The 144179-nt window shown below is 35.7% G+C and overlaps 1 pseudogene; it reads left to right on the top strand.

Moving 5' to 3' along the window:
* The first annotated feature begins 8683 nt into the window (after nucleotides 1-8683).
* LOC119827140 lies at nucleotides 8684-10045 on the top strand (annotated as a pseudogene).
* The last annotated feature ends 134134 nt before the right edge of the window (nucleotides 10046-144179 follow it).

Genomic DNA, 144179 nt, shown 5'->3' with positions numbered 1-144179 from the left:
GAAGAGAAAGTGGGAAGTGGCCTTCAATGAATTGGCACTGGAGACAACTTCCTAAATATAACACCAATAGCATAGACACTGAGAGGAACAATAAATATATGGGACCTCCTGAAATTGAGAACCTTCTGTAAAGCAAGGGCACAGTCAATAACATAAAAATGCAATCTACAGAATGGAGAAAGATCTTTGCCAACCCCATATGAGACAGAACACTGACCTCCAAAACATACTAAGAATTCAAGAAATTAGAATTCAAAATATCAAATAATCCAATTAAAATGAGGTACAGATCTAAACAGAGAATTCTCAACAGAAGAATTTCAAATGGCTGAAAGACAATTAAGGAAATGTTCAACATTCTTAGCCATCAGAGAAATACAAATCAAATGATTCTGAGATACCCTCTTACACCTGTCAGAATGGCTAAGATCAAAGACACGAATAATAGCTTATGCTAGAGAGGATGCAGAGTAAGGGGAACACTCCCCTACTGCTGGTGGGAATGCAAACTTGTATGCCCACTCTGGAAATCAGTATGGCGGTTTCTCAGAAAATTGGGAATCAACTTACCTCAGGACACAGTAACACCACTCTTGGGCATATATCCAAAGGATACTAAATCATACTACAAGGACATTAGTCCAATGATGCTTATAGCAGCATTATCTGTAATAACCAGAACCTGAAAACAACCTAGATGCTCTTCAACCAAAGAATGGATAAAGAAAATACTCAGTGGATTACTCCATGGAGTACTACTCAGTGGTAAAAAACAATGACATCTTGAAATTTGCATGCAAACGGATGGAACTAGAAGAAAGCATCCTGAGTGAGGTAACTGGTGCTCAGAAAGATGAGCATGGTATGGACCCAGTCATAAGTGAATACTATCTCTAAAGCAAAGGATAAGGAGCCCATAGTCCACAATGCCAGAGAAGCTAAGTAATAAAGGGAACCCTAAGATAAGCATACATAAATCTCCCAGTGAAGGGGAAACAGAAAAGATCCTGAGAAAATTGGGAGCATGGGGTGGGGAGAGAAGGGAAGGTATAAGGGGAGGAGTAGTGGCAAAGGGGATGGGGAGGAGAACTAGACTGACTAGGATGAAGATGAGGTAAGGACAGAGATGGAGAACAGGAAAAGACAACTTGATTGAGGGAGCCATTATGGAACTAGCAAGAAAACTGACACTAGAAAAATTCCCAGGAATCCACAAGAATGACTCCAGTCAAGACCCTAAGCAATAATGGGGAGGTCGCCTGAAATGACCTTGCTTTCTAGTCAGATTGATGCCTATCTTAAACATCACCATAGAAGCTACATCTAGCAACTGATGAAAGAAGATGGAGAGAACCACATTAGAGCATTGGGCTGAGATCCCAAAGTCCAGTCAAAGAGAGGGAGGAGTGAGAATATGAGCAAAGAGATCAAGACCACAGTGGGGATATTCACTGACACAGTTTACCTGAGTTAATGGAAGCCTTCTAACTATGGCCTGACAACCAGGGAACCAGAGTAAGACCAAACTAGGCCCTCTGAGTGTTGGTGATGATTGTATGGCTGGGGCAGACTATGGTGATACTGGCAGTGAGATCAGGATTTATTCCTGCTACTTGTTCTGGCTTTTTGGAACCCATCCTCTCTGAAGGGATGCCTTGTGCAGCCTAGAAATAGTGGGGAGGGCCTTGTTCCCACCTCAAAGCAATGTGCTAGCCTTTTTGCCTCCCCATGAGAAGCCTTATTCTTTTTGAGGAGTGGATAGGTGCCATAGGATTCCTACTGCCAGTAGCCTTTAAAGAGGCTTGGGTGTGGCCTCTTAAGCTATATATGTCGATGTAAAGCATGTGTCTGACATCTTTTCTGACTGCGGGATTTGGTTGCCGTTCCCTCTTCCGGCAGAGGTTTGTGATCTGTGAGTCGACCCCTAAATAAAAAACCTTTTATTATACTCAATTTTAAGCTAGGGTGTGATTATTTTTCAGATGGGGGTGGGATGGGGGTTGTGGAGGTGGAGGTAACAAAAAGGAGGAGAAGAGGGACTGGGAAATGGATTTGATATGTATAATGAGAAAAGATCTTATTAAAAATAAATTTTAAAAAGAAACCTAATTAATAGAATAAATCTTCTGCTTACCATTTCCTCCAAAGTAACCAAAATCCTTACTTTAGTAATCCAGTTAACGAACCGTACTGACTTTTCAAAACTAACAAACCGATTTTACTTTTTTAAATAAAGACGGTAGGCTATCCTGTAAACTCGATCCAGAATGACAATATTAATTTTTCATTAGTGAAAACCTGACTATTATTTAGCTGTGTCTTTATTTTAAAATTTAATTTGCCCAATTTAATTTTGACAATTAATAATGCTGAATCTTGAATGATTATTCTTCATCTATTTTAAGAACAAGATTAATGTGTGTACAATTATCTCATATGATACAGTAATCTTATGTAAATCATTTTTAATTTTATATAAAGTTATATGCATTTTTATTTAAGTATTTTATATTTCATGATTTAATTTTTAAATTTTGTGCAAGCTACCTTTTCATAATCAATTATATTGTGTGAATTTAAACTTTCTATTGTTAACAATAACTCTGCTATTTACCTGTAAGAACTTATGACAGACACTAGTTAGATTCTTTGCCTTATCATAATCTTGATGGTTATTAGTCCAGTACCCAGTAACATCTCTGTTACCCTTTGAAACTTCATGGGTTAGGTTTCCACAGCCCTTATGTGTCTCAATCTTCGGAACTGAACGGCTACTATTATGATCCTTTAAACTCTGTTTGTTTTTAAATATACTGCTTTAGTTTATTGCTGCAAACTCTTCCACATTCCTCCTACAAAAATATTTCAAACACCTAAGTTATATATAATCTGGTTTGTCAGAACAATGGACCCATTTCTCCATACCAATTTTTTTTAAATCAGGATTACTTTTTCTGTTGTGATAAAATACCTGATAAAACCAACTTAAGAGACATATCATTTGTAAAAAAAATTCTCTTCCAGAACATACTTAGAAGCCATTAGATTGTTTAAGCACATCTGTAACTGTGATATTTCATCTATTTTGAGTTCCTTCTTTTCCTTTGACACCTAGTTCAGAGAAGATAAATGTAACTAACCAGCATTATCATAGTCTCTATTTTTACAAAAAAATTGAATTATATAAAGTGTAACTTTCTTGCTATTCAGAAGAAGACAACTTCGAAGCATCAAGGGCAGGACTTTTTAATTAGTTCATCCTATAATTTTGAGTGTTCTTCCTCCTCTCTAAATAATTCTGAGAATCTGTAGAATTTTCTGATTTATGAAGCAGATAAATCTTTATAACTCTGTTTCTCTAAAGTCGTTCTTTGAACCCAGCAAAATTAACAAATAACTTGGAAATGTATATAAATTAACATATTTAGTTGCATAATATTTAATACAGTTACAAAATAAAAACTACATATGTCCATGAGCTGACGAATGGATAAAGTACATGTGGTACATATATTCAACAGATTGTTATTCAAAATTATAGCAAGAAGGAATTCCTGTCACTATGATAACATTTTATTGATAATAGTAATACCACTACAGAAAATAAAATAAACCAGGAATAGATATTTTTAATCAGATTTGGAGAATGAATTAATTATCTTAAAAAAATGAGAATAAATCTTAAACACTAGAAGCTGGGGTAAGAGTGTTGAAGGCATCAAAGCAGTTCCAGGTAAGTTATTCTATGGTAGGGCAATGACACATAACATTAAGTCAGTTTAAGTCTAAAATAACTTGGAAAAGAAAATATTTTTAAACTTTCCATACAAACAAATGCTAATTGAAGAGGTATATGTGTTTTATCTGATCTAAAATGCAAAAATTCTAAATATGTAGGAATTTCCTGTACTAGTGAACCAAAATGAATAACACTTATATAACAGTTTTAAATGAAATTCAAATTTCAAAATGTTCTACTTTGTAAAAACAGATAAAAGGTATAAAGTGAGCATATATATTTGTATAGATAGATAGATAGATAGATAGATAGATAGATAGATAGATGATAGATAGATAGATAGATAGATAGATAGATAGATAGATAGATAGATTGCATATATGGTTACACAATAGTCTATTTCCCTAGTATACTGGAATATTTCAACATAACTCTATCAGCAATGATTCCAGTCAGGAGAGTGAAAGATCTGACAAGGTAAAGTAGATGCCAATACCATTTGGTGAAGAATACAGTGGGGGCTGACTGAGAAGCAAAGGACAATGGCGCTGGGCTCTGATTCTTCTGCATGGACGGGCTCTGTGGGAGCCTTCTCAGCTTGGTTGATCACCTTCCTGGACCTGGGGGGAGTTGGGAGGACCTTGGTCTTAGCATAGAGTAGGGAACCCTGATGGCTCCTTGGCCTTGAGAGGGAGGGAGGGGAGGTATGGGTGGAGGGAAAGGGAGGGAAGGGGGAGAAGGAGGGGAGGGAAGGGGGAGGAGGAGGGGAGGAGATGGAAATTTTTAAATATAAAAAAATAAACCATGGAAAAAAATGGAAAAAAAATAAAAAAATAAAAAAAAAATAAAACAAAAGCTTTCAGTTAGCATTATAACATGGGGAGTAAGATAGTATAACTACAGCTATGTGAGATCAAGAACAAGGCAAATATGTCCTTTCTCTTACACTTATTACCACATTGGGCTGAAAGTCCTTAAAAAGTCAATGGACAGAAAATGAAAATTAAACATATTAATTGTGAGAAGAAATAAATAAAATATTCTTTTATTATAGGTGTGATGATTTCCTGTGTAGCTCATTTGAAGAAAACTATATAAACCTTCCAGGGCTAATAATAGCCAATAATACCAAGACTTTACTATGTAATGTGAATGTACAAGATAAATATTCTTTCTGTTTACCAGAAAAAAATAAATAGATTTGAAATGAAAACTAAAAGCAAAGTGATAATGAGTTTACACAAGGAAGCTACAAATATCTTGAAAAGCATTCTGGAGTTAAGTGGATAAATATTTATCTACATACATTAATAGAGAGGTTTTGTGGTTAATAATCTTTCATACTGTAAAAATATCAGTTCTATCAATCTTATCTTCAGAATCAGGGATGAGGGTAAAACAGGAACCTGTGTGTAGAATAATGGAACTGGATCCTTATCTATCACCTTGCACAAAACTCGACTGCAAGTGGATTAGGAGCTAAACTTAACGTCTGATAAGATGAATCTGATACAAGAGACAGTACAGAATATGCTTGAACTTAGAGGTACAGATAAACGCTTTCTGAACAGGACATGTTATCTTAGACATTAAAACTAATGATAAATGGAGTACCATGTAACAAAAATGTTTCTGTGCACCAAAGGACTATCATGCAAGTAAGGAAGCATCTTATAGAACACTAAAATAAATTGAAACAAACAACCACAATCTTTACCAACTATACATCTGAAAATGGGTAGTACCTAGAATGTGCAAAGAATAAAATGATAATTATTATGATTTAAAACACCATCTAATATATCTAACATGAAACTAGAGAGATTTCCACCTGAAAAAAATATATTAAGTGTTGAACACCCTTAGCCATCAGGGAAATACAAATGAAAATTAATTTGATATTTCTCACACAGGTCAGAAATACCTATTTATAAATATCAAAAAATTATGGCTCTTGGCTATCCCTCAGAAACTTACATTAAGACATTGTTGCTGAAGATATCATACATTTGTTTCATAGAACATTGGGAACCAAACTAGCATTGACATAGAAACATCATCACCACTATCTATAAGGTTTTATGTATATTACAGGAGGAGAAAAGTTATCATCTTCTTATTCACCTAAAAACCCTGTGGCCTAAGCTACAATTATTAGTGGCCTGGCAAGACATGCCACTGTTTAACAATAATGAGAATGACTTGGGAGTATCCTGCAACTTTCTGATTACTTTGTAATCCTGTTCCAAAAGATAGAGTCTATACCTTGGGTCCAAGTACCTGTGGCTAGAAAGTCATCAGCGGTAGTACTATTACTCTGTTAATGGGACATAGTGAGAAACTAAGTCCATTAGTAGTCAATAAGAATTTATGACATAGATTAGTGTATTTCTCAGACCCACATCAGAGAATCATTTGGCAATAGATGGTAATTAAGACAGAGACTCACAAATAATCAGAGGGTAGAGAACAAGAAACTGCATAGTGTGTAGCTCTAAGTGAGTCATCTACATGACATCCTTCTCCAAGTGTTCAGAGATAACTGCCAAAGAAAGGTCAGAAAGAACCTCAATCCTGAGGCTGGCCAAACATTCAAGTGCAAACACACAGAACAAGTTAGATAAGACAGGTTTTTTAATTTTATTTTTAGTTAATTAATTTTTAAAAACAATCTTTTCTCATTTTACATATCTATCCAAGTTCCCAACTCACTTCCCTTCTCCCACTGTCCCCACCTTCCCCTGCACCCTACATCCTATCTATTCCTCAGAGAGGAAGTTTCCCAAGGAGAGTTAACAAAGTCTGACATATTGTTTGAGGCAGGCCCAATTCATTCATCCCTATATTTATGCTGATCAACGTATTCCTTCAAAAAGAATGGGCTTCAAATGCCAGTTCAAGCACTAGGGAACAATCCTGGTCCCACTGCCAGTGGCTGCACAGACTGCCCAAGGCACACAACTGTTACCCACATTTCAGAGGGCCTGGTTTCGTCCTACACAGGTTCTCCTGCTATCAGTATGAAGTCAGTGAGCTCTTACCAGATCAGGTCAGCTGTTTCTGTGGATATCCCCATCATTGTCTTGATCCCTTTGCTCAAGTTCTTCTCTCTCTCTTTGCTTGGTCTCCAGCTGAGCACAGTGCTTAGCTATGCATCTCTGCATCTGTATACATAGGTTGCTGGATGAAGGTTCTATGTTGACAATTAAGGTAGACATCAATCTGATTACAGAGAAAGGCTAATTCAGGCACCTTCTCCACTATTGCTTAGGTTCATAGTTGAGGTTATTCTTGTTCCTGGGAATTTTCCTGGTGCCAGGTTTCACAGTAGCCCCATAATGGCTCCCACAGTCAAAATATCAATTTCCTTGGCCGGGCGGTGGTGGCGCACGCCTTTAATCCTAGCACTTGGGAGGCAGAGGCAGGCGGATCTCTGTGAGTTCGAGACCAGCCTGGTCTACAAGAGCTAGTTCCAGGACAGGCTCCAAAGCCACAGAGAAACCCTGTCTCGAAAAATAAAAAAAAAAACAAAAATCAATTTCCTTGCTCTTTCTCTCTGTCCTTCCTACATCTCAACAATCCTGTTCCCTCATACTCTCCTCTCCCTCCCCTTTCCTTTCTTCTCCTCTTCTGCCCTCCCTTTCCCCCAGTACTCTCAATTTTCTCGACATTTATCTATTTCCCCTCCTCGGGGTGATCCATGAATGTCTATTTTAGTGTTCCCTTTTTTACCTAGCTTTGCCAGGGTCATGGACTATATGGTGGTTATCATTTGCTTTAGATCTACTATCCACTTATGATTGGATACATACTATGGTTTTTTTCTGAGGCTGGATTACCTCATTCAGGATGGGTTTTGCTAATTCCATCCATTTGCTTGCAATTTTCACAATGTCTTTGTTTTTTGTTTTTGTTTTCTATTGAGTACTATTCCATTTTGTAAATGTTCCATATTTATTTAACCATTCTTTTGTTGAGGAGGATATAGGTTGCTACCAGCTTCTGGTTATTATCAATAATGCTGCTATGAACACAGTTCAACAAAAGTCCGTGTAGTATTAGTGTGCATTCTTTTTGTATATGCCCAAGAATGGTATTGCTGGGTCTTGATGTAGATTGATTCCCAATTTTCTTAGAAACTACCACAGTGATTTCCAAAGTAGTTGTGCAAGTTTATACTCCCATCAGCAGTAGAGGAGTGTTCCCCTTACACTTCATTCTCTCTGGCATAAGCTATTATTGGTGTTTTTTAATCTTAGCCATTCTGACTGGTGTAAGATTATATCTCAAAGACATTTTGATTTGATTTCCATGATGGCTAAAGATGCTGAGCAGTTCCTTAAGTGTCTTTTGACCATTTGAGATTCTTCTGTTGAGAATTCTTTGTTTAGATCTGTACTCCATTTTTAATCAGGGTATTTGGTATTTTAATATTTAATTTCTTGAGCTCTTTATATATTTTGGAGGTAAGCCCTTTGTCCAATGTGGGGCTGGTGAAGCCCTTTTCCCATTCTGTAGGCTAGCATTCTGTGACAAGATAGGGTTTTAAAATATGAGGATGCTAAGCTTGGTGTGCATGAAAGGGGTGTGTAGGGAGTTAGGGAAGATTTGAAGAAGTGATGAATATGTTCAAAGCAAGTTTGTTCTTCCCAAAACATTTTAAGAAAGAAATTATGAGACAAAGGGGAAACTGATATATTTTACTAAGTGGCCACATTACAATTGAAAAAATAAAAGTCTTTTTATTTTATGATCATATCTATATGGCATTTAGGACAAGGCAAAAGTGGAGACACTTTAAACATCAGTGGAAGAGCCGCAATATTAGTTCTGAAGCAGCTGTTGTAAGGTGTCCATTGAGCGAGTGAGTAGGCAGGTGTGTGGGTCTGTGAGCACAGTGCAGGATCTGCCTGAGTGCTAGCAGAGACCAATGGCAGCGATGCCATGAGAGTGAGCATTCCTTACGTAGGCACCAAGATCAGCTTCACCTCCAAGGCGGAGATCCGTTACAAGGGCATCCTCTACAACATAGACACGGAGAACTCTATGGTAGCCCTTATGAAAGTCTATCCTTCCATTCAGAAGACAGACCAAAGACTGTCTAATACCACCTCAAGATGAAGTCTTTGAAAATATTATATTCTGGGGGAGTGATATCAAATATCTCACTGTTTGTGAGCTACAAAACTACAGTGTTCTTTGGCTCAGGCTCCAGCTATTGTTCATTCCTCTCACTAGGTTCTTCTTCTTCGTGATTCCAGTCAGTGGGTTCCTATGGACATAGAGTCGGTTCAGTCCAAGCACATTGGTTGGAGAGTGGTTTGGCGCTGCTGGTGCTGCTGGGAGCAGCTGCTGGTGTTGACATCCTTTGGAACAGAAGCATCAAATAGCAGTACCTTACCCAGAGCAGTGCAGTTGGTTCTGTCTTCACACAGAATACAAGATCTATAAAATCACAGCTAGCCCAAGGTCAATCAAGCCCTCAGTTAGACCCTTTAGAAAAAGTCCAGTCATGGAACAAGCAGTACAGACCTCCTCGACCCACTTACACACTCCAGCAACCGTTGGAAGAAGGAGCCCTATACCAACCAGGCCTTTGTCATCTACCAGCAAGAAAGCAGTAGAGAGCACAAGAGTATAGGTGAGCTCAAGTACACAAAGTCTCAAGGCCAGAATATGAGCAGCGCAGAAATGATAGAAAGAGGCAAATAGTTTCAGGTGTTCTTTCCATTCCAAGGAGAAGATGTTGGCATCATCGAGGTGGCAGGAGCACATTTGGTATTTATCGAGATTGGTCAATGAAATTTGAGAAAGACTTTGACTTTGAAAGTTCAAATGTACAATTTAACTAGGGGAAATCTACAGAGAGTTTCATAATAAACTTAAAGTAAAAGAAGATAACTTGAGAAACATGAGAAACCTATAAATGGTGAAGATAAAGAGACTCTAGAATGATACTCAAAACAGTGAAAGGAATGCTGATGAAGAAGGTCCTCTTAGACCAACTGCTATTAGAACAACACTAAATCCTTCTTTTCCAATATTTCCTGTGATGATAATAGAGGCAGGAGACCAACATGGCCTAAAGAAAGAAGGTTAAATGCTGAGATGTTTAGGATCCCACTTAGTCCTCACCATGGCTTTGGTGGTGGCAGAGGACATGGCAGTAGCTAAGGAGGGAATTTCACTGCCCCTCGATGATTTCATGGTGGATTCAGAGGTGGTCTTGGGGCAGGGAGTTTTCAGATTTTTGAATATAGGAAAAACCACAGCTTTTGGACAGTAAAAATTCTGTATTGCTCATAATGCTTTCTGAAAGAAATACAACAACATTGCTGCTTAGTCTATAAACAAGTCCTTGATAATAGGGGACTCCTAGCTCTTCCTGGTCCAGGAAAGTGGTTTCAGTCTTTGTGACTAATAAAGAAGTGAAGTTGCTGTCTGTCTGTCACCAGCACTGGGTTTTGTCTGTTTTTCTGTTTCACTTCAAAGCTACATTGCAGTTGCTTTTTGACAGGAAGGTTTGTCATAAAACATAAGCATGCATATATGTAGAGCAGCAAGAGGTCTGTTTCTTGCTTAGAGTCTAACTGAAATGAGCTGAGTGGGACTGCTAAGTATTTTCTCATCAATGAAAGGATTTTTCTAATCATTAATTAGTTGTATTCTGTGATTAGTTTGAGTTGCCTGAAGATAGGCCATGGTATTCTGTTTTGAGCCACAGAAGTTAGTATTTATGCATGTGCATGTGATTATGCATGTGTGCCTGTATCTTTTACTTTCTTTTTGAAGATCCTATAATATGAGGTAGCTTATTTTGACACTAAATTAGGGTGCTGGATGGTAAAGAATTTTGTCCATCAATAAGAGAGACACAGGTAAGTACTGTTTCTTAGGCAAAGGTTACTTTTTATATAGTTGTAAAATTTCATTATATTCCATTGCCAAAAAACATTGACTATGTAGAGCTATATAAAAAGCAACAAACTTTTTAAAGAATAAATGTTTAAAGTCAGCAAGCATATGTGTCCTTGCAGAAGTTGGTGTGCTGAGGAACAGAGATGTGGGTGGGTTCTTTCTCCCTTGCTTTCCAGGCTTAAGGTTTTTTTTTTTTTTAATGGTTGGAACATAAATGAAGATTTGATAACTTTATCCCATTATCTAAAAAGGATAAATTATTCATGCATGGTGTATGGACTTCATTTTGTAACAAATAACAAGATTTGTCCAAATAACAGATATTTTCAGTATATGAATGTAAATAATCATAAATGAGAATGTACCTCACTATATTTTCAAGTAAGTAACCTTCCCTCTTTAAGACATTAAAACTAGGCATCAGTTGACTTGTTCCTCCTGCTATGCCTAGAAATCTGTTGCAATGACATTGACTCCTATTATACTTTACGATGGAGTTTTCAGAACCATCTTGAACCTTTAAAAATCACTAACATAGTCTGTGGGCCTGTGACCCACTTATGGCTCCATGTATGCATTTGCTGCTAACTGCAAATTATTAATAACTTTTTTGATATTTAAGCTATTGTGTAAAAGATCTGGCCACTTTGTGTTTTTGACAAAGGCCATAGAATAAAGGATCCAAAGATTTAAGTATTTTTATTTACATTGATTCATGTTACCTTTCTCATTAAAACATTCAATAATAATAATAATAACTCAATAGAAGAAGACACTTCTCTGAGGAGACAGCAGACAATATCTTTCGAGGCCAGCCACTATTGTAGTTTATAGTTGAAGAATAATGTTGATTGTCTCCTTACTCTATTACTCATGCTATGATAATAGATGTCCTTATACACATGTTTATGTGGGGTCAGCTCATTGATCTCAATAATGAAAAAAATAAAAAAAATAAAAATCAACACAAACATTGAAAATGGAAAGAAAAGCAGTTAAATTATAGGCAAGGAATTAAAGCACAGGGAATGGGGGATGGATTTCATCCATGAACATTATTTTATTATATAAAATTCCCCAGCAATGACATTTACAAGAGGGTTTAATGGAGAGAAGGGGAACAAGGTGGTAGCTTAGTAATATCTCCATCAGTTTTTACTAAAGACACCTTGTTATACTAGCTATTTAGATGCTAAAGCACAGCCACAAAATCTGAGGAAACCAGGCAAAAGTGTGCAAGATCTTAGGGAAATTGTAAGAAAAGACAAGGCTTCAGCTTTCTGATTGCTTAGGACATGTAGCCTGCTCTTGTGTACTCATATATACATTACAAGTATGAAAGAAAGAATTGCCTAGCTTGGTGGTACATGCCTCGGGAAGCAGAGGCAGGTGGATCTCTGTGAGTTCGAGGCCAGACTGGTCTATATTAACTAGTTTCCAGGACAGACTCTAAACCTGTCTCAAAAAACAAACAAGAAAAGTATTGCCTTAAGTCATTCCTTCCTTAGTTCAAAATAACATAGCACAAATGAAGGATAAAAACTTATGTCTAGGCATTACAGTGAAGTCTGGTGCCAGGACTACCATGGTGAAAATCTGGTACTGGAAAGATTAGTCTCCTTTCCAGTGCTAATCCTACCTACTGCCAAGATGAAAAGAAAATTGAGCACAGGATCATTCTACTTTGGGGTCCAAATACCATGCTGTGTGCAGCAAAACCAAGAAACTTCAAAAAAAAATAACACTTGGTGGTAGAACATCTGGAGTTGGTGTACGTTCAGAGACTTATGAGTCCCCTTCAGACAGACCCTTGCATTTTTCTTAATCACTGCCAGGCTTGGTCTGAGCATTAATCAGTATCCTGAGACAATACAGGTACATATAGAAGCTGAATCAGAATGGCTTAATTTAGCATCACCCTTGGTGGCCAAAGGAATGTCTTTAGCACTCTTCATCACGAGAATGGAACAAAATTTTTCCTGGCCCATATTCATGGATTTAGCATATAAATCTAAGGGAAACCCATTGGATATCTCTAGATAGAAAATATGTATTATTAAAGGAGAGGTGTATGTTTGGGCATAAGTAGTTATCAACTTCATCATGTCTATGGCTGCACTCCTGAGATTGTGAAAGTCCTTGAAGCTGAGCAACTCAGCTGAAACCTACCTTATCATTAGGTTTGGTGTCTAAGGGGCTGTCTTCAACAGCACTAACTTGACCTAAGGCAGCATAGTTTGAATAAAGACTGTTTGTTAGAGGTGTAACAGTACAGAAAGTATAGAACTCTTGTGCAAATCAGTATTGTGCTGGTGAAACCTGAAAGAGAACAGGTCCTAACAACATGCATCACAAAGCCAATGTCTGCAGAATTGCTACATAGCTAAGCAGAGAATTGCAGTGCACTCGTGTCGGGGGAGGCCTCTAGTGTGTATCTGGCCACCTTCCACTTGTTTCTTTCCCTACCTTCCAGCTCAGACCTGAAATAACCACACAGATACTGTATCAATTAAATCACTGTTTGGCACATTAGCTCTAGCTTCTTATTTGCTAACTTTTACATATTAATTTAACTCATTTCTAGTAATCTGTGAATCACCATGAGGTTGTGGCTTACCAGTTAAAGTTCCCAGTGTCTGTCCCTTGGCTGGACTACATGGCTTCTCCCCAACTCCACCTCTTTTCTCCTACCATTCAGTTTATTTTTTCCTGCCTACTTCTGTCGTGCCCTGCTCTGCTATAGGCTCAAAGCAGTTCTTTATTAATCAATGGTATTTACAGCATACAGAGGGGAATCCCACATTACTCTCTATTAGATCTCTACTAGAAGCAGCAACTAGCATCTACTGGGCCTGGTGTCAGTGATTTCAGACTACAAAAACATGGCAGCAAGAAACCCAAATCTCTGTGAGGGAGGCCTAATTTAACAATATGTCATTTTCAAAATATCACATGTGAGCTGATAATATGACCAAGGTCGCAGAGTTGGGTGGCCACAAACTGCCAATGGTTTTCTTTTTAAATTGTGGGAAATACAACACAGAGAATATGAGAAAAGGAAAGAAGAAGAGAGAAAGAAATGGAAGTAGAGTTCTTATATTGTGGTTTGTATTATTCCTCACAAAGTCTATGTGTTAAAACTTTGTCTTTGGGTGTTGTTATGGGGAGGAGGTAGAACATGCAATAAGAGATGTGAAGCCGGGCGGTGGTGGCACATGCCTTTAATCCCAGCACTCGGGAGGCAGAGGCAGGTGGATCTCTGTGAGTTCGAGACCAGCCTGGTCTACAAGAGCTAGTTCCAGGATAGGCTTGAAAGCTACAGAGAAACCCTGTCTCGAAAAACCAAAAAAAAAAAAAAAAAAAAAAGAGAGATGTGGTACTCCAACCTCTCCATCTTTTCCTTTTGGCTTAGAATGTGACAATTTCTCCTGCATCTGAGCTCCCAGTTTTTCCATCTTCTATAACATGTAATGCCAAGGGATGGGGGTGGGGAGCTTGCCAGAGTCTGAAACACACTGTTTGGGATTTTAGAATCTGAAAACTGAGATAAGTAAACTACTCTTCTTATAAAATTGATCTACTTAAAATATGTCCTTATAGTAACAAAATTTATTCACTTTCTCTGATATTGATATGCTCTCCCTATTATCAAATTTTAATTTTGAAATGCATCATTTAAAGCAACTCATATACCTCTGTGCCACTAAAATTTGTTCAACCCAGTTGCTCCTTCAACACTGAGAGCATAAACAACGGTGTGAGTATTTTGAGAGATTTGGGGATGACTTCACACTGTGTTATTTAGCTCATGTATACCTTATCCTCCTTTTGCATTAAAGACCACTATTTTAATCCCATTTGAAAGAAGAAAATATTGCAAAGCCAAGAAAATAAAAATAACTGTGTATTTTTCTTTGCCAAATATGAGATGCAATATGAGATGCAGGTAAAGAAATAACTCAATGCAGTGGATTATAATAGCCCCTTAGCTAGTATAGCACATATATTGGTAATGTCTAGTTTTTATGTGCTGTAGTTAAAATAAGTTGTAAAAGATGAGTACAGAGTGGATTCTGTGAGATAATTTGAGAGCATAGCATGGGGAATAAAAATATACTTTCATCTGTAGTTCAAGAATCTGCAGATTCTTTACTTGAAGAGACTTGTATTTTTTCCATGTATTATCTATCATTAGAAAGTATTGTATTTTTGACAAAATAACATGTTAAGCTGCTAAAAGGTTATTTTCACCATTGTCAATGAAGAATTGAGTAGGAAATATGAATCTAGAAATTTTAAAAAGTTCTGAAAATGTACTATCATTGTTCTTTGATGACTAAAGCACCAACATATAAGAAATAGGGTTTTATAACCATCAATAAGAAGTTAATCCACTTTATCTATTTCTAATATTCTTGGGAAAACTGGCAAAAATTCATAGCTAGATAGTTGGTAAGTGTTATTTCCTTGTTTCCTTGTAGAAAGTTTTGAGTTTAATGCTTCTAATGAAAAATATGACAGGATGCAAAAGTACCTCAGCATATTGGTGTATTATTTCTATGACTATTTTTGTTTTTATTCACGTTCTTGGGCTATGATGAACTAGTTTACTTATGAATCTATCTCTGAATTCTCTTTATCAGTCCCTTTGGGAAATCACTTTAAGCAGAAAAACTTGTGTAGAATATAAATGCTCAAAAGACACTCTACATTGGTCAGACGAATTAGTCATACTATTTAGCTTGCTATATTACTGACTACCTTAGTTTTTTTATTTACCGTTTTTTAAAGTTTTAAGCAGAATATAGTAACATCAATTTCACTCCTCATCCCTGCTCCAACTGCTCACCTGTCATTTTTTATTTCCTGTCAAATCCATGTTCTTTTATTCTTTAATTATTATTGTCACCCACTTCCCTCCCCACACAAATTAGTATATAAAAGCAACTTAATGAGTCTGTTCACTGTTGTTATTGTGGTCAGTATATATTTTTATGATTGGAAGCCTGGGATTGGATACCATTTACAGGGCTCATCTCTGGAATAAATTAATAATTCCTTATTTTACTGTAGCTCTTCATATATCAGTAGTGTCCCATTCATCTTAGTATGTCAACTGCTGTGGTCATTATTTAAGTGGCTATGTTGTTGAAAGTTCTTGGGCGTAGCTTTCCTCTCAAATTTAGAAAATACAATCTTCTGTTCTTCTGATTCTTTCAATGTTTCTGTCCTTTCTTTTACCACATTCCCCAAGTCTTAAGTGTAGGAGGCAGGTTGCTGATGTATAAGTTGAGTCCAGACACTCCACAATCAGTTGCTCTCTGAATTTTGTTGGATGAGAGCTACACTTATCCATGGGAATAAGGACAATCATCTAAAGTACAGTTAATAATTACAGTCCTTATTAAAGTGGTAGTAGTATGTTTTACTCTAAGATCCATAACTTCCGTAGTTGTGGGTGGTTAGCTAGGTTTATTCCAAGCATGGATATTATCCAGGTCTCTCCTTCTATAGCTTTCAGTGTGTCTGATTGTGTCAAAGAGACTAGAACATAGGGATGGAGACTCCATTCAGGTACCAATTCAATCTCTTTGTGTACAATGAGCTGTGCAGATGTCTTCAAAAAGAGGCCCCGTCATCACTTTCAAAGAATGATTAACTGTCCTAGCACCATTCTGGGTTGTTTAGGGATTTCCACAGGACCCCCTTGGGCAACAGTTCAAACAAATATAAGCCATACCCACTACTGAAAGTCTTATTTGGGCACAAAAGAAGGCCAATTTAGCCTGTGTATCTTCCTCCATTACTAGTATTTGTCACTGGGGTCACCCTTATATATTCCAGGAAGTTTCCACTGCATAGATTTCCACTCATCCCTCCAAATTCCCCCAGTTCCAGCTATCTCTTGACCTACAGTCTTTCCAGCTTGCAAGATCTGCTGGGGTAATAGTGGCACAAACATGTAGGGAAGGATAACAAATGTCTTGTTTAACTTGTGGCCCATTCCATCAGATGGAGTCAATTCTCTAAACAAGTAGAAACTGGATAGTGCAGAGATATAGGGTATAATCAAGCATGCCTAGCAAAATGAAAAAAGAAGTGAAATTATTCCTAATGATATTCTGTTATATATACTCATAGATCTGTGCCTTATCCAGTTGTCATCAGAGTGGCTTAGTAGCAGATAGAAATTGGAGCCCAGAGAAAGATATTATGCAGAGTGAGATCTAAATTGGAGATCTCCATCAAGTCCCTCCCTTGTAGTTTGGGGGATATCCTGCAGAAGATGGGGCAGAGATTGTAGGAATCAGAGGACACAGAGGTTACCAGAACATGGACCACTAAATAAACAAAGTGGGGCTTACATGGACTCAGAGACTGAAGTGTCAACCACAGTGCTTACAATGTTCTCTACCAAGTCCTCTGCCTTTATGTTATAACTGTTAGCTGGGTATTTTTGTAAAAATCCTTACAGTGGGAGTAGATATATCTCTGAGTATTTTGCCTGCTCTTGGGACATTTTTTTCTCCTATTGGGTTGCCTTCTCCAGCTTTGAGAAGAGGTCTTTTCCCTTGTTTAATGTTTTGTGCTATTTAGATTTAGTCTCTTGGAGGTCAGGTCCGTTTTGAAGGGAAAAGTAGGAGGGGTGTATCTGGGTGAGATGGGAACTGGAAAGGAGCTGGGAGTAGTGGAAGGTGGGAAGATGTGTTTGGGATGTGTTGCATGAGAGAAGAATCTATTTTCAATAAAAAAGAAGAAAAATTCCATGCTTATATACGGGAAATTTTGAGTACTTGCTACCCACAAGGTAAAATATTGTCTAGTTCACATTTGTTACCTTACATTTATTTTCCGTTTATTTTGAAAGATGATATCCTGGCTATGCTGGACTAAGACTTACAGGTAGCTGAATATGACCTTGAATTGTTTTGTTTTCTTGTCTCCAGAACCCAAGTGTTAGGATTATAGACATGAACCACTATTAATGGCTTTAATGTCTAATACCACCAAATTCTAATGCATATTTCTCAGCAATTGTAAATCCACTGTTGATAGTATCAAACTTGGTATCTACTACATAAAGTATAGAAAAAGAAAATAATGATGTGTAATTTTATACTTAAATAAATAAATGTGGTGGTTTTAAAGCTACTTTATGTTGTATTTTTTTTTTTACAGGAGCTTTAACTTTAACTGACTCAATATAAAGTAAATATATTTACATTCTCAGTGACTAATTAGTTAGGTTTGTTTGCCAGGCTCTCAAGTTCTAGAAAAATTTTAAAATAATCCTTTTATGTTTCTTCAGATAGATTTTCAACAGCAATGCTATTTTAATAAAATTTTCAAATGATATGCCATGGTGGCTACATGGCTTAATTAAGGCCTATGTGTATTTTGAAAGATACAATGTTTAACTTGGCAAGCAAGAAAAATATCCTTTAATATTAATGAGGAATATTTAAAAATGAAAATATTTTGTATATTATATGACATAAAAGTTCTCATTAAATATGACTAGATCACCTTAAATTTATTTTTATATACTGAAGATAAGAAATAAAGAAAAAAGCAGTGAAGAAATTTATAACAGGTCTTTTGACTTTATTGGTCAAAACATGTAACCTATGCTTAACATACAGTTCCAGACTGTGGTCATTGTCTTATAAGCAAAAACATGTATATGATAATGTTTGACCTATTAGTGAATTTATGTAAAACATGCTATAGATTAAAAAACTATTTTTGCAAAACACCTCTCTAAAATCGATATATTTATTTTGTATATTTCATTTTGTATTTTGTAGCATTGTTCTTATTTTTTTTGCAGCAGTCATTTCATATTGCTATTCTTCATTCATGTTATAGCAAAGCACTTAATTCTAAAAGTAGTGACCCATGTCTCCAGACATTTTTATGGGCCACACTGGTTATGATGTCCAAAGGCCTGCTTACTATTTAAACCATGATTTCATGAGGAAAATCCAATAGTGAAACTTTAATTATGAGAATACTATACTTAAAACCATACTAAAATGATAGCTTATGTAGAATAAAATTTGGTAATCCTTAGAACCACCTTGAACCTTATCCAGAAGATTTAACTATGCATGGGCCCTACTAACAATATCTCATTAAAAATAACATCACGTGCCGGGTGGTGGTGGCGCACGCCTTTAATCCCAGTACTTGGGAGGCAGAGGCAGGCAGATCTTTGAGTTTGAGGCCAGCCTGATCTACAAGAGCTAGTTCCAGGACAGGCTCTAGAAACTACAGGGAAACCTTGTCTCGAAAAACCAAAAAAATAAATAAATAAATAAATAAATAAATAACATCACGTTTAACATGGTTTCTTTCACAAAGGAGAAAAACATACCTTTATGAAATCAGATATTTTAATACAAACTGTTTAAATTTAAAATATAAATAAAGAAAAAAAATAAAATATAAATAAAGTTTGTTCATAAAGCAAAGGAAAAATGATAAACATTAAAAAAAAAACAGGTATTGGACTCCAGTCTGGAGAAAGTAAACTGAACTGATCTCCCCATAGTCTACTTCATCAACAAGAATTTTGTCCCAGAAAATAAGAAACACTCACTAGCTTTATACACATCTCAACATATCTACCAACCTCAAATACCTTTTTATACCCACCAAAGAAAACTCATTCATGCCCTCATGTACCAGATCAAAAACTAGGCCATGTTGTAGACCACAAACCAATACAGACAGAAATTAAAGCATGAAGAATCAAATAATTGAATTATATTTAAAACTAAAATTATATTTAAATTATTTAAAAATTATATTTAATTGAATTATATATTAAAAGTCCACAAAAGTTGACATGAGTATTGAGCCAAACAAAATGGTTACCTGCAAAATCAAATGTGAATTGAGCAGGAAGTCTATAGTAAACAATATAAACAGAATATAATTGTCATAAATTAAGGAACCTACCCAATATTTTATTTTTTGTCTAATTTTCCAAACATTAGTGCATACTTTTTTCTAGGCTTGTCATTTGTAACTATGGTTATGATGCTAATCTGAGAAATTAACAACAAAATTAGCATGAATTTCACTTTTTCCAAAAACAAAATATTTTTTTAGTGACATTTCTTAAAATTTCAGCATATTACTTTACTTATTAAGTCAGGACTTTTTATATTTGCATTTATGGAAGGCAAATTTATGACTACCTTTTTGCCAATTGATAGCTCTTTTATGTGTATACGAGCTGTTTTACTTGCTACAAATTTCAAATAGATCAAATTATGAGATATATAATAATTATGATAGAATTCCCAACATTAACAGACAGCATAATTCCCCTCTCATATTGGGGTTATAATTAATATAATAACTGTTCCTTTAAGACACGTACTGATTTTTCATCTAAATCTCTGTATACTGAACAATGGATTAACTAGTGTCCATAATTCTATTTGCCAAACCAATATATTATTAAATAGGTACATTTCTGTCCATCAAATGATAACTACCAAGTTCAGTATACTAAAGAATTAAACAGTGACTTAACAGTAGTCTATTAACTTCTATTACTGTGTGTTGAGCTGAAAATGTGATATAAAGATTTTAGATTTGTAGAGAACAGGGAATGAGAAAGACTTCAAGCCTTTATTATAGATAGATATTGGAAGGATACCATGTGAGACATGAGCCTTGGACAAGGAAGTGGACTTTTGTGTTACATGTCTTTCTGGGCAATGTTGGAATTTGGATGTGTATTTTGTGACTGTCTCACAGGAATGTGATAAATCTAGGTTAGAGCAACAGCAAGGCAGATTAGGTACAGCAAGGTATGGATGTGTGAATGGTATCTGTGACAAAAGTCCTCATGGCCGACTTCAACATAGCACACTGAAAATATTTTAACTGGCCACCTAGACAAAAACTGGTCCTAAACATAATTTTGTTGGGAACACTACTTCCTTCTTAGCTTGACGACAATTTGTAGCTCTGTTCTTTCTGTACAAATTCTTTTAACTACTTAAAAATTTTAATCAATAAAATTATGAGCTACAAAAGGTGTGTGATGAATTTTCCTACATAAGCTGATCTTTGATTAAAAGGAGAAAGAAAGGTAGGAGAAAGGAAGAAAAGACAGACAAGGAAGAGAACAGCAAAGGCACGCAAGGCCCATTTTAGATAGCTTTTCTGTTTCCTTAATTATTTTTCCAATAAGAACTTGAAAGAAATTAGAATTTTTCTTTCATGCCTATCTTTTTTATCTCTTTAGTGCCAATAAAGTAGAAGAGGGACACCAATTTTCACTTTTAAAGGTTTTTCTTGAGAATATGTGAATCTCAAACAAATAGTGATACATAATGATTACATCTTTCTTAAACTTTATTAAGATTCCAACTCTGTCTCTTTCCCATGAAATCCAACCAACTTACTGATGTCTGACAAAGAATGTCACTGTACTACCTGGCCTGTCTCACATCATGAAATCAACAAACATTTGCTCTCAGACAAAATTGAATTTTCTACTCTTTATGTTCATTTCAAAGGAAGGGCATGCACAGTGGGTCTTCTATTACCAGGTATATTATTTAGAGTTTCTATTGATGTGAGAAAACACCACAACCAAAAGCAACTTGTGAAGAAAAGATTTGCTTTATCATACAAGCCTGTACTTATGTTGCTTGTGGATGGAAGTCAAGGCAGAAACTTAAGGTAGGAATCTGAAGGCAAGAACCGAAGCAGACACCATTGAGAATACTGCTTGCTGACTTCCTTCTTGTTTGCTAAGTTTGTTCAACCCAGAGGTGGCAGCATGCACAGTGATCAGGGATCTCCCATATCAATCATCAATTAAGAAAATGTTCCATAGACTATAGGCAATAAGTTGTAGGAATTTACTCAGTTGAGATTCCCTTTCCCAAATATATCTAGGTTTGGTCAAGTTGACAAAGACCAACCAGGACCTTTCTTGTTTTCTCCTTCCACTCTATTCCCCATATGTGTCCTTCCTTTTCCTTAGCTTCTCCTCCATATCTTGTCTAGTCTTCATAGGATATCTTCTCTTGCACTATTAAAAGCTCACCTTTTATTCCAGATGTTGGTCTAATTAAGTCAATCAGTGAAGATGTTCCTGATATTAGGATTATAAATATTTCTTAATTTTGAAATTCTTTAGTAAAATTTGGTTAAAATATTTTTGTATTGTTAAAACTAGTATATGATATTTCTATATTTGTCAAGTATTTTCCCTTTAATTGACTTAAATCATTTAGTCATTAATTTTTTCTTATAGATTTAGACTAAAATCAATTATAGAAAACTACCAAATATTTTAATGACAATAAAATCTTATGTTATTGAACTATTAATGTATTTAGAAATGTCAATTTAGTTGGATTTATGTTATCATTATAAAAACAATAGATTTCATGTTAGTTATTTCATATATGTTTTGTTTGTAAATTGTATAGCAACATCTCATTTATTATGATTTTAAAATCATATGTGATTTTCTCCCTTAGGTTTATATGAGCTCATCTTATATACAAAGAGTACTCCTGTCTTTTATCCAGTTTATTTATAAATTTTATTTGTTTGCAATATAATATTGTGAGAAGAGTTCAACAATTTGAGATGATATGCCCCACTCTGCCTTGTGATTACATTAATCATCATTGAAGTTGAAATTTTTATTCCTCTAGTAGGATAAATAACTTTTTAAAACTATAATTGAACCCTGGCTTCACATAAGTACCTCAGGCTGGCTTTGAGTTAGTAATCTTCCCAAAAGCATTAAACAGTGACTTTAAAGGTGTTTCCTAGGAGACCCAGTTAAACTTTCTTTTTACATTTTGATGTTTTTAAAACTTATTGCCATCTATAACTTATAATAGTAGGTAATAGTGAGGTTTACATAGAAGCTTTCTTTCTAAATAGTTCTCAAGCATATTAACACTATTGAGAAGGAAGCAATGTTTTCCTCTGATTTGAGTTTTCTCTTGTAAGAAATATCAAGCTGTTTGGTTATTGTAAATGTTTACATGTAAACAATCAAATTTTCCCCAAGAGCTGTTTATTGTAGAATATACAGGTCAGTATTTATTTAAGACAATTTGTAGGTCTCATTAGTTTACAGGTATAGTATAATTACAATCTTTCTTTTATCTTACATTTAACTGTTTAATTTTACAGAATCAATTTTTCTGTATATAAAAATGTTTTCTTTGTTACCAGAATGTGGTTTTTTTTAATCAAACTGAGCGTAGCTAGCACTCTGTAGTATAAAAGAGATGAAAGCTTGTCTGTTCTGGATGAAAAAGCCTGATGCCCTGAGCACTAGGACTGTGCAGCATCCTACCTGAACAGTTTTAGCATTCCTGAGTCCCATGTTTAAATCTATTACCCTATCTTGACTTTAGCATGTTTTAAATAAATATCCATGAAATTGCACTGTATGTTATTTGAAATTGAATGGAAATACATAAATTAGGTTAAAAATAATTCATATTGAAATTTATGTCTTCTATTGATGACCAGTTTGTTGCATGTTGTTTGTAACAATCTGGAATTTCTTCTCTATCCAATGCTATAGCATTTTGCCACTAAAGGGCCACACACAGGTTCTGTTTTTGTTTTTGTTTTTTTTTTTTTTGTTCCTATGGTGTATCACACCAATTAGTAAAGAGAAATCTGAGAAATGTTAGGCCTATTCTCTGCCTAGCCTCATGATTTTACTATGATGCTCAACTGTTATACTATTAATTGTCATTGATCATTTTTTGCTAGGTTGAGATAATATAATGTACTCTAAAATAAATACAATAATTTACTTCCTCATTAAATTTTCATAATCATCCATTTAAGTAATGCTATTATTCTTCTAGGTTTACATAAGAGAAAAGTAAGTTGAGTACCTAGAATATAATGTTGAAGAGATTAGCATGGATCTAGTATTACAAGTCTAGCATATTCTTAAATTTTTATCTATTTCCTCTATGTATGGAAGTAAAAATCATATTAAACATAGTACTATGAATAATAACATTTCTATATCACCACATCAAAAATCGCTAGCCCATTATTGAGTCTTTGTAAAAAAGGAAAAAAATTTTGATAAATAAAATTACACAAAAATTTAAAACAATAGCCCTCAAAAATAAGCTTTATTTCAAATATGTTTTGCCAATAATAGTCAAGGAAACAAGTTTTTTTTTAAGATTTTTTTTATATTTATTTATTTATTATGTATACAATAGTCTATCTGTATGTATGTCTGCAGGCCAGAAGAGGGCACCAGACCTCATTACAGGTGGTTGTGAGCCACCATGCGGTTGCTGGGAATTGAACTCAGAACCTTTGGAAGAGCAGGCAATGCTCTTAACCACTAAGCCATCTCTCCAGCCCGGAAACAAGTTTTTAGGATATCAAGTTTGTGGTCAGCACAGTTACATCTCAAGTAGTAGTAATTTACCTTTTAAAAGTTTTCTCATGGCCATCAAGACTGTAAAAATAGTGTTTTCCAGGGGAAAACCAACTGCTGAAGAAGCTGGGGATGTAGACAATGCTAATAAAAGGCACAACAACAACAACAAAAGAAGAAGGAGTAAAGAAGAAAGTGATGAAAATCTGTTTTGTGTCCAAATACCCTAATCAATTTTTAAAAGATTTTTATTTATTTATTATGTACACAACATTCTGCCTCCATATATGCCCGCATGCCAGAAGAGGGTGCCAGATCTCATTACAGATGGTTGTGAGCCACCATGTGGTTGCTGGGAATTGAACTCAGGACGTCTGGAAGAGCAGCCAGTGCTCTTAACCACTGAGCCATCTCTCCAGCCCTACCCTAATTAATTTTGTGAACAAAGAAACACACCCTAAAGGACAATAATGGGAGTGTTGTATTCTTGGGGAAATTTCACTTAAAGCTATCATGCTCTATACTCAAGTTATAGTTCGTTATTTGTAATGTAAAATTTTCTAAAGTCATTAAGTCACAGTTGTTTGATCTTCTTCCTTTGTCAATACATCTTGCATTACAATTTCGATGCTAAACTGAGAGTGGATTATCTCTCAGAGAGACAGAAATACAATACCAAGAATGTAACCAACTACTTTACTGTTGCCCCTTCCTCAGAATCAATAAAGACAACTGAACAAGGGAAGATTTCATGTCTGAAATATACTGCCAGGAACTTCTGTTTAGCACTAAGCAATGTGCTTGTGCAGCATGGAAACACTGCTCCTATTGTCTCATAATAGTGTACCTGATATAGTTTTTTCTAGCTAGTTTTCAAAAAACTTTTTTATTACAAACATTTAATTTCCAGCTGTCTATGTCTTTAGAATGTAAAACATTTTTGTAAGTGGTATAAGAGTTGAATGTAAGCCGGGCGGTGGTGGCGCGCGCCTTTAATCCCAGCACTCGGGAGGCAGAGGCAGGCGGATCTCTGAGTTCGAGGCCAGCCTGGTCTACAAGAGCTAGTTCCAGGACAGGCTCTAGAAACTACAGGGAAACCCTGTCTCGAAAAACCAAAAAAAAAAAAAAAAAAAAGAGTTGAATGTAGTCATACTTTGTTTCTGTTTTAACAATTAAAGCTTGTCTGAAGATCTGAGTGCAGAGTTAAGCCACAAGAAGCCTGGCAGAGAAGGCACACACCCTCTGTCCCAGGACTGAGGAGACAGAGGGAGAAGGATTTCTGTTAATTAAAGGCTACTCTGATCTACACAAAATTGAATCTGTGTAAAAGAGAAACAGAGCTCACACAAAGGTTTGATCCCAGCACTAGGGAGATGGAGGCAGGGATGATATGGCTGGTTTGAGAGGGGAATATAAGGCTTTGCCCTTTGACTTCAGTGGTCCTGCCTAGAACTTTTTGGAACTATTAAAGCCAACTATCAGGATGGAGCATTCATTTTTCTAATTTTGTTGACTAAATATTTTAGTATCTAGCAATGGTTTCTTCTAAAGCTCTGGTGGGCAACCGTGCACAATGGGAACAGCATGTAATGCAATATATATTGGATTTCTCACACTAACAACTGAAGGGAGGTATCTCATACCAATCCTTGGCTTTATGTTTCTATGTTTTCTGCAAGGAACATGATTCCTCATCCCTTGTAAGAAATATATTGTTGAAAATTTCAAGGACTTATTTGGTTGTGGTTATGGTGGTGGTGGTGGTGGTGGTGGTGGTGGTGGTGGTGGTGGTGGTGGTGTGTGTGTGTGTGTGTGTGTGTGTGTGTGTGTGTGTGTGTGTAAGAGACAAAGAGTGGTATATGTACTCTTAAATGAATAGGTGGGTACATGTTGAGGTCAGAGGTCGATTTTGGGTATCTTCCTCAAACTGTCTTCATTATCATTTTAGACATGGTCTCTAAGTGAACCCTGAGCTCACCAATTCAGCAAGGCTGGCTTGTCAACAGGCTCTATGTATGTCCTCTGATATTTGTATATATTGAACCATAGTGATGTTATTGTGGGTGGGGGTAATGGTAATCCAGATTCAGAGACACTTGATTGAATGATCAGCAATTTACTGAGTATGTCTATGACATGTTGGTATTATATTTTATAGAAAATAATGTTAAGACTTAAGAAACTATATTTCATGTTAGGCAATATAATAAAGAAAACATGAATGATAATCCTTCCACATGAAAAAAATGTCTTACGAGTTTTGAGATTATTTACAAAATACATAATATTGTACAAAAGACAGAAAACCAAGTGGAAGAAGTTTTTATGAAACTTCATTCATGGACTTCTTTGTGATACCCAATAATCATTCATGTTAAGTGTGTGTGTGTGTGTGTGTGTGTATGTCATTGTTTATTACAAAAGAAGTGTAATGATTCAGACTTTATTCAGCAACAACAATGGCACAATCTTGATGGTCCTTAATCAGCAATATTTTTGAAATATTTGTAAATTTAATCTCCAAAATTTGTACAAATCAGAAATAGACTTAAATATGGTTGTATAGAAAAACACATTAAATTATTTTCTTCATGGAAAAAATAATTTCTGTATAGAATAGTAAAATATTTAACTGAGTTACAATACTCCCCATTTCCCTCAAAAGTTAAGAATGCATTTTTCTATTTATAAGAAAACCTATTTTGAAATAAGTTTAAACTGTGTTTTGAGTTAGTAATCTTGTTTCTAATACAGTACTTTTACTCTTTATTAGTTTCTGACTGGGAAAAGTGGGAGGTATCTAATTCTAGTATAAGCAGCTTTAAAATTCCTGCTGAGTTTCATAAATAACCCAGAAAGGAAAGTAAGACATTCAAGTTGACTTCATGCTAACAATGAATAGTTGGTAAAGTACTAAAGTCTCAAGGCAGAAATCAAACAATTTGAATAACTGGCACCTTTATCTTATAACAATTTCTGATGGGGAGGAAAAAAACCTGAAAGTTTTCCTGCTATTCTGTATTTAAATACTTATAGTTACTATTATACATATATGCAAAGTCAGTATTATTTAAAAGAGATAAGAGGAAAAGGAAGAAAATGATAGTCAGTAATATATTCTAAAGTATTATAAGAGTTTGATTTTAAGATAATTTGATCTAGTGTTCTAAAATTAATAAGAAAACATACATATTATTATAAGAAATAAAGTGTTTCCTGAATCTAGAATGGCAAATAAACCTAGTATTTTTAAAATAAAATGTCAAGTAAGTGTGGCTATCACTCTCTGTGTAAATTGCTGCTGTACAAGTGTGAGGACCGGGTTTAAATTCCCAGACTGAGATGGGGTTGGTTTGGTCATACACGTCTGTGATCCCAGTGATTCTACAATATAGACACAGAGGTAAGAGACTACATTTAAGTTCCCGGCTAGCAGCCCTTGTGTGGACAAGCAAGAAGAGACCTCATCAAGCGTGGTAGAAGACAAGTAACAAAGCCTAAGGTTGAGCTGTCCTCCACATGCATGCTGAAGCAAATGCAGGCATACACTACACTACACTACACACACACACACAAACACAAACAGAGAAATGCATGCACACACACATGAACACACACATATACCATAAATACACAAAAATAAGATGCTTTAACCAATAAAATAAATAAACTTTAAAATTAAAGAAATTAAAATGAATTAGACTTTATAGGAATGATATTTTGAAAGCTGGCTAAGAAATTATTTCTTAAAAGTATACATACTGTCTGGTATGATTATGTAACTTAAATAAACTTTTAATGTTATAGTAGGATTTATTATATAAGTTTTATTAAAATCTATGTATTTCATTACACATTTATATGAATTCGATGCTTAATTAAAAGATAGATAAATATTTTTGAATGGATGCTATGCCTAAAACCTTTTATATTTTAGATTCTATAAATAAGCAAAAATTTATAAAGCTTATTTGATAGTACCACCTTCAATCTTGGCCATGAAAGCTATTAATAAAATTTGATTTTAAGTGACATGTATATAAAGTCTATCATCGTTTCGTTACAAGAAGAATTATGAGGATCTACTGAGCCTTCCATGTTGCTTCATGTATACTTCTCAAGAAGCTCTACTCTCTCTGCTGAGGAGAAATCATTTCTCCAATACAGGATTGTTTTCAGCAATGAGTAGAGGTCTAGCTGCACCCCATAATACCATTTCTACACAAACTCTCAACCATAAACTAAAACACAAATGAAACATTAAATTTCTGATAACAATGTATACTTGTTCCCATTACTTAATCACGTATTTCACTTTATCTTTATTTCAAAATGATATTAATGCCCTCTAGAAAATGGTGAGACTTTTATCTTAGTTACTTTTCTAGTGTTGTTGAAAAGCACCATGACCCATGGCAACTTGAAAAATGTTAAGTATTTAATTTTGAGCTCACTATTCCAGAGGGTAGTAGAATAGTGACCCGAATGGTAGCAGGAAGGGAGATATATCATTGGCCATCAAACACTAGGCAGAGAGATAGCTAACTGGGTACACCTTGAACTTTTGAAATCTTAAAGCCCATTTCAGTGACATACCTACTCCAACAAGGCCATACCCCCTAATTCGTCCAAAACATTTTCAGCAACTGCAGACGAAGCAGTCAAATATATATCCTGTTGGAGTCATTCTCATTTAAACTACTGCCACCTTGTTGATATTTCAGACTCAAAACTTAAAAGAATTAATCTGGGTATGACTTGGAAGCCTCCTCATTGAAGAATAGATCTCATAGTTTTGGAAGGAGTCAATCAAGTTCACAATGGAGATAACAAATCAATAGTCCTATTTATCCAAAATAATGTCCCCCAAATAACACAACAATGATTAGTGTATTAAGATATTGCAATAGTTCCATTGTGGCATTCATACTCTTGGGTAACTTAATTGGACGAAAAGTCTGCTCAGTTGGAAGGAAATCTTGCCTGACATTGTGAATTTAGCCAGGAATCAGTGGTGGTTGAGGTCATTGAATATAGAGCAGTACTTGTTATTACCACTTTCCTAAGCCAGAATAATCTTTAACTGTACTCTAAACACTTATCTTTATAACAAAGACAAGCATATCTCTCATTCTTTATCAAAGAAATTTATTTTTGCAATAACAGAGATAATTATAAAAAGTCATAACTGGTCAAAATGTGGAGAGCAACTGACTGTGTGGTTTCTCCCTCAACTGATACATTTATGAAACAACCCCCATACTATGAAGGTTTGAGGAACATTAGGGAATTGAATGGGTTGTAAAAGTCAGAGGATATAGACAGCTTCTGAGAGACAGTCTTTTCTAAGAACAAAGGGTGCAAGGATCTGAGAAGTACTTGAAGGAGTGGGAGATGACTATGCTAAATTATATATTAAAATAATAAAAACAAAACAATAACTAACAAACGAGCATAGTCAAAGTCAGGTCATACTTTTCTTTTATATCTTCCTAGGAATCCAAAAATGCTGGGTACAGTGACTTTTCCCAAGAACAGCAAAGAGAAGTTAATGTAGGAAATTCAGGAAATGATTTGAATCAACAAAGCTATTTTAGACGATCAGGCATAATATAAACTCTAGGTTAAAGTACAGAAATTATTGGGACAAGGAGTGAGAGGAACTAAGAGGACATAGTCAACTGTGGTGTGACTGATTATTTTCTCCCATCTCCTTCTGCCAGGTGGCTGAAGAAGGGAGTATTGCTTGTGGAGCATTCTAATTCTGTGAGACTATTGCTCCTATTTGGTGGAAGGGGTTCAATGCATGAGGGGTATTCTATCTGTACTCTATTGTCACTTTAAACTGATGACTGATACTTTAGGATAAAGACTAAATGATTTCCATGTCCCCACTGTTGGGTCTAGAACAAGGCATTATGGAATCTGATGGTAAGATATCTTGGTACCTACAGCCTTGAAGGTAGATGAGTTAGGTTTATACTTTTTAAACAGATAGTCCTTCTGTGGTTGTAGTGCCTAAGTTGAGTCAAATATATTTTAAACCAACTAGGAAACTTCCTTCCTGCTTCTTAGCTTTTCTAGTACCAGAGGGTAGTTTCAGGCTACTGGGGAAGAAGTCATGGATATTCTATTCTACCCAGTTGTGAACATTATGAGCTATAATAATGGCCAGTCTGGAAAGACAAGGCCAATGTTGCAATCATACCAGAATTGTTATTGGGGCAACCAAAGTTTGCTGATTGGATTTAAAACCTTCTTTTCAGGAAGCAGCATATGCTTGTCACTGTATATCTGCCCCCAAGTCCATGTCTGGGGAACTCATGAACTATTATTTTGTTCAATGTACTTAGTACCAAACTTCACTTTTCAGGTTTTATGAAAGAAGTTTCTTTAAGCAGCATAAAACAGTGATGAAAACAGAAATTCACAAGTGAGAATGCCAAAGAGGAAGTGTCATTTAGTATTCAGCTCAAAAATGGATCATCTAACACCCACTCTCCTCAAGGTTCATAGAATATGCTTTAGAAAGGGAAGCAACAATGAATGAACTAGAGATGTGGAAGTATTGTTGCAAACAGTGTCTCCTGAACATAAAAGAACTGTGAAGGTCATGAAGTGACAGCAGCTGTGGTTGCCTGCACAAGAACTGCATAAGATGAAGCCAGTCAATGTTACAATGTGGGAGGGGTTTGTTTCATACGACCAACTTAGGAATTATTCATGTTTGACAGCTGCTAGGAGAGGGCAGTTACTTTTCTTTAACTGTAAATTAAATGTGATTCAGAGAATGATTCTTTATCTATGATAATAGTGGCAACACAAGTTGAACCCAGTGGATTATAAGAAAAGAAAAAAGGTTAGTATTATATTCATCATTAGTTTTATGATAAAAATGAGCTCTAATTTTTTTTAGTTAAAAATATTACTGGAATTAGATAAAATCAATTTTTTCTAGGCTATTTTTTGTGTTCTCTTACACTTTTCTCTGCCTTGTCCCCACTATACACCCTGCTAAGAACTGAGCCCAAATAAAACATTCATCCATTAAATCTATTCTTAGCTACATTGACACAGAAATTAAGAAGTGACTGATTCACCTCTCTCTCTTGAAAAGAGTTTTAGGAATCAATTTTTTTTTTTACCAAATGGTGCTATAGAATCATAGAAACTAGACCATTTTGCCCCAAGCAAGTCTTTAAATTCAGAAAGGTGATTCCTACACTTCCTCTTTGAAACCATCATTCTACCATTGTCCTGCCTCTAACAAAAGAAGAATAACTGTTTTACAAACCAAGAAAATTTGGAAAGACCTAATTTGAATTGCCTTCCCAAATTTGTATATTACCATTACATTTTTTTCTGTTACATATTTGTCATGGCTAATTAACTCTTCATGAAACTTAAGCATAAATGCAGCTGTTTCTCTTTATTACATTTATTATTTGAAAGTTGTTCAGGTCAATAAGCCCCTTTTTTTCTTCTACCACAATCCCTGCCCTAACCCAAATACACATTAACAAAAAAAAAGAAAGACTGAAATCAGTTGTTATTACCTGAGAATTTCAACATTATGGGGCCACTGGAGTATGGGTAATCTAACTGTGGCCACTGACCATACCCCAAATGACTTTTCTTTTCACAGTAGCTATCAAGTGACAGTCACTCCTCAATGAGGGATAGAGTTTCATGAGCCTCTCCTAAACTATCGCTGAAGTTCTGACTGCCTTGGTTTTCTTTATTCCTTGAATAGACTATTACAGCTGAAGAATTCACAAAAACAACAATCATGCCATATCCAAAAGGGAGATTTTCAGAACACTTCTTGCCATCCTCTGACTTTTGTGAAGTTCCATGTAGAATTGAATAGGTCTTATCCCTTAAAACAAGGTAATCTAATAAGATTTTTATTAATATTTTAGTCAATGCAACATTGGAATGCAATAGTGCCAAGTTTGCAAAACCAAATACAATTTATAGTAATTAAAAGTGAAATCAGTGTTTAGAATAATTCCATATATTGCAATAATCCATAACAGATTTTGAAGTATATTTTTTCTTTTTAAATACATATTGTGTTTAATAACTAAGTGATGGAGGAGAGAAACAAAGCCTTACTGATGTAGGATGCGTAGTTCCAACAAATAATGATTTTCTATTAAGTAATCGTGATTATAGCTTGATGTTTCTGTGAATTCACATTTTGTCTTTTATAAATACAGGATATGAAAATTAAGCCAAAACATTTAAGTAACTATGTAAGCACTACATCCCATTCAGGAAGGAGTTTCATTTCTAAAGCATTTATTGGTAAATTTGAGGATCTTTTAAAATAATACATCAGCAGCAAAATCAACGAAACAGCAAATGCTATCTTTTGAATATGTGTGGTGTAGTGAGGAGCTGCGGGCAGGCCTGCTTTTCATCCCACCCTGGCTCCCGAACGGCTAGCTTTACACGCGAAATAACAACACACAAATTGTATTCTTTTAAACACTGCTTGGCCCATTATTTTCAGCCTCTTACTCACATCTTGACTAACCCATATCTAACAATCTGTGTAACACCACAAGCGGTGTCTTACCAGGAAAGTTTCAGCATGTCTGAACTGGTGGCTTGCTCCATCGCATCTGGCTCCCTGAGGAGAGGCACAGCGGTCTGCTCCAGAGAGCAGAGGCATGGCGATTTATTAACTTAGGAGAGGCATTGCATCTGACTGAGCCATCTACCTCACTTCCTTCTTCCTGTCTGTCTACTCCACCCACCTAAGGGCTGTCCAAGGCAGTTTGTTTATTAGCCAATAAGAATCCTCCATCATTTCCCCTTTTTCTGTTTAAACAACAAAAGCTTTCACTTTAACATAGTAAAGTTACATATAACAAAACAGTTATCAAGTAAGAATTACAGTTACAGTATTTATATCTACCTTATCTTTTATCATAACTAAGGATAACTATAACTATCTATCTATTCTTCAACTCCATCAAAGATTCCAGAAGGATATAATATTACCTAAGTAAATGAGAAGTAAGCAACTTGCAAAACTCTAGAAATCACAGAGACATCTTGCTGCCTGGACAGTCAACCAAAGTTCTTTTGTACTTTTGTGTTGGGAATATACGCAGGCTAAAGGTTAAAGTTCTTAAAAGTAAAAAAGATAGAAAGAGTAGTTGGGTGTGGTAGCACACACCTTTAATTCCAATGCCTGGGAGGCAGAGACAGACAGATCTCTGTGAGTTCAAGGTATTGTAGAGCACACCTTTAATCCCAGCACTGGGGAGGCAGACGGATCTCTGTGAGTTCAAGGACAGCCTGGTCTAAAGAGTTATTCTAGGTCAAAGATATACAGAGAACCTGTCTCAAAAAATAAAAGTAAAAATAAAAGAAATAGAGGTTAAAGTAAAGTCGCATAAAGATGGAAAATACACAGAAAATCTTGATACTGTATGCTATTATGCTCTCTTTGAATTGTTTGAATGCTGAGGAAGAAGCAACTAAAAGATATTTGTTTATAAATGCTGCTGAACTAATCCAAGAAAGATATCTTGAAAATATCTTGACTTCAGAATTTGGATCTAAGGATATGATACTTTGGAAAAGAGATGCTTCTTTTGTTTTCACAGAGGATGAGACACTGTGGATTGCTTCTGTCCCAATATGGTATGATAGACCACGCCCTCCCGAAAGGTTGCTGTGAACACCTTCAGAAAATTACTTCACCCAACTGATGACTGAGATGAACCTGGCACACAGGTTACACCATGAAAGATGTGATTAACAGCGCCCCCATTCAGCAGGAAGCAGTTTGGAGAGAAATAACTGTGCCCATATTCCCAAATATTGTTTATAAATGTTCTTTTACATTAAAGGGGGATATGCTATAGATATGAATAATTTACATTGATATGGATTTTGCTTTAGTGATTTAAATTTAAGGTCAATTTTGTTATATGTATATGTATTTATGATCTTGATTAAGGTATTGTGATTGTGTAGTTCATTTAAAAATGTAATGTATAATTAGGAAATGTAGGTTGTTAATGGATAATCATCGATAATAGTCAAGCTTGTAGTCATGTTAGTTAGATTTTCTAGATATATAGAGATATATTTCAGTTAGATAAGCATTCTTCATATCTTCCAAAGACTACAGAATATGGCATTTTAAATGTTTTAGTAACTTAGAATTTTTCATAACAATGAGACACGTCTGCTCCTGGCAGCACCAATCTACTTCAAGAAGATTATGGGCATCGAAGGGGATCCTTATGGAGTTTGATAGCAATTTGCGCAAGAAACTGCTCTTGCCTGGACTGTTGCAGAAACTGGACACAAAGAACACACAGAGAGAGGACTGCTGAACTTGCCTAAATGTGAGATAATCTTTCGGGGTTCCTGATTCAAGAAAGAGTCTGCGAGACATTCTGAAGGACACAGCAGATAGTGACTGAACTGCCTTCGAAATTTCCTGCTGCATAGAAATGTCTGCTGGATACTTATGGGCCTGTAGGCAGAAGATGGATGCCCCAACAGTACAAAAGAACTTTGGGTGACTGTCCAGGTAGCAAGATGTCTCTGTGATTTCTAGAGTTTGGAAGTTGATTATTTCTTGTTTACTTAGGAAGTATTACATCTTTCTGGAGTCTTTGATGGAGTTGAAGAATGGATAGTTATAGTTTTCCTTAGTTATGATAAAAGATAAAGTAGATATAAATATTGTAACTGTAATTCTTACTTGATAACTGTTTTGTTATATGTAATTTTACTATGTTAAAGTTAAAGCCTTTCTTTTTTGTTTAAACAGAAAAAGGGGAAATGATGGAGGACTCCCATTGGCTAATAAAGAAACTGCCTGGCCCATTTGATTGGCCAGCCCTTAGGTGGGCGGAGTAGATAGAACAGGAAGAAGGAAGTGAGGTAGATGGCTCAGTCAGATGCTACGCCTCTCCTAAGTTAGACAGATGGCCATGCCTCTCCTTAGGGAGAGAGATGTAATGAAGCTCCAGCCCAAGATGGACGTATGCTAGAATCTTCCCCGGTAAGACACCACTTGTGGTGTTACAAAGATTATTAGATATGGGTTAGTCAAGATGTGAGTAACAGGTCAGGCAGTGTTTAAAAGAATACAATTTGTGTGTTGTTATTTCAGGGCATAAGGTAGACAGGTGGGCGGGAATGCAACCCGCAGCTCCTCACTACATGTAGAGTTCCTCAAATGCCCATTGTCAGTAGATGTGTTGTGGCAAGATGAGCATTTTGGAATGTTGTGTGAATAGTGATTATTTTATGGGAATATGGCCTCAGAAGTGATTATGGAGCCAGACTTTCTTTTTTATTTTATTTTTATTAAAAATTTCCATCTCCTCCCCTCCTCCCACTTGTCTCCCCTCCCCTCCACCCATACCCCCACTCCCTCCTTCTCCCGGCCAAAGAGCAGTCTGGGTTCCCTATACTATCTTAACCTTCCAATTGGTGAGGTAAATTATTTCCTACATAGGCTCTCCCTCAAGGATATATTAGATCTATTACAATTCCAGATGTCGAAGCAGAATGCCCAACTATAACCTAAACTTTTCATTTCAACTACCAAAACAGTCAAATAAATAAAGATTTATATTTAAGTTATGCTATCTCAGGTATTTTGTGTAATTAATGAAAAGCTGACTAATAGCTCAAATAGAGGTCAATATTGCATTCAAAAATCAACGAATGATGTTGATAGTTTTAGAATGTGCAAGAGCTAACTAAGCAGCCTGTGCTCAAGAGAGAGAGTTCCAGTGTCGCGAATTAGGTCGGTATGATAAGAAACCAGGCTAGCTCAAGAGGAACAGGAATACTTTAATGGTTAAAGAGGGGAAACTTACACTGTAAGAATGGGAGTTCCGAAATCCATTAGGTCTAGCAGGCACCACGAAGAGAGCACGCGCACCTGCATCCCCCAGTTTTTCTACCTGGGGTCCAGGTGGCCACACCCTAACTAGATGTGATTGGTTGATAGAGTTTTCCCATCATTACAGGGTAGCCTGTAATACAAAGTGAGACACAAGCTGAAACATAGTGCAGCAAAATAATGACGGAATCTCTAGGCAAATGATTAAAAATATAAATACCTGATGGCTCTAAAGCCAATGTTTAAAAATTAATTACTTTACTATACATACCATAGAACAAATATAGTAGGTGAGAATTTTAGGCAAAATAAAGACTTGAGCCGGGCGGTGGTGGCGCACGCCTTTAATCCCAGCACTCGGGAGGCAGAGGCAGGCGGATCTCTGTGAGTTCGAGGCCAGCCTGGTCTACAAGAGCTAGTTCGAGGACAGGCTCTAAAAAAGCTACAGAGAAACCCTGTCTCGAAAAACAAAAAAAAAAAACAAAAAACAAATAAAGAAAGACTTAACAAGAAAATGAAAATATGCATATTATGAATGAAATTAGAGTTTTTATTAAATAACAAGTATATTATACATCTGTCAATGAATTCAATACAATAGACCTACATTTCACTTTTATCAAAAATAATTTTCATCGAATTTCAAATAATATTTTGTCACTGTGTGTAGAATCTCAAATGTTGGTTCTATAGATCCTGTCATTGTTAATATTATAAAAGAGTTATTGTTGAGAGAAGAATGTAGAGAGAGTTATCAATACATTTTAAGCATACTAATGAGGAGAATGCAAGGTCAAAACTCTGTAAGTGACCAAGAAACTGATCCACAAGGTGCAAGGATTTTGATATGACACTATAGAGATAGTGGATTTTAAAAATCAAATAAATAAAAAAGTTTAAACTACATTTTTAAAGAGAGATGAATCATTTTTTATTGAAAAGAAACTATAAAATTCTACAAAAACTTTGGGGAATTATGAGGACTTGAAATTATATAACAAATATGTAACTATTTTAAGGAACCATAAAAAAGTTTTGAATATTATTTTTAATTCATTTGCCATTACTGCATCATCATCATCATCATCATGAGTGTGTGTTTGCATTATGTGTTTGTGTTTCTGAAGGTACATGAATGCCATGGTGAATATTTTGAGTTCAGAAAACAACTTTTAAAGTCAATTTTTTTATTCACTCTGTATGCTGGGGAGTGAAGTCAGGCCTACCAAATGATCCCTTCTAACCAGCCACATAAAGGAACATATTTATGATATTAGCATAGGAAAATATTCATTGAGGTACATGCATAAGCATGCACAAAATATAGTAAATAATTTATTACTTAACTTTTCAACAAATGACACAATAAAATGATAGAATAACATTATAGTATGTGGCAATAGAAAAGCAAAAATTTACCATTTGAAGAAAAACAATATTTGAAGTAGCTTACAAAAATGCGTGAAATGCAAGTAAAGGAAAAGTACACGAAAAGCCTGAATACATAGTAAAATGCTAGGCATTCTTAAATATTCATTATTTTGTAGTTCATTATTATATTCATAAGCAAATATCCCTCATTACCTATAAATAAACAGACATTGAAAACTCTAATCATAAAACAGAGTTGTGATAATATAAATTAAACAGAAATCATAAACATTACTTATTATAGTTACTGAAGTTTGAGAGTACTATAGAAATATATTCCCAATCCTAATTTATAACAATTAAATAAAATCTACATTAAAGAACTTTTAAAAGGCAATCAAAATATCCTCTGCTTGTCTGAAGATCAGGGTACAGAGCTAAGCCATAGTCACTAGTTAGCCAAAGAGGTCAGGAAGAGGTGGTACTCACATTTAATCCCAGCCCTCGGGAGGCAGAGGCAGATGAATTTCTGTGAATCAGGGGCCACCCTGATCTACAGCCTAAACAGAACCAGGCGGTGATGTCTCACACCTTTAATACCCATAACTGGGCATCACCTTCCTTTGTTTTCAGCACTAGGAAGGTGGCAGGAAGGGACATGACTGGGCAGAGAGAGGAAGATAAGGCGGGAGGAGACAGGAGCTCATTGCACTTATTTAGTTTGAGTATTCATAGAAACAGCATCTTGCCTATTCAGTCTGAGCATTCGAAGAGGTAATAACTCTAGCAACTAGATGCTCTTTTTTCTCTAATCTTTCAGTTTTCACAGCTCCAGGCTTTTGTTTAATTAAACCAAGTAGAATTTGTACAAAAATTTGCAGGAAGATAAAGATCTAATATTTCAGTATTTTTGTGTGGATTAAATCTGAAGGATTATCTAAAAAGATTTAGTGGAATTCTGTCAATGTGGACTCAATCACAGGTCATTAATAGACCAGATCACTGAATGTTCTATTGGAATATCAAATCACTATTTGTAAAATGTAAATCCAGGGTACTGTTGGGAGTTTGGAGGGCTTGTACATCAGGACCTGAATTCAAATCACAGCATTAACGTATAAGAGCAAGTGTGTCTACACATACCTGTAGATCCAGGGCTCTGGGAAATAAAGAGAGAAGATTACTGAGTTTTTCTGGTCACTAATCTAAGTCCAGGTTCAGTGATGGATCCTGTCTGAAGGATTAGGTCAGAGAGTAAAAGAACAGGATACTAGCTGTCTTATTCTGACTTCTGCATGAGCAATACTCAAAGTATCAGACACACTCAACACATAAACAATTAAACACACACACAAAGTATATTAATTATAGCCAGTGAGAAAATAAATTTAGTTTAAGCCATTATAAACAGATAGCATTTTTATAAATTTTTAATAAGACAACTAATGCACTATATGATTCAGCAATATAACACTGAAACATTTGTGCATATGTAAAAATAAATAACTGAAGGATGTTAAATAAGATACTGTTTTAATATAAAATTACATGACTGGGATATATAAACACAGTTTACATATATACATAAATGAATAATACCAAACTTCAAATGAATATAAAGCAATGTGATAAATGTGAATTCTACAAATACACATAAATATTACAGAATGATTTAAAAAGATCAAAGAAAGCAGTTGCACTGATTCACTGAGTATATTTTATACAAGAAAATGCACATAAAGTGTAAAACCCAAACAGGACAGCAATTACTTATGCAAATAAAGAGGAAGAAGTAAAAAGAAATGAATGCACAAGTTTTCAACAATATTTTCAAGTGTGTTTTAATGTACATAAGATGCACAGTATATTTTTGACAATTAAAATATACTACTTAGATATAGAATAAAAAGAACATTTGCATACCATTAAAACATTAAAACTAGAGTTTCCACATTACTTATGACAGTGTAGCAGAGGTTTATTTATTAATTTACTTGGGGATAGCAATTGTATGAGTCATATTTTGGGAAATCTAAAGCAGAGAACTTATCCTGGAAAAGTTTTTAATTTTTTTAAAAATAGTCCAAGATTAGTAGCATAGTCTATGGAGTATAAGAACCATTTAATACAGGGGAAAATGGTCCTAGAAGACATAACAGCTCCTGAGGGGGTCACTGTACTAAAACATGACACAAAACTTGCCATAAAATTTATCAGCAAAATATCATGCTGTAAATTACTGTTGTATATGTTTCCAAGGGGACATTACAAAAGAAATATTGGGAGGCCGGAGAAGGTTGTGGTTAATATAAGGGTTCCTGAATCACCGTGCTTAATGGAAATCATGGATCACACATATGTTTGCCTTATGATTTGAAGAAAGTTAATTATAACATTGAGCCCCAGATTTCTCATTTATAAAATAAGGTTAATTAAAGTTCCTAAATCATAGGATCATTGAAGATTTTTCAGAGATGAGATGCAGAGAAGTCAGTTTACTGAAGACTTACCATGAACTGTTCACGTTAGGAGTGTTTATTTCCACCACTAAGCAGATGGAGACATCGTTTGACATCGTAAGGTGTTTCTAATACCCCTGTTTGAAAATAAATAGTACTTCCTGTAAACAGAAAGTGAACCCATTTCTATCAAATAATTTGCTACACTCCCCACATTATGGACTGTAGATCCTACACTGCCATCTAACAGTCATGGTCTTGATCTGATATCTCAGAGCATATAGAAGGTGACATAAGGAATGCTAGCAATGGAAACAAAAGGAAAAATCGCCAATAACGGATCCCAAAAACTCCATCATCATGAAATAGAAAACAGTTGTGAACTTTATCTCTATAAATACTATTGAAATGCAATTCTGCATCTCCTCATTAATTAATAAACATGCATCATAAAATAATAAATATCTGGGCCATATATGGCATCAAAAATATACACAGATGGTTGGAAAGAAAGACATACACAGATACTTACATACACAGAGGACAGAGTGATTGATGATAGACATTAGAAGGTAAACTTAAATTGCCTAAAATATATTATGTACAACAAATATCCAATGAATATTTCTTGGTAAATACTGGCAAGTAAACATAAAATCTGACAGGAAGGCAAAACTAAAACTACCAATATTTGAAAAATACTAAAATGTGCTTGAATATACTGTGAATGAGCCAAAGTACTATATGCAAATGAATAATGACAATGATGACACTCATCAAGTGATGATTTAATGAGTTCAAATGAGTCAGGTGAACTCTATTCCCACTGATGATTGTGCTTTAGAGAAAAATTTCTTAGTGAATAAAATAAAGATTATTCTAGTGCAGGTGAGAAATGTTAGAGGCTAAGAGCGCTTTTTGCTCTTCTAGAGGACCAAATATTGGTTTTAAAAAAACTACCCCAGGTAGGAGGGTGTGGTGTGTGGAGAAAATGAGAGGAAGGGAGGGAGTGGGAATTTGGATTGGTATTATTTTAAATATATATATATATATATATATATATATATATATATATATATATATATATACCCAAGGTGGATTACAGCCTCTTCTAAATTTAGTTTCAGGGACATCTGTTTTCTGGGACATCTATGGGCACTTGGACTCATGAGTACATGAGTACATGTTCACAGACAAATAGATATAGAAACAACCCTAAAATATATCTTTAACTTTTAAAAAAAAAATCACAATCTATATTATATCTCTAAGGTCTCTAGATAATAGACTTTCAACTGATCAATTTTTTATTGTGTGTAGAAATAACAATGTCTCTTTACTATTACTAGAGGAGTGAAGTGGAATCTACTATGGGAAAAAGATGGTTTCCTAGTTTTTTGAAGAAATAGGAAATACTTTCCAGCTACTGTATTTAGGAAAGAAGAAATCTGTGGATGCAAAAAGATTACTTCACTTAATAGAAATATTGAGGAAAGACTGCAAATCCATTCTTTTTCCCTCATATTTACCTATAAAGTATATATGCTAATGTCTACTTTTCAGAACTTAGAGTTTTATCTCTGTATGTTGAACATACTTTGTCTTTAATAATACCTTTGTCGTATTTTAGAATAATTCACATAGGTAAAATATTTCCAGGCTGATAAAGTCAGTTTTGACATTAACTTGAGAAGATAAAGGACACTGAAGGAATTCCTCTTTTATCTCAGATACACAAAAAGCTTGGCTTTATCACCACCAGCATTATTATAGGGAATTCAGTTTCCTCCTGCCTTGTACTGTAGAGAAAAGGAATTACAGAATAGGATCCTTTCACTCAGAGACACGGATTCTTAAGAATTTTATGTAGATTGCTAGAGACCAAGTCATCTTTTTTCTTTATCTTTTTTTGATTTGTGGATATTTAGAATATAAAGAAGTAAAGAATTAAAACTGTCAACTAGAAATTATGTGTATTTAAATATTTTACCAATAAATAAAATATTTATTATTTGTGTTTGGTTATATGAACTTTTTTGTCTCTGTCGTAGTAGATTGTTATCCTTATTAAACAAATAATGCTAACATAGATTTTATCATACTTGTGTTCAATTCTTAAAACACATTTTTTTCTTCACTTAATTGGGGAGAAGGGTTGAGAAAATGTTCAAAACTCAAAGTGTTAAATTCTCAAAAAATAATATATATTTATATGTCTACATATACGCATGTACTATAAACTTAAAAGAATGGTTGACATGCTGTTCTCAGGATACAGCTCTGTGGCACAGTGTCTGCCTGGACTATGTGAGATTTTGAGTTCAGTCCCCATGACCAAAGATGGTCAGATAGATGACTAGCAATATCAGTTTTTCATCAATATCTTTGGATATATGTATAGTCTTGGTATTATTCTCTCTTTTGTCTCCTCTGGTCTATGGTCTCACTGTTGTGTTTGTCCTGTGGACTAGCATGACGGAGCTTGGGTGTGTAGAAATAACAATGTCTCTTTACTATTACTACAGGAGTGAAGTAATAGTAAATCCCTCTGTCAGTGTTGTTATATTTCTTTTTTTTCTTTTTATTAAAAATTTCCACCTTCTCCCAGTTCCCTCCCCCTCCCCTCAATCCTCCTCAACCTCCCGCTCCACTCCAAAGAGCAGTCAGGTTTCCCTGCCCAGTAGGAAGTCCAAGGTCTTTCCCCCTCCATCCAGATCTAGGAAGGTGAGCATCCAAACAGACTAGACTCCCACAAAGCCAGTCCATGCAGTAGAATCAAAATCCAGTGCCATTGTCCTTGGCTTCTCAGTCAGCCCTCATAGTCAGCCACATTCAGAGAGTCCAGTTTGATCACATGCTCCATCAGTCTCAGTCCAGTTGGCCTTGGTGAGCTCCCATTAGTTCTGTCCCACCGTCAGAGTGGGTGGGCACACCCCTTGCGGTCCTGACTTCCTTGCTCATGTTCTCCCTCCTTCTGCTTCTCATTTGGACCTTGGGAGCTCAGTTTAGTGCTCCAGTGTGGGTCTTTGTCTTTATCTCCATCCATCACCAGATGAAGGTTCTATGGTGATATGCAAGATATTCTTCAATGTGGCTAAAGGGTAGGGCCAGTTCAGGCACCCTCTCCTCAGCTGCCCAAGGAACAAGCTGGGGACATCTCTTTGGACACCTGGGAACACTTCTAGAGTCAAGTCTCTTGCCAATCCTAAAATGGCTCCCTTAATTAAGATACTTACTTTCCTGCTCCCATAACCACCCGTCCTCCATCCCAACCATCTCATTTCCCAAGCTCTCCCGATCCTCTCCTCAAAAGTAACTGAATTTAGCTGTCTCAGTATCAGCCTGTTGACATTTGTTAGTGACCATTTATTACTCACATTATTATTCAGATCTCCAAAATATGCTCTGGGAAATGTTAATTATATTTCTTTCTTTAGTTATGTGTCAGTTTTACAGTTATTATTCATATATTTCTTGAGTAAGTATGTTTTGCCCACATGTATTCTTGTGCATAATTTGATTGCCTGGTTCCTGTGGAGGCCAGAAGATTGTGATGGATACCTTAAAACTGGAGTTGTGAGCAGTTAGGTAGGTGCTGGTAATGTACCAGGGGCTTCTGGAAGAACATCCCATAAACTTAAAACTTAGTTATCTTTTTAGTCATTCTATGCTATGTCCAGTATTTTACCATAATTTCTTAAATTCTCAGATGTGTTGTGTTTGTGTGTGTGTGTGTGTGTGTGGTGAATATACTTGTTTATATCTGTATGAATGTGTGTGAGAAGTGGGCACATATGTGTGAGAACTTTCAGGTAGATGCCAGAGGTCAACATTCACTGTCTTCTTCTGTTGTTCCCTAACTTATTTTATAAAACAAGGTCTTTCACTGAGTTAGGCTTTTGCCCATCATTTGCTAGGCTGCTTGTCAACAAGCCATAGAAATGTGTTATTTCAATGTCCTAATCACTGTGAGTACAGATTAGGCTTTTACTCATTTCATGTGTATGGTATGGTCTCAACCTACATACCTACACTTACAACACACACACTTTAACAACTTTGCCATCTCTGTCTACTTTAAGTTTTTGGTGAGCTTGTGGGAGTGGGGTGGTTGAGATGGAGGAAGGATGGATATGGGAACAGAGAAGGAGATATCTTAATTGAGGGAGCTATTTTGGGGTTGGCAAGAGGCTTGGCTCTGGAGGGGTTCCCAGGAGTCCATGGGGGTGATCCCACTAGGACTCTGGGCAGTGGAAGAAGGGTGTCTGAACTGGCCTTGTCCCATAGTCAGACTGATGACTATCTTGAAAATCACCATAGAACCTTCATACAGCATACACTGACAGATGGAGATAGAGACAGAGACCCACATCAGAGCTCTGGACTGAGCTCCTAAGATCCAGTTGAAGAGCAGAAGGAGGAAGAATATGAGCAAAGAAGTCAGGACCATGAGGGGTTGGTCCACCCACTGAGACAGTGTGCCTTGGCTAATGGGAGCTCACCAACTCCAGCAGAACTGTGAATGAACGAGCATGGGATCAAACTGGACCTTCTGAATGTGGCTGACAATTGGGACAGACTGAGGAGCCAATGATAATGTCACTTTTGGGATCCTATTGTATTTGGATGCATAGGTTCCTAAGCCTGGATGTAGGGGGGAGGCCCTTGGACTTCCCATAGGGCAGGGTACCTTGCCCTCTCTAAGGACTGAAGGGGATGGGGGGAGGGTGTGGGGGAGGCTGAGGGAAGTGGGAGGAGGGGAGGAAGTGGAAATTTTGGTTAATATTATTTATAAAGTAATAAACACTTTTCAAAGGCCATCCATAATATTTTCACTTAGACAAATCCAGACCGAAGTCTCTAGTCTATCAAGATCCTTGTTTATTAAGCAAAATTTTGTTCTGTAAGAAAAAAAAGAAAATGAAAAGGAAGCATTTTCAGTGCATTGCGTTATGCTCTCAGGTGTCTGTCACTACAGCAGCCGTAGATTTGAGTCTCTCACTAACACAAATAGAAACGGCACTCCCCTCAGTTTGTTTAAATTCACTTATTCTTCTTCCTTTTAAATTTCTTAAATGTACTCAATTTACTCAAGTATTTTTTTTTGCAGTTACACAACTGTGTTCAAGGAGTATTTCTCTCATCTTTACTGTGTCAATCAATCTTCACTACAGATTTTTCCTTGCCTTCCCTGGTTTCAGAATGTCCTAGATTGAAGAGAAAACACTGCTCACAAAGGCTCAGGTGCTGCAGGCTTAATTCTCCTCAGCTGCTGGCATCATTGAGAGGTGAATGTTTCATGAGATGTAATTTAGTCTGTAAATGCATCTGAGTTGATAGATGAATAGCATGGTTGGAGTAACTCTCAGGAAGCAATCATGTCTATACTCAGCATGCTTCTCCATCTTTCTCTCCTCCTCCTTCCCCTCCTTTTCCTGCTCCCTCTCCTGCTCTCCATCCTGTTCCTCCTCCCTCATTCTCCCCCTTTCCCCTCTCTATTTGTACTGATGTGAAGAACTTTACTTTCCGATGCCCTCTGTCTGCCTCAGCAGTCCCACAAAAATGAAGTTAATAGACAATAGTTCGCAAACTCTGAAACTATGGCTTTCTTCAAATTACGTATTACAGACATTTGTTCCTGTTAAAGGAAGGGAATAACACAATAGTCCTTATCCACAATTCCTGAAAGTTTATCCTTTAAAGAAAATTTTAAAAATCAGACATCAGAACACAATTTAATGGCTATAGAATCACATTTTCCTCATTATTGCCACTATATCACTTGTTTATTAAAACTGGAAATTGCCTAGTTTTGGGACCAGCTAATACATGGTAGAGAAAAAGTGCAACAAGAAAGAGACATTAAGTATATTATCTGGCTTACTACTTGGATTGAAAAAATAAAGGGTCCAAATAAAAAACACAAGTTGAAATCTATCCCTTGATTTTCTTTGCTGAACAATATGCCCATAATACATTCCTATTTATTCAGAGTCTAAAAATTCCACTCCTTTAATCATAATGATTTCTGAATACAGGAGAATTTAATTTGACTTGGCAGTTCAGAATAATAGCACTTCTAGAGCAAGATATACAAAAATACAAAATTAATAGTTGCCAAACTTTAAGGAAAAAATGCTGTTGTGATTTGTTTTAGAGTACTTCTAGATTTCCTTCTTTGCATTTTAAATAGTGTACATAAAAAGGAATTTCCAAGACATATGGGAAAAAGAATATTATATATCTCATATTCAATTTAAATTTTGCCTAAATCAAATAATTTTCTCTGAGTTGCCTGCAGCTATGAAAAATTGCCCTTAAATGAAGTCATCTTTTAGTAAGGACTTGATTTAAGGTTAAATGCATTAAAAAAACAACTTCATTAGTATAATTATGGAAATATGGTTTATAGTCTTGGGATTTTTTTTCGCAAAAGATAATGACTCCAGGAGCCTGATATTGAAGGTGTAGAATCCAACTGGATTAAGAAATTTTTATGAAATATGGAATTCCAAACTTTGTACTATTAATGAAAACATAGGTTATTGGTAATGTTTTACTGTTTTAATCTCATTAATACTTTTCTTGAAAGTGTAAGCCATAAAATGCCATGCACAAATAAGTTATCATTGAAATACCTTGCTTAAAATATACAATAAAAGTTGAAAAGTAAAAGATAACATAATTCAGAGTGTAATACATGTATTGCTTATATTGTTTTGTAACCATTTCTTTTGCTTTATATATTATTCTATTACTTAGTTTACTGCATGCTCTTTAGTAACATAGATACATAGATATAAATACAAAGATAATGTCCATGCAATATAAAGTTATTCACAATTCTTTCTGCATTTCTACTTATAAAACATATAATTGAGAGCAATTTATTTCATTTATCTATTTATATTTGTATAATTTGGGTAGATATATCTATTTTATTATAAAAAACCAGAATTTGTTCTCTTTTGTAATGGTAAAAAAATAACATTTTAAGAATTGCGTGGAATGTCAAATATCTGCTGATCCAGAAATAGAAGAGACTAATAGAAACAAAATCTAAAAAACAGGACAGCTAGGACTGTTACACAGAGAAATCCTTCCTACAGCTGATAAACACCTTTAGTAATGTGGCAAGAAACAAGATCAACTCCAAAAAATCAGTTGCCCTCCTATACACAAAGAACAAAGAAGCAGAGAGGGAAATCAGAGAAACATCACCTTTCACTATAGCCACAAATAACATAAAGTATCTTGGGGTAACTCTAACCAAGGAAGTAAAAGATCTCTTTGACAAGAACTTTAAGTCTTTGAAGAAAGAAATTGAAGAGGATACCAGAAAATGGAAGGATCTCCCATGCTCTTGGATTGGGAGAATCAAAATGTAAAAATGGCAATTCTACCAAAAGCAATCTATAGACTCAATGCAATCCCCATCAAAATTCCAACAAAATTCTTCACAGACCTTGAGAGAACAATAATAAAATCAACTTTATATGAAAAAACAAAAAGCCCAGGATTGCCAAAACAATCCTATACAATAAAAGTACTTCCGGAGGCATTAACATCCCTGACTTCAAACTCTATTACAGAGCTACAGTAATGAAAACAGCTCGGTATTGGCATAAGAACTAAGATGTTAACCAATGGAATTGAATCGAAGACAAAGATACTAATTCACAAGCCTATGAGCACCTGATTTTCAACAAAGGAGCTAAAATTATACAATGGAAGAAAGAAAGCATCTTTAAAAAAGGTGCTGGCATAACTGGATGTCAACCTGTAGAAGAATGAAAGTAGATCCATTTCTATCACCATGCACAAAACTCAAGTCTAAATGGATTAAAGACCTCAATATTAATCTGACCACACTGAACCTGATAGAAAAGAAAGTGAGAAATAGTGTACAACACATGGGCACAGGAGACCACTTCCTACGTAAAACCCTACTAGCACAGACAATAAGAGCAACAATGAATAAATGGGTCCTCCTGAAACTGAGAAGCTTTTGTAAAGCAAAGGACACTGTCATTAAGACAAAAAGGCAACCTACTGATTGGGAGAAGATCTTCACCAACCCCGCAATATATATATATATATATATATATATATATATATATATATATATATATATCTCCACAATATATAAAAAACTCAAGAAACTAAATATTAAAACTCAAAACTCAACCCAATTAAAAATGGGGTACTGAACTGAACAGAGAATTCTCAACAGAAGAAGTGCAAATGGGCAAAAGACACTTAAGGTTCTGTTCAACCTCCTTAGTGATCAGGGAAACAAAAATCAAAACAACTTTGAGATATCATCTTACACCTGTCAGAATAGCTAAAATCAAAAACACCAATGATAGCCTATGCTGGAGAGGATGTGGAGTAAGGGGAACACTCATCCATTGTTGGTGGGAATGCAAACTTGTGCAACCACTTTGGAAATCAGTGTGGCGGTTTCTCAGGAAACTGGGAGTCAACCTACCTCAGGATCCAGTAATACCATTCTTGGGAATATACCCAAGAGATGTCCAATCATACTATAAAAGCATTTGTTCTACTATGTTCATAGCAGCATTATTTGCAATAGCCAGAACCTGGAAACAACCTAGGTACCCCTCAATAGAAGAATAGGTTAAAGAAGGTGTGGCACATATACACTTTAGAGTTTACTCAGCATTAAAAAACAATGACATCTTGAATTTTGCATGCAAATGGATGGAAATAGAAAACCCTTTACTGAGTGAGATAACTCAGACCTAAAATGTTGAATATGGTATGTACTCACTCATAAGTGGATTCTAGCCATAAATAAAGGACGTTGAGCCTATAATTTGTGATCCTAGAGAAGCTAAATAAGAAGGTGAACCCAAAGAAAAACATATAGTTATCCTCCTGGATATTGGAAGTAGACTAGATTGCCAGGCAAAAGTTGGGAGCACGGGGTGGAGGTGGGGTGGGGGTAAGGGGGAGAGAGAAGGGAGAAGGGGAGGATTGGGGAGAACTTGGAGGAATGGGATGGTTAAGATGGAGGAAGGGTGGATATGGGGCAAGGAATTAGATATCTTAATTAAGGGAGCCATGTCAGGGTTGGCAAGAGACTTTACTCTAGAGGGGTTCCCAGGTGTCCCCAGTTTGTTCATTGGGCAGCAAAAGAGAGGGTGGCTGAACTGGCCTTATCCTATAGCCACACTGATGAATATCTTGCATATCACCATAGAACCTTCATCTATGAAGGTGATAGATGGAGATAGAGACAGAGACCTACATTGGAGCACTGGACTGAGCTCCCAAGGTCCAAATTAGGAGCAGAAGGAGGGAGAACATGAGCAAGGAAGCCAGGACTACGAGGGGTGCATCCACCCACTAAGACGGTGGGACTGATATAATGGGAGCTCACCATGGCCAGCTGAACTGGGACTGATGGATCATGTGATCAAACCGGATTCTCTGAATGTTGCTGACTATGAAGGCTGACTGAGAAGTCAATGACAATGATACTGGGTTCTGATTCTACTGCATGGATTGGCTTGTGGGAGTCTAGTCTGTTTGGATGCTCACCTTCCTAGACCTGGATGGAGGGGGGAGGACCTTGGACTTCCCACAGGGCATGGAACCCTGACTACATTTAGGACTGGAGAGGGAGGAAAATGGGAAGAGGGGAGAATATAAACACACAGCTGAATGAAACAGATAAAACTGTTCAAAACTTGAAAATAGAAAAAACAATGAAAAACAATTTGAGGGAAATCTGGAATTTAAAAATTTAGGAAATCAAACAAGAATTACAGAAGCAAGTTTCAACAACAGAATACAATAGATGGAGGTGAGAATTTCAGGCATTGATGGTATGGTTGAATAAATGGAGATAGTCAAAGAAAACATTAAATCTAATGAGAGCAGAGGAAGGGAGAAAAAAAGAGGAGAGATGTTGCTGCCCAAGACTTTATAGATATAAATAAATAAATTTATATTGTATTATATATCACAATAAATATATATACATAACTTTTATATATTTTATATGATTTTACATAAAGAGGCTTTTAAAAGCATCAAAATGTGTGTGTGTGTGTAATTTCTTTAGTTGCTGAATCATTAGACTTTTTTGATATATTTTTTCTTTTGTATGAGTTGCAGAGGGTTGAGATAGCATATGAATTCTGACAATTGAACTAGAGTTCTTTAGAAGAAAAGTGAATGTTCTTAGCTGTTAAGGCATCTCTCTGGACCTACTTAACAAATAAAAGAAAACAAAACCAATTCATTTATATATTTACTCATTCATTCATTTATTTTATGTGCTCGTGTGTGTGTGGGGGGGTGTGTGTGCTTGAAAGTCACAGTACAACTCACAACTTTCTCATGTCAGTTCTCTCCTGCCACCTTGTGGCATTTGGATACTGCCCTGGGGTCCTCAGGCCTGTGTACCAGTGCTTCACACTCCTGGGCCAACTGTTAAGCCAACTTTATGCTATTTTATAAGAAAGTGTTTATACTTTTTTGCATTTTTATATATCGATCGCTTTATTTTAATCTCTATACCCTACTCTTTCTATTTTTATAGCATACAATATGTCTGCTTTATTTTTTTTTTCTCTTTTTTTTATTTAAAATTTCCATCTCCTTCCCTCCTCCTCCCCTTTCCCTCCCCTTCCCTCCACCCATACCCCCACTCCCACCCTCTCCAGGCCAAAGAGCCATCAGGGTTCCCTACACTATGTTAAGTCCAAGGTCCTCCCAACTCCCCATAGGTCCAGGAAGGTGATCAACCAAGCTGAGAAGGCTCCCACAGAGCAATAGCTAAAAACAATTACAAACCTTTTATGTTTGCTTTTTTGAGCTCAGTGTGATCAACTGACTTCCAATGTGCATTTTTATATTATTGAGAATTTCAAATACTTTAATGTTTTAGTAATTGATTAAACAATTCCACATGGTCATGGTCACATATCTAATATGGAGGACACAAATGTAAATACAAACACAACATTCTGCAAGATCAGAATGTTATGGCCATTTTGGCTTTTAAATACCCTCACGTGTGCTCTAGATTTATTGTTTAAGCACATAAAAGCAACTAGTGTCTAAGTTGTGTAGAAAGTATAGTGCGGAAACAGCATTCAATCCTTAATGCATTTGAGTGTGTTAACAAATTTTAAAGTTGCCCTTTTTTTCTCTATTCTAAGTGATACTGCATACAACATCTGTGATGTTTTTTGGACTTCTCTAGAAGTAAAGTAAGAAATAAATAAATAATTAAATAAAGTAAGTAAGTGAGAAAAAGCAAACAGCAGTACTGAGATTTCCATATGTATGTCCACCATGGCATTTTTATAGTCATTAAATTCTCTCTACATATGAATAAACTTACTTTGATAACTTCAAGCAATTTTTTTTTACTATTTATTCATCACTCAACTTTTTCTTGCCCTTTGGATCATCCTTATATTGAAAAATAATCTCTATTCTAAGGGTTTTGCTTTGCTTATCACCAAATTAAAAGAACCTCCTGTCTCTAATATTGAAAGTGTGATGTGCTTCATTCTTTAGAATGAAAATATTTTAATAACATACATTAATTCAAATGTAAAACTTTAATGAAATATACTTAAACATTATACTGAACACATTACACACAGCTCAGTTCTTACTCATTTAGAATGTAAAGTCTAAGTAAATATAAACTACGGATTCAAATTGTATAGTTTCACATACATTTTCCTCTAGGGATTTTGAAATCCAGTGCCTGCAAAGGTTTACAAAAGAGCATTTTATTGTGGCAGACATGGCATAAATTGATTGGGCAGCAGTAATGAGAAGTGTTCTTGAGTAGACACAGAACTAGTGACTTGCTTTTAACTAATAAAATGGAGGTTGACAAATTATCATTTTTTTGACAGCATGGTGTCTGTGTCACATTGGTGTGTTCTTGCCATGTTTACATGTATCTCCATCTAACTCATCTGGATCAAGACCATTTTTATTTTTAAATTCAAGAATCAAAATTATTTTATAAACTGCTGCAGAATTTCTCCCAACGATGTTATTATTCATTGTAAATGACTATATAAAACTTATCTTGTATCTCCCATACATGGAGATGGTTTCTCTCTGGTTATATTATCATTTTCTGGGCGGTGAGTCATAGACGCTGAATATATGGAAGAAAACATTTGGAAAGTGTCATACTGGTTACTTCCTGTGAATTTTTCCTTATATGACATTCTAAGATGAGATGGATTTTCTGACAAGAGAGCCTTTTATCTTTATGCTCTGATCTTTTTAGAATATGAGTTTATTCCTCTTCATAGGAAAAGTTGAAAAGAAACAAAATAGCTGGGTGTATGGCCCTTAACAGACTTTCTTCTTCTTAGAGCTCTTAGTTTTGAAATGACGCCATTTGCTGTTGTTCTTGGTTGGGCAGCTGATTACCTGAGCATGTCAACATATGAATATTACTACCCCAGACCCAAGTGTGGTTCTATCAAGAGAAACATTGGAGAAATTTTGGGGAATCATCTTGTCCACAATTTCTAAAACCAGATTTTTGTGGATTTGTTTAAAGATTAAACTAAGAAAAATGCAAAGGCTCATTTGACTCTCAGTTTTGATCTCGAGAGTTTTGTCTTCAGGTTTACCATTTGTCTATGAGCATACGGTGCAGAAAGAAATGAGACGTCATTTTAGGGAATGCCATTTGGAGCTACTTGTTTCACTGCTGTTTTCTTCACTTGTAAGGTATAACTTGTTCAAAGGTTCCTGTTAATATTATTTATTCTTATTATTCTAACCACTTCCAAAATCTTGTTATACTTTGAGACATCTCAATTTCAACATCCCATCTGTTAGGTAACACTTTGAGTCTTTTCAGCTGACATAATTCAGTGAAGTTTTTTTTTTTTTTTCTTATGTTACTTTCATGTTTTATTTGAGACAAGATCTTACTGTGTATCCCAGACTGGTCTCAAATTCTTGACCTCTCTGCTTCAGCCTCAGGAGTACTCAGGTAACAGGAAGTTAAAAACGATCTACAGCTTCACAAACAAAGTTTTGCATCAGTAACACTATTTAGCTGAATCACCACAAATTAATATTGCCTCATTTTCCTAGGAACTCTTTTCTCTGCCCCAAACGTAATATCCTCTGCCAATTGCTTTCAACCCTAACTTTCTTTTGTTCTTCTATGCACCTCATAACAACCTGGTAAAAACTAAAGTCTGATTTAACTGCCTCTTGGCTTCAATAGTTGCTAAACTCAAGCTATTTAGCAATAATAAACTTCATTATTATTCTGAAAAATTTCTTAGAATAAACAACATATATTTTTGGCATATAATCATTTCATTACTTTTATTCCCTATATGAATATTCCAATAGTTCCTCTCAGTTTCAAGTAATTATCTACAATTTAATTTCTCTTAGAGAAGAACAGTAATCCAGTCTATACAGGTGGAATAGATAGGAACAGTATTTATTGGTTCCTTAGCACACACACTGGGTAATCAGTCACATGTCAGGTTGATGGAACCACTATGTTTAAGATACCTATTTTTTTTTAATAATCCAGGAGAGTGAACTCTGCCTGTTCCTCAGTCTGTATGTTAGATAAACTCTTTGGAGCAGTTTTATTGATCTAATTTGAATATACTAATGTTATCATCTTGCCTCAATTTATTCTGATCAATATATAGAGTTGTAGTCTTTGTATTCCTGAGAATAAATCATATATCAATCTATCAGTATCAGTCATGACTGATAGGTGGAGCCATCAGTTTTCTATCAAGGTACAGACTCATCCACTATTCTCAAAATGAAGTAATAATTCAGTGAGTCTTTTTAGTGTTCTTTGTCTCTATATTTTGTTAGAGATGACCATTTGCTATTGTATAACTAATTTGGGTGTTTATTTCCTATTACCTATAATTTTCATCTATGGGTGGGGCTCCACAAGATTTTACCTACCCACTTTTGCATGTCAACTGATATTGTCATTGTTCAGGTCTTATTTAGTATGCCACATATTTTTGTGATTTAATGAGCATATCTTCCAGTCATGTTAGAAAGATAATCTCTCAGTAGGTTTCCTCATCATTTTTATTGAAAAATTATATCTTAAACTTTACTGCTTGAATTTTAAATTTACCTATGATTTTCCCTGAGATGCCTAAAAGATGAATGTTTCCATCAATGCTTAATTCTAAAAACAAAAATGATTTTTGTTTCATTTCTTTGATTGTTTGTTTTAATCTGCTCTTTCACTGAAAGTATGGAAAGAAAGGGTTGAATTCTTCAAAAATTAGTAGCAATTCTTCTAAGCTTAAGGTTTGATAAACCCAAACAACAATGACTATTTACCTAAGACTAAAGAAAAAATTTGTATTGCTGGTGTTTATGTTTTCATTGAAATGCTTTGAGGTAAAATACCCAAGAAGATAATCAAAGTTTTAGAAAGGCATATAGTTTAATGAAAATCTGTTAAGGTCAGAATACAAAACCAAATTAGCCCAATCATTATTAGCCAACATGCCTTTTGCTAGGATTGGTTGACGACCAAAGGTGATGATTAATTTCTTTTACCCATCACTGCCCTCAGTCTCCTGATGTAAGAAACTATTGATGAGTGGGTAAGCACTCTAAAGGCTCATGAAGGTCAAGAGAAAATGTCAGGTCCCTTGAAGATGGAGTTCTAGGTGGAAGTAAGCTGTCTCATTTAATTGTTAGAAACTAAACTCTGGGAATCTAAATAAGCAAGAAGAACTCTTCATTGTTTAGCAATCTCTGCATCTTATGCTCTTGTTTTTTTGTTCATTTGTTTGTTTTGTTTTGTATTTTAGCATTTTGTATTGGTCTCTCAGCCTAGCATGTCAACTATTCCACATGTTAACTTTTATATATGGCATATGATTTTTATAGCATGTCCTATATAAAAGTAAAAGCCATGAACAAAATAAATATTTTTACTTAAAAACCTAGTTACTTTCTGTTGCAGGGAGACGGCCATTTGTTCATCTGGCTGCCTGGCTAGCTTAGCCCCGAAATAACCACACATAAACTGTATTCATTAAAACACTGTTTGTCTATTTGTCCAATTATCTCTAGTCTCTTATTGGCTAATTCTTGCGTCTCTATTTAACCCATTTCTATTAATTTATGTATCTCCACATGGCAGTGGCTTACTGGAAAAGTTCTAACCGGTGTCTATCTCAGGCAGAGGAGCCACAGCTTTTTCCTGACTTTGCTTTCTTCCTCCCAGAATTCAGTTCTGTCTTCTCTGCCTACCTAAGTTCCACCCTATCTACTAGGCCAAGAAAGTTTCTTTATTCATTCATTTCCCAATGAAAAGAACACACAAACAGAAGGAACTCCTACACAAACTTTGTATTAGTCAGATTTCATGTCTAATTACCCATGCCAAAACCTTCAGGCATGGTTCAAAAACAACAGAAATAATGCATATAATCTTTTCTTTCTGGACATATTATTTTACGAAAAAAACTTAGTATTTTTTTCATTAAGAACAATTATTATCTATGAATCCTTTGTTAATGTTACTCTTCAAGTAAAGGGATTACCTTATATTTCTATAATCCTGTGAATTATGATTTTGTAAATTTTTCCTAATTATTCACCTCCAAATTCTCTGCATGAACTGATGTTCTTATTTACAAATAGGATTATTAGCAGAGATAAGGAGGAAACGGAACAAAAGATGGTAGGCTTTGCCATATACTCTTCAAGGAAAGTGAAGTTTTAAGATTTGAAATCAGGAAATATGAATAATCCAATTTTGATGTTTTTAAATAATATGTGATTCCAACTAAAGATAGATTTTTTTCAATATTTTGTAAGGTTGTTTTTAAATAGAAACTTTACTTAAGCTGTTCATTTGAATTGCTTAATTTAACCAGCTTCTGAAGCAATCTGTAAGAAGAGAAAGTTTTGAGATCTTAAAGCAATATCAAGCAATATATGGTAATTACTAGATTGTTTTGTTTCTCAACTAATGAGTTCAAGAAACAATTTTTTTCTGTTTCATAAATATTTTCTTTAATTCAGATAATGTTATTTATTTTATTTTGCAATCTAAGAAAAAAATCAAAGAAAAAGAAAAGACAGAGGAGGAAGGAAGCAAAACAGAAGGAAAGAGAAAATGTGGGAGAAAGGGAACATTGAAGGGGGTGATTGAAATAATTAAATTGGAGATGACTATCTAAATTGAGTATACTTTGTAAGACTATTTAGTAAACATCTGTTGTTTGTTTCTTACTGAACTATATATAGTAATTAATACTACTTAAAAGCTTGTCAACTAAGTTTGATAATTGAGAAAATGTAATTGAAAATGATCCAGGTGCTTCATTTAGAAATATTAACTTGTATCCTCTTTTTCTTATGTAAAACATGCAATTATTATAAATAAATGCAAATGAATGATAATTTTAGAATAATAATATATAAATTAAATGCTTCAAGTTTAAATATATTATCAAATGTTAGCAAATATTAGCAAACTGAAATTAAGTTTAGTAGGTTTCCTCCTCTTTTGCAATTCAGAATGCTGGTTCTCATAATTAGCTACTCTTTCATAAAATGGGGGAATACTACTTACTTCTATGAAAGTTTTAAAATATAATTCTAGTTTTATTAAGTGGTACATATTTTATAAACAAAAGATATGGAAAATGGCTAATGATTTCTATATCTCATAATCCTCATAATATTTTCTTTGAAGTTTTGTGATTGTGAAAAATTGCATTATATAAAATTATGCTAAAACCAGTATTTCTTTGCTGCAGGTTTCATATGCAATTTTATAAAATTGTTTTTAATGTAAATTTGATGAAATTGCCATGATGTTTTCCACATCTTTGAACACAGGCTTTTTGTTCCATATAAAGTAAACCTTTCAGAAAATATCATATTCTTAACTTTGAAAAGTGAATTATAATTTGCTATTTTGGCTTTAACCTTGATGTAAAATTCTTGTTTTGAGAAATCATGTTTGATATTAATTTAGGACATCAATTTAGATATTCTAGGCCAAATGTATGAAGAGGTTGGCCAATATGTGGACGCCTATAAACAAGTCAATATAACCTCTGACATAGGTTGTTCCACTGAGCTGTTGGCAAACCAATATAGTTTATTTATTTGTTTGTTTGTTTGTTTGTTTATACTGGAAATTGAATACAGGTCCTCCCATATGAAAGGCATGTACTCTTCAACTAAGATATATTGTCAACTTCCTTTTCTTTTTTTTACTAAGAATCTCGGCCTCAGTAAGTTGTCCATGCTAGGGTAAGTCACTGGTTAGCTAATATAGGTCATGAAATTGTGAGCCTTATGTTGCCGGTTCTTATGCAAATGGGATTACAGAGGTATGACAATAAGCTTGAATCATATTAAAACATTTTAAGGTTGTACAAAAAGATCATTTTCAATAAAAAACATTAAAATGTATAGCTAATTTGTATATGTATTATATTTGATTGAAAAGTGAACAATAAAAATTTTTAAACTGACTGGTTGAATATAATTAGATTCCAGCTTTCTATGAATGATGTGCTTTGCCATGAGCTTCCATTTCTAATTCTCATTTTGTTTCTAGGATATGTGCTGTTGTGTTTATTACACTTTTCAATAGTTTGTCATTTAGTGTGAAGACGCTGTATCTCCCAAATAGTCAAGTACATGGTAATCTTCCTAGAAAGATGTAACCAAATAATTAAATTGTATATTGCCATTAAAATCGACTACAATAATTATCTAGAGAAATTGTGTGGTAGTTGCGCAGTTCTCTAAATTTGTACTAACATGTTGCTTATAATACTTTCCAATTCCAAAAATCAATATTTATGAAGCAACTTTTGTCAAATTTTACAATCAACATTCATACATTTTCTTGATGCTATGTTTAAAGGGCAAGTAACTGCAAGCTTTTATCTTAGGACCTTAAATTGAAAAAAAGAAAGGCTCATTAGATGAAACGAAACAACAGTGACATTTACATGCACAAGAAGTGATACTTTAAATTCATCACTTTGATTTTTGTCACTGTTTTGGTGCAAAGGAATAAGCTCTCTTAGAAATAAGTAAATGATAGAATGGAAGGAACTAACCTGAAATCAACACAGTTTAAGATAAGATAATGATTCATTCAGAAAGTTACATACAATGAATCTTGGACTTTAAAGGCACAAGAAATGGGAGAAAGACATGAAAACTAAAGTGTTCAGTTCAGAAGGCTGTAAGTGAAATAATTGTGTCCAAAGATTTTCAAAAGTATAACGACGTTGAAAGCTCTGACGTTCATAATCAGTGGATGGATGGGTAAATTCATATCCTGGTTTGTAGAGTAGACCTTGTGATAGGTGAGCTGCCAGAAACAGGTCAGGCATTTTTTTTTTTCTCATGGTTTATTTTTTTTATATTTAAAAATTTCCATCTCCTTCCCTCCTCCTCCCCCTCCCTCCCCTCCTCCTCCCCCTTCCCTCCCCTCGTTCTCCCCCTTCCCTCCCCTCCCCTCCACCCATACCTCCCCTCCCTCCCTCTCAAGGCCAAGGAGCCATCAGGGTTCCCTACTCTATGCTAAGACCAAGGTCCTCCCAACTCCCCCCAGGTCCAGGAAGGTGATCGACCAAGCTGAGAAGGCTCCCACAGAGCCCGTCCATGAAGAACAATCAGAGCCCAGAGCCATTGTCCTTTGCTTCTCAGTCAGCCCCGGCTGTTGGCCACATTCAGAGAGACGGGTTTTGTCGCATGATCCATCAGTCCCATTCCAACTGGAGTTGGTGATCTCCCTTTAGTTCTGTCCCACCGTCTCCATGAGTGAACGCACCCCTCCTGACTTTCTCCCTCATGTTCTCACTCCTTCTGCTCCTCATCAGGACCTTGGGAGCTCAGTCCGGTGCTCCAATGTGGGGCTCTGTCATTTTCTTCATCTATCGTCAGGTGGAGGTTCTATGGTGATATGCAAAAATTCATCAGTATGGCTATAGGAACTGGCCTTTTCAGGCTCCCTCTCCTCAGCTGCCCAAGGAACTAACTGGGGGCGTCTCCCTGGAAACCTGGGAACCCCTCTAGGGTCAAGTCTCTTGACAACCCTCAAGTAGCTCCTTAAATTAAGATATATGCTTCCCTGCTCCCATATCCACCCTTCCTATATCCCAAGCACCCCATTCCTCCGAGCTCCCCCCGTTCTCCCCTTCACACTTTTCTCTCCCCATCTTCCCTTGGCCCAGTCTTGCCCAACCCTCAAGTTCCCAATTTTGCCTGGCGATCGTGTCTACTTCCAATATCCAGGAGGATTACTATATCTTTTTTTGGGAGTTCACCTTCTTAATATCTTCTCAAGGATCCCAAATTTATAGGCTCGATGTCCTTTAATTATGGCTAGAAACCGATTATGAGTGAGTACATCCCATATTCATCTTTTTGGGTCTGGGTTACCTCACTCAGAATAGTGTTTTCTATTTCCATCCATTTGCCTGCAAAATTCAAGATGTCATTGTTTTTTAACCACCAAGACAGCACACTGATGTGAAGCATGCTTTAGTAGAAACAAGAAGCTTCCTTTTCAAAACATTGTGCAAGCTCCATAAATATTGAGTTAACTGACTCTTCACAATTAAACTTCTTTACTCAAATAAATCAAACAAAATTGAAAATTACTGCTGAAAACTGTGTTTATTATAATATTTGATTTTGTTCTTGCTGTCAGTTAAATAGTTTTTAAAAGCTACAGTCTAAACTACAGTAATATGTTGAATTTGAGTAATTTATAATCTTATTAACAAGAAGTGTAGGGGGCATTCTGTTTGTATTTAATGAAGCTTACCTGAAGTTCAGAAAAATAAAACAGTCACACTTGCCAGTCTTATAGACCAGGTAGCAATGACACACACCTTTAATCCCAGTAGCCACAATGACACAAACCTTTAATCCATGTAGCCACACTATCTTGCCGTAGACACTATGTGATAGTGGTGCATTCCATTAATCCCACAACTAGAGATGAATATAAGACAGAAAGAGACAGCTCTCAGTCAAAGTCTCATTTTGAGGTTTTGTAGAGTCGGGATCACCATTTTTTAACTGAGATCTTTGTAAGAGTCAGTTACTGGCTGCTTTGTTTTTCTGATCTTCAGATTGAATCCCAATATCTGTCTCTGAATTTTTATTAGTCATTCATCAAAGGAGTTCTGCAACTTTAATCAAAATCAAGTTTTAATCTTTGACACTGTAACTCATCTAAGACCATTTGAAAATGAAATACTCAACTGACCCCCATGAATTGCAGCCTCATCTCAGAACAAGGATGCTAGGGTGAGATTGGCAGAATCTGAATTTTTCTTATTCATTTTGAGCTCTCTGTTCATGGAAATAATATTTTTCCTACAACATACCTCAAATTTTCAGAGCACAAAGGGAAATTATTAAAAACCACATCAGAGCTCAGTTGAATGAATTAAAAGATATTATGCATACATTGATAGATAAAGATTATAATTTAAGGCTATCATATTAATAGGCATTTAAGTGAGAAGCAGTGTAGTCACACTTACCACTGAAACAGAACTGAACACTTGAAGGCAAATAAACATAATTTTGATCAAAGTGTTGAGTTGTGCATTTTTATAAATTTTCACTACTACATAAAATAAATACATGTATGAGCTGTATTATTAGTTCTTTGGGATTGCATTTTGATAATTTACTTGGAAAGTAGCAAAGAAAAAAGTTAAAATTTTAATTAGAAATTTTGGAAGTCATTAATGTGATTTTATTACATGTTCTTTACTTAGTTAATGTATATTTAAAAATATATCTCAAAAAAATCTTGTCTCATTTCTTGAAGTAAATTACCACATTTGTTGTGTTTTTATTTAATTATCTCATACCAAAGTACATCATCTCAAAGAAATATTACATGATATAACAAAGTATTTATTAAAAATATGATTCATGAATATTTAAAGTAAAACAAGAAAATAATTCTTTTTATGAAACTGGTATTTACTTTTTCTAGGCATAATCATAATCATTTTTATATGTGTTTAAAGTATTTTAATCAGATGTTGTGTGACTGAATGATTTACATTAAATTTATCCATGTATTATGCTTGAATACAGTTTAATCAAAACAATTATTATTTTTAGACATTTCTAGCTTTATATTTTTATGTCTGAAACTGTAGTTTCTATTTAAAATAAAAATCTTTTGCAATTGTTCAGGATAAAAGTTGTATAAGTTTGCAAAGTAAAGGTTATTAAATTATACTTAACCTTTTATTTCATTTAAATTTCTTCTTGAAAACTGGGCAGTAAAAATGCTAATGAGAAAAAACAATCTTAGCACTGGATATATATTTACTTAGCAATGCAAAAATACAATTTTTAAATTCTGAAATAATTACTCTGAAAGCAAATGTTCCAATTATGTAAAATTATATTTAGATTAGTATATTTTCCAATACTTCTTTGTTAAGTGACTAGAAGTCTAAAGATCCAGTTGCAGGACACCTAAGGCTACACATGGAAACTCTGTCACCAGGTAGATAGATAGATAGATGATAGATAGATAGATAGATAGATAGATAGATAGATAGATAGATAGACAGATAGATGATAGATAGATAGATAGATAGATAGACAGACAGACAGATAGATAGATAGATGATAGATAGATAGATAGATAGATGATAGATAGATAGATAGATGATAGATAGATGATAGATAGATAGATAGATAGATAGATGATAGATAGATAGATGGTAGATAGATAGATAGATAGATAGATAGATAGATAGATAGATGATAGATAGATAGATAGATAGATAGATAGATGATAGATAGATAGATAGATGATAGATAGATACATAGACAGACAGATAGATGATAGATAGATAGATAGATAGATAGACAGATAGATGATAGATAGATAGATGATAGATAGATAGATAGATAGATAGATAGATAGATAGATAGATAGATAGATAGATAGATAGATAGATTCTACCATGTTTTATCAGAGAGTTGGAACAAATCCAAGGACACAGTGGCTGATGGGGAATGGACGTTAGCAGCTGGTTTCCTTTCAGTTCTGGCACACCTTTGCCTGTAGTGGAATTGTAGTCTGCCATTTATTTAATATTTAATAATATGTATATGATTTTTCTGTGTGTAACTGTGTACATGGATTCAAGTACTTTTGAATACCAAAAGAGTATACCTGACCCCTAATTTAGCAGTTACATGTGACTGTAAGCCTTCTGGCATGGATTCTAGGAAATAGACTCAGTTCCTCTTGAAGAACAGTATGAACTCTTAACAACTTAGTTATCTCCACAGCTTCATAATTAGGACAAGTATGATAGCATGATTTGCAGCCAATTATGACATATGACAATAATACAATACAAGAAAAACATTTTGATATTGGATATTGTCTTAATTAACTATTCTAATTGCTGTGGTAAAACACCAGTGGCCAAGCCAACTTATAGAAGAAAGAGTTTATTTGCTTACAGTTTCAGAGTGTTAGAGTCCATGACTGTCATGTCAGGGAACATGATCACAATCAGGAAGTCATGTTCCTAGAGGAGTATTTGATCTGAAAACACTAGACAAATAGAGCCAGCTGGGAATGGTGTAGGTGTTGAAACCTAAATAATACATCTCCTTCAACAAGGTCACATATCACAATCCTTCCCAAACAGTTATTCTAACTTGGGTAATTGGGTAACAGTTACCCAGCACTCAAATATATGAGCCTAGAAGGACATTCTCATTTAAATTACCACACATGAATTTTAGATAATTAAAGAAATATTTGGCATTGATAATTATTTATTTTATCTTGTTTACAGATTTTTGTTTTTGTTGTTGTTGTTGTTTTGTTTTTGACAGGGTTTTTCTGTGCAGCTTTGGTGCCTGTCCTGGAACTAGCTTTTGTAGACAAGACTGGCCTTGAACTGACAGAGATGCACATGCATCTACCTGGTGAGTGCTGGGATTAAAAAGATACACCATCACCACTCTGCCTAAATTTTCTTTTATAACCAGTTGTCAGCTATATGCATATGTGTATACATGTGTATGCATAGGCTGCTGGTTAGTTTCTACTGCTGCTGCAAGAGGAGCTATGATCAAGGTATAACAGACATCTTTTTTTTCTTATTCTATAAATGGGAATGGTGATGGAGATAAAGGTCCAAAAGCTGAGGAATGCTTGCCGTTGTTCTTACTATGCTTCAATTATTGAATCAAAGTTTAAGATTCTAAGATTCTTGCATACATATTTTAAGGTAATGGTGATATTTACTTTTTGTTTTTCATAAGTTAAAAACAAAAAAGGTATCACAATTAGCAAAGACAGATGAGGTAAACTTAATGGATTTTTAAAAAAAAAACATAAAATATAAACAAGAAAAGTCAAATGAATAGTATTTTCCAGATAGGTAATAGATTACAAACTTCCTTGTAATATAAAAATATTTACTGTTTATTTTTGCTCCTGGGATTTCAGTTCATTTTCATATTTGACAACAAAAAAATAAAAGAGATATCAACGGTGTTTCTTTTTCATTAGAGAATAGTTGCTGACTTCCTTCTAGTGAGTATTTTGTTTTTTTTTTCTGACCAATTACTTATGCAAAAAGATATTAATTTCCCTTTTTGATTTTTCATTGGTGTATGTGTGTGTGCATCCAGAGATTGTGGAAAAAATCTCATAGGAAAATTTTCGTTAATAAGGTGAAAGGCAATGTGAACTATAATGACAGAAATAAACATGTGGGAAGAACAATAAAAGAGAGCGTCAATTACGTGCCTGCCTTTGAGTTTCCAAGTTCTCATTTATATTATTAAGAGGTTATACACTAAAAATGGAACTAGGACAAATGGAATGTATTTTCCCTTGGTGTAACAGTTATAAGGTAATGAGAGGCAATAAACGTGAAGAATATCGTTTAAAGAATAGGGAACTAAATGTAACCCAGCCAGTACATGTTTGTTCTTGTATGTTTACTATTTCCAAAGAATGACCTTATGATGAAGATCTGGTTCATAATAGCTGCGGAATTTCACTGTGAGTTTGTCTCAGAGGAAGAAGAACTAACCCTGGAGTCTACCTGCATTGATAAGCAATGCCAGAACTGTTTCAAATTCTAGAGTAACCTAAGATGTCAAAATTGCCCTTATTTTACTCATAACAATTGAGAAAGGAGTGACTATGTTACATACAGGAAATAGCTCAGCTGAAGAACATTGCGACTTTGTCTATTTTAAAAGAGTTTAAAATAGTGTAGGCCAGCAATGCTCTATTGAGTTTCAGAAAGAAAATATATCATTCATGAGAGTTCCCTTTCTAAGACAGTGATCCTCTCAGTAATATTTTTAACTTTTCTTTTTTTTTTTTGTAATTTTATGACATTCTTTTCCTACCCTCTCTATGTTGCATTATAGGTAGAGAAAAAATCAAATTTAAATTTGGCAGTCTTGGCCTGTAATCAAATTATGTATATTTTCACTCACCTGCTCCCAAGTATTGAACATCTCCTCGGCATTTAATTAATCCACAAGCGACACCTGGTTTCCAGAACACTAGCCATCTATTTCCACAATAAATGGTTGGGGCATCTCAATAACAAATGATTATTATATTAATCTACTTTTCCAAAACATTTTGATTTTGTTGAACTTTCTCTTTGTTCTTCCATCTTTTCTAAGCTCTATTAACCATTCATACTTGCTAATGCTTCCAATATCAAAGGGAAATTATATTTTGGAATATCAAATATAATTTAAAACATTTCCATAAAAATTATTTCTACAATTTAATAATTCTTCAGTGTATATTCATGGCCTCATTTAGCTTAAATACATTTAATTGTCTTTCTTCAATTATAAGAAAGAGTTTGAAATAAAGTCGATAGTTATAACAGGCAATACTCAGCTGGTAGACGTTTGTAGCCTGTCATATGTCACCAATTATAGTTGTGCTTAATACACTAACTACATTAAAAGCCTATACATGTACAGTATATAGTAAGTATGATGTAGAATGTGTGATAAAAATAACATATTTAGAAACTCTGCCCTAAAATCACTAATAAGCACAAAATTTTAAACCAATATTTTAGAATTTCATACATATATTACTTCCAAATAAATCTGAGTCAATATTGAACCTGATAACATGATTAAATAATTTATTTTTGACATGCTCATGAAAATGATAAAATATAATATTATTTTCAACTAAAGTAGAAGTTATTTGATATTAAATCATCTATTATGTATGTCCTTTTATAAGCTATGTCTAAATTTTAAGAATTTATACTGTATGTGGTATTTGCCCCCAGTTATAAGATCTTAAATATAGCATAATCTACCACAATACTGTGTAAAAGATCCACATTTATATTACTTGTCTAAATTCAATCAAAACTAGTATTATTTACCTGTAAAAAGTAAAATAAATTTTGTTTATAAATTTTTAGAATGAGTATTCTTCCACATATGAATTTATTTTTATTACATAAGTTATAAGTTTGGGCAATATGAAAAAGTAGTGATCACTTTTACCCCAAATATTTAAATAGAAATTAGTTTTTCAATGAATTTTTCTTCTCTAATTACATTTTCACATTTAAATAGCAAAACATGTGAATTAATCATGGACATGATATTATCATTAGTTTTACTTTAACCAACAACAGTTCTCTCAAGTTATATTTATTGTCTTTCTTGATTGAAGCATTTATTACTGATTTGAATTAATTCTATATTGTCATCTTCACCATGGATCTCTAATCAACAGATCATAATATTGGCAGGGTATGTTTGCATCTGGATATATAAGAAAGCATAACTGTGTGCTAGGCTTAATCATCTGTATGATGACACATATAGTTTATGATACACAAACATAAAATCACTTAGCATTATATTTCTCAAAAGTATCACATCTGCTCATTGATGCATGACTATTATTATACTTGAAGATGATGCAATATCACACATAAGATACAATAAAATTAATTAATATAATTCAAGAATTCGTAAAGTTAGCAGAATGTACCATTTCAAGATAAATATTTCACATATTAAATCATTATTTGCGTATAAAAAACTCCATGTAAAGCAATAAAATGAGTACCTCTAGAGTGAACTTTATTTTTTTTTCTCATGGTTTATTTTTTTTATATTTAAAAATTTCCATCTCCTTCCCTCCTCCTCCCCCCTCCCTCCCCTCCTCCTCCCCCTTCCCTCCCCTCCTTCTCCTCCTTCCCTCCCCTCCCCTCCACCCATACCTCCCCTCCCTCCCTCTCAAGGCCAAGGAGCCATCAGGGTTCCCCACTCTATGCTAAGACCAAGGTTCTCCCAACTCCCCCCAGGTCCAGGAAGGTGATCGACCAAGCTGAGAAGGCTCCCACAGAGCCCGTCCATGAAGAACAATCAGAGCCCAGAGCCATTGTCCTTTGCTTCTCAGTCAGCCCCCGCTGTTGGCCACACTCAGAGAGACGGGTTTGGTCACATGATCCATCAGTCCCATTCCAACTGGAGTTGGTGATCTCCCATTAGTTCTGTCCCACCGTCTCCATGAGTGAACGCACCCCTCTCGTTCCTGACTTTCTCCCTCATGTTCTCGCTCCTTCTGCTCCTCATCGGGACCTTGGGAGCTCAGTCCAGTGCTCCAATGTGGGGCTCAGTCACCTTCCCCATCTGTCGCCAGCTGGAGGTTCCCTCACGGTCCTGACTTTCTTTCTCATGTTCTCTCTCCTTCTGCTCCTCATCAGGACCTTGGGAGCTCAGTCCGGTGCTCCAATGTGGGGCTCTGTCATTTTCTTCATCTATCGTCAGGTGGAGGTTCTTCTTATTATCTTCTCAAGGATCCCAAATTTATAGGCTCGATGTCCTTTAATTATGGCTAGAAACCGAATATGAGTGAGTACATCCCATGTTCATCTTTATGGGTCTGGGTTACCTCCCTCAGAATAGTGTTTTCTATTTCCATCCATTTGCCTGCAAAATTCAAGATGTCATTGTTTTTTACCGCTGAGTAGTATTCTAGCATGTATATATTCCACAGTTTCTTCATCCATTCTTCCACTGAAGGGCATCTAGGTTGTTTCCAGGATCTGGCTATTACAAATAATGCTGCTATGAACATAGATGAGCATATGCTTTTGTTGTATGATTGGGCATCTCTTGGGTAGATTCCCAATAGTGGAATTGCTGGGTCCTGGGGTAGGTTGATCCCGAATTTCCTGAGAAACCGCCACACTGCTTTCCAAAGTGGTTGCACAAGTTTGCATTCCCACCAGCAATGGATGAGTGTACCCCTTACCCCACAACCTCTCCAGCAAAGGTTATTATTGGTGTTTTGGATTTTAGCCAATCTGACAGGTGTAAGATGATATCTCAAAGTTGTTTTGATTTGCATTTCCCTGATAGCTAGGGAGGTTGAGCATGACCTTAAGTGTCTTTTGGCCATTCGAACTTCTTCTGTTGAGAATTCTCTGTTCAGTTCAGCGCCCCATTTTTTAATTGGGTTAATTGGCATTTTACCGTCTAGTCTCTTGAGTTCCTTATATATTTTAGAGATCAGACCTTTGTCAGTTGCAGGGTTGGTGAAGATCTTTTCCCAGTCAGTAGGCTGCCTTTGTGTCTTAGTGACAATGTCCTTTGCTTTACAGAAGCTGCTCAACTTCAGGAGGTCCCATTTATTCAATGTTGCCCTTAAAGTCTGTGCAGCTGGGGTTATGCGTAGGAAACGGTTCCCTGTGCCCATTTGTTGTAGAGTACTTCCCACTTTCTCCTCTATCAAGCTCAATGTGTTCAAATTAATATTGAGGTCTTTAATCCATTTGGACTTGAGTTTTGTGCATGGTGATAGATATGGATCTACTTTCATTCTTCTACAGGTTGACATCCAGTTATGCCAGCACCATTTGTTGAAGATGCCCTCTTTCTTCCATTGTGTACTTTTGGCTCCTTTATCAAAAATCAGGTGTTCATAGGTTTGTGGTTTAAGATCCGGGTCTTCTATATGATTCCATTGGTCAACCTCTCTGTTTTTATGCCAATACCAAGCCGTTTTCAATACTGTAGCTTTGTAATAGAGTTTGAAGTCAGGGATGGTAATGCCTCCAGAAGAACCTTTATTGTATAAGATTTTTTTGGCTATCCTGGGTTTCTTGTTTTTCCATATAAAGTTGATTATTGTTCTCTCAATCTCTGTGAAGAATTTTAATGGGACCTTGATTGGGATTGCATTGAATCTATAGATTGCTTTTGGTAGAATTGCCATTTTTACTATGTTGATCCTCCCAATCCACGAGCAGGGGAGATCCTTCCATTTTCTGGTATCCTCTTCAATTTCTTTCTTCAAAGACTTAAAGTTCTTGTCAAAGAAATCCTTCACTTCCTTGGTTAGAGATACTATTTGCTATTTGTGGCTATTGTGAAAGGTGATACTTCTCTGATTTCCCTCTCTGCTTCCTTATCCTTTGTGTATAGGAGGGCGACTGATTTTTTGGAGTTGATCTTGTAACCTGCCACGTTACTGAAGGAGTTTATCAGCTGTAGGAGTTCTTTGGTGGAGTTTTTGGGGTCGCTCATGTATACTATCATATCATCTGCAAATAATGAAAGTTTAACTTCTTCCTTTCCAAATTGAATCCCCTTGATTCCCTTATGTTGTCTTATTGCTATTGCTAGAACTTCAAGCACTATATTGAAGAGATAAGGAGAGAGTGGACAGCCTTGTCGTGTTCCTGAATTTAGTGGGATAGCCTTGAGTTTCTCTCCGTTTAATTTGATGTTAGCTGTCGGCTTGCTGTAAATAGCTTTTATTATATTTAGGAATGACCCTTGTATCCCTAATCTCTCCAAGACCTTTATCATAAAAGGGTGCTGAATTTTGTCAAATGCTTTTTCAGCATCTAATGAGATGACCATATGGTTTTTTTTCCTTCAGTTTGTTTATATGATGGATTACATTGATAGATTTTCGTATGTTGAACCAGCCCTGCATCTCTGGGATGAAGCCTACTTGATCGTAATGGATAATTTCTCTAATGTGTTCTTGGATTCGGTTTGCCAGTATTTTATTGAGAATTTTTGCGTCAATGTTCATGAGTGAGATTGGCCTGTAATTCTCTTTCTTGGTTGAGTCTTTGTGTGGTTTAGGTATCAGGGTAACTGTAGCTTCATAGAAGGAATTTGGCAGTGACTCTTGTGTTTCTTATTATGAAATACCTTAAGGAGTATAGGTATTAGGTCTTCTTGTAAGTTCTGGTAGAATTCCGCATTGAAACCATCTGGTCCTGGGCTCTTTTTGGTAGGGAGGTTTCTGATAACAGTTTCTAATTCTTCGCGACTAACAGGACGATTTAGAGCATTTACATGATTACAAATTATTCAGTATATTTGGAGAAAAGGTTAATGTCACACAATCATTGTTGAAATGCAAAATAGTATATTCCTTTACAAAATGATTGGGTAATGTGTAAATATATTACTTCATAAAGTGTCTATTTCACAGTTAGAATAGAATAGGCTAGATAATTTAAATATACAATTTACTGTGTTCACATTTTTTTGTATTCTAGGAATTCAAAATGAAGAGATCAAAGCATCTGATGACTGTCTTTAGCTAGAAACTAACTTCTCATGGTATTCTCATTGTATTTCCTCTTCTTAGAGGTATAAATCAAATGTATTCATTTGAATTGAATCACACTTCAAAAGTTGACCTCTGAAAATGGTCATATTCTGCTTATACTTTGCAATCTCTATCAATATGCAAGTTTCAGAAGGTGATAATGTAGCCCATAAATTGTGTAGTTAAATTCAAATTTCCAACAGTGAAATTGGTCTTCTAAAAATATCTCTAATAATTGAAAACATATATGCAAAAGACAAGTTACTGCTATACATTCTTTATATCTAAGCTCAATATATTTTAAAATATCTGACTGCCCAGGCATCAGAGACTGAACAATAAAATAACTAATAGTAAACTTCTGTGTGGTAATTATCAGACTGTAGAACATGTCTGTGAATAATACAACATGAGTCTACAAATCGATATCATACCCATTTGTTTGTGATAAAAATAATAAAATAATACATGCCACACTAATACATGAACACACATGAATATGTGTATATTATAATTTAGTAAATAAAATATTTATTTTATTATATTAAAAACACTATGCATAATAAGTTAAAAATTAAAATAGGATGAATAGAGAACATATTATTTATTATATAAAATAAACACAAGAAAGATGTACATCAAATCAATGAATTTTAATATTTCTATTGAAGGTTTGAACTTGATTGACAACTTAACTGGGTTTTGAAATAGCTAGGACATTGCTGAAGCACCTCTAGTATGCATGTGAAAAATTTCAGTGAGAGAACAAACTGATGAAAGAAAATCCATCCTGCCTGTGAGTATTGTCATCCCATGGGCTCAGAGCACAGACAGAATAAAAGAAAAAGTATACAGCTAGAATTCATCTCTGCTCTTATTATGCTTTCTTTTAGCTCTGACTCACAGTCCAGTGCAGCTGGCATGTGCTCCACACAGAGAATGCCCCCATCCCCAGAAATGAGCTGAAGTATCTGAAACTTTTCTTAAAGTAAACATGTCCTCTCTAATAGCATGGCAGGTATTTCATCCAAAGTAACAAAAATTTAAGCAAATCACCTGTCAAGATCGAAAAGAATAAGGCAGGATGTAAATCATGAAGAGAAGCATTTGGGACCTTGAATTATTTTAGAGATTTAATTTTTGAATTACATTGCACAAATTTAAGTATTTAAGTTTAAGACAATCAGTAAGGAAACAAAAATCATAGTACTCTAAAACAAATGAACTAAATGATATATTAAATAACCAATTCTATTTTAAATAATAATAAAGAAAAATGAAAAGCCGGGCGGTGGTGGCGCACGCCTTTAATCCCAGCACTCGGGAGGCAGAGGCAGGCGGATCTCTGTGAGTTCGAGGCCAGCCTGGTCTACAAGAGCTAGTTCCAGGACAGGCTCCAAAGCCACAAAGAAACCCTGTCTCAAAAAACCAAAAAACAAAAAAAAAAGAAAAAGAAAAATGAAGAAGGAAAATTGAAGAGACAAGAAAGGGAGGAGAGAAGAAAGTAGGGGGCAAACAGAAGAGTTCTGAGGGTGAGGCAACATTTCAAACACATTTTATGTTTTAATGAAACTAAAAAGTTAATGTGTTGATAACAGCAATGTTTGCACAGAAGGGACATAAACACACGAATGGAATAAAACAACATAAAATCTGTACTGATATGTTCAGTATAGGCATTAGTTTAAAATTTTTATTATATATGTTGTAAGTAAACATGCATGTGTATGCATGTGAGTATATGTTATAGTCACACACAAAAGTATATATATATATATATATTTTTTTTTCCTTCCTCTGTGTGCTATTACAATGAGCCTAGAGGCTGAGATTCTGATAATAAGGACCATCTTTTCTGAAGTCTTGTTTTCTCATATTATGCCATGCAAGAAATTTTACATTATACATCAGAGTTCCAAATGTTACAGTATATTCCAGAATCTGAACATGGTTCAGAGAAGATGAACATGAATTTTGTGTATATGGCAACAAGGCTGCTTTTTAAATCTTGATTGAAAAGAACTAAAAGGTAAAAGAATAAAAATAAAAACAAAATTATTTTCTGTGGGAAAATTTTTATGAAAATGCAACAATACCCACAGTACAGACATACAAAAAATGGATCATGAAAAATAAGGAATACAATCAACTCTAGCACTACAACAAGCCTGATCCCTTTCATCCATGTATATAACAGTGGCTAAGTAGAAAGGGAGACTGGTTCTAATATTGGGATGCTGAAGGTTTCTTGATAATGTGCAGGGGATATACAGTGGAGTCAATCTTTTTGCCTCCCTCCTAGTGAGCAAAGAATCCCAACAAATGTTTACCAAACTGAGGAGGAAAATATCAATAAAAATAAGAAATCAGGTATTTCACAGCTATAAGATGTAAGAAAATCCTACACAGACTGTAAGAGTAAAGTATTAGCTTTAAAGAGTATATGATCAAGTGACTAAAATTACTATTACCAATAATAGATGATAGGTATCTCATGCCTCATTAAGTGATATTGGGAAAAGTTTATACAACTTAAATTGATGTGGGATTCCCCTCTGTATGCTGTGAATATAATTGGTTAATAAAGGAACTGCTTTGGGCCCATAGCAGAGCTATAGGGGAACAGAGCTAGGTGGGGAAAACCAAAGTGAATGCTGGGAGAAAGGAGGCAGAGTCAGGGAGAAGCCATGTAGCCCCTCCAGAGACAGATGCCAGAACCTTGCCAGTAAGCAACAAATGTCGTGGTAAAATATAAAATAATGGAGATGGGTAAATTCTAGATGTAAGAGGTAGCTAGCGATATGCTTAAGTAATTGGCCAAGCAGTGATTTAAATAATATCGATTCTGTGTGCTTATTTCAGGACTGAGCAGCCGGAAACCAACAAGCAGTCTCCCCACTTACAACATTAAATACTTGTGCATCTAAATCATGACAGAGCAGTCTCTTGTATCAGTGCATTCCTGAATATAACACCAGTAGCACACACAATGAGATCGATCCTTAGTAAACGGGACCTCCTGAAGCTTCTGTGAAGCTGTTGTAAGGAAAAGGACATAGTCAACAAGACAAAATGGCAACCTACATAATGGGAAAAAATCTTCACCAACCCCACTTCGGACAAAGGGGTTGGTCCAAAATACACAAAGAACTCAAGAAAGTAGATAACAAAATATCAAATAAGCCAATTAAAAATGGGGTAGGGTTTTAAACAAAGAATTCTTAAAAGAGGAATCTCTAATGAAAGGCACTTAAGGAGCTGCTCAATATGGTTAGCCATCAGGGAAAAAACAACTCTGAGACACCATCTTACACCAGTCAGAATGGATAAATTAAAAAACACTAAGGACATCTTATGGTGCAGAGGATGCAGACTAAGCGAAAAACTCCTTAGTAAATTGTCACCATGGGGAGAGGGGGAAGGGTGGTAGGGGGATGGGAAGAAGAGAAGGGTAGCAGCAAGGAGAACAAAAGGGACAGAGAAGATGGAGTTGGGTAAAGTACAGAGAGCACAAGGAAAGAGATTATCTTGAACGAAGGTGCCATTGTGGGGTTAGCGAGAAACCTGGCACTAGGTAAAACACCAGGAATCCACAAGGATAACTCTAGATAAGACTCTTAGCAATAAGAGAGGGTGTCTGAACTGGCCTTCCCCTGTAATCAGATTGATGACCACCTTAACTGTCATCATAAAACCTTCATCCAGTAACTGATAGAAGCAGATGCAGAGATATCGACAGCTAAGCACCAGGTTAAACTCCAGAAGCCCAGTCATAGAGAGGAAGGAGCAATATTATGAGCAAAGGGGCTGAGACCATGATCGTGATACCCACAGAAACAGCTGCCTCTAGTTAGTGGGAGTTCACTGCCTCAGGACTGACAGCTGGAGAACCAGCATAACACTGAACTAGGCCCTCTCAATGTGGGTGACAGTTGTGTGGCATGGACAGTCTGTGGTGCCACTATCAATGAAACCAGTATTTATCCTTAGAGCATTAACTGGCTCTTTGATGCCCATTTCCTATGAAGGGATACCTTGTTCAGCCTAGATGCAGTGGGGAGGGCCTTGATCCTGCCTCAAGTGGTGTGATAAACTTAGATGACACCCCATGGGAGGCCTCCCAAAGTCTCATAGAAGTGAATGAATGGGGTTGGGGTGGGGAGAATGTGGGAGGAGCAGGAGGATGGAAGGGAGAGGGAAGTGGGATAATCATAGGCATGTAAAATAAATAAGATTGTTTATTAAGGATATGAAACAGGACACTCCATGAAAATCATCATGAGAGAGTAATCATTAAATATATTATATGAAGAATGCCTTTTTCAAAGAGGCTAGGAAATGATTTATTTTGTTTGAAAGTGTGAATATAAAAAACATCATATAGAGCTGTGGTGTGGTGGTTCACACCTTTAATCCCAGCACTTGGGAGGCAGAGGCAGGAGGATATTTGTGAGTTGAAGGCCATCCTGGTCTACAAATGGAGTTCCAGGATAGGCTTCAAAGCTACAGAGAAACACTGTTTCAAATAACAACAACAACAACAGCAACAAAATCATATAGCATCCAGCTTCATGACAGGGTGATCATTGCAACACTGTTGTGGAGTAGGATCTATGATGGATTCAACACTGGAGAGAAGAATCTTTATTTTGTCAAGTAATAAAGTTACAAAATGATGTATTGACTAGAGATATATTGAAATACAAACAATAATTATAGGATAAATAACCATATTGTAATTATCCACAATAATGTCCTTATTTTTAGGAAATGCACAGATGGACCCACAGGAAACTGGTACCTCTGCTGAGTCTTAAATAATAATTTTAAAGAAAGAAACAGAACAAGCCCGGGTGGTTGTGACACAAGTCTTTTAATCCCAGTACTCGGGAGGCAGAGGGAAGAGAATCTCTGTGAGTTAGAGACCAGCCTATTCTACAAGAGGTAGTTCCAGGACAGGCTCCAAAGCTACAGAAAAACCTTGTCTCAAAAAAAAAAAAAAAAAAAAAAAAAAAAAAGGAAAGAAACAGAACAGAAGTATATATTACAATAGTTCAAAGAAGTGAAGGTGTAAAAGTGTGAACACTAATCGGGAAACTTGACAATATGTAGTTTTTAATCAATGTATAATTTATCTAAGTTAATTTTCTCTGTGTTTAAACTATTTCCTTTTGGTATATAATATATTTTGATGAAATTCACTCTCCATTCTTTCCATCACTTCTTCCATGGCCCTACCCTCAGGACATTCAATTTCATCCCCTTTCCTTTCTTATTCTTTACTGCCTAGATTTCATTCATGTCTTCAGCAGGGAGTCATTTTTCTTTAGATTAATATCTCATTGAAATTATAAGAGTTTACATGTCCACTCACAGTCTTTAATAAATAAAGCAACTGAGAAGAGAATTACAGCAAACAATTTATTTTGCAGAGCATTGTGAAAGCTACAACATAGTTCATCATTTAGAAGAAAGATATTTTTGATTTTTCGTTTTTGACCAATAGTGTATTGAGCTTAATTTTATGTATTCAGGGAATAAATTATATTGTTTTTAAAAAAGCACTGATAGAATATAAAAGTTGATTTATACATTTGTGAAGTTTTCAAATGCTCTCAGGATATTTTTTTCGTACGAGCATTATGTAAAATGGTTCTGAAAGGATTAATGGAATTTAATTCTGCGTAAGAGTTGATTTTGGTTATTATTAAGTGGTGAAGAATAAAATGAATCAAGCAGATAGTCTAGTCTTCATAATTCTCATGAATGGCTCACCTACAGAGTGTCAGCTGTATAATAAATAGTTCCTCTCAATTTTTAAAACATAAAATTATTATCATTTAGGAAATGCCAATGCAATAGAAATAAAATTTTAATTACTATAATGATTCAAATGTTCCTTAAATTAAAATATGAGGATTAAGAGTTGGCAAAATCATGAACACTGAAAATATGTAATACATAATGTAGAAATTAAGGTAATAATTTAATATACATGCTTGTTACTAATATTTTACAGAAAAACCTTATGAAATCACCTTTCATTTTACAAAAATAAAATAATAAAAACTTTTAGTAACATGTAACAAGTTGACCTACCTTTAAAATTATATTCTGACATCTTAATATTCAAAGCAATAATATTTGGAAATAGGGACTTTGGAGATTAAATTAGAGTTAGATGGGGTAATGAGGGTGAGGTTCTCAATGGTTATGTGATTATGAGTTAAGAAGAGCTGCATTCTTTCTTTTTTTATTCCTCTTAACTTAATGAATCAAGATAAAGCACGCAAAGACATAACAAGTTGACTATTTTTGGGTTATCAGAAATTTCTTTCCCAAAATCTGAATTGGCAGGCAATTTGACTTTAGACTCTAATCCCCAATACAAATCCAAGATGATTAAGACAAAAAATGTACACAAACTGTACACAAAAAAAACTTTAAACCATTTTGTAATAGGTCAAAACAAATAATTTGTTTCACACATTATTCTGTCTATTATGGTATATATAGAATTTTTAAAGTGTTATTTTAGGGAGGAATTTGATGCAGCAATCTATGTAGTGATTTAATAATATTATCAGTGAATGTCACCTATTCATTCAATCCAAAATATGTATTGAAAGTAAGATATGTTTCTGTATTTTAGGCACAGAAGATTAAACAATAAATGAGAATATCTCCTATAATGTCATCTGTAGGGGTTGGTTATTAGTTGTTATAGGGTTGGAGTGGGAACAATAAACACTAGAGTTAGGAAACTCATTTGGAATAGAAAAAGAGGGGATATATAGGATAGAACAGTAAGGTAGATTATTCTTTTTTTATTTTATTTTTCTCATTTTTTTATTCAAGATTTCCATCTCCTCCCCTCCTTCTCCCCCTTCCCTCCCCTCCCTTCCACCCATACCCCCATGGACGGGCTCACTGTGAGCCTTGTCAGTAAGGTAGATTATTCTTAAGGTAGAATCTTTATAATTAGAAAAATAGGCAAGTGCTATGGAAATTTGATCCATTTTGATAATGACATTTGGAATGACTATATTTATAGGTGTGGTTTTCTCTCAATATGTGACTAGATAAAATGGAGGAGAGGTTGTGTACTCTTTTTCTAGGGGTTTCAAAGCAGGAACAAGCCTTAGAATTGGTTTTCATAGCCTTTAGGCAGAATGGCAATACAGTTGTAGCTGGATCAGCAGTGGTGTCTACCTAGTTCTGTATTTGTGAGTTTGTTTTTCCTTGGCACACCTTAATAAATTATTGACCAGACTTTGTGGATTCTCACTTCAAACAATAAATGAGAATATCTCCTGTCCTTAGTGGAAACAGCTTATAGAGACTAAAAGGTCAACAGATTTAATGGTGATAATTCTATAGAGAAACATAAAGAATAGTTTTTGGATGGCATTCAGGAGCTGAACTTAGCCTTAATGATAGCCATGGGAAATCTCCAATAAAATAGTCATACTTCAACACTGATAGTTGAGAAGAAATAGGTCAGATGATGCTTCATGGCAAACATTTGTACCCTGGGAGAAAAAGTAAGCATAAAGGACTAAAGACTATCACCTACCTATATTTTCAGATATTCCAAATATTTTTGGTTTTGAACTTGTTTTTGTTCTGTTGTAGAATGCAAATTAATTTAAAAGCTATGTCATATCACAGTCTTGCTAGCCTAGTTCTCATTTCTATGTGTACTCACGTTTTGTTCTTCAAAGAGTAATTTCTTACTTAACATGTCAGAATAGCATAACCAGTAATTGATATTTCTGAATCACAATTCCAGCTTTGCTCTGCCTCAAGGTTCACCACAGTCTCCAGTCTCTGCTGCTCAATACCTACACAAGTTCATCTTAACTGTGATAATGCCATTAAGCTGACAAACTCCACCCAAAGATCAGTTTCAGACTGGAAATTGTTCAGGATGGCTTCAAAGATGCTAACTGAAATGGTCCATGCTCACAAGCTACTCCAGGCAGGATTTCAGCTAGAATCTGTTGATCACACAGAGAATTGACAACAAATAATAGAACTCACTCTCCCAGGACTTGACCATTATTGCAATTTTCTTAGGGTTCCCTAAAGATGCCATTGCCTGTTGGTGTTGGTGGAGTTTTCTTGTACTGCAGCTACTCTCAAATAATGACTCAGAGACCTAATATTTATTGCAAATGCTTGATCAATAGCTCAGGCTTGTTACTACTAGCTAACCCATACATTGATATTAACCCATATATCTTTTCTTTTTCTTTATTTTTGGAGAGTTGCATTTTGACACAGGGTTTCTGTGTGTAATTTTGAAGCCTTTCCTGGAACTCACTCTGTAGAGCAAGCTGGCATTGAAATCACAGATATCCACCTGCTTCTGCCTACCAAGTGCTGGGATTAAAGCTGTATGCCACCAGGAACCAGCTCCATAGTTTTTTATCTATGTTTAGACATGTAACTAATACTTTTCTCAGTATGCCCATCTTGCTTCTCTCTCATTTGCTTGAGACTCCAGTCTCCACCCTCTGTCTCTCAGAATTCTGCTGGTATAACTTTTTCTGATTAATTTATTCTGTTCAGCTATTGCCTCTTCAGAATGTTTATTAATCCAATCACAGGCACCAACCTTCACAGTCTACCAAGGGATTATTCCACAGCAGTTGTCCCCAGATACAGGAAGTAATTCTAAGAACACAATGACCACATTCCTAAGAATTTATTTTGGTTATTTAGTGGGTTTTTGGATGTCTGTTACTGTTTCTGGGGTTAGTTGCAAGTTGTTTTTGATCATGGTCAGGGTGAATACTCAAGTTTGGATTTGGATTAAGGGATTTTTTTCTCCCTTTCTCTTTCCTCTGTCATTCTTTCTCTACTCTCAATCAAATAGAAAAATGTGGGGGTAAAGGAATAATAGGTTATATTATGGGATCTACTTTTACAAAGCAACTATTAGTCTCAAATATTTTAAATAGGTATCAGTTTTTGAATATTGATAAAATATAAGGTTATTTATACTGTTATAGTGTTATACTGTATACATGTTACTACTCTTTTTTAAGGTATTATATCTATGCAGATCATCTAAAATTATAATTTAAATTTTTAGTCCTTGTAAAACTACTAGAAATTGTTTAGGATAATTAAGAAATTCAGGTAGGTAGGTAGTCACCTACATCAGTCCAACTTGTGGTCATATTAAGTAGGTTTTTACAGTTAAACATGTATTTTAGACAGGCGATATTCAAACATTTCAAAGATCTACAAAATATTTTATTTAAGATATTTTAACAACATAAGGCATTTCATGTATCTGATTCTGGTAGCCTGAATATACTTTGAAAGAATATGGTGGGCATTGGAGAACCTTTATATGGAATATGCATTAAATGTGGCAAGAAATTGCCCTTCGCTCAACTATTGACATTATGCTGTTTAAATTGGAAAAACATGACATAAAATTCGTTGAGATTTACAGGGCAATATTGAAACCCAAATTTATATATTTTCAAAGATGTATTTTGCTCACCTTTACCTATCCAAGAAAGTAAAACATAAATGATTGGGGCAGGAACACTACTTATTCAGACACATGATTCCTGTAACACTGAAATTTGATTTTTTTAGTCATACATACTGTGGTAATTAAAAATCATGGTATTAAATGGAAGAAATGCCATCTACTGTACTTGTTGCAATTTCTTTGTATTTGAAATATGAAGTTATATAGATAATTTGTGCTCAGTGCTTTAAGCAATGACATAGCAAATTCATCCACTCCATGAATAACTTACATTTGTCATTCTTCAAAATAAGGTTCACATATCATGACTCCTGGCAAAACTCACTTACACTAACGTTGTTCAAGAACATTTAACTTTCTTTCTCATGATCTCTCTCCTTCTGCTCCTCATCAGAACTTTGGGAGCTCGGTCCGGTGCTCCAATGTGGGGCTCTGTCTCTATCTCCATCCATCGCCAGGTGAAGGTTAAGGCTCACAGTGAGCCCGTCCATGCTGTAGAGTTCACATTCATTGCCGTTGACCTTGGTTTCTCAGTCCTCCTCCACCATCAGCCACATTCAGAGAGTCCGGTTTGGTCCCCTGTTCCATCAGTTCCATTCCAACTGGACTTGGTGGTCTCCCGTTAGATCTGTCCCACCGTCTCAATGGGTAAACGCACTCCTCACGGTCCTGACTTCCTTGCTTATGATCTCCCTCCTTTTGCTCCTCATCAGGACCTTGGGAGCTCAGTCCCGTGCTCCTATGTGGGGCTCTGTCATTTTCTCCATCCAATGCCAGGTGAAGGTTCTATGGTGATATGCAAGATATTCATGAGTATGGCAATAGGATCTGGACATTTCTGGCACCCTCTCCTCAGCTGCCCAAGGACCTAGCTGGGGGCGTCTTCCTGGACACCTGGGAACCCCTCTAGAGTCAAGTCTCTGCCAACCCTAGAATGGCTCCCTTAAGTAAGATATATTGACCGAGAAGCCAAGGACAATGGCGATGGGCTTGGTCTCTACGACATGGACGGGCTCTGTGTGAGCCTTGTCAGTTTGGTTGCTCACCTTCCTGGACCTGGAGGGAGTTGGGAGTTGGGAGTTGGACTCAACTTAGTGTAGAGAACCCTGATGGCTCTTTGGCCTGGAGAGGGAGGGAGTGGGGGTATGGGTGAAGGGGAGGGGAGGGAAGGGGGAGGAGGTGAGGAGGAGATGGCAATTTTTAATAAAAAATAAACTGGAAAAAAAAGAAAAAAAGAACATTTAACTTTCAGTAGAAATACGTTTAGTGCCTTCCTAAGTATTAATAGTATTTAATGAACAATGTGTTCAACTGAAAGGGCCATTTGTTTTATCTACTTATTTAATTGCAAACATGTTCTGAATGTTCCTATTAGATAAATACTGATAATGAGAAAGCATTCACAACAAATAAGTCTTTGTGATCATGTAAATCATTTTATTTTTTGCACATATACATATTTCTGATCCATCAATACTCTTAGAAAATTATTTTGCATTATAATTTTGCCAAGAATTTGAAAGCATATAAAGAATTTGGGTCTTATTAACTTAAAATATCCCCCAAGATTTAATATATTAAAAAGCATAACTTCTCATGGGTTTATGGTTCATCAGAGTCTCAGTGAATGTAAGCTAGATTGTAGACTAACTGAACCACACCATACAAGCTAGCCTTGCTCTATGGTTGCTCTATGCTTGAAGGATACCCAGGACACTTTCATTCAATTGTCTCTTCTTCTCATTGAGCCAGATTCCTATATAGTTCATAACATTTTCTGAAAGGGGGTAAAGCTAAATTTCAAATAAGACATATTGTTAGGCCCATGCAACAGAGTAGTAGAGACACATCCTATCAAAGATGTGTTTGCAGGAATGTGTAAAAATGGACCCAATCAACTATTCTCAACACAAATATTGGATTACATTTGCATGTTCCTAATAAAAATTAAAACGACATAATAAAACTGTATCATGAAACATATATCTAACTTAAATAAATAAAAATTTCTTGCAGTAAATGTTCTATCACTTCAAAAACAAATATAATAAAAGAACTACATGCTATTAACAGTTGATTGAATTTGACTCCTATAATAGCCTTGTAAAGAATATTGCATATATCTAGTTGTGACATTTTCTTTTAAATGTATTTTCCCAAAAGTCTTCAAGTACATATGAGTACTCTCGTATAGATGAAAAAGGGAAGATAGAGAATTCTAGTTCTCTGCCCACAGTCAAGGATTTGATTTAAAATTGCATTCTTCACTCACAGAGTAAACCTTCTTGTAGGTATTAATTTGTTTATGAGGCAATATGGTTTAATTTCAAGCACTTCAAAGCTCATGTCAGGTATAAGCTGTGATTTGAGGTAGTAACATGTTCATGAAACTCAAGAAAAAACATTTTGAGAAAAATAGGAAAATGTTTTCCAATACTCAGTTCATAAAAAAAGTTGTTAAAAAAATCTGGAACAGTTTTATTTTCTACACAAAAATCAATTTTCTCTTCCCTTAGAAATTCATATGATATCCATTTTCTTGTGTTTAGGCATCTCTTAAATGGAAATTTAAAAACACATAAAAACATTATAGCATTTATTCAATATGTATTTATTCTCATTGTGTACTTTAATAGTGATATTAACATATCTTTGCCAATGATATATTGACTCAATGTTTTCAACATAAAGACACATTCTGAATTTTATATACAAACTAATTTGCTCACTAGTTCAATAATGTAAGTCTCTGCTACATCATAAGGAAGAAATAAATATCCAGAGCATATGAAGCTCTACATTGCATTTTGATACCCTCAGGGGACATAGCAACATTTCAGAGTAATATGCAAAATTTTTGCAGAAGTAAAGAAAAATAGGGAAATGTTGCTTTCAAATGTTCTTCACATTAATTCACATGGGAGCACCTTAATTCAAATTGTAACTGAATATGAAGTGTGGGTGAGCTAATGGACATCTCTGAACTGTTATCAAATTGGCTTGAACAATTTTCAGCAGCAAGCATTTTTAGCACTCAATAGTGTATGGAGCTAATTTCAGTTTGTCACTCTTTTTTAAACTCAGAAGTTTCCTATCATCAACTCTCACACAAATCTCAAATTTCCTGAGGTGCTCCAAATCTGCACTTAAAGTACGGTTTCAAACTCTCCCCTGCTGTACAGATCCCTGCTCTTCAGAACACTATAATTCCATGGGAAGTATGCACGCAGAGTGCTTTTGTGACTGTCTAGGAGTCCCATGCATTAGAATAGGATGTCAGTACCTAGTGTTTTCACAGGAAGTCTTGGTTCAAGTTTGCCAGTGGAGAATTCAGTCTTCAAGACTCATACCTCTAGAATTCCTGAAGAAAACTGATAAGTTTCTTCATGATAAGAAGGAGCATGGCTCTGGGCTCTGATTGTTCTTCATGGACGGGCTCTGTGGGAGCCTTCTCAGCTTGGTCGATCACCTTCCTGGACCTGGGGGGAGTTGGGAGGACCTTGGTCTTAGCATAGAGTGGGGAACCCTGATGGCTCCTTGGCCTTGAGAGGGAGAGAGGGGAGGTATGGGTGGAGGGGAGGGGAGGGAAGGGGGAGAAGGAGGGGAGAGAAGGGGGAGAAGGAGGGGAGGGAGGGGGGAGGAGGAGGGAAGGAGATGGAAATTTTTAAATATAAAAAAAATAAACCATGAGAAAAAAAAAAAAAGAAGGAGCATATAGCTGGAAGGCTATAGCCATGGTGGCCCAAGAAAAGGTATAATTTTCTCCAGAAATGTATGATAGAGCAGCTATTCACTGTATGATATTCTATTTATATTTTAATAAATAAAGCTTGCCTGAAAATTAGAGGGCAAAACTAAGCCACTAGAGACTAGGCAGTGGTGGCACACACCTTTAATCCCAGGATTTAGAGACAGAGATGATATTGGGGTTCAAGATAAATATCAAAAGAATAAAATAAAATAAAAATAAATTAAGCCACTAGAGAAGTCTTACCTCTATCAAGGCTGGGCAACTGCAGACTGAGCCCTGAACTTCTGTCTCCTCCCATTTTATATTTCCCTCTAGAGCTCAGATTAAAGGCAGCTGACTGCCTACTATTGAGACTAAAGGTGTAAACCACCATCACCTGGATCTGGTTCTGTACGGATCTTGAATAGAATAGGGTAGCCTTGAATTCACAGAGCTCCATCTGCCTGTCTCCCAGATCATGGGATAAAAGTTGTGTGACTCCACTGCCTGGCCTCTGGTGGCTTTGTTTTACTCTTGGATCTTTAGGTAAGCTTTATTATTAAAACAAAAATAAAATATCACAATGTTGGTAATATGGCTTTTTTGTCTCTCTGATCTCTCAGCATTTTCCCCTATATATGACTATGGGCTTTTACTATTAAAACTTAATAAAACTCATACAACAATTTATTTATGAAATTAACTTTACCATAACTAAGCAGGTCAAGAAAGAAATGGCATCTTTTGTTTGTACCAAAAAAAAAAAAAGAGATATATGGCTGAAGGGCAAGAGAGAATATTTGCCACAACCCCACCTATATCTAATTCCAGGAACCATCCTGAAACAGATACCTTATGCTAAGGACATGAAGTGGGATTTAAGTCCAGGCTTTAACTAAACTCCCTTTACAGGGCTGACAAAGTGAAACACTATACTAAGAGCCCTGCCATCCTCATCAAAATCAGATCCCGTGAGCTGAGCCACTAAAACTCCATGAGTCAGGTGATAAAGTCACTGTGTCTATGATGTTTTCCCAGTGTTGGGTGACACAGAGCAGAAAGCAGGGTTCAAACTACTAAGAGCCAAAGAACACAGGAATTAGCATTGGGTTTTTTCTTGCAGGTCAATGACCAAACCCCGTGGTGAGCATGAGCCCTGGCTCTGTTGCTCACAGATGGAACCTCCAGAAGTGACTTAGCATTGGCAGACAAGCTGATCAGAAGACAATTGTGTGGCCTTAGAGTAGACCTAAGTAAATCAACCCCAACAATTTGCAGACCAGTTACTTTTAACATTACTATGTAAAAATACCTAATAGAAATTATTTAGGGCACTAGAAGTTTAATTTCATTAGCGATTAAGGGAAATTGGCCCATTTTATGTCACAGCAAAAGTAGCACGCATGGTGATGTAGCCTGGTGCACATAATAGAGAGTCTGGAAACGGAGAGCTTAAACACAAACCAGAAATGCATTTCACCAACAGTGCTGCTGCCAGCAAGCAATGCTTTCTAATTAAACTGGTAATCCCAAGATTCCACAACCTCCCAACAGAAGAACCAGCTGGGGACACTCTTTAAATCATAACACTTTGTAGGTTTCTGCACCTGTCAGACTCAAACAGCACTAAGAAAGCAGAGAAAAGGCAGAAACTGCACAGTGCTGGTGCCACAGTAACTTAGTACAGTCACTACAGAAAAGAATTACGGAGGGGTACTTAGGGGGAGCTGGGAGGACCTTGGACTTAACATAGTGAAGGGAACCCTGATGGCTCTTTGTCTTGGAGAGGGGTGGAGTGGGGGTATGGGTGGAAGGGATGGGAGGGAAGGGGAAGGAGGAGGAAAGGAGATGGAAATCTTTAATAAAAAATGAGGAAAAAAAGAAATCATAAGCAAGAAATGAAAAAAAAAAGAAAAATAAAAAAAATGAATTGGCCCATGGTACTGTCATTTTAGTTCTGGGTGTATATATTTGAAAAAGAAAGGGTAAACAGACAATGTACTTTCCTTTCCCGGCTGCCCAGACCCAAATAATCACTAAGAAACTATAATAATTACAACAGTGTTTGGCCAATGGCTTAGGCATATTCCTAGATAGTTCTTACATCTTGAATTAACCATTATCTGTTAATGTGTATATTGCCATGAGGCTGTGGCTTAGGTAGGTATGGTTCTGTTATCTTTCTCCTTTGGCAGCTACATGGCATCTGCCTGACTTCACTTTCTTTCCTTCTCTATCTCTGCTTGCATTTTACAGCTCGCTATATTCTGCCCTGCCATGGGCCAAGGCAACATCTTTATTAACCAATGACAATAACACATATTCACAACATACAGAGAGGAATCCCACATCAAGAAAGTATATGTTTAAAAGATTCTGTATAACAATGTTTATTATGGAAAAATTTACAATGTGCAGAGAATGAAAACTTTTGATGATTAGAGAAGGAAAGCAATGCATTGTTTATCACTTACTATTCAGTCATACAGTCAATGAGTTTCTAGTATTCGATGGTAATGGAACTGCAGCTTGGTATGGTAATGAGGGTGATCAGACTCAGAAAGTCCAGAAGCACAGTATCCCACTCACACTCTACCTAAAATTTGACCTTATACATACTGAAACCAAAATGCCATTTAGTAAAGGCAGACGAGATGATTTTAAAAGTTTAATTCTCTCACACGTGATTGTTCACAAAGCATAAATATATTAATTTTAATACATTTGTAGCATTTAGAGTTAAAACTTCAAAAAAAAATAATCTCCAGTTTTAGAGATTCAAGTTTAACATACAGTAATATAGCTAGTTCTCTGTGATTGAACCAACTGATTATCTGGACATCTGATTCTTGCACATGATTTGTACAAGACCCTGGTGCTAGGTTTCAAAAACATTTTTAAAATGGCAAAGAATTACTCATATGAAAGCAGTTGTGGACTGAAGAGGTAGTTTAGTGTTTAAAAATACTTGTTGATCTTAGGAGACAGATGTTTGTAGTCTAGCACACAAACCAAGCACAGATGTATCAAAATTGTAGAGTTGTGTATGCAGGTAGCCATGGCATATTAAGTTATAATGAGGCTAGGCACATCCTTCTATTAAGGCTGGATGAGGCAATCTGGTAATAGGAATAGGTCCCCAAAGCAAGAAGCACATCCATAGACTGTCCCTGCTCTTGCTGTTAGGAGTCTCACATGAAGACAAAGTGGCACAACTATAAAACAAGTGCAAAAGGCCTAAGTTAGTCTCATACAGGCTCCCTCATTGTAGGTTAAATCTCTGTGAGCTCTCATGAGCTTTGGTAGATTGGTTCTTTGGGTTTGTTTGTGATAACCTTGACACCATTGTGTCCTACGATCCTTCTTCTCTTTCTCCCTCAGGATCCCCAAGCTATACCTAATGTTTGGCTATGGGTCTCGGGATTTATTTTCTTCAGTTGCTGGTGGAGCCTCTCTGATGACAATTGGGCTAGGCTGAAGACAATCTATGACCCTAAATACAAGGTCATGCAAGTTTGTGAAAAAACACTACTATAGTTCAAATCACAAATTTGCTCTCACACACTGATTCTCTGAAAATAGTTGTACAGCATACCCACACTTATATTGTCAATAGATACCATTTACCAAAGTTAAATCAAGATCCCATAAACATTATATGCAGAGTTATAACTCCCAGTGCAATAGAAGCAGTTGTTAAATTTTCCCAGCCAACAAACAAACAAACAAACAAACAAATAAAGTCCAGGAACAGATGGTTTTACAACTGAGTTCTATCAGACTTTCCTAAAACAGTTGATATCAATAATCCTCATCCACAAAAACTGAAGGAACATTGCCCAGTTCAATTTATGAGGCTGCTTGTAGTGGGAGGAGCGGCGGGCTGAATTCCCACCGGGCTCCAGGCCTCCTGGTAGCTTATGCCAAGAAATATCAATACACAAACTGTATTCATTTAAACACTGCCTGTTCCATTAGTTTCAGCCTCTTATTAGCTAATTCTCACATATCTTGCTTTAACCCATATCTAATAATCTATGTAGCACCATGAGGTGGTGGCTTACTGGGAAGATTTTAGCGTATGTCCATCTTGGGCTGGAGCTTCATCGCATCTGTCTCAGAGAGGAGAGGCATGATGACTGCTTGAGGCATCTGCCTCACTTCCCTCTTCCCAGCATTCTGTTCTGTCTACTCCACCCACCTATGTTCTAACCTATCAGGCCAAGCAGTTTATTAATTACCAATGAAATCATCAGATAGATAGAAGACACATCTACATCAGCTGCAATTACCCTGATGACTAAAAGGCATAAAGATCCACACAAGGAAAAAAAAATACAGACAAAATTTCCTTATAAACATAGATGTAAAAGTACTCCATAAAGTCTTGTAATTCAATACATAAAAGAAAGCATTAAAAATATCATCTATTATAATCAAGTAAGCTTTATCCCAGATACCCAAAGATAGTTCAATATACTAAAATAAGTAAATATACTCCACCATATAAACAAACTGAAAGAGAGAAACAAGCAAACAAACATACACACACGGTTGATCATCTCATTAGATGAATGTCCAGATCCTATTGCCATACTCATGAATATCTTGCATATCACCATAGAACCTTCACCTGGCATTGGATGGAGAAAATGACAGAGCCCCACATAGGAGCACCGGACTGAGCTCCCAAAGTTCTGATGAGGAGCGGATAGAGAGAGATCATGATAAAGAAAGTCAGAACCATGAGGGATGCGTTCACCCACTGAGACGGCAGGACAGAACTAACGGGAGACCACCAAGTCCACTTGGAATGGGACTGATGGAACATGCGACCAAATCGGACTCTCTGAGGGTGGCTGATGGTGGAGGCTGACCGAGGAGCCAAGGACAATGGCGATGGGCTTGGTCTCTACGACATGGACGGGCTCTGTGTGAGCCTTGTCAGTTTGGTTGCTCACCTTCCTGGACCTGGGGGGAGTTGGGAGGACCTTGGACTCAACATAGTGTAGAGAACCCTGATGGCTGTTTGGCCTCAAGAGGGAGGGAGTGGGGGTGTGGGTGGAGGGGAGGGGAGGGAAGAGGGAGGAGGAGGGGAGGAGATGGCAATTTTTAATAAAAAATAAATAAACTGGAAAAAAATAAAATAAAAATCTTTGAAAAAATAAAATACCCCTTCATTATAAAAATCCTGGAGATGTTATGATATATATGTTTTGCAGAGTGACAAATATGAATATACTTTCATTCTTCTACATGCAATCATCCAATTTGGTTAGCATTATTTGTTGAAGATGCTGGTTTTTATTTTCAGAATGTATTTTATGACCTATAAAATTTTTGTCTGGTTCTTCAATTCCATTTATCATCATACCTGATTTTATGCCAATAGCATGCAGTTTTTATTGCTACAGTTTGTAGTACTTCCTGAAATCATTAATGCTGATACATCCAGTAGTTCTTCCACAGTTCAGGATTTTTTTGCTATTGTGGGTTTTTATTGTTTCATATAAAGTTAAGAATTATTCTTTTATGCTTTATGAATAATTGTCTTGCACTTTTGAGGGTGATTGTATTGAACTTGTAGATTACTTTTGGTAGGATGGCTTTTTTACTATGTCAATCCTACCAATTCATGTGCATGGTAAAATTTTGCATCTTCTGATATCGTCTTCAATTTCTTTTTTCAAAGTCTTGAAATTTTTATATATGTCTTTCATTTACTTGGTTAGAGTTCCAGCAAGACATTTTATATTATTTGTGTCTGTTGAGAAGGGTGTTGTTTCCTTGGTTTCTTTGTCAGTTTATTTGTCATTTGTGTAGTGGATGACTACTGATTTTTTTTTTTTTTTAGTTAATCTTGTACTCACCCATTTTGCTGAAATTATTTATCAGGTACAGAAGTACCCTGGTGAAATTTTTGTAGATCTCTTACATATAGTATCATATCATTTGTAAATAATAGATCTTCAACTTTTTCTTTTCTAATTTGTACCACATTGGTCTCCTACAATTGTCTTATAGCTCTAGCTAAAACTTCAACTACTATATAGAATAAATACATAAAGAGTAAAGAACCTTTTCTTATTCCTGATTTTAGTGGAATTTCTTTGCATTTTTCTCCATTTAATTTGATTTTAGCTATAGGCTTCCTGTAAATTGCCTTTACTATGTTTAGGTATATCCCTTGTATCCCCAATTATAACATTCTTGGGCATATATCCAAACAAAGGATGACACAAATGGCAGTTGCTCAACCATGCTCATTGTGACTTTTTTATTAGCAACTAGAAACTGGAAAAAATTATATGTCCCTCAACAGAACAATGGCAAAAAATTGTGGTGCATTTACACAATGGAATTTTACTAAGCAGCTTAAAAGATGACATCATGAAATTTGTAGAAAAATGGATGGAACTAGAAAACAAATATAATCTGAGCAAAATAATTCAGACACAAAAAGATAAATATAGTATTTATTCACTCATAAGAGGATATTAGCCATTAAATAAATGGTAACCAAAATGATAGACTACCATCTGTAGAGCTAGAGAGTTAGGTAAAGAGGAAGTGTTGTACAAAGGAGCGGAGCATCTTGTTTCATCCTGCCTGACTCCCAGCTACCTGACTACCTTATACCTGAAATAAACACATGGAGATCTATATTAATTAAATCGCTGCCTGGCCCATTAGCTCTAGCCTCTTATTGGTTACCTTTCATATCTTGATTCAACCCATTTCTAATAATCTGTATGTCACCACAAGCTCGTGGTTTACCGGGAAGGATTCAGCATGTCTGACCTGGCAGCTTCATGGCGGGCAGCTCTCTGCCTCTGCCTCCTTTCTCCCAGCTTTCTGTTCTGTCTTCCCCGCCTACTTGAGTTCGCCTTATCAATTAGGCCAAGGCAGTCTCTTTTTTTAACCAATGAAAGTAACACATAGATAGAAGATCCTCCTACACCAGGAAGGAAAGAAGCATGGATATTGCTGAGAAAGGAATTTAGAATAGATTTTAAAGGTAGATTGGAGGTGTGTGGGGATTAGAGTTTGGGGATCAGGTGAGTGGATGATGGTGTATAGGGCAAAAGTAGGGAGAGAGGGATATAATTTGGGCAGCATGGCAGGTTGAAACCTAGGCAGTTGAAATTTCCTGGAATTTTTGAAGATGATCTTAATGAGAACTCTTAATAATGGGGATATAGTTTCAACTTGACATCTCTTGTTGTTGGGCAAGTTTGAAGTGGTCAGACTAGATTCTGCTCAATTTAGTTGTTAGCCAAGAAGATTCCATGGAGATCCCAAACAAACCAGGCTGCTGCTAAGACAGAAAGGTGCCTGACAGCAGGGCCCTAATGCTGAGGACAACACCCACACAACTCATTGAGTATAAAGAAGTTGATCTTGTCATGCATAGAACCTTCACATATAGATTCTACAGTCTTGCTAATGCAGTAACGTAATCTGCAGGCTATGCAGACATATAGACTCTATCCAAGCCACAAAACTGTAACTGAAGATTTCTCCTGCCATCTGTACATAGACAGTTCTCTCTGCCAGCCATTTCCCAAATAACGACTCCGAGAATTAATATTAATTACAAACTTTTGGCCTATTATCTCGGGCTTATTATTAACTAGCTCTTCCAAGTTAAACTAACTCATTTCTGTTACTCTGAATTTTATAACAATGCTCATGACCGGTTACATCACATTTTGCTTCTCTGTCAGTTGTTATCTCCCTGACTCTGCCCTTTATCTCTCTTATCTTTGTTTGGATTCCCTGCTTGGTGCTGTTCTGCCTGGCTTTAGGGCAAATCAGCTTCTTTATTAATCAATGCTAATAAAACATACTCACAGCACACAGAGAGGCATCCTGAATCACAAAGCCTTTAACTTACAATCTGTTCTACCTACAAATCATGCTAGGGAAATAATGACACAGACTTGTTAGAGTAGACAACCAATGTCTGATTTAACCTAAGCCTTACTTAATGGGAAAGAACCCACACCAGATGCTGGATAACCACAAACAGGAGGCTAGATGGTCTGTAGACTTAAAGCAAAACCAAACACTATTGCTCTAAAAGAAAGAAAATAATAAAATTATTCCTAACGATATCTAGTTACACTTATAAATCAATGTCTTATCCAGGCATCCTTAGAGAAGCTTCCTCTGGGAGCAGATGGGAACAGATGCAGAGATACGTAGATAGACACTGTGTGGTGAGAAAGTTAATTAGAGACCTTCACCAAATTTCTCTCCTCAGAGCTTACAGAATCCCATGGCAGAGAAGGTGGAAACAGAGTAAGAACCAGAGTGAATGGAGGATGGCAGGTGAACAAGGCAACAGAATCAAGTAAGCAAGAGCCATGAAAACTCACAGAGACTGAAGCAACAAGCACAAGGTTTACATGGGTCTCACCATGTCCTTTGAGTATATATTGTAGCTATTAAATTAATACTTTATGGAACTTCTGAATGTGAGAACAAGTGGGCCTCTTACTCTTTTTGTCTGCTATCTGAACTATTTTCCTCTTGTTTGGTTGCAGTATCCAAAATCATCATGGCAGTTTTTGCTTTGTCTTATTACATTTGATAGTTCATGCACAATTGTTTTCCCTCCAGAAGCATGCGCTCTTCAAGTAGAGACAGAAATGAAGTGTACCTGAAGAGGATGGAAGATGGGTAAAAACTTGGATGAGGGGAGAGAGGGGACAGTATAATCCAGATATATCATATGAGAAAAGATTATATCTTCAGTAAAAAAAGTTTAAAAATAATCAAGAAAAGATTAATGCAGAACGGTAGATGTCACTGGTGAAGGTAAAACCTCTTTTGTCATGGTAAACCCTATATATTGGTAATAGGACCACAAGAAGTCCTGCAAAGACAGTTTCCTGCTTAAATGAAACCACCTGAGCCTATGAAGAAAGTTTGCTATGGGGGATTACAGAGATGAAGAAATAACTGCGTATATCATTTAAAACTAAGATCACAAGTGAGTCCTGCATTTTGATCACGAGCTATTTGCAACATTATTTAGATGTAGATTTGTCTGTAAGTATGCCCCAATTCTCCCATATGAAATAAGAAAGTAACTTACTTTTTACTTAACACATAAGTCTACAGACTCTCAAGATACTATGGACTTTCAAAGTGTTGACAATATTAATGACTATGGAAGTTGACTACTGTTGGGATAATAAAGTAAATTTCCTTTAATGATGCAACATTTGGTATATCTACTATATTCCAGTGAAGGCTCCATGCACGGAAGTAGTTATTTAACACAAACTGGATTCTTTACTTGTGTGTGTTGATAGATTTTTGTATGTTGAACCAGCCCTGCAGTCAGAATAGCTGAGACAAAAACATAAGTGATAGCTCATGCTGGAGAGAATGTGAAGCAAGAACACTCCTCCATTGCTGGTAGGAGTGCAAACATGTACAACTACTTTAGAAATCATTATGCTGACTCATCAGGAAACTGGGACTCAATTTATCACTCATTATCACTCCTGGGCATATATCCAAATGATGTTTCATCTTATCCCAAGGACACATGCTCAGCCATGTTCGTGGCCAGGAACTTCAGAAAACCTAGATATCCCTCAACGGAAGAATGAATAAAGAAAATGTGGCACATTTTCACAATGGAGTATAGGAGAGCTCTTAAAAACAATGACATGAAATCTGCAGGCAAATGGATAGAACTTGAAGAAAATCATCCTGAGTGAAGTAATGCAGACCCAGAAAGACAACCACGATATTTACTCATTTAGAAGTGTATACTAGCTCTAAATAAAAATAATCATGCTGCAGTTACTGACCCAGAGAGGCTAAGTATCAAGGCAGAAAGGCAGGGGTTATGCAAGGATCTCTCTAGGTAGGGAAAATGAATTGATTTTGTATGTGGACTAGGGGACAGTGATATTGGGAACAGGAGGGACCAAGTTGGGAAGGAGGAAATACTTGGAGAAAAAATTGGAATTAGTGGGCATTTGAGGGACAATTTGGAAATAGAGTGTAATGGAAACTTCAAGGGATCTAAGAGATTAACCTTGTCAGACTCCTAGTAATGGGGATATGGAATTTGAAACACCTATTTTCTGTAGCCAGCCAAGCCTCAAGTGAGTGAATTGCAACATCAACTCAGTCACAAAGTCATTGACCTACAGCTTTTAGGTTTTCCTGCCTGTAGAATGTTTTGGATACAGAGACTAACAAAGTCCTTACCAAAGAGACCAGAGAGACTTCATCTAGCAACTGATGGGAGTACATATAAAGTCCCAAAGCCAAACATTAGGCAGATCTCTGTGGAATCCTGTGGAGGAAGGGGAAGAAGTATTGGAGGGAACAGAGGTTTCAGGAACACCATGAGAACATAGTCCACGGAATCAATTGTTTAGGACTGACTAATGAGACCTCACAAAGAATCAGGGAACCTGTAGGGGTCTGACCTTGGTCCTCTGCATATATGTTATGGCTGAGTAACTTGTTGTTGTAGGATTTCTAATAGTGGGAGCAGGAGCTGTGTTTTGCCTGCTTGTGGAACCCTTTTCTTCCTACCTGGTTGCCTCAATCAGCCTTGATTTGATTGTATGTGTCTGGTATTATAGTAGCATATTATGCTGTGTTTGGTTGATGTCTGCTCTTTTCTGAGAGAAAATGGTGAGAGAGCGAATCTGGGGGAGAGAGGATGCTACTAGGGTGATAGTGACTGGAGGAACAGGAAACCATGGTTTAGATGTAATATATGAAAGAAGAATAAAAAGTAAAAGGAAAATAAACAAATTTTCAAAACCAAAATTAAGGGAGCCATTTTAGGGTTGGCAAGAGACTTGACTCTAGAGGGGATTCCAGATGTCCACAGGGATATCTCCAGCTAGGTGAGTCCTTGGGCAGCAGAGGAGAGGGTGCCTGAACTGTCCTTGCCCCACTATCACACTGCTGATTATCTCAAATATAATAGAATCTCCATCAGGCGATGGATGGAGATAGAGACAGAGACCCTCATCAGAGCAACGGACTGAGCTTCCAAGGTCCAGTTGAAAGGCAGAAGGAGGGAGAAGATGAGCAACGAAGTTAGGACCGCGCGGGGTTGGTCCACCAACTAAGGCAGTGGGCCTATTCTAATGGGAGCTCACCAAATCCAGCTGGACCAGGACTGAAAGAGAATGTGATCAAACCGGACTCTCTGATTGTGGCTGACCATGGGGGCTGACTGAGAAGCCATTGATAAAGGCACTGGGACTTGTTTTTAAGTCATGTTCTGGCTTTTTGGGACCCTAGTCTATATGGATGCACAGCTTCCTAGGCCTGGTTATAGAGGGGAGGGCCTTGGACTCCCCATAGGGCAGGATTCCCTGCCCTCTCTCAAGCAGGGAGGGTGAGTGGGGGAGCAGGAGGGGATTGGGAGGAGGGGAGAAAGTGTAAAGTTTTGAATGGAAAAATAAAAATAAATAAATAAATAAATAAATCCAAATCCCAGAAAAAATTCAGTTACATATGAGAATTGTAATTATATATAACATATATTTGTAATTGAGCATAGCAATTTAAAACTTAAAACTATATAATTAATTTCCAGGTAATATATTGGTATCATTAACTGCACTAGAACTTTGCTAGTGTTTAGAATGAACCCAAATGTCATCTTTATAAAACACGTGAAAGAAGCTGTACATTCTACTAACACTGATTTCGTGTTCATATGCTAGAAGAAAAATTTAATGTATGGATAAATTACCTATTAGTCCTCCAAGATTCACCCCAACACACCTATGAAATCTTGTCTTTTAAATATTTGATTTTTAATTATATACATATGTAGAGTATGTGTGTACCTGCTTGTTTAGAGCAGAATCGTTGGTTCCTCCGTACTTGCAGTTATGAGTATTTACAAGATATCTGACAAGGATGCAAGGAACCTCCTCTGCAAAATGGGCTTTTAGCAGCTGAGCCTTCTCTCCCTGGTCTGCCTGAGTTTGTTTTTTGGCTTCATTCACAAAGTCCTATTGATGTTTTTAGAATATGTATTGGTATAGGGGAGCTTCATTTTAAAGTAGTATTTTTATATTTAATGAGTAAATTTAACCCCATTGGAAATTGGAACGTCAAAGACATTTTCTGCAAACTCAATAAAGTGCCATTAAAGTTAGTGTACAAACTGTATGCATGAAAAGGTATTATCAGATATAAATTATATGAAGCAAAATGTTTTACTTTTTATGGAGAAAAATTATAAACTATGTACTTATCAAGTTTCCTCTCCCATTTCTTCCCATATCTTCCCCATGTTCTTAGCCACCAAACTCAACACAATTTTCTTTCTCTAGCGCTCCGTACTTTAGAAAACAGGAAAATGTAAAAAATATAAAACTGAATTTTATAAACAGCTTTGAAAAAGCATAAGAAACCCACAAATGTGCCCTCCCTAACAAACATACACTCCCCCCCACACACACTCATAAGAAAAATAAATATCAAAGCAGAGTGAACAAGATAAAAATTACCATTAAATTTGTTTTGTGTGGGCTAACCTACTGCTTGCCATGGAGCCTACATTTCAGTATGGTTAATGTACACACTGAGACGTCTTTGGAGTAAACCAGCTTACCTTTACATGCTGAAGTCAATTGATACTTTGTTAGGTGTGGGAGCTGGTGTTCCCCTTCTTCTCTCGGTGCTATCACTCATTCTATCTTGAACGTATTTAACCCCTTTGTATCTACAAAATTATATTTGTCTCTTAAGTGTCTAGAAGACACTATGGAATATAACAAGTATAAAAACAATAAAATAAATTCCTATGAACCTCAACATAGCATGATAGCAGTGCAAAAATATTTAAATATGAATAAAGTATGTATATTAACTGTTTTTTTTTTTTTTTGAGATAGGAGTTCTCTGTGTAACAACCCTAGCTGTCCTGGAACTAGGTCTGTAGACCAGGCTGGCCTCGAAGTCACAGAGATCCACTGCCTCTGACTCCCAAGTGCTGGGGTTAAAGGTGCGCACCACCACCACCCAGCTTAAAGTATATATTTATAGATAATTATGTTGATGCCAATAATAAGGTTTGTGTAACATTAATATAGAATATTATTTTAGAAGTTTAAACTAATAACATAAAAATATTCATTGTAATATATAGTTGAAATTAATTGAATATGTGAAAGAATAAAGTACAGGTGTAATAAATAGGACTTTATAGCACACACATACACACGAACAAAATCAGATTGAAAATATGAATGAAAATAAAAGTTAGACAACATAAGGAAATAGATTTAAAACAATTCAGAGAGGAATCACTTATACTGAACACTCAACAGTACATTTTGGAAAAATATTGTGTAACCAAAGTATAGCATAATCATTTGAAATCATAAGTCTTAATTTCTTTCAGAGAATATGATCTGTTTTTCAGGTGGAATAATAATTTGCTTTCAAAACAGTTCTGCTTACGACATTTGCAATTATAGGGTACATTCCCTATGATACTGCTAATTGATGCAAACCAATTCTATCAAAAGGTGGACATATTGTAATTCTATTTTTGTATGGTAGATACAAATGCACACAAAATGCCTGGAAAAAAAATGCTATTAAAATATAACCTTACATTACATTATTATCATCATTGCTCCTTTTCCTTATATTTCTGTCTTTACCATGTGTTTTAAATCTCTAGGGCCAGTGCCTATTTGTTCGATAGCTCCTTTCACATGACTACCAATAACTGTGCAGCTATCCTGATTTCTCACTACATATTTTGTGTCACTAGAATGAATATACAAAGTATCTGTTTTCCATGTTTTATTTTGTACATTAAAATTTACATTTAAGTCTTAAAATAATTATAGGGAAAATATGTTTTCAATTCACAGTTTCAATTTATTCCTTCTCTAAGTTGTTAATTATTCTTTAATTATTAATATGAACATTTTGCAGCTAGAGCACATTAAAAAATATTGTTCCTAGTGTAAATGTATGTTCTTCCTGTCTTTACATAACAGAGTTTTGCTTCCAGAATGTGACTTGCTTCTTTTCAGCAGAAATATAGTATTAAAAAGCAGCTTGACTATGGATTTATTAAAATGCAAGGGATTTTTTTGTAATTAATGTAGCATATGGACATCTTTAAGAACATTACAACACAAAAGTTGATTATCTACTTCAGTTCGACATTACATTTGGAATGTCAAAATGGCTTATCTTAAGAACAGGGATACCACAAGAATAAGTCTAACATGAGGGCAGAGAGAATTTTTATTCATTTCTGTGGTTTCATGAACCACTATCAGGTCAAAATAATTAGTAAGGTTACTTATTGAATTAAAAAATGAAATCAAGTTTTGAAATACATTATGATAGTTTGTCTTCTGGATTTCAGAGCATGGACAAAAAGGACATTAGATTGCATTGATGCTAGATTTTCAAGAATGTCATAATTAGAATATTTAATAGAAAGTTACTAAAATATGTATCTCTTTCCTTAGTTGCAAACAAGAGCAAATATATTCTAAATATGTGAATTACTAAAAGCAGTAACTGCAATTATTGTGATTAACTTGATATGCCTTAATAATTTTGAAGCTTCTCATAGAAGTACCACATATGCCTTATATTCATTTACATATCATCAAAATAACACTGTTTAGGAGATCTATATAATATAATGTATGGACATTAAATAAAAATTTATGCATTTTGAATCTAAAAAATGCATATTTAATTTATCAGTTATGAAGAACATTTTTCATTTGAACTTATGAATATATATATATATTCATATGTACACATACACAAACACACACACACATATATATATTACAATATAGACATATATATATATATCCAAATTTCATGCTTGAAAATGCTCCATGTGCATGTTTTAGAGGCTGGAGGCTCCTAACTGCACAATGGACTCAAATACATATAGTGTAGTGTAAAACAAACCAATTTTTAGATGACACCATAAAGATTCCTGGCGAAATTAATGGCTTTAACAGTAATGGCTGTTGAAAGGTTTAAAGAAATCGTCACATTTGTTATGCACTAAGCCCAAACCTACAATTGTCAAGGAGGTTGTTATAAGGGATTACTTTGGGTTATACTCTGGGACTTGAATCCAGGCCCTTGTTCATGATAGATAAATGCATTACCACTAAATTATTTCCACAGTCTATTTTTATAGGAAATTATGTATCTCTATCTGAAATTCTCTCTCTCTCTCTCTCTCTCTCTCTCTCTCTCTCTCTCTCTCTCTCTCTCTGTGTGTGTGTGTGTGTGTGTGTGTGTGATATGAGAGAGGTATGGAAAGCACTGTCAGGCCTTCCCCATAACTGTAAATTATTTTAAGCAATTACTGACAGGCATGATATCATGAAGCCTAATCTCTTCGTCTAGGCAACATGAAATATTGAGTCTATCCTGTACTTTGGAATTTCCTGAGTCATTGTGGTAAGTTTAGAATTTTATTAGAATTTACATTTTCTCTTACTCATAATAATATTTTATTGAAATTATAATTTAACTCCCTTGCCTACATTCAGCCACTCCCACCAACCGCTTCTCATCCAGCTTTCTTTCAAAAGGGGCAGGCCTCTAATAGACTTCAACAAAGTATGACACATCAAGTTGAGGAAGGACCAAACTCCTCCCTGCCACATCAAGGCTGGGAGAAGCACTCTAGCATAGGGAACAGAGCTGGAGAAATGGCTCAGTCATGAAAGATTAGCCACACAATCAAACGTTTTTTTTTTTTCTTTTTTTCTTTTTTCTTTCTTTTTTTTTTTTTTTTTTTTTTTTGGTTTTTCAAGACAGGGTTTCCCTGTAGTTCCTGGAGCTAGCTCTTCTAGTCCAGGCTGGCCTCGAACTCAGAGATCCACCTGCCTCTGCCTCCCGAGTGCTGGGATTTAAATATCTACTCAACTTAAATGCAATTGAGAACTGAAGACCTTGCATGTGATTATATGGAAACTGCTTGGAACTCGAGACTCACAAGCTAATATTTAAATAAATGTTCTTCAAAAAATAGAGACTTTTTTATTATGATCTCTTTTATTTATGCAGACTTATAAATCAAAATTATATACATTACATTATTTTAGAAACCACTTAAGGAAAACATGCTAATAAATATTAGAAGCATTTTCAAACCAATAATAGAAATGTTATTCTTGATTTGAATCCAGAGCTTCCAATATACTATGTATACACTGACATATCCTGCTTCATTACTTAAAATGATAGATTTGTTATTTAAATCCCAGTGTTTTGTCAAAGACAAGTTGATGAAACCTGTACATTCCAGGGTAGAAGCATGAGGATTACAATTACTAAGCAAAAGTAACAGAGATATAAGAGAAATAATTGACAGAAACGGAGGACTGCATCAGGAGGGGTGTTCAGTGAATATTGAATCCTGAGTCCATCCTCATTTATTCTCCAATGCTTACATAATTTACATCAAAAACAGTTTGGTTAGGCAACAGACTTCATTAACATGATATAAGGAACAGACTTGAATTTTCTGACCTCTGGATCAGGTGGAGAAATCTACCTCTATAACCAAACTACTAATTAACCACACCCTAAGTCAGAATCTCTTGTTTGTAGCCATATCTATTGTCAACTATTTTGGGACCATAAAAGTAAGTTCAAACTCTCTGACCTCTGGTTAAGGTGGAACAGGCTCGCATCTGTGGGTCCCCACAGCTTTTCACACACAGGAATGTTTTCAACATTGAAAGTTATCTCATGTAAAAATGAGTTATCATCTAGGGTATCAACTTCTTTAATTTTTCTCTTGTGAGTTTAGTTCTGAAACCAACTACCATCATTACCTATATCATAGCTGACACATTTTAAGCCATTGGTACTTCTAGAGATCAGCATCATATCTGCCCTTCAGGGGTCATGCAAGAAAACTGCAGCCAAGTCAATATAAATAGTTAGAGAAAAATAAAGGTTAAGTATCTTTCCAGAATACCCAGGCTCTACAAGCTCACAGTAATATTCAGATGTCATTTTAGTGTGACAGAGAGGAGAAGGATGAGGAAAGCAGGAATAAAAGCTTATTTAGAGTAAACAGTAATGGAAAACTCTAAGTATCAGAGTTATATTTATCAAGATTAACATCCTGATGCAACTGGTCTACAGTTAACAGTCAAACAAAGAGCAAAATTTCTGAAATGCAGAACATGTAAGGAAAAGGCAGTTCTGTTTTCATCCATTATATAACAAACGCGACTCTCTTCGCCCTGGCATGTTTTTAAGGAGATGGTTGATGAACAGTAAAATTGGATAATTCTATCCTGAATACCAGAGTCACTCTCCAGGTATGAATAGAGTAGAAATTTTTGTGAAACCCATGGGTTTCACTGAATATTGGTCTGGAACAGACTATCTGAGCCTGGTTGACTAATGCTAGTACTAGCAGGACTTCCTTGCAAAAGATGCTTTAGCAGGTAATAAGTAAGAAGCATTTGCAAGCATGTTGAATTCCTAAGTAGAAGTATGAGTAGATACAGGCTTTTATGTTAACTGGGATCTCTTTTACCCCTCATTGTCTGAGCTATAGAAAAACAAACAGAACACAAAGTAGCAAAAAAAAAAAGAATAAATAAATAAATAAACTAAGTTATTTGTGGGCTTAGATAAAAATGGCTCCAGATCACAATATATGAGAGTTCACAAAACCAAAATGTTTGAAAAACTTGTAGTTCTTTTTCTTTCTGTGAGTCGGGTCTTTCCAACAAGGCTCTAGGAATTCGACCAATCCAATATGCTTCTGGGCTAAGTCCATTCCTTCACAGAACTGAAAAAGTCCTGTTCACATGTTTGGGTTATTCATCTATTATCACTGAGTCCCAAGAGAGAAGACACTACAGTCCAAGAAGGATTTTTTTTCCTGGAAGTTCCTGATTTTAAAGCAGAGGTGGCCAATGTGGAGTATAAAGAATCTTTTCCTTGGAATCGGACTGTGATGAGAGCAGCCTTTCACGACCATAAGCTAATGTCTTTCCTGATATTCTTGTCTTCCAACTTCCTTAATGATCTACCCCCTCTCTCTTTTTATTTTTTTGAGTAAATATGTATACATAATGCTTCTTGCACCGTGTGCTAACAAGAGTCATCATTGAAGACAGATGTGAACTGGAATCCATTAAGTTAGAGTCAGACTTGTTTGTGAGCCACATGTGGGTGCTAAGAACTCAAGAAGCCCTTATAAGAGCAGTAAGAGTAAGAGCTCTCACAACCTGACACACTTCTCTATACTCTCCTTCCCATTTTTAAAGGCAGAAAATAATATCTGAAAATCCTTGATGAAAATCAAAACAAATTAAAATATGTTATAGCAATATACTGGATATATGTTATCATGCCCTAGGGATGTGCTGATAGATGTGAATACCTGCATAACCAAGTGAATTTTCCTCCTTGAGGCTACCTATTATGGTCTCAGAATTATGATGAGGCAACAGAAAGGAAGAAAGGACATAAGCATGAGAAGATCTCTCAGAAATATTTCCCTCAGAAGGCAGCTTGTGTAAGATCTTCCCTACAAATGCCAGCAAATATTTCTAGGCACTACTCAATCACCAGAACTCTCCAATGAGGTCTTTAACACCTGTGTGTCTACATTACAAGATGAGGTTAATCCTTACTGTGGTGCTACCAATAGAAATCTTTTAAGACCGATTCCAGTTGTTTAAAGCTTAGATCTTTCCACTCCACTTCTTTGCCAAAGTGACTTCTTTGTATGGGCAGTTTAATGACAGGATAAGCCTTCTTTGTTTTATTGTTTTCTGTAACTAAATTTTATTTCCTATTATTTTCAATTCCTTTGCCAACTTTCAAGATACCAACTTTTGGTGATGGCCAGCAATTTCTAGCAAATACTCAAGAACAATTTGTAAAAGAGCATAGGATGAAATTTCTATAGTTTATGAAATTTTATCCAACAACTAATGTTAAATATAGCTGTAGTATTTTGGTAGTTATTTACTTACCTTCTCATGGGGGATCCTAATCTCATATGTTAATAGTGAACACTCTGTATATCAAATTCTTTGTAACCCAGGGTGCAATAGATTTGCTCAAGGGTACCCCTGCACCACAGTTGATGATGTATACTCAAGTCTTAAGTGATTTATTCTTACCTAGGGCACTTGTTGTAAGATACATAATTTTTTTTGTCTGTAATTTTCACACATTTATATAAAAACAAGGACTGCTCAGTCCACCAAAAGGATTCTGTCATGCAATATAGTAATTTTATATTATAAGATAATATAATAAAGTTATGGATGACAACAATAAGGAAATACTAGTCAATTAGTTTTAACCTTGTATTCCTTTTACCAACTTTTATATCAAAATTTTGTCAGATGTACACTATAATTATTTACTGTGATGACTAATCATAGTTGTCAACTTGATTGTTATGTGATATTTTATTTGTGTTCTGTCAACTAAAACTTTCTTAGAGACAGATGGCAGAGATACCCATTAGTTAACCATAGAGGTCTCAAGGTCTGTACAGAGAGGATCCAGGAAGTGATGAGGCAGTATGGAGAGAGGATCTAGTCCCTTTTGGATGGAAGAATGGACGAGGTAGGAAGTGACTATAGCTCTCTCTCTCTCTGCTTCCCTTATCTTTCAGGTTTTTAACCCCAATATCTGACTCCTGATTTTTTTAATATTTAAAACAATCTTATTTTACATACCAATATCAGTTCTCTTTCCCTCCCATTGTTCCACGCCTCCTATCTGCTTCCTACCTTAAGAGAGGGTGCAACCTCTGATAAGGAGTCAGCAAAGTCTGTCATATCACTTGAGGCAGGACCAAGGCCCTTCCCCCACAGCTAGGCTGAACAACATCTCCCTCCATAGGGAATGGGCTTCCAAGAGCCAATTAGTGTAGTAGGGCTAAATACTGGTTCCCCTGCTAGTGGCCCCCAAACTGACCAAGCCACACATTCAGAAGGCCTAGTTCAATCTTATGCATGTTCCCTAGATGTCATTCCAGGGTCAGTGAGCTCCCACTTGCTCTGGTATGCTTTTCTGTGGTTTTCCCATCATGGTCTTGGCCCCTTTGCTCATAATATTGTTCCTCTCTCTCTGTGAACAAACTCCAGGAGTTCGTCCCAGTGTTAGCGGTGACTCTCAGCATCTGTTTCCATCAGTTACTGGATGAAGGTTCACAATTAAGGTACACTTTCCATTATTGCTTAGGGTCTCAGGTAGGGGTTATCCTTGTGAATTACTAAGAATTTCCCTAGTGTCTGGTTTTTTGTTAACCTGATATTGGCTCCATCTTTTAAGATATCTTGCTTTTCCTCTCAGTCTATCACCAAACTTGATCATCTCAGTTCCTCATGTTCTCTTTTCTGTTCCCCTTCTCTACTCCCCACTCCCCTAACACATTTCTCCCTCCCCCAACACACAGCAAATTTACTAAGGAGATCTTGTCTACTTTCCCTTCCTGGGGAGGATCCATGTCATGTCTGAGGGTTTTCCTTATTTACTGTTTCTCTGGGGTTGTGGGCAATAGGCTGGTTATCCTTTCCTTTATGTCCATTATCCACTTGTGATTGGGTACATGCTGTGTTTTTCCTTCTGTGTCTGGGTCACCTCACTCAGAATATTTTTCTAATTCCATCCATTTGCATGCTAACTTCATGATGTCATTGTTTTTTACACCTGATTAGCATTCCATTCATTAAATGTACCACATTTTCTTTATTCATTCTTCAGTTAAGAGGCATCTAGGTTGTTTCCAGAATCTGGTGATTGTGAGTAATATTGTTATGAACATAGTTGGGCAAATGCCCTTGTAGTATGGGTATGCATCCTTTTGGTGTATGCCTAAGAGTGTCATTTCTGGATCTTGATGTAGACTGGTTCACAAATCTTCTGAGAAACTGTCATACCAGTTTCCAAAGTTGTTTTACAAGTTAGCACTCCTACTAGCAATGGAGGAATGTTCTCCTTACTCCAAATCCTTTCCTGCATAAGGTTTCATCAATGTTTTTGAGCTTAGCCATTCTGACTGGTATAAGATAATGTCTCATAGTTATTTTGATTTACATTTTCTTGATGGTTAAGGATGTTGAGCAGTTCTTTAAGTGCCTCTGAGACATTTGAGGTTCCTTCATTGAGAATTCTGTTTAGATTAGCCATTCTGACTGGTATAAGATAATATCTCATAGTTATTTTGATTTACATTTTCCTGGTGGTTGAGGATGTTGAGCAGTTCTTTAAGTGCCTCTGAGACATTTGAGGTTCCTTCGTTGAGAATTCTGTTTAGAATGTATCCCATTTTTTTTTTTTTTTTTTTTTTTTGGTTTTTCGAGACAGCTCTTGTAGACTAGGCTGGCCTCGAACTCAGAGATCCGCTAGAATGTATCCCATTTTTAATTGGATAATATGACAATTTGATATCTAATTTCTTGAATTCTTCATATATTTTGGAGACCAGTCCTCTGTCAGATGTGGGGTTGGTGAAGATTTTTTTCCCATTCTATAGATTGCCATTTTTGTCTTGTTGAGTATGCCCTTTGCCTTACAGAAGCTTCTCAGTTTAAAAGGTTCACATTTATTAATTGTCAATCTCAGGGTCCGTGCTACTGGTGTTATATTCAGGAAGTGGTCTCCTGTGCCTATGTGTTTACACTTTCTCTTTTATGAGTTTCAGTGTGGCTGTATTTATGTTGAGGTCTTTGATCCATTTTAACTTGAGTTCTGTGCATGAAGACAAGTATGGAACTATTTGCATCCTTTTACATGTTCACATCCAGTTATGCCAGCACCATTTGTTGAAGACATTTTCTTTTTTACATCATATAATTTTGTTTTTGTCAAAATTTAGGTGTTTATAGGTATGTGGATTAATATCAGGGGCTTTGAGTTGATTCAATTGGTCCACCTATCTGTTTTTGTGCCAATACCAAGTTGTTTTCATTACTATAGCTCTATAGTAGAGCTTTAAGTCAGAGATAGTGATGCCTCCAGAAGTTCCTCTATTGTACAGGATTGTTTGTGCTATCCTGGATTTTTTTGTTTTTCCATATGAAGTTTAGTATTGTTCTTTCGAGGTGTGTGAATAATTGTTCTGGCATTTTGATGGGTATTGCATTTTAATCTGTAGATTGCTTTTGATAAGATTGTCATTCTTACTATGTAGATCCTACCTGTTCTGAGCATGGAAGATCTTTCCATTTTCTGATATCTTCTTCAATTTCTTTTCTAAAAAGCTTAAAATTCTTGTCATATAGGTCTATCACTTTTTTGGTTAGAGTTACTACAAGATATTAATGATATAGAATGCTTTTATACTGCAAAAACTTATAGCCTTCCAACTCGATATGATAATGCATGTAACAAAGGCTTATCCATTTTATCATGGGAGTCATTAAAATGAATTCCATGATGGCTGTCTTCTTCATTGTAATTTCAGATAGTTGACATACCTTCTTGATTAATAGGCCTTTCATGAGAATAAATGTATGCATAGAAAACTGCTGAGAAATCAAAACATCTATTGCAATCCTTAAATATAGTATATATGAGATGGGATTATAAGTAAGGTGTGGCAGAATACACAGCATTTACTATTATTGATAGTAGATGAAATTAGGGGTCAGCTGTCAACCAACACAAAGAAACAACCAAACTTTCCAATCATTGTAAATGAATAGTTACTATGAGAAAATAATATGTAGATATTATCTTTTGCATTAGTCACTGTTTTACAAGAAGATGGGGAACATAGGAAAAGTAAAACAGAAGTTTTAATTTCGCTAATTATTTCTATGTTCAAACCCTTGCTTGAAATTCTAAAAGTATCTGTTTTTGTTGGCTCCATGAAGAAAGTCTTACCCTTTCTGAGGGGTGGTTGAGAAGGTGGAATGGGGAGAAGTAGAGGAAGCAGGAGAAGGGGAGAGAGTGGGAATGGGGAAAGCTATGTAAAATGAGAAAAGATTTTATTTAGAAAATTCTTAATATAAATGAAGAAAAAAAGAAGCTGTTGGTTACTGCCAAGATATCTGCACTACTACTTTACTCATAATTTTATCCTTCCATGCTGACTTTTATTGAGATTCATAGTTGTTATAGCCCATCACCCAAATTTCTGTAAATAAGCTCAATAAAACCAGTAGTTCTCAACAAAAAAAAAAAAAAAAAAAAAAAAAAAAGAGCTGCAAAGGAAAAAAGTCCAAGTAACATATAAAGGCAGACCTATCAGAATTGCACTTCACTTCTAAATGTAAACTCTGAAAACCAGAAGGTCCTTGATAGACATTTTACAGATACTAAAAGCCATGGATGTCAGCCCAGGCTGCTGTACCTAGTAAAACTTTAATCATCGCGGACAGAGGAAAAAAGATATCCCATCACAAAACCATATTTAAACAGTACCTATCCACAAACACAGCTCTACAGAAAGCACTAGAAGAAAAACTCCAACCAAAAAAAGCTAGCTATACCCATAAAAACACAGGCAATGGACAATCTCACATCAGCAAAACCCAAGAAAGAAAGCACACACACTACCACTACCAGCAACAAAACCAAAACAAGCAGGTACTAACAATTACTTGTCATTGATATTTCTTAGTATCAAAGGTCTCAATTCACCTATAAAAGACACAGACTAACAGGATGGTTATGAAAACAGGATCCATCCTTCTGCTACATATAAGAATTCAAAGACGGCATTATGTCAGAGTAAACTATTTGAAAAAGATTTTCTAATCGAATGTACCTAATAAACAAGCCAGTGTAACTATCCTAATACCTAACAAAATAGACTTCAAACAAAAGTTAATCAAAAGAGATGAAGAAATATATTTCACTGGCTCATGAATTTTATTGACAAAGATTAATTAGATTTAGTCTTCACTAAGTCTGGAATCAACTAAAACCCAAGTTGTTCAACACTCCTTTAAGGGATTTCCAATTTTTGAACTCAAGAAAACCAACCATAATTCTAGTTTACACCTTCTGGTGACAGTCCATCTAAAAGAACATGGAAGAAACACTGTGATCTTTGCTTGTTTATCCTAATTTTCAAGAGCAAGTTCATCTATCCTTTTGCTTAAATGGTATTAAATCCAATTTCTAAAGGTTTGAACCTTGATAATCTAAAATAATATGTTACATGAATGAGCATACATTGATAATTGAAAGTGTCATTCAACAACAAGTAATATCAGTTCATTTGTGTGCACACTTTGGGGTCTGAGGGAATTGTCCTGATTTTGACCATTCACTATTTTCAGGGTTTTACCATTAATTCAATTTAAACTACTTGATCAAATCAATTTTCTGAACAAATTACATTTTTTTTTTGGTTTTTCGAGACAAGCTTTATCTGTAGCTTTGGAGCCTGTCCTGGAACTAGCCCTTGTAGACCAGGCTGGTCTCAAACTCAAAGAGATCCACCTGCCTCTGCCTCCTGAGTACTGGGATTAAAGGCATGCGCCACCACCGTCCGGCTACAAATTACATTCTTAAACATTTTTTGTTTTTATTTTATTTTATGGCTTTTCAATATGAAGAATTCATTGTAAGCTAGTAACTAATAGGGCTATTTAGTTTCTCACAAACTTGCTGGTTATGTATACTTATTTAAACTAATTGTTTAAGTGCACAAACTTTGATTTTCAGTATTACTTGCATGAATGTTAAAAAAAACTCCCTGGCTGAATTTCTAATGCACATTCTAATATTCAGTCTCTTGCACACCAGACAAGAACCAGACTGTGGAGTTCCTGCCACACCTGATCTGTAGATTTTCATTTCCACGTAGAAGTTATCATATTTGCTACGTTTGTGCTCCCTTTTTTCCACTCATATCTGCTGATGCTTTCAAAGAGATGCAGTTCCTCTTTCATATATGTTAATGGTGGAAAATTTGCCTTAGGAGTATTTCTTGACTCATTTGTCACTGATTCAACAATATTCAGCAAAACAGGTTTACAAGTTGGTGAAAGAATGCTAATAGTTGCCTAGATAAGGATTCAAAATTTCAAAGCAGCACTCCCTCATGGATTATCAGAGTAAACAGACTCATCACAGATTGAGATGAGTTATGAAGGGATCAAGGTGTAGAAACATGAAGGTAGGAGACTTAGGAAATAACATAGCAAAATCAAAACAAGAGTGATGTAGAAAAGCAAAGATCACCAGAGAGACAATGTCTCATACAGTTCAAGGGCATTTGTTTCCAATCTCATTTTAGACTCCTTCGGGCCTTTGTGTATATGACTTTCTTTCAAAGATAGCCTCTTTAGAGTGAAACTGGTTTTTGTGAATAGTTGTCAAATGTGGCATTTTCTGCCATTTTGCAAAAGTAGAAATTGCTCCATGGGGATGGGAGTGTTTGGTAAGTTTAAGCTCAGATATTGCTGTTTGAAGAATTAGTCTTTCAATGAATATCTTGTGAGAGGAAGTTTGAAGATATCTGAGAACTTTTCTTTAAGAAATAGAAAGTTTCATAAGTGTCTATATGCCATTCCCTCCAATTCAAATGACAGGCACACATCAATACTGTTCTCACTGATTTCTGAGTAGCTAACTTCTATTGCACATATCATCCATCTTCCTGCAGCCTCGAACAGACAGGTTTCATTGCATCTGTTGGCTAGTCTTGCTAAAGAGAGAATCTTTGTTTTAAATTTTAAGATTATTTATCTAATATCACATAATAACGTCATAAAACAAATGTTCACACTGTTTTTCAATTACTAAGTAGGTAACATTATGACTTAACTTATAGTATAAATTTCATTATGTTCATGTGTAGTTATGACTGAAATAACATTTATAAATTAACAATTATATCATGGGTAGAGAATTTCAAATGAGTGACATCAGTTAAAGAGTTAAGTGACACATATAGTATAGGGCATATGATTATCAAAGATCATGTTTTACTGTAATTTAAGTAAAATAAGAATTCTAGAAAATTTCTGCCTGTCATTATCAAGTGATTTAAATAAAATGTATAGAAAAATACATGAAAATGTGTCAAAAACTTTTATTTGTTCCCCATTAAATGGTAGAATTATGAGTGACTTTTATGTGTTCTTAAACATTACAAAATGGTTCAAATTAATGTATGTGAATGAAACATTGAACATCCATTAGAAGACAAAAGTCTAATTTAACAATAATATAAATGAACAAATACAAACAATAATTTTGAGTTTTTTCACTTTCCTTATTCAAACTCATAGTTGTAACTATTTCCTCTATGTACCTGGATCCCAGCAAGACTCTGTTTTCTGACCTTGAGACCTGCACATCAAGCTACACGTTACATGTCTAGAGTTGGATTTATAAAAGGTGGTTTTACACAATACAAGTGCAGCAAGTTTGTAATAACTGCCTCATAAAGCTCTGATATTCTTGTTTTTCTCATTTAACAACATTTTCATTCTTTATTTGCTAAAACCAAAATAGTGAAAAATGTTTTGTTGCTATATTTTTCTAACAATTCTTCTTCTAATCCATTTTCAAAATGTTTGTGACTTTTCTTTCACATTACATCTGCAGTCCACAACTCCAGAGCACTCTAACTGCCACCATGGATTACTGGTCAGCCTACCTGACATCGTTTGTGTCCCCATTAGCAGAATCTGAGTGGCATAGCCAGAGAATGACATCAAGCACAGCATATCATATCTGTCTTCAGCAATCTACATTATCTGTCCTGAAATTTTAAGCCCGTCGTTGTGCTGGGTCACACAGGAAGCTGTCGAAATCTATCCAGGTTTTGCAGACCTGTTTGACTGTTGTGAGTCATTCTTTCCAACTGTAGTAACTGAATATTTACAGACTTCAAAAGAGTATATGTTGGCCTACTAATATATGATTCAGTGATATTAAAGGCTTGCTTTGGGGGAGTGGATTATGTCAGGAAGCTGGAACTGTGAATTTTTTATATGCCTTCTCCCATTTTTATATAAGCATGCTTCAAAATGCTGACAATCTGTACCGCTCTAGATTGCTCTCATCTTACCTCAATCACAGAGACCTCCTGGTTTATATTATAGCCCCAAAAGCCATAAGAAATAAATTTCTATTATTTATAATATTTATTAATGATTTATTCTATTGTATTTTGTTACAGCACCCTAAACTGACAATTCATGGCTTTGCTGTTCAGGTACCGACCTATAAACGACGTTCAGGCCTTTCTCATTACCATTTTCCTACTTGATTTATTTTTCCCACTACTCTGAAGGCAATTATTGTACAACAGTAAGGTGAAACTAACATTTCCATTACGCCACTCAAACATTAATGCGTATGTGGATTTATAAAAAAAATGCTGGTAATATTTAAATTAATAATAAATGATGTCGAATACTGCTGATTGATATAATCTATGATTGAGTCAATCATTTGAAAACATCCTAGAACAAAGCAAAGTCTTGCTGAAGAAAGACAAAGATAGCTTGAGGGTACAAACCCTGGTTCATGTGCTGCAGTTCTTGGATTTGTTTGTGCAAATGCTTTAGATTTTCCCAGTTATTTTCCAGAATTATGTAATCCAGTTTGACAAAGCAAATATTATGCCATATGTATCTCTTACTTGCTTACATATTTTCCTTTGCTCTGTTTGAGTTTGGTTAATCAATTGTATTGTTCACATAGTATAATGGCCTTCAAGATTGAGTCATTTCAATCTTAAATTCTTCATTACTTATTGTTATATTTAAGTTCAACCTTTACGAGATAGAACAGGATATTATATGGTTCATTCTCTTGGTGTTTTGATTTCTGCAGTAAAGTAGCATATAGAATTTTCTTAATGAATATTTTATGAACAAATAAATTATGACAAGAAATATGTACCTGATATTATACCTGACTTTTAATTCAAATTTATTAATTTTTTCTTTAGCCACATTACAATTTAGTTACTAAGCATCACCGATTTTTAACTTTGTCTCTATGAATTTAGTGGCAGTAATTCAATATATGTCCTGAGGAATTTCAGGTGAGGTATTATCAGGAAAATTCAAGAAAGTGCCAGAAGCTAGGATATAGCCTAAACTTCGTGGTACTATGAAACTTGTGATAACTCATCAAGATCCTTAATGCTGTATCTCCATGAATTTCTTGCATATCACCATAGAACCTCCACCTGACGATAGATGAAGAAAATGACAGAGCCCCACATTGGAGCACCGGACTGAGCTCCCAAGGTCCTGATGAGGAGCAGAAGGAGGGAGAACATGAGAAAGAAAGTCAGGACCGGGAGGGAACCTCCAGCTGGCGACAGATGGGGAAGGTGACTGAGCCCCACATTGGAGCACTGGACTGAGCTCCCAAGGTCCTGATGAGGAGCAGAAGGAGCGAGAACATGAGGGAGAAAGTCAGGAACGAGAGGGGTGCGTTCACTCATGGAGACGGCGGGACAGAACTAAAGAGAGATCACCAACTCCAGTTGGAATGGGACTGATGGATCATGCGACCAAACCCGTCTCTCTGAATGTGGCCAACAGCCGGGGCTGACTGAGAAGCAAAGGACATTGGCGCTGGGCTCTGATTCTTCTGCATGGACGGGCTCTGTGGGAGCCTTCTCAGCTTGGTCGATCACCTTCCTGGACCTGGGGGGAGTTGGGAGGACCTTGGACTTAGCATAGAGTGGGGAACCCTGATGGCTCCTTGGCCTTGAGAGGGAGGGAGGGGAGGTATGGGTGGAGGGAAGGGAGAGAAGGAGGGGCGGGAAGGGGGAGGAGGAGCGGAGGGAGGGGGAGGAGGAGGGAAGGAGATGGAAATTTTTAAATATAAAAAGAAATAAACCATAAGAAAGAAAAAAAAAGAATATCCAAAAAAGTTACTAAAATAAACACAAATAATTATAAATGACTTCTTTTTTATAGTTTAAATCATCATCAAAATGCTAAAATTTAGAGGAGTTTAAAATATTACATGCAGCAAATATAGCATGGGAAGGCAACTACAATAAATACTAGTCCCAAAACTTACAAAAATATATTGTGAATAAAAATATCTTTGCTGATTAATTAAAATTAAAATAATTGGTAGTTGTAAATATTCAAGACATTCTATGAAATTATTATTACAAGAATGCATATAAACATTATGAACATGCACCATCATTATATGTTTTTTCATGAAATGGTATATATGAATAATATGTAGGAATTTACTTCCCAGTTTTACATCGAAATACTCAAGATAATAGCATCTTACTATCCTTTTATCTGTTGGAAACATAGTATTATCTCAAGAAAGTTTCGAAATTAATGCCATATCGTTAATTGCTAGCAAGTGATATTTCTCCCATGTTTCTAGAATTCTGCCTCCCTTTACTTCCTTTCCTTTCTTTCTACCATCTTTCCCTTCCTCCCTTTGTCATCCACCTCTCTTCCTCCCTCTTTCCCTCACATATCCTTTCTCCACTTCTCCCTGAAAACACACATATCTGAAAACCATTACTTTATGCCTTATTCACAAGGCACAGATTCATGAATATACTTGTGAACACTTACTCTGGTCCAGAAAAATTGTTCCCAATCTTATATTCAGGTTAACGACAGACTTTAGGAATACGACTCCCTACTCAGTGACAGCTAAGGATTATTTTGCAAGCCCAAGTAGATGCTGTGATTACTATAACTCTAGTGTTGAAACAAAAATCAGAGTGAGTTTGATTTTCTAATTCCAGAAAGTAATATTGTGCAATATGTTTAAGAAAACAGATATTATAAATTATGGATGTTATTTTCTCTGTAGCTCTGAGTTGAATTTTATTTTGAAGTAAATATTGAAGCTTCAAAATATACATGGAAATAAATATGTATCTATCTTCAGCTGCAACTCACAACCAATTTGTTGGGAAAAAAATACATCCCAGCAACCATAACAACAACAAAACAGAATGACAAAGTCCACATATTATAACCCCAACTAAGATCACTTTTTTTCCCAATAGAAAAATGCTTGCTTAAACTGCTTTCCTTGGTTTTATGAAACAGCCCACATTTTGTTGCATATTATTTAATTCCCTATGTTGACAAATGGCTGGTATTTTATGCACTCAGAATATCTGTTATTCCTGTTTTCAGATTTGGGACTATTTCCTTGTTTTCACCGTCCCTGCATTCATAATTTCAGACAGGTGACAGGGACGGTAGAGGCTGAACTGCCACAGATTCTGAGGTTGCACTTCCGTATAGTTGTACATAATACTAGGTGATATTACTCATTAAAAAGGGAAAATAGAATGGTGGTAAAATGCTGAAGTACTCTGAGTTCTCTCAGAGTGGGCAACCCATAAAGTGCAGGAAAATAGATAAGTAGTGTGACTTATTACAACAGATAAAACAAAAGACCAACCTTTTAAGTCGCAAAACTCAACCACGAGCCGGGCGGTGGTGGCGCACGCCTTTAATCCCAGCACTCGGGAGGCAGAGGCAGGCGAATCTCTGTGAGTTCGAGACCACCCTGGTCTACAAGAGCTAGTTCCAGGACAGGCTCCAAAGCTACAGAGAAACCCTGTCTCGAAAAACCAAAAAAAAAAAAAAAAAAAAAAAAAAAAAAAAAACTCAACCACGAAGTATTATCTGAGCAGACCCTAATAAATATACACACCGTATCTTTTCTTCTATAACCAAGTAATCTCTGTATAATTCACTTATGCGAAGTACAATATGACTGGCTTATTCATAGTCACATCCAGGTTTCATGTTTATTGTTTAACACCAACTATACTTTTGAATCAAATTAGGTTTGCTATTTTGCCAGTGTATGTTTTGATGCTAAGGGTACGACTCCTAATCTATACTATAGGCTGTTTTGCCAATTCTAGAAATCTCTCTCTCTCAATCTCTCTTGCTTACTCGCTCTTGCTCTCTGTGTGTGAATTTAATGTAAATTTTAAAATTGTACATTTAGTTCATATCATAAAATAAAACTTACATTTGCTTTTGTCTTAAACACCTCACCATTCTTTAACATATTCTGGCAAGAGGGCTTAGTCACTTAGAGTTCTCAGTCTCTTCAAAGGCCAGGCTATAAAGATAATGGTGACATAAAAATCACTGGTGTCATAGAAAGTTTAGTGTGCTCAATTTTACTACCAGGTTCCAAAGCAGAAATTTACCTCCTCTGAGTTATGAGCAGAGATCTAAAAGTATGCCAGCTAGATAAAGAACAAATGTTGTTTTAAATGAATGGGCAAGGCTTTTCATAATATTGTGCCCACTGGTTAAATGCTCTCAGTTGCTTCTTCAGGGAAGATGAAAGTCACTCCATACTGAACGGGATCTCTTTTTTTATTTATTTATACTGAGAGAACTTATATTTCATCATTCAACAAAGTTGAGAGTGACACTCCTCTCACCAGAGTTTGGAATTCATGGAGGAGAAACAAAGATATGATTTCAGGCACGTGTTGCACTTTAATGAAAATGATTGTAATATGGCAGCATTCCCAGAGACACTAGGGATAAATTCATCAACAAATTAAAAAGCAAGACACATTTATTAAAGATGGATTCATGGAGAAATGTCTTATCTCTTTTTTACTTGTCTACTATTAAGAGACAGCGCTGGAGCCAAATGACCCTGGTTTAATTTCAGACCCTACTGTGTACTAGTATCGTCAGAGACATTCAGTGAAACATTCCGTCCTGACTAAGGAAGTTCCTTAGTACAAGATATAAAGAACTCTAAATAGCTTAAGGAATTTTCTGAAATGAACCAGATTCACTAAATCACTCTCTCTCCATGATGATATAACCAGAAAATGCTGTGGAGAATAACTCTCAGACAAAACAAACTGCAAAGAAGACTCAGACTAGACCAGCTACTTGAAAGAAACAGAAGGAGTCAAGCTGGTTGCAAGAATGAGTATTGGACTGACTTAGGCATCTGGAAAGGATACTCTCCAAGCTGTTGAGCTGTGTAGGTTGTGCACTGTGTTCCAGGTTTCCTGCTTTTGTTAGCTGTCACCCTGTTGAATGAGCTTTGGTGAGATGTCTTTGAGTCATTTTTGCTACTTTAAGTAAACTTTCATCCTTGTTCTTGTAAGTAACCCAAATAAAACTCATTGGTCTACCAAGTTGAACTTTGGTGGTATTCATACTTTGGTTTGTCCTGGGCTCCCTGTCTGGGGCAAGTAGGTATGTGTACTTTTATCTCTGTAGGAAAATTCTTGTCACACAACAAAGCATGAAATTCTTTGTTTGCCTGTTAAGATTTGAACAAGGATTCAGAAATCATACTTAAAGGCTTAAACTGAAAAGGCATTAAACAACTGTTTTTAGAGGTAAATTACCCATCCAAGATTATAGGGCACCACTGTTAAACATGAGTAGAAAGCAGCAAACATTTTAAACCTGAAGCAGAAGTGCAAGATTTGTTTTATTTCTAACCAGTCATGAATACGCCTTGTCCAGCATGCTCCTCATGGTCACCTTCAGAACTTCCTTGTCTGTTGCCCTCTTTTGTCTTTTCTATTTACCAGTTTAGCAAAGGCAGCTGCAGTGGACAGACATTATTTGTGTTACTTAGAAATCAGAAAATTGGAAGACCTCACTTAACAATTGAAATATAATTTATAAATAAAAGATTAGCTATGTAAAGAAAAGACTTTGAACCAATGAAAATAGAATAAATACTGAATTGGAATATTCTGATAAATAATAACACATCAAAATTTCCAATAAAAACCATGATTATTTTTATATCAAACGGGATGAATTTCAGAGTTTAGGAGGTAAGACATCTCATTCCTGCAATTGAATAGCTAAAGGATAAGCTCTCATAACACAAACCTTCCAGAAAAGGAAGATGTAAGTGTAGTGCTGAATGCATAAACTTGTCATTGGAGAACATAATATTTCAGGGAAACATTATTTTATAAAATTAGTAAGTAATCAGTAAAAAACAAAATGGTAAAGAGATGGGTCAATGGTTATGAACTCCTCTTTCAGGAGGGCCTGCTTTTTTTTTCCCAGCACCTATCTAGAGTGACTTACAATTATCTGTAACTGCCGCGTACCGCGCCCCCGTGTCTGCGTTCAGAAGCGAACATGTTCCTTTTTGGTTTCAGTGAGCAACTGTACACATGTGGTATAAACATGCACATACATATACTTATAAACAAAAATAATAAAAATGTTTTACCAAAATGAACAGTAGAAAAGAAACAAGGGTCATGCATGGTGCTCTCTCTCTCTTTCTCTTTCTCTCTCTCTCTCTCTTCAATCTCTGATAAAAAAACCATTATATTACATTATATACTTTTGAATACTATCTCTTGAGTGATATAACTAAAAAAATAAAGCCTTCTATAACTGCTGAATATTGAGTAGCTTCTTAAGCAACTATATGTGACAGAGGTGGAAAGTCAGATAAACATATCCAAAAATTTCTTTAGACAACATCCTAAAAGGCACCAAGACAAATGAACTGTGACAGGAGGAGGAATGTAGCAAAAGAAATAGAAACTAAGATTAAGATACCTTACTTCTGGGAATTTTAAAACAGTATTGTACCTTGTGAATATTTTGTTCTTGGCCTTTACAAGACCTTTGCATGAGGACAGGCAACTTAAGAGCCTTGAAGACTGAGCTTGCATGAATTTATACTTAATCAACTTTAGGAATATGTCAAGTGCCTAACTAAATTTTCTAAATTTTATTTATTGGTAAAATATAAAAACCTAAGGTACTCATAAAAGTAGACAGAGATTTCTAAGCTCTGTCTTTGGGGAAAGGTTCTGAGGCTCTCTGTTGCATGACACCTATTTAAAGCAAAGGAAGAAAATATGGTGTTTTATTAACAAAAGTTGCAAAAGAGAAAAGGATGAGTTAAAGTGAAGAAAGTAAATTGAATTGAAAATGTTTTTGTTTCAAGCCATCACAGCATAAGCACACAATCTTCTAAATTATGTATGTTTTGATATAACAGTATCTTGATACCTTAGTGGTTTCCTAATTTGGAAACAGGTATCTGATGTGGGAGAGTCTTCTGTTTGTGTTGATTTCATTGGTTAATAAGGAAACTGCCTTGGCCCATTTGATAGGCCAGCCCTTAGGTGGGTGGAGTAGACAGAACAGAATGCTGGGAAGAAGGGAAGTTAGTCAATCACCATGCCTCTCCTCTCTCTGAGACAGACGCCATGGAGCCAGCCGCCAGGTCATACATGCTGAATCTTTCCCAGTAAGCCACGGCCTCATGGTGGCATGCAGATTATTAGATATGGGTTAGTCAAGATATGATACTTAGCCAATAAGAGGCTAGAAACTAATGGGCCATGCAGTGTTTAAATGAATACAATTTGTGTGTTGTTATTTAGGGTGTAAAGCTAGCCATGTGGGAGCCGGGTGGGACAAAAAGCAGGCCTGCTCGCTTCACTACTACAGGTATTTTTATTACTTTGATTACTCTGACTTATTATTCAGCACATATGACATAATGAGAAAATGTGAAAAAGACAATATGTAGACAAACACTGAAGAAATATAAAGTAACATTTAAGAGACATGCATATAATAAGTAAATATTTAAAGTCAATTATCTCAACAATTGTTTGGTATAGTTAACTATAATCCCAGATATTAAGTATGCAGAGTCTGGAATATTAGATGTTCATAACAATTTAGAAGGATCCTGTTGTAAATTCAGAGTTCACAGAAGAACTGGTGATTTAGCTTGATAGTTAAATAATTCCATAGTATAAAGAATACTTTGGGTTGAATTCTCTTTCTGAAAATAGAAATGTGTGAGATAAGAAATTCCTTGAATGTAATTTAAACTTTGGTAGAATTGTGATGGAATGAAATTTAACAAAACAAACTTTTATATCACATACATTATCTCCACACATCTTTCCTTTTCAAATTAACACAAACTCAACACTGAGAGACTTTTTCTTTTAATTTGAATAATATATTTTTTCATTTTTTTACATACTGACCAGTTTCTATTCCCCCTCTCCTCCTGTCCCCTCCTCTTTCCAACCTCTCTACCTCCCCATCCATTCCTCCTCCATCTCCATCCAGAAAGAGACAGGCCTCCCATGGGCATGCACAAAGTATGGCATATCAATTTGAGGCAAGTCGAAGCTTCTCCCCTTTGTAAAGGTGGGTCCAGGTAATCCAGAAATGGGGAATCAGTTACCAAAACTCAGCTAAGCACCAGGGAAAGATCCTGCTCTCACTGTTAGAAGCCTTACTGAGAGATCAAGTTACAAAGATAGTCACACACATGCAGAGGGTCTATGTCGGTCCCATGCAGGCTCCCTGACTGTTGGTTTAGGGACCCTGAGGTCCCATTCACTCAGGTCAGCTGTCTCTGTGGGTTCTTCTATCATGGCCCCTCATGCTAGTACAATCTGCCCTTTCTTCTGCAAGACTCATGAGATCAGCACAGTGCTGATCTGTGGATCTCTGCTCTATTCTCATCATTTACTGGATACAGTATCTCTGATGTCAATTAGAGTAGTCACCAATCCGTTTAGAGTAGATGGCCAATTCAGGCACTCTCTGCACTATTAGTAGGAGTCTTAGGTGGGGTTATCTTTGAAGGTTTCTGGTGGAGTTTTTTGCACCAGGTTTCTCATAACCACTAAATGAAATTTAAGGGTACCATATGCCAAAATGTTTTCCTATAGTAGAATCTAGAATAAATGCTCATAATAATCTTTATAGTGATATGAATAAAATATATCTGAGGAATGGGTAAATAAGAAAGCTGACCCTATAATGATTCTTTTAACCCCTGAAGATACTTGCCAAAGGAAAGAAAGGACCCAGTAATAGCTATGGAATTTGGACTATCAGTTCATTTATATTAACTTTTAAAAATTTTGTTCTTTGACAATTTCATAAATAATATGATTAATAGTCATCAGCACTTTTCAGAAACTTCTCATTTTTAGATTCTCTCTACTTCTTTCATTATGTTCCCTGATCATTAGAGGGGTGACATAAATGTGCCAAGCCATCATTTATTCTCTGGATCCAGAGCAGTGGTGAGTATCCGCTTCACCATCATTCATTGCAAAGAGAAGTTTCTGTGTCAAAAGCTGAAGGCAGAAATTGTTTCTGAGTACAAGCATAAATATTTAGAAGCCAGTTTGGTGATGTGACCATTTAGCTTAATAACACTGTTCATTATATTCATCTAGCCCAGGAAACCCTTAACCATGAGACTGGGGTCTAGTTTATAATACCAGGATTGAATTACCTCTTGTGAAGAAAATCCCACTTACAGCCAATCAAAGAGCACTATTATGCTTGTAATAGTTGTTGCGCTATTAGGCCATTAGGCATTTGTCTTAGAGGTTGGTATTATACTGGCAATGAGTGTTTGTAACTGGAAAAGACTACTGATACCCAAACAACCTGAATAATGCTAAAAATCCTGGCAGTATCGTAGCTAGCTAGTCAGTAGGGAGGAAGCTTCCAGCTCAGTTACTCTTTGGTTCTCTATATATTACAAAAAGATACATAGTAGCTTTAGCAGTAGAGTGTTATCAACTAGTTCAAGTCAGCAAACAATGGGGTTGGGAAAATAATATAATATAGGGATGACTTCTGGAACCTCCCTGATGAAAACACAAGAAGGCATACAACTCCAGAACCAGGAGTTTTGTTTATTAACCCATAGCTGTTAGGTGCAGTCTTATCCAAACTTGCATCTATCTTTTATATTACACATTTTTAATTGACTTACAAAGTATCATCTGGAGATTCAGTTCAGTAGTTAATATCATATGCTGATTTTCAGTGGGTCCTCATTTGGTTCCTCATTTTGAGGCTCATTACCATCTATAAGTCCACTCCTAGGGATGCTATGTCTTCTTTTGACAGCAACAGGAATCTGCATCCACGTGGTACACACACACACACACACAAAAAAAAAAAAAGACAGGCACATGAACTTACACATAAATTAGAGGTTTTTTGTTTTTTGTTTTTTTTTTTTTTTTGGTTTTTCAAGACAGGGTTTCTCTGCAGCTTTTATAGACCTGGCTGGCCTTGAACTCACAGAGATCCGCCTGCCTCTGCCTTCCGAGTGCTGGGATTAAAGGCGTGCGCCACCACCGCCCGGCTATAAATTAGAGGTTTTAAAAATAAAACCCACCTAGTAATAAGTTTCCAGTGGCTTTTCGTATGTTCTTTCTGTTGTTAATGCTTCTTCATTGTCCCTCCTCCAAGTTCCATCTCCATTTTTCTGTAGACAATTCTACCTCGAGTATTCACCCTTTATATTTTCCTATCACACATCAGCTACCACATACACACATACATACACACACACACACACACACACACACACACTATGATATGCTCTACTCTAATTCTTCTTCTTAATTTCCAGATTCTATTTATACCAAAGGCAAACACAATGGGTAGATCCACATTAAAGAGAGATAAAGTGCTTTGTCTTTCTGTACCTGTTTTACCACTGTCAGTATAGTGTATTCCAATTCCATCCATTTATCTCTGAATGTTATGATTACATTTTATGATTTCAAATTTTATAATTGGAAATTTTATAATGATTTTTTTTTCATTTTTAATCCTTGAAGAAAATTCCATTGTGTATAGATAGGTACCCCGTTTTCATTATCCATTGATCCGGTGATAAACATCTAGGTCATTACTGTTTCTCAAGGATTGTGAATTGAGCACAATAACATTATGAACAAATATATCTGTGGTAGGATATAGAGCCATTTGTCTGCATGCCAAGGAACTGTCTAGTTAGGACAGGATCAATTCACTTTTTAAAGATATTCTCATGGATAAGGCATACAATTCTGAAACAAAGTGCAGATGTTAAAGCAAATGTCTAACATAAAAGGTGTCTTTGTAAAAGATGGAAAACGTATATGAATCTGGTAGAATAGTCTTTACTTCTCCACATAGTCATATGGAAAACAACTATCACATTTATAAGCCTGTTGATTGTCACTGTCCATCCTGTTCCACAGTAATTGCTTCTTTATTATTTCCAAATAATAATACAATGAGTCAACAGAGTTTCTTTTGAAAAATTTAATGAAATAATGGCTATAGCAAATTAATTTTATACCTAAGTATTTGGTTATATAAACAAAAATTACCACTTATATAATAATATTTTCCAGGAACAAAGAAGCTAGGTTGCATAGAAAGATATATGTTTTTCCCAGTGCTTTGTTTATTTATTTTGACCCAAAAGTAATATTTATAACACTGTATAATGCACTCACAACCATAATGGAGCATAATTTTTCGTGGAGACAAAAGATGAAGAGAAGAATAGTCTACAATAACATCATACTCACTGAGTGCCGTGTATATGGATTAACAGGCCTACTGACTGTGTTCAATACAAGACACTAAAGTATTAACACTAAGGATTGCCAAGATATGTTAGTATTTGAATTTGATAATTACAGCACTCTAAATAGACTTTCTAAGCTTCATTCCAGTAAATATTTTTTTTACAATTATGAGAGATTCTCTCCAAGGGAGAGCCACTTTAATAATGAAAGATTGAGAAACCACAGTTTTTCATATAATCATTTACATCGACTTTTCTATATAAATGTTGAAACTATTGATAAATTTGTAGGACCCTATGAGTAGATTTATGTACCTACAAATAAAAGAGTAGCAGCTTTTTAAAGTATGTGTGTACATTTGCATATACATATGCACCTGTTAAACTTTTCAGAGCTTAGCAAAAAGAAACTAGTTTCAGTATTTTTTTTCTCTTCCATTCATATTCTTCAAGTACAGGAGACATTAGTCCATACTAGATGTTTGAAAGCTCAAGCAAACTCCATTTTGTTATCTGAAAATAGTTGAATCCTCCATATATAAACTGAACAGTAAAGAGGATAAACATAATGCAACCTGTAAGTAGCAAAGGATCCCAGAATTTGGGAGCCACAGGACTTTAATCCCAGAACTAGGGAGGTGGAGAGAAGAAGGAATATGTCTGAGTGTAGAGAGGAATATAACCAGAGGAGAGAGAAGCTCGTGGCATTCAGTCTGAGGATTCTTAGAGACAGGATTTCCCTTTCAGTCTGAGGCAGAGGTAAGAACTAGTGGCTGACTGCTCTGCTTCTCTGCTCTTTCAACTTTCACCCCCTAATATCTGACACATGGTTTTTATTATTAAGATCAAATAGAATTTGTGCTACATCACTGAGCCTCTTCCTTGGCTTTAGCAACTTGTTTTAAAACATTGAAATAATAATAAAGATGGCATTTAAATAGAGAAAGAATACTGCATCAATTTAATGACAACTAAGTTGTATAGCTACTAAATTCTCTTAGAAGCAAAATGAAGTCAATTCATTAAATAATTAGGTCCAAATACAAAAATGCCATAAAATAAATTCATGTTCACAATTATATCTAATTATGCATTAAAACTTTAGAAGAATAGCTATATAGATGCTATGTGATATTTTGATCACATTCTGACAATATAGTTTGCTTTGAATCAGAGGGTGGAGCTAGCTACTAGCGGACGAAAATTAACCATAGAGGTCTTGAAGGACTCAAGACAGGAGACAGGAAGTAGTTCAGCAGGACTGAGAGAGAATCTCAGTCCTTTTGAATTGAGGAACAGAAGAAAGAGGAGGTCAGTGGTGACTTCTCCACTTCACTAATCATTTAGATTCTTACCCAGATATCTGACACCTGATTTTTCATTGATAAAGAATTATACATAGAAAATATTCAATCCTTATCATAAATTGTTTATATTGTTGTGATTTCCAAACTGTAAAAACACCCTTTCTTGACACTCTGCTTACTAAATATACTTTTAGAAGAGAACTACTATATAAGATGTAGGAGGCCGCTCTACAAAGTCAGCTAGAGTTCCTGGATCTTCGAGGCCAAAGAAAAGTCAGATTAAAGAAACAGAAGAAGGATGGAATTAGGAGGTCTGTCTAGTTATGATGAAGCAGCCAAACAGCCCATAGTTTATTTCAGAACCTGCTTTTACACAAAGCAGAACAAAGAACAACACAGATGGTTAGTCAGTATCTAAGCAGAAGACCATTCCTGTCCTTGAGTTAGCAGTCGCCTCTCCAACATGTGCTTACTGCTCAGAAGCAGCCCTATGTTCTATATTGATGTTCCTGAGGTTTGTCGCCAGCAGTATACTCTCTACTAGATAAAGAGTTCTTTTCTTACGGGCTAAATCAGAATTCTCTCACAGCCCTCAAGGTTATTGGAAAAAGCACAGCAGGCAAGCTTGAAATCTGATGTGGGAGAGTCTTCTGTTTGTGTTGATTTCATTGGTTAATAAAGAAACTGCCTTGGCCCATATGATAGGCCAGCCCTTAGGTGGGTGAAGTAGACAGAACAGAATGCTGGGAAGAAGGGAAGTTAGGCAGATGCTTCAGGCAGTCGCTATGACTCTCCTCTCTGAGCCACCCGCCAAGGAGCCAGCCGCCAGGTCTCACATGCTGAATCTTTCCCAGTAAGACATCACCTCATCGTGCTACACACATTACTAAATATGGGTTTAAGCAAGATGTGAGAATTAGCCAATAAGGGGCTGAAAGTAATGGGCCAGGCAGTGTTTAAATGAATACAGTTTCTGTGTTGTTATTTCGGGGCCTAAGCTAGCCAGGTGGCCAGGAGTCAGGCGGGATGAAAAGCAGGCCTGCCCACAGTTCATCACTACAGAACTCAAATGACTTATTTAAGTCAGAAATTGCTCCAGATAAAAACTGAGTCACATGTGGCTCCCACAATGGGCTTAATCATTGTATGTACTTCAGTCTGTGAATTTCATTTATTTAAGCTCAAAATCTTTATCCAAGTTTCCATGTATTAGTACATATTTACTCTTTTCTTATTTCATCCAATTTGCTATTGATTGCTTTGTCTGTGGAAAACTCATTTCTTAGTCTAAATGGCTACAAAAAGCATGAATTGGAATATTGAAAGTCACACAGTTTACAATAGAACATGAAACAGCATAAAATTTTATCATATGAGTTAGTGTAGCAACTGTTTTATTTAACAGATTTCTTTTGTTATTTTAAACTATATATCAATTTTCTATGGAAAATGCTCATTCTTTTACTTTTTCTTTGCTCATCTGTATATAACTGAAACAAATAAGAGGAAACTTATTTTTCATGTATTGGATGGTGATAGTTAATGTTTTTATTTAGTTTGTCACTAAAGTTTGTTTTTTTCATTCCAAAGGGTTATAATACATATTTCAAATTAAACCATAATTTCAAATTAAGAGATTAAAATTTAAATTGTCAAGAGATTGAAATAATAGGTAATTGGATGTCATGAGTTCATTAAATGATAACCTTTCTGTTGTCTGGCAGTTTCTAGTGGCAACTTGCTTCAAATTACCTGTTTACTCAATTCCTATCCCACATTTTATATTAAAACACATTTTGATTATGAAAGACACATCAGGAGTCCTTGTTTATTAATCAATATTTGGACCTCAATATCCATCAATCATTCTATACAATTATACATATTTAAGAATCAGTACAATGTAATGAAGCAAAATCCAGTTACTAAAATGTTATAATTTATACAGCTTTACACAGAAATATATGTCATGCCTTTTTGTTTTTGTTTTTGATATCCATTGGAGAACTGTCGTTTCCTGGACAGAAATGGAGTAGGAGTGTGATTAGGGGGTGGGATGGTGGAGATACATGGGGAGAGACAGGGAGGGGTGGGAAAGGGAAAACTGCTGCTGGGGAGTGAAATAAATAAATCGCAAAAAATGATTTCAGGAAATATTAGGAATGTTTTATAGTGTTGGGTTATTCATGGATGGCTGAGTTTGATGCATAATATTCCTAAACAAATATTTTCTATTTTTCCATGAAAACTGTTTTAGATGATTGCAATCTCCAAAATTAAAACAACTCTGAGATTTCATCTTACACCAGTAAGAATGGGCAAGATCAAAAACAGTGATGACAAGTGATCCAGAGGGTGTGGGGTAAAGGGAAAACTCCTGTATTGCTGGTGGGAATGCCAACTGGTACAGCCCCCTTTGGAAATCAGTATGCAGGTTTCTCAAAAAAAATCAATCTACCTCAAGACTCACGAATACCACTTTTGGCCATATACCCAAAGGATACTATTAAGCATACTTTGAAGGGGTGAGTGTAGGTAGTGGCCAGGAAATTAGGAAAGACCCATTTAGGGAAATAAAGGGGCTTTAGGAGACATGGGTAAGTAGAGTAAAATAAGGCATGGGATATAATGTAGAGGGGGATGAAACGGTACAATGAGGACAGGGTAAAGGAACATTAAGATAGACCAAAAGCCCAACCAACCTTAGTATGCGTGACAATTGATGTGGGATATCCTTCTGTAAATGTTTTGCTTTTATTGGTTGATGAATAAAACTGTTTCAGCCAATGGCTTAGTAGAACACTACCAAGCAGGAAATCTAAACAGAGATATAGAGAGAGCATAGGCAGAGTCAGAGAGATGCCATGTAGCTGCCAAAGGAGAGAGACACTGAAGTTTTTCTGGTAAGCCTCAGCCCCAAGGGAAAAACACAAATTAATGGAAATGGGTTAATTTAAGACAGAAGAAATTGGCCAAAGAATGTTGTAATTAATATAGTTTATCTGTGATTATTCAGGTTAGAGCAACCGGAAAACAAAGGCACAATCTCTGTTTAGAGATAATGCTGTGAGGAAACTTATTACTTTGTATGTTAATTTAAAGTCTAAATAGAGCCAGGTGGTGGTGGTGCATGCCTTTAATCCTAGCACTCAGGAGGCAGAGGTAGGCAAGAAGAACTAGTTCCAGGAGAGGCACCAAAATTATACAAAAAACAAAATAAATAAATAAAATCCAAATAAAAATCAATAAGAACCAAAAATAAAGAAGCAATCGATTGTTTTCATAAATGTTGTATTAAATCTACTAAACTGTAGAATTTTATGACACTGTGTGTATGCACACTCCCCCATCTAAGTTGATCAATGTAGGTAGTAAGACCCAACCAACTGTAGACCATACCATCTCCTAGGAATGAGATTCCTGAAGTGTCTGAATCAATAAGCAAAGTTGAACATAACAAGAAAGTAAGTGAATATGTTCTCAGCTGTGGAGGTGATAGGACTGGGTATTTGAAGTTCTTCCTTGGCTTCCTCACAGTTACGAACTATCAAGAGGACTCATCAATAGAATCCTTTTCCCAGTATGTCACTTTTTCCATGATACTTTACAGCAACAGAAATGAAACTAGGACATAAATTTATACCTGGAGTGGGTTTGTTGCTATGATAAATATGATCGTGCAGGCTTTATGCTTTTGAACTATTTTGTGGAATAGTTTGAAATATTGATGTTAGAAAACATTGATGGTAGACAACATTGAAGGAGAAAAGCAATCCATTGCATGTCAGGAACAGATTACATGAGACCTTCTTATGAAGAATTCTTTTAAGAATGCTGAGATAAACCGGGTGGTGGTGGCGCACGCCTTTAATCCCAGCACTCAGGAGGCAGAGGCATGTGGATCTCTGTGAGTTCGAGGTCAGCCTGGTCTACAAGAGCTAGTTCCAGGACAGGCTCCAAAGCCACAGAGAAACTCTGCCTCGAAAAACAAAACAAAACAAAACAAAACAAAACAAAAAAAGAATGCTGAGATAAGTACAAAGATTTGAGGCCAGTATCGTGAGGTTTGAGAGAGTAACTGAGGCTCCAGCAAGAGCAATGGTAGGGCTACCCACTTGACAGCCTGACTAAGAAGATGTGAGTACCAATCACATTGGAGCACAAGTAGTCTTAATTATTAAATTAAGAAGCACCATTGAAGTGAACTGTCCTGTGCTTCCTTTGGGAAAGAGGATTGGTTTTCTTCAGAGTCAGTGCACAGAAACAGACATAGCTGTAATCCATATAGTCTAGACACACAGAATCCAGGCACCAGAGACAGACAGAATAGTGAAATTTCTGATGAGAACCAGATTCCTTGTGGCAAAGGAGAAAGCCTCTTATGCCTTTTTAGGAGGGGTTGGGGTGGAGAACACAGCAAAAAACTACAGGTTCTCTGACTTCCAGATGGAGGTGGGGAAAGAGATGAAAACAGATTGTGGCATCTATTTGATGGAAAGTTACTTGCCAGGCCCTCACCTGGCAAAGGAAGGCTCAGGCTGGTTGGCTAGCTCAGGACTCACAGACAATGCCTCAGTATGATGCTTGTCAGGATCTGGGGAAGAGGAGAGCTGCCACAGAGCAGCATGTAGGCTTTCACAATAGAGTTCCACGGATACTTTATTTTCAGAAAATCAAACAGGGAAGAATATAATACTTTATCCAACATATTTGCATAAAAACAATGTACATGTCAGCTTAGATAAGACTGTGGCATTTGGAGCTGGACTTTCTAAATTCAAATTTCAGCACAATACATGTTATTCAGATTATAATAAATGACATAACTTACATATCAATTATTTTACCTGAAACATTGATATCATACACACACATTTACCTCATTTTACATCTAAGTATCCATAAATATCTTAAGAGTTTGGAAAACATGAAAAGAGTTTAAAAGTGCTGTAATTGGTGCTGGGGAATAGAAAAGTTTCAGTAAATGTTAGTAATTCCATTAAATTCCTGCCGTGAATCATAAGTACATGTAACTAAGACTCATTATTTACTTGAAGTTCTTATGCGTAAACTGCTTTCATTTCAAACGGAACCTCAAAATTAACCTGTTTTCTTTGTGTCCCTCCCCTCAACAAGCTGTTTTCTCAAGTAGGTAAATGTATCTGATGGCACATTTCAAAGATCAGAGTTACATGTGTGTTTCCCTTTATCCTACTATCAAATTATATGGATTACTCTATCTAATTTATCCTATTTACACACTCATTCATATATATCATACCCAAAATAATTAACAAAGTATTTATTAAAGATACTGATATAAAAAATTCATTTTCATGTCAGACTCCTTACATTAAAGTTAGTAGTAGCATTCAGTCAGTTTGATTTAGTGACATAAAGAGAACATTAGCCTTCCTCTGACCATTTTTGAGAAATACAAAGGCATTTTCCATCAATTCTATTTTGGTCTGACTAATCAAAGAACTGAGGGAAAGAAAATAAGAGGTTGGTGAGTTCTCTTTCCATCAGTCTCTCTAGGAACTCTAGTTTTCCACACAGATGACAAAGAGGTGGCCATTGTTTGGCATGTTGTGATGATTGCTTTGTAGGCTCTAATGAATAACAGATGGGCCGAGCTGCAAGGCTTCTGTAATGAGGGTATTCAGGTGACTGGTGGTCATACAGAGGCAGGAGCACTCACATGAAATAAGTGCCATGTGGGGACATTTGTCAGAATAGACAGAAAATTCCCATTCTATGATGAATCTTTGATTTCAGTAACATTTTTGGAACATACTAAAAAGAAGGTGCTTATCAATTTCATACAGGGGCTATAATTTTGAGTGTTTAGGAAAAGGTGTGTATATATTAACTATTACATGCTATGGAGAAACAAATGTATATTAAATTTTATATACTGATTTATGATACATGATAGCTAATATACAAAATGTGTAAAATAAACACAGATATATAAATAAATTATACATTAACTAGATCTCAAAATAGTAGTGGGAAGGTAAAAAAATCTTGAACAATATAAACAGATTACATGATCCCAAAGTATGTGATATTTAGTAGCACTAACACAGTTATCACATAACTGCTTTCTATTTATAGTGAAGAGCAATCTCAGGTATGTGTAGATAAGAAATTTCATAAAGCTATACTGAAGTTTATCGATGACAATGAAAAGTTGCTCAAGATGTTTGTCAAACGATAACAATAATTTCTTAAGGGATCATTCCTTTTACTAAATGTTGCAAATGGTTCAAAAATTAATAAACTCTGGTTTTTAATTTTAATTTTTATGTTTTATTATTTGTTTTCGTGTTTTTGTCTTTGGAAAGGAATTTTTATAGCAAACACAAAATTAAGCAATTGCCTCTTCTTCATCTGCTTTACAACAATATCTCATACCTTCCTTAATAAACATAAATTTAAAAATTGTCCTAGAAATTAAGGTTACTTCTGAAATCATTTTGGAGTAGTTAATATACCTTGGTAATGTGATCATCAACTATTTTCTCTTCTGTTTATGTACTGCAGTTACTTTACAAGAAGGGAAGAGATGTATGTGCATTTGCTATTCTTTGTAAAGAAAAGGCCAATGTGTTAGATTTTTGCTCAAGCAAAAGCCATTTATACCCACAAAGTTATGAAGTTCAAAGTCTTTTTATGAATGGTAGAAAACAGTTTAAATAGACAATGGATAGGTGCATTGCAAACTGCAGTAAGTACATTAATTCAGGCTATATGTAGATATTCATGCTGTTTTCAAGTCAAAAAATTATAGCACAGTCTCATATTCATTTATCATTTTTGAAAAAAAGCATTGATACCAAAGGCACATAGTGCAACAGATACCAGGAAAACAATGCACTGTACAAAAAGTGTAACAAGAGTGTTCAATTTACATGTTAGAGCATACGTTATACCATTTCATGAAGATTTGTAATTCCTTTGTCCAAAAATAAAATGGTAGGAAGCAAATATAGTTAATTTCAAGAATTTTATGTTTTTAGCATATTTTGTGCTGAAAGAATGCTTGTATTCATAATGTTCTATATGGACAGAGCACCTTAACAATGAAATATCAGAGACAGATCGTGCAGTACATGCCAATACTTTGTGAATAGAGGCTGGAAAATCCAGAGTCCAAGGTTATCTAAGAATATATAGCAAACAAAGAGTCAGTTTGAATGCTGTGAAACTCTGCTTTAAATCATAACAAGACAAAGAGGAAAGGAATAAAAGGAATATATGAGCATCTAATTTCTAGTAGAAGAGAAACAGACAAAAACAGTTTGATGACTGAAATATTTCGTGAAATGTATTGTCTTGAATACATGAGCATCTAATTTCTAGTAGAATAGAGACTAGAAGAGAGACAGACAGAAAAACAGTTTGATGACTGTAATATTTCATGTATTGTCATGATATATTTTGTTTCCATGATAGACTGATATTTATTTGCTAATATTATATGGAATATGACATATAAATTTGGCATAATGGCAAGCCACATACAATATTCAATTAAATTTTTATCAATTAAAATTTAGAAAAGAGTTAAAAACTTCAGTAATAAATATAGTTTAGGAGATAATTGTATATTTTAAAATGTAAAATGCCAAAAAATTACATTTGTTTAGTTTATTAATGATTTATATACAACACTTAAAATGAATCTGTATCTTCTCTGTTTTTAATCTTCATGAAGATGGGTTTCTTTTATTGTTTGCTATTGTGATTTTTTATGATGATGGTAAGCTTAATTTTAATAATTCCAAAATCTATTTTCTCAAATTATTGCTATAGAAAAGGTGTTCTTTCACAAGAACATTTTAATAAATGTGTGGACCATGAACATTTGAAATTCAACTATGTTTGTAGAGGACATTAAGGTGTATCAGTGACCTACCTCACTGTGATTAATTGATACACATTAACCACTATCATTTGGATGGAAAACACCAAATAACCAATCAACTGTTCTTTTCATTATGGTGGCACTATGGTTCCAAAATTATTATAATCATGTGAAAATCTCATAAGGCACCCGACAGGTTAAAATATCATTTAATATTATGGGATACAAGCATGTTTTTAAAAATCAGAGAGAGAGAGGGAGAGAGAGTAGGAGACAAAGAAGCAGAAAAACATAAAGACAGAGATAGACAGTGAGAGATAAAATTAACAGAGGTCTGCAGAAGGCCTGAGAGTTGTCTAAGACACCAGCTGGCACATAGGCTTTGCCAAAGAATCATGCCTGGTTGTTCAGAGAACAGAACACAGCGAGAGATTGAAACAAGAAGCTGCTGACTCTGAACTATGATGGGAGTAGGAGGGTGATAAGGTTTGGGCTGCACCAAAGATAGCCATTAGGATTCAATATGATTCAGGATCACCAACATCAATGATGAGTTCACAAATATTCTCCACATGAGTTAGTTTTGGGCAAAGAATAGGAATATTATTGCCATCATACTTTGAAAATTGTTAATTATTTGTACAATAAATAAAATTTTAAAGACAACCCTCACCTGCTGGATCAAGCCTAGCATTCTGTCAAATAGTTTAAGAAGGTCAGGGTTATGCCTTTTAACTTAGAAACATATCCAAGTGGCTATATAGCTTTTCAGTATTATAAGAAATTCCATGCGTTTGTCCTATGTTTTTCAGATAGAATCTTTTTTTTCTCAGATTTTAATCCTTGGCCATGATAATGTCCTTCACAGAGAAAGTTAAAATCAAAAGGTAATGGTAATATGAAGGAGCAAATGGGTTGTACAGGTGGCCAAGGCTCATAAAGAAGAAAGTGTGCAATATAAATAAGTCTAGAAATTCAATGAATAGTATGTGGAATGGGAATAAAAAACTGCCACTTAATCTGGGATTTCTTTACATTTCTGCTTGCTAAAATACACAATGAAGAAGTGTGATTATATGTATGGAGGACGTGCTAATTTACTAAATGTAGTTTTTTTGTCAATATTTTGAAAAGAATTGCAAACTGTTTCCACAATACTGCCTTGATCAATTCCTTTTTCTGTAATAAAACAATATTTAAAGCATACCAATGTAAAAACACTGCCCTATTTTGTGTCATTAACCTACACATGGTCAAATGAAACAGAGTTTATTTTGAATAGCACTAGTGCTAAAACACATTCCAGAAAATAAATGGTGCTCTCTTCTACAAATAACATGGGACCTTTAACTAAGGATTAGTAATCCCCCAACAGATAGTATAGAAATTGTAATTCTGTATTTTCCATTAACTCTGAATAATATTATTTTTCTTAAATATTTCATGTTTATGAATTTGCATTAAATGATTTCTGATGATATTGAAATTACTATACAAATACAGAACACAAACATACTTGAATATATTAAGAACTCTATTGAGTAAAATCAAAACTACATTTTGTTAAAGTTAAATAAAGCATTCCAAAGAAATACTGGAGCAAATTTACATGGAGATCATGCTCTTGGAATATTGATAGTTCTGTATATACTCAAACAGTAGCACGTCTTCATGAAGAGGGTATTCTTTTTCAACAAGTGTTTAAATTTTAATTTTTCATTTTGTGTGTGTGGGGGGGGGGATTCAAGACAGGGTTTCTCTGTGTAACTTTGGTGCCTGTTCTGGAACTAGCTCTTGTCCACCAGGCTGGGCATGAACTCATAGAGATCAGCTTGCCTCTGCCTCCCGAGTTCTGGGATTAAAGGCATGTGGCATCATCTCAGGCTTAATTTTCCATGCTTCGTCATTAATTACAGATAATGAGAAGCTTTCATATTGTAGTGAATATATGCAAACATGTATACTCAAGGCTTTTATCTAGAAAAGAACACTTTGTATAATTTGATTTTATTTAATACTACTTAGCACTCATCTACAAAACCTAGGAACCACAGAGGTCAGTTTAGTAAGGTATTCCCAATGGCATCAAAGCCAATGGGTCTTAAGCCACTTTAATAAGTGGGATGTTTTGTTTTATACTGCGAACTTGGCCAACTATTTATGGTTTGAGGGGGTCATTGATCATAGAGGAAAACTTATTATTTTCATTTCTCTAAACAAATAAAATTCATGATCATATTCCCAATATATTTATCCACAAACAGATGCAGATCTCTCTTCTCATCAAAAAAGTTTCTTGTTGCAGCAGATGGAGACGGTTGCAAAAATCCAAAACCATTTAAAATTCAGAGGAGAAGTGACTTTTGGGCTCAGAGTCTCAATTAGTAAATGTACAATGCAATCTCAACGTTTAATATTCAGGAGATGTGGTAGAAGAAGTGACAGAAAGATTGTAAGACCCAGAGGAGTAGGATGCCTGCTCTTATGTGCCTTATAGATGTGGGAAGAATCACCCATGAAATCTCAACAATACGGGTTCTTAATAAGTCATGCATAATGACATGGGCAACATGTCTACTTAGGAGGAACATTATGAGGCCTCAGCCCTAGACTAAGCTACAGATAATCGGAAGAGGCAGGTAAAGTAGATTCAGTCTTATTTAGGGACAAACCTAATAGGATTTCCTTTGTTTTATAGGCTTGTTTAAGAATTTTAAACTCCAGGATCTGGCTATTACAAATAATGCTGCTACGAACATAGTTGAACAAATGCCTTCTTTTGGGTATATTCCCAAGAGTGGTATTGCTGGATCCTGGGGTAGGTTGATCCCAAATTTCCTGAGAAACCGCCACACTGATTTCCAAAGTTGGTGCATAAGTTTGCATTCCCACCAGCAATGGATGAGTGTTCCCCTTACTCCACATCCTCTCCAGCAAAGGCTATCATTGGTGTTTTTGATTTTAGCCATTCTGACAGATGTAAGATGGTATCTCAAAGTTGTTTTGATTTGTATTTCCCTGATCGCTAAGGAGGTTAAACATGACCGTAAGTGTCTTTTGGCCATTTGAACTTCTTCTGTTGAGAATTCCCTGTTCAATTCGGTGCCCATTTTTTAATTGGGTTAATTAGCATTTTGAAGTCAAGTTTCTTGAGTTCTTTATATATTTTGGAGATTAGACCTTTGTCTGTTGCGGGGTTGGTGAAGATCTCCCAGTCAGTAGGTTGCCTTTTTGTCTTAGTGACAGTGTCCTTTGCTTTACAGAAACTTCTCAGTTTTAGGAGGTCCCATTTATTCAACATTGTGCTTATTGTCTGTGCTACTGGGGTTATACGTAGGAAGTGGTCTCCTGTTCCCATGTGTTGTAGATGACGTCACACTTTCTCTTCTATCAGGTTCAGTGTATTCAGATTAATATTAAGGTCTTTAATCCATTTGGACTTGAGTTTTGTGCATGGTGATAGATATGGATCTATTTTCATTCTTCTACAGGTTGACATCCAGTTATTCCAGCACCATTTCTTTAAGATGCTTTCTTTCTTCCATTGTATACTTTTAGCTCCTTTGTCGAAAATCGGGTGTCGAAATTCAGGTTTGTGCGTTAAGATCCAGGTCTTCTATTTGATTCCATTGGTTGACTTTTCTGTTTTCATGCCAATACCAAGCTCTTTATGGCCAGAACCTGGAAACAACCTAGGTGCCCCTCAGTGGAAGAATGGATAAAGAAAGTGTGGAATATATACACATTAGAGTACTACTCAGTGGTTAAAAAAATGACATCTTGAATTTTGTATGCAAATAGATGGAAATAGAAAACACTCTCCTGATTGAGGTAATCCAGACCCAAAAAGATGAATATGGTATGTACTCACTCACAAGTGGATTCTAGCCATAAATAAAGGACATTAAGCCTATAATTTGTGATCCTAGAGAAGCTAAATAAGAAGGTGAACTCAAAGAAAAATATACAGGTATCCTCCTGGATATTGGAAGTAGACAAGATTGCCAGGTAAAAATTGGGAGCTTGGGTGTGGGTGTGGAGGTGGGAGTAAGGGGAGATGGGGAGAGAAAAGTGAGAAGGGGAGGATGGGAAGAGCTTGGGGGAATGGGAAGTTTGGGATGGAGGAAGGGTAGATTTGGGAGCAGGAAAGTATATATCTTAATTAATGGAGCCATTTTAGGGTTGGCAAGACACTTGACTCTAGCGGTGTTCCCAGGTGCCCATGGAGCTGTCTCAGCTAGTTCCTTGGGCAGCTGAGGAGAGGGAGCCTGAAATGGCCCTATCCTATAGCCACACTGATGAATATCTTGCATATTACCATAGAACCTTCATCTGGCAATTGATGGAGATTGAGACAGAGACCCCCATTGGAGCACTGGACTGAGCTCCCAAGGTCCAAATTAGGAGAAGGAGGAAGAACATGAGCAAAGAAGTCAGACCGCAAGGGGTTGGTCCACCCACTGAGACAATGGGACTGATCTAATGGGAGCTCACCAAGGCCAGCTGGGTTTTGATCCTACTGCATGTACTGGCTTTGTGGGAGTCTAGCCTGTTTGGATGCTCACCTTCCTAGACCTGGATAGAGGGGGGAGGACCTTGGACTTCCCACAGGGCAGGGAACCCTGACTTCTCTTTGGACTAGAGGAGAGGGATGGGGGGTTGGGGGGAGGAAGAGAGAAGTGGGAGGAGGTGGAAATTTTTATATAAAAATAATAATTAAAAAAAGAATTTTAAACTATTGTAAAAGCATTTTCTCTTTCCTGATTGTGAGAATTTCAAAGTGGAAACAGAGAGAGACATTATGAAAAGATGGCATGAAGGAAGTGAAAACACTTTTTTCCAGCTATAGAAAATTGAACTGTGTGTAAAACTCTTTTATGCTTTTTTTTTTTTTTGCTGTGATAAAACATCAAAATCAACTCACAGAAATAAAGGTTTATTTATGTTAAAGTTAACCATTGTGAAGGCAAGTTAGGAAACAAAGTCAAGAAAATATCCTTGAGGCAGGAACTAAAGCAGAGACCATGGAGAAGAGCTAGCTAATGACTAGTTTCCCATTATTGCTCAGCCTGCTTTCTTAAAAAAGGCAGGAACATCTGCCCAAGGGTGATATCACTCACAGTGGGATGAGTTCTTCCATATCGATCATTAATCAAGAAATATGTACCATACTTAGACTTGCTCACAGGCAGTCTGATTGAGGCATTGACCCAACTGAGATCCCCTTTCTAAGTTGATTCTAGCTTGTGTCAAGCTGACACAATACTCATCAGGACACTAACCAAGGTGGGAACTGATTAAATAAGACAAAAAATACACAGTAGTCATATTGACAGAAATATTTTTCTGAATTTTGTATATTTCTGATTAATTTAAATTAAAAATTATTCTTGTAGAAATACTGTGTTAAAGAGGCCAGAATTAAATTAGGAAGGGGAAAATAAAATCTTACAAAATGGGAAGTTGTTTCTATGTTTGACCTAAATAATAAGTATTGATCCAAGTGTGTCAGTGCATGTAAGAATCCTCCACACTAAGCTGGCTGAAGAAGATCAAGGATTTATAGCCAACCTGTAGCATAGAGATACCCTGTCACAAAAAATATTTAATTGGTTATTGATATATTCAAGTTCTTCAACTTTAAACTTCATTTTATGGAAACTGTCAAGGTAATCCATGGAGATTTACATAGAGTGATGAAGCCAATGTCTTTTTGCTTTTATATATCATCATTTGATATTAATAATTGTTAATCAAATAAATTGCTAATTGTGTAACTTTAAAGTCACTCTGAAATTATTTCATCTATCACTGCAACCATTGAAGATATGATCTTAAAAATAAAAGTTCACCTCAGTATTTTCTCTTGTTTATAACATACTGAGAAAAAGGAATTTGGGGACCTAATTTACAGGAAACACTTTATTTTACGTTAAAGCCTGGTCAACCAGAAAGTAAGCCTGACTTGCCACTCCACATTTTTTTAGATGCATCTTTCTCAAAACCAGAGAGCCAAAGTGAGAGCCCACAGCCCTGTACATATTTTCCCTGCACAAAGTGGACTCAGCTAGCAGATTTGTATATTTTACTGATTTCACTGCCTTTGCTGTTGCCACCATGGTAGTCATTCTTTTCACTTGTATTCATAGCATATACAAGTCCATCATATTGTACAGGAAGATTAACTCCTAATTCCCAAGAGGTCTGTTAAGCTGGACAAGTGTGTGAAGTCAGCAAAAACAAAAAGAACTCTTAGCACCTGTTTCAAACCAGTGGCCTTGAATAGCCTGAGCCCTTTTTATTTATACAGTTTCAATCATTCAAATGAACAGTTTTAAAATGATATTCGTTTCCTTAAGTTTCTAATAATAATTACAGTAATTGCAAGTTTGTTCCCTTATCATTCTCTTTCAGTCCCCGGTCTTTCCCACTGCGTTATCTGCTTGATTTGTCACTTTAATATTAGAAGCATAAGCAGTACAGCAAGCAACAAAGGGTGTTTTCTAACTAGGCACACCTACAGGTAGAACAGTGTGCCCAGTTGGCAGCATTTGCAGTACAGCATCATGCAAAGTAACAGAGAACACTGGCTCTAGTCGTTAAGGTTTTCCTCTAGGAAAATCTTAACTCTCACAATCAACTCATCAGCTAAGGCTGAATCAACTTGTTCTTCTCTCTATTCTACTCTATCTCCTGTGAGGATTATACCACGTTTTTATCTATCATCCTGTAAGCTACATAACTTAGATGTTAATTTTTAATGGTTGGCAATGCTTATTTCTTGTTCTCATTGTCTTCCTTTTAGCTTTCTACAGTGGTGACTCCTACAGTATTGGCACAGCTATTAGAAATGAGAGCACTGTGGGGTTCTATGATTTTCCTTCATTCCCTGTTCCTAGACTGTTCCCATTAAGTCTCAATATTATATATTAATTTGCATTTCTCTTAAGCTCTTGTGATTAGAATCATTCTCTCCAGAACAGTTATGCAGATTTGTAGTGTCTACTGTGACTCTTTCAGACTAGTCACAAGGTGCATTGGAAAGGCAACATTCTGTTTCTCAGAATCCAGAATTTATGGCAGCACTTGAAACATCCAAAGGTTTTGAAGCAGAATCAGATCCATTGTATATTTTTTAACAACATCCCCTCCAGTTCAACCAGAGAAGAGTGATCAGAGAGAAGCTTTTTCCTATGTAAAAGCCATTTTATCCATGGCTCTAAGAAGGGAAACTGGAGGCAGTCAGCAGTATTTTGTGTTAGGGAAGTAGGAATAGCAGGTAGCACATAGGCCCCTGGGACCTTGTCCAAAATTATGCAGCAAACTATCCATCGAACTTGACAAAACTGAGCTAAATTCTTTATGGCTTTGAAACAAGGAAGACTTATTCATGCTATTCTCAGGCCTTTTCCCCCAATAAAGTCACATGCCTCCTAGCAATTTTGTGAAAGGTGGTTTGCTGCACCAGAACTATGGAAGATGATGATACCAGAGAGTCAAAATGCATTTCAAGAAATACAATTTTTCTCGCAAATCTTGCCCCTAATACAAATTTCCTTTTCTATCAAATGTGCTTATCATGAATGTTCAGTTAATTCCAGTCCCTTTATCCATAATTCTTTTGCTGTATCTCTCCAGAGTAATTCTAAGTGAGAGGCTTAATTTGGGTGACATTCTCTTCTTTTTAAAATTCTAAACCAAAGACTTAATAGAACAACTTCATGCATACAATTTATGTTTTCCCAAAGGTTTAATGGATCAATGCTACTTTTATACATTTTATCATCTTAAAGAAAAATATCCTCTTCCTTTCCTAGTAGGTGTAATATATAAAATGAGAAAAAATTAAATTTTAAAGGATGTTTCCTTAACTATGTACTTTAATTCAACAATCCAGAATACATCTGAAGATATTAAAAAAGCAATTATTTTTATTTCATTATGGGTGTTTTGCCTCCTTGCATGTTAGTGCACCACTTGTGTACCTGTTGTCGGGGAAGCACCAAGAGGGGTCAAATTCCCTAGACTTGGAGTGACAGACACTGGTGAGTCACCATGTGGACACTGGGAATTTGAACCCACACCCTCTGGGAGAACATCCATTAACCACTGAACCATATCTCCAGCCTCATGACACCAATCTATGTGCATAGAAAAATAATGAAATCATTCTAAGCTGTTAATTTTAAAACACACACTTTAAGTGAGCTTTTCCTCAAACTTTTAATTCCCACTGAAAATAAACAATTTTTAATGACATAGTTTGTATTCCTTCCTAAATATCCACTATGAACTACAGTTTTTCCTCATTTTCCTCAAAAACGTTTGTATTTTGTAGCTATTTTGATCATGTGTTGAAATTTAGATAGATTGTTGTACTCTGCTTCCTTGACCATGCTCCAATATGATTTACACACATAGAAGGTGTCACTACTTCCTGTTCGCTTTGGTATTCAACACTTAAGTTGGTAGCCTGTTTGGGAAAAGTGTGGAACCATTAGCACCCCAAGGCTTGATAGAGGAACTCCATCACTCGGGTAGGCTATGAAGTCTTATAATTACCTCTCATTTTGTTTTTCTTTTATGAACATGTAGATGAAATGTGATCAGCCAATACCTTACATTTTCTGCCATGTTATGCCTTCCCAGCCAAAATGGTTCTATCTCTCTAGAACTGAAGGCCAGAATAAACTCTTTCTTCCTTAAGTTGTTTTTGGTGTTAGCATGTTATCCAAGCTTCTGAACATACTAAACTGTCTCTCTGTCCCATATCATCAGCTGCATTCAATTACCAACATCCCCTCATCACTCCTAAATAACGATCCAAACTCCATACTTTATCTGGAAGGTACATCTGGAATATGCAGAGATGCAGTCTGGTACCTCCCCTGAAAAATCCCTAGACTTACCACGGGTTACAAAGCAACTACATTGACCAAGTCTTGTTAGTACTGGCTGTGTTGTACCCAAAACTCCAAGTCTGATTCTGAATCAATATCCTTTGTACAAGCCCAGTATTGTTAGTTTAGCTTTTATTTACCTCTATAATTATTCAATTTTGTTATATTTATTTAATGTATGTATGTATGTATGTATGCATATATGTATGTATGTATAAATACTTGTTTTTATATGGGAGTCTTGCTTGTGGACCTTACTAAAGAGGCCAGAAGAGGACCTCAAATTCCAGAATTTGAAGCTTCCTCTAGTTTTAAGTCACCTAATGAAGGTTCTTGGACTAAAGAAAGTCTAATGCCTAAGGTATGAATAAATCATGTCACACAAATTATCTATTTCATCAATAACAAATTAATTCTCAGAAGCAAAATGTTAAGTCATAAGACACTATATATGGGGAACAAATTCTCCTAAGGAAGCAATCAGATGAATCCTCTGATATATATGAAACGCAATCAAAAGAACAATTCTTGCTTTTAATCTTTTCTCCTGTAATAAATAGCAATATGAAATTAGCACACTGGGAACTCAGACATCACTAACATGACCCTCAAATGACTATAAACACTTCACAGAGAGATAGAGTTTTATACTAATTACGTTTTCAATGAGCAACATTATCAGAAAAGCATTTCCATTAATATTTCACCTTGAAGATCAAAAGCAAAATTGTATTCACATAACACTTTCCCATAAGTGTTGCTGTTTACACGACATCCATTATTTTCTTTCTGAATAAGCAGATTTACTGCCATTAGTTTGCCATGGCTGTGAATGTATTTTGCTACAGCACATAGGAGCAGGAAATAAGATGCCTGGAACATGGCCATAGTCTGATTTTGTCCTCTGTTAGATGTATCATTATTTTGAAAGAATAGATTGATTGCTGACTTGGGGGAAATATATGCAGAGACTAGAATTGAGTAGCAACTCAGCATCAAACAGCACTGATAGTATAAACTGAAAATTGAAAGTGCATACACACTTAAATATTTTTTGGGCTAATTGTAGCAAATTTGCTCAATGCCTTTACTGTTTTCAAGTTGCCTGGAGTGAATTTCATAAGATGCATTTTGTGATGCTATATCTTAGCAAGTAAATTGAACATCAGCTTCATAATTCAAATTATACTTTGTTTTATTATTTAATATATACTATGTTAATAATACACTTACCTATTATTTTAAACAGGTTATGACATAGTTAGTAGTGATGGCTACTTTTGTCAGTGTAATCTAGAGTCACCCGGGAATATTATCAATGATAACTTAGATAAGATTGACCTGTGAGCATGCCTGTTAGAGAATTTTTATGAATGCATTTATTGAGGTTGGGAGGAGACACTCTGCACAAGGGCTTCACTACCTTTAGGCTTGGCGTTGAAAGATATAAGACTAAACCTTAAGGATATAGGCATACATATATTAGTTTGCTATCTTGTTCCTTGCTCTGAGGTGTGGATGTGTCTAGACACTTTAATTTCTTTCCTTGACTTACTCTTTATGACTTACTGGGATAGAAGTTGTTATTAATTAGGTTATACAAACCCATATATAATCTTGTATATTAGTTTCTTTTCTCATGTATTAAAATACCATAATTGAAGTAATCTGTAAGAGAAAGAGTTTGGTTTATGGTTCCAGAGAGATCCGAGTTCACCATGGTGCAAGTGACAGGCATGGTAGCAGGAAAGGGAAGGTTAGAGCTCACATCACAGGAAACAGGAAGCAGAGAGAGTGAACTGGAAGTGGCACAAAGCTATTAATCCAAAATCCCACCCCAAGTTTTCTTCTTCCTCCAGCTAGACTGCAGGTGCCAGCTAAACCTTCCCAATATGTTTCTCCAACTGGGACCCAAGAATTCAAATAAAGGAGACTACAGAGAAAATTTTCATTCAAGCTATTATACTAGGAATTGGAAGCCACATTTGTCAGGATATTTTATCACAGCAATAGAAATTTAACTAAAACATTGCTAGGTTTAGTGCATATGAAAAAATTCTCAGAATATATTATGAAACAAGGGACATGTTAGATAAATATAAATGTACTTTAATCCCATTTTAATAAAAATATTGTTAAAATAATTCCTTTTAGTGGTGGCATATTTCTTATGGGATACTGATTATTTAAAATAATCTTTAATCTATAGTTTTGAACAATATATTATGTAGCAGAAAAAGTAATGGCCATCCAGATATATGTAAGCGGTGATCTCTGTAACTTCAAAGTGTGTTAGAGAACAGGGTGAGTTAAGTGATGTAGGTGTGTCTTCTATCTATCTGATGATTTCATTGGTTAATTAATAAAGAAACTGCTTGGCCTGATTGGTTAGAACATAGGTGGGTGGAGTAGACAGAACAGGTTGCTGGGAGTGAGGCAAGATGCTTCAGGCAATCGCCATGCCTCTCCACTCTGTAACAGATGCCATGGAGCCAGCTGCCAGGTCAGACACGCTGAATCTTTCCAGGTAAGCCACCACCTGGTGGCGCTACACACATTACTAAATATGGGTTAAAGCAAAATGTGAGAATTAGCTAATAAGAGGCCGAAATTAATTGGCCAGGCAGTTTAAATGAATACAGTTTGTGTGTTGTTATTTCGGGTGTAAAGCTAGCAGTGTGGGATCTAGGTGGGAAGAAAAGCAGACCTGCTCGCCTCGTCACTACAGTTAAGAGTACAAGAGGAATGATACAGTTAATCTGCTGATTCTGTAATAATGAAATTGTCCTTGATTTTCCTGTGTTCCCAAAGCAATAGCAATATTTCTCAAATGTGGCTAATGGTTCAGAAGAGTATTAAATCAGCACACAATGACAAAGAGAGACTACCCCCGCCACCCAGTCTCTACAGATTCTTCACTGTCATTGCAGACTCAACATTGGACCCTGGTTTATGGCTAGATTTTGCCTTAGGGTTATACTCAGGTTGTGGGGTTAGGAACATGGTTAGATGTAGAGTTAAGTTTCATAATCAGGCCCAGGGGTAGGTTATGAAACACAGAACCAGGTTTAAAGGTAGGGCTAGAGAAAAGGGTTAGGTAAAGAGTTGTAGTTAGCATTAGGGTTAGTCACAGGGTTTATAGTGGAGACTGTGGTTATCATTAAGTTTAGTGTTATAGATAAAGTTAAAATTAAGGATGAGACAGGGTCAGGATTAGAGGGGTATTTTCTATGCTATAACATAGGGATTAAGTTCAGTTTACTGTAAATCTCTTAGATAAGATTACAGTTGTTTTTATGAAATATCAAGATGAAAAAATAACTTGGGAAGATAGAGTTTATTTCAGTTTATACTTCACAATTACAATTACTATAAATCATCAAAGTAAGTCAAAACAGGAACACAAACAGGACAGAGACTTGGAGACAGGAGTTAAGGCAGAGACTACAGAGGTTTGTGCCTTACTGGCTAGCCTCAGATGACTGCTTAGTCTGCTTTCTTGTAGAACCCAGGTGCCCAAGGATGGCACCACCCAATGGGCTGTGCCTTTGGCAGTCATTATGTGATTATGAAAATGCTCTATGTGTTTCCCAACAGCCCAATCTTAGAGAAACATGTCCTAGTTGAGATTCCCTCATCTCAGGTGCCTTAAATATATTTCAAGTTGACATAAACATAAAACTACTCAGCACCCTAATCCTTAATAGTTACCTTAACCTTAATAATAGTTCTAACTTTTAACCCTATTTCTTGTCTTCCTTTAATCTGAAATGTAATATTAAATCTAATTGAGGTCAGTAAAAGGAGGGAAAAATGAGACAATATTCTATTTTCTATAAAAGTGGGGGGATTGGGTTACAGAATTGGGAAAACTCAATATTTAAAACTCTAAAATTTATTCATGATTCATTATAGGAAAAATAACTTAATAAAATTGTCTGCAATTTGATTTTGGCTTAATTCTAATATATGACTTTGTAATATATGAAGTAATATATGTATATATGACGTTGTTTCCTGGGTCAAGTGTACTGCTGTTTCATTACAATGAAATGAGTAGAGTCAAAATGTGACTTTTATTCTTTCCAGTTCATGGTTAGGAAGTTTGGGACTATTTTAACAGGAAAAAGTTTTGCACAAAATCTTTTCATTCACACAAGTATGGTCTATAATTCCCTACTCTTTTTGTTTTCCAGACTGAAAACATTTATACCCTTTATAAAATATTTGTTCAGACACACACGAGAAATATAAAACTTTATTTCAAATGTCCTGTATAACTATAGGAGTTCAAATTCCGGTCAGTAGCACAGTTCTTAGTTTAAAAACAAAGGTTGGATGGAGAAATATTTTGATCAAGTGCATTTAAATGCCCAGCTAAACAATGAGTGACCAGGTAACATTACCCTACAAGATCATCCTACAGCCATTAACCACAGGATATGCTTTTATGTTTTGTTTTGCTAGAAATATCTTATCAGATAAAGACTAATATTCAAAATGAAGGAAAAAATAACATTAAGTTCAGGGAAATGGCATGTTTAAATGTTTTGAGCTAAATAACAGCACATGAGTATAGTTTAATTAGTTCTTGTCCACATTATATTGGATTAATAACTCTTGGGTACCATTAAATTACAAAATCATATTCTATACAGATTTTTCCTTGAGTAGATAATTTTCAAAATTCTGTTAATACATATAATTAAAACATGTGGGAGGTTATGTGGCTGTGCTATACACCTTAAATCCTAGCACTGGAGATACAGAAACAGGTGGGTCTCTGAGTTTGAGGCTAGCCTGGTCTACAGCATGAGCTTCACATCTGTCTGGGCTACCCAGAAAAATGCTGACTCATAAAATTAAAAACAATTAAGCAAAATAAAGTGAAAATATATTATCTGGGTGATGAAGGTTGTGGTATACGTAGAAAACTAAAAATACATGTTTGACACCCCTTCTAACAAATATTTCTTTTAATCATTCTAATTTTTCTGGAAAACATATGGAAATCATGAAAACAAAAATGTCAGGTGCTTTCTTT

This window comes from Arvicola amphibius, chromosome 12 (assembly GCF_903992535.2).
Source record: "Arvicola amphibius chromosome 12, mArvAmp1.2, whole genome shotgun sequence".
In the NCBI taxonomy this organism is placed as follows: Eukaryota; Metazoa; Chordata; class Mammalia; order Rodentia; family Cricetidae; genus Arvicola; species Arvicola amphibius.
This window is presented reverse-complemented; position numbering and strand designations above follow the sequence as displayed.